General features: G+C 34.5%; 1 protein-coding gene and 2 long non-coding RNA genes across 4 annotated transcripts; 2 read left to right on the plus strand and 1 right to left on the minus strand.

The window, feature by feature from the left end:
• Nucleotides 1–8,847: 8,847 nt before the first annotated feature.
• LOC123524251 (protein patched homolog 1-like) lies at nt 8,848–86,253 on the minus strand. Of its 2 annotated transcripts, XM_053539078.1 has the most exons (25): nt 86,017–86,253; nt 85,289–85,348; nt 76,660–76,773; nt 76,146–76,338; nt 63,162–63,348; nt 62,767–62,836; nt 62,192–62,286; nt 55,846–56,044; nt 48,599–48,868; nt 48,054–48,185; nt 47,061–47,219; nt 43,488–43,586; nt 38,380–38,505; nt 33,437–33,555; nt 32,817–33,061; nt 32,133–32,606; nt 31,301–31,618; nt 30,710–30,990; nt 29,018–29,155; nt 28,096–28,238; nt 16,266–16,365; nt 15,440–15,754; nt 15,114–15,213; nt 14,444–14,538; nt 8,848–13,642 (listed from the first exon to the last, which is right to left on the minus strand). In XM_053539078.1, exons 2-24 carry the CDS (start codon nt 85,328–85,330, stop codon nt 14,450–14,452), a joined length of 4,008 nt encoding a protein of 1,335 aa, XP_053395053.1. In that variant the 5' UTR covers nt 85,331–85,348; nt 86,017–86,253; the 3' UTR covers nt 8,848–13,642; nt 14,444–14,449. The 2 variants fall into 2 exon arrangements, with proteins under 2 accessions (XP_053395053.1, XP_045158248.1); XM_045302313.2 differs by lacking the exons at nt 76,146–76,338; nt 76,660–76,773; nt 85,289–85,348; nt 86,017–86,253 and adding an exon at nt 75,313–75,587.
• On the plus strand, nt 75,732–83,206 carry LOC123524252 (uncharacterized). The gene is made up of 3 exons (XR_006681246.2): nt 75,732–76,075; nt 77,766–77,933; nt 79,246–83,206. It is a non-coding gene; the product is annotated as an uncharacterized LOC123524252 (long non-coding RNA).
• Nucleotides 86,254–89,383: 3,130 nt separating the features above from the next.
• Nucleotides 89,384–91,094, plus strand: LOC128556062 (uncharacterized). The gene is made up of 2 exons (XR_008370416.1): nt 89,384–89,847; nt 90,639–91,094. It is a non-coding gene; the product is annotated as an uncharacterized LOC128556062 (long non-coding RNA).
• The last annotated feature ends 10,130 nt before the right edge of the window (nt 91,095–101,224 follow it).

The following is a 101,224-nucleotide window of genomic DNA, read 5'->3' on the forward strand; positions in this document are numbered from 1 at the left end:
GGTCAAACTTCGAGATCAAAGATTTATTGTGTCTGTTTCATGTCTGGTCTATAATTCTGCCACCCATCAAGGGATTTTAATATTACTACGCAATACTGTAAACCATGTGACAATATGTCATCTGCAAATGCAAGACCATAACCAGTGCCTTGAAGGCCGAGGTCACACATGGAAGTTAAAGGATCTGTTTTGTGACCTATATTTAACTCTTCCATCCATCAAGGGATTTTAATTTTACTGGAATTAATAAAACCCATAACAAGAAGACATGTCATGCACAGGACCCTGCCCTGTAGCCCAAAGCTCAAGGTCACTTAGAGGTCAAAATTTTGTAAGGTTTGTTTTGTCAGACCCCATTCCATAAAAGTGCCATTTGTGAAGGGATTTAAATACAACTTGTCACGATTGCACAAGACCTCGATCCATGACTTGAAGTTCAAGGTCACACTTGGAGTCCATAACTCAGCAATCTTTCAGTGGATTTTAATGTTACTTGGCATAAATATTGCACTCAATGACATGATTTGTGCAAAATAGCCTTGCCTTAGGCAATTTCTTACTAATATAGTTTTGCTCCATTTCATACCGAGTTGACCAGTTAGTTCAAGCTTGGCTAGCCTGGCTACCGACTAGATAATCTTTAATTTTTTCCATTCGTTATTCTAATATAATCAGACCGATCTTTCTTGGCTCTGGTTGTCCAATGTTTTGAGAAGAAAAGGGACATAATTATACAAACTTTGATTAGCCTCCTGAGTTATCTCCTGTGAACAAAACATGGGGTCTGAACACCTTACTGTTGAGAGAAGTATTGCAAATTAATGATTTTGTTGACATCCTAAAGCAGTAAAAGACAGATTTTGTTCTAGTGGAATAAATAAGGTTTTGCTGATTAATGGAGTATTATCTTTTTATTTTGATACAAAAGTATACATTTACTTGCATACTGAAAATGAAATGGTTGTTGGAAGTTTCCCCAAAACTTCAAAGAATATTAACTGAATAATGAACAGTGCAAACCATGGTATCCATGCAGGCTGATCTTTGACTGCACTGGTCGCAAAGGCAGAATCACTTGCCGCCAGCAGGCTAAAGTTTAAAGACAATCTCTTTAAAACATAGCCTCTCAAAATGCATGGTTCAGTAAATTGTTGATGTACAACAAATGCAATGCCAAACAGTTTTTTTTTTAACTTGTTGAAATCAATCAAATTAATGCAGTACCAAAAAAAAAAAAAAGAAATGTCCAGTTGCTTTGAACTTAGTAGGTAGACAAAATTTCCTCCCACCAGCATCCCCACATTGATTCTTTAAATTGTATGATAAAATGATCAATTTAAATTGAATATTATCATAACTTATGTTTATAAATCTCTATTTTTACACTGAGGTTTTGTCAGGATTATTTTGAATTCATAAAACTATTGTAAGATTTTTGAAATTACAAAATGTATAAAATAACAAAATTATACTTTAACATAATTTAAGTACATTGTATATATTTCACCAGTAGTACATTGAAATTTAGGGGTATAAATTCGGGGGTGGTCGGAGGGGGGATAGGTACAGAGGACAATTTCTTGAGCCTGTGTAGAAATGGGCAAAAATCATTTTGTCTGTAAGCTGGTATTTATAGAATTCAAATTTTACATCCCCCGCCGCGGCCTGACCAACCAGATGAATAATAGGGAGGGGCGGTTGTGTTTAATTTAAATTTTATGATTAGTTTTTGAAATGTGTACTTGAGAAAAAAATCTTGTAAGTGGTTTTCTTCTTAGAACTTGAAAGCCTTCCTGCGGAGATGTATTTATAGATAAGCAAAAGAAATAATTGGTCTGGCCTGAATCCTGCTGGGTGGTATAAAACATAAAGTACTTGTCAAGGTTTGACTGACATCTTGTTATTACAAAGATTTCGAGTGAAGGATTGGCCACTGGTAACATTTTACTTGCCGGTGATTGTTTTAATAGACAGTTTTTCGTAAATTACAGCAGAAAATTAACAAAAATGTGCATTCAGTTTTGTTGTGTCAGTTTTATTTCCTACTTTAAATGTTTTGTGACAAAAATGTTCTTTTGACAGTATTCATTCAGGGGTTATTTCGCAGTAATTTGTTAGGTGTTTAAGAGCTGTTCAATAACCATAAAAGATAACAATCACATGCTTGATACATAGACCACCAAAGTTGCCGAAATATGTTTGAAAGTGTATAGTCTCACCCATAAGTCGAAATTTGCTAGTTAAAGTGTATAGTCTCACCCATAAGTCTAAATTTGCTAGTTCAAGTGTATAGTCTCACCCATAAGTCTAAATTTGCTAGTTCAAGTGTATGGTCTCGCCCATAAGTCTAAATTTGCTAGTTCAAGTGTATAGTCTCGTCCGTAAGTCGAAAGTTGCTGCAAGTCAGTGTATTAAATTTTACACAGATTCAATAGTCGGTGAGATTTTTTAATTGTCTTTATAGCCATTTTCAACAGTATCTGAGCTGTCCAGAAGGTTGGGAAAACACATGTCTTAAACAAGCAGACAGGTTAGAGGCCAACCATATGAACTTCTGAGTAAGGGCCTGTGATAGAAATTTGTGTTGCTTTCTTTGAAAGTCAGATTTTTTTGTGTGCAAAACTTGGAGGACAGAACTTTTTTTTGGAGTAAACCAATTTGAAAGAAAACTTTTCTCTTTTTTTTTTTTTTCTAAATATTTTTGTTATACTTTCATTATTCAAAAACTTATGTATGCTATGCTTAAGTAAATGAAATAGCTAAATGCAATTTTTTTTGCAATTTTATTTCCAGTGATTTGAGAGCCAGAAATTATTTAGCCAGACCATTTTTTAAGCAAGTCCAAAGTCATGAAAATCCAAGGCATCTGTGCTCTCACTCAGTCCCCGGAATATCAAATGGTAGACCCCTTAGTTCCTTTTTCTTGCCTGTCACTTTGTCATATGCAACATTTTCACAGATATTATAAATTGCCTATTGGAATTCTTTTAATTAGACCCAAATTCGTATTTGAAATTCATAGTATCTATATTTGTTTGTGTGTATAAACAGTACTGTGTTAGGTTTAAAATAGTATGCACTTAATACATATATACTTAAACACAGTATAAATATGTACTACCAAAGTACAGTATAAATATGTACTACCAAAGTACAGTATAAATATGTACATGTTTACTACCAAAGTACAGTATAGATATGTACTACCAAAGTACAGTATAAATATGTATATGTACTACCAAAGTACAGTGTAAATGTATGTACTACTACCAAAGTACAGTATAAATTACAGTATAAATATGTACTTCCAAAGTACAGTATGAATATGTACTACCAAAGTACAGTATAAGTATGTACTACCGCTAAAAAACTGGAAGATTTTTTCAACAGACAACTGTTGTTAATTATATTTTATTGCGAATGTAGCTCTACAAACAAAGTTTATATATTTTATTTAATGTGGATTTTACGCATTTAAAGAAAATATCTTAAAAGACACTATTTTAGTAAAAGATGACAAGATAACTTTAATAGGTAAAGAAAGAAGACTACAGGCTGAGTATTTAATGGTACCATTATGTTAATGAGCATTATATTTTTATCGGCTCTCAAAAATGATTTTATTAGGATGGATGTATTTGCTGAATTTTGCATGACATTATGTAATAAACCGATTTGTTTTGAATATTATTATTTAGTAAAAAGCATTTTATCTTTTAAAGGCTCTATTTGTAATACATAACAATTATCTTGTAACCATTATAACATAATACCATAGTGCTGTCTTATAGCTAAATTATGATAATTTTAAATTATAACTTTGTAAGAAACCTGATCGAGTTTAGAAACTTTGCCGATATAAAAGATAACTGGATTCTACTAACAATTATGTTTCTTTTGAGCTTGTGATAAAGTATGAAATTTACGTTATAAAAAATACCAAATGCAGTTTTGAGTACAAGTGCATTTTAAAAAGTTTAAAACTTTCTCTTTTTTTTAGATTATTTGTTTTTTTGCCAGAGATTACTAAAATGATGTAGGCCACACTTCTTTTTCTTGTGAATTACCTTCAGCATTTTTCTCAGAAATTCTTAAACATTTACATTTTGAAAAAGAGTATACAAAGAAAAAAAGTGAGAACATTTGAGCAGCTGCACTCTGTTTGATTGTTTTTATAAGTTCACAGGAAGCAGGTAAATTAATTCTGTCTCCAAAAATAATAAATAAATGCAAATTACTAACACACAGAAAACTGTGCATTTGTTTTTGAAGAGATTTTTTATTGCATTAAACACATGCAATTCATCATAATTTTTAGTACTAACTGTGTCACTGCATTAAATATCGGAGACAATCATAGTTTCTTACCATTTTAACTGTGACACATGTTTAGCTTTTGGACTTTAACGGCTTCAAGGAAGCATGATGAAATGGTCTTAAAAGGTTGTTGATTAATTACTTTGTTGTGCAATGAAATATAAATTTTGTTGTCTTTAGTAAACAGTGAAATGAACTTTAAGATGAGTCTCTTTTTTGCTGATATTCCACTACAAAGATTTCAGCCAGATTTTCGTCATATGACTGTCATGATATAAAAGAATAAAATGCTCCTTTTTAAATTTTTTTTACACAGCAGTTAGAGATGACAGGTTGTACATTCGAACCTTGTCTCCTCAGTGACTGAGTATGACAATATGTATTTGGTCATTCAGCTTTGATCTCTGATTCATGCAAGGAAGTTGCCAGTATTTTTCCACAGAGAACATTATAAATACTGGTAAGGGAAGCAGAATCATTATAAATACTGGTAAGGGAAACAGAATCATTCTAAATACTGGTAAGGGAAGCAGATTCATTGTAAATACTGGTAAGGGAAGCAGAATCATTATAAATACTGGTAAGGAAAGCAGAATCATTGTAAATACTGGTAAGGGAAGCAGAATCATTATAAATACTGGTAAGGGAAGCAGAATCATTATAAATACTGGTAAGGGAAGTAGATTCATGGTAAATACTGGTAAGGGAAGCAGAATAATTATAAATACTGGTAAGGGAAGCAGGAACATTATAAATACTGGTAAGGGAAGCAGAATAATTATAAATACTGTCAAGGGAAACTGCAGCATTACAAATACTGATAAGGGAAGCAGGAACATTGTAAATACTGGTAAGGAAAGCAGGAACATTATAAATACTGGTAAGGAAAGCAGAATAATTATAAATATTGTCAAGGGAAACTGCAGCATTATAAATACTGATAAGGGAAGCAGAAACATTGTAAATATTGTCAAGGGAAACTGCAGCATTATAAATACTGATAAGGGAAGCAGAAACATTGTAAATACTGGTAAGGAAAGCAGGAACATTATAAATACTGGTAAGGGAAGCAAGAACATTGTAATTACTGGTAAGGGAAGCAAGAACATTATAAATACTGGTAAGGGAAGCAGAAAGTCATTATAAATACTGGTAAGGGAAGCATTTTCATTATTAATACTGGTAAGGGAAGCAGAAACATTATAAATACTGGTAAGGGAAGCATTTCATCATAAATACTGGTAAGGAAAGCAGAAACATTATAAATACTGGCAATGGATGCAGGAACATGGTAAATACTAGTAAGGGATGCAGGAACATGGTAAATACAGGTAAGGGATGCAGAAACATTGTAATTACTGGTAAGGGAAGCAGGAACAAGGTAGATACTGGTAAGGGATGCAGGAACATTGTAATTACTGGAAAGAGAAGCAGGAACATGGTAGATACTAGTAAGGGAAGCAGGAACATTGTAAATACTGGTTAGGTATGCAGGAACAGGGTAGATCCTAGTAAGGGATGCAGGAACATTGTAAATACTGGTAAGGAATGCAGGAACATGGTGGATACTAGTTAGGGAAGCAGGAACATGGTAAATACTGGTAAGGAATGCAGGAACATGGTAGATACTATTAAGGGAAGCAGGAACATTTTTAAATACTGATAAGGGATGAAGGAACATGGTAAATACTGGTAAGGAATGCAGGAACATGGTAGATACTGGTAAGGGATGCAGGAATAGGTAAATACTGGTAAGGGAAGCAGGAACATTGCAAATACTGGTAAGGGATGCAGGAACATGGTAGATACTAGTAAGGGAAGCAGGAACATGGTAGATACTAGGTAGGGAAGCAGGAACATGGTAGATACTGGTAAGGGAAGCAGGAACATTGTAAATACTGGTAAGGGATGCAAGAACATTGTAATTACTGGTAAGGGATGCAAGAACATTGTAATTACTGGTAAGGAAAGCAGGAACATGGTAGATACTAGTACGGGAAGCAGGAACATGGTAGACACTGGTAAGAGAAGCAGGACATTGTAAATACTGGTAAAGGATGCAAGAACATTGTAATTACTGGTAAGGGATGCAAGAACATTGTAATTACTGGTAAGGAAAGCAAGAACATGGTAGATCCTAGTAAGGGAAGCAGGAACATTGTAAATACTGGTAAGGGATGCAGGAACATGGTAGATCCTAGTAAGGGAAGCAGGAACATTGTAAATACTGGTAAGGGATGCAGGAACACTGTAAATATTGGCAAATCTTTAGACTTTAGATGCAGGAACAGGTAAATACTGGTAAGGGAAAATGCGTTAAAAACAACCTCCAATATTAATATGTGTCAAAGGCATTTAAATTACATCTATTCAATTACAAAATGAAGGTTACTGACCACTGCTTGTTTTTCTCATAGACTTCCATTATAACTTTAAACCATAAATCGAAATACATGTATCTATATGTAATCACATTTTTTGCTAGAACTATCCTTCTTCCACTAAAAGAACATTTATATTATAAATAGTGATAGTTTGAGTATTTGTGTGAATGATAGACTCCCTGACATGGTGGAAGAAGACTGTCACATGAAACTTCTTTCAATACATAACAAATATAGTAAATATTGTCAAAATGTAAAATATAATACTGACATTACTGTCAACACAGTCTGATGGTTCAATCTAAAAAGACCACTTATTGGAATTCTTTACATTACTGACCAATCAGACAGACTAAACATTACCTTATTCCCAGGTAAATGGTTACCTTTATTCTCAGTAACTTTCCTGTCTGTATTTGAATAAGTGGTCTCTCACTTCAAGCCAACTGAGTTCCAGGTTGTAAAGCTGAGCTGGAAAACCAGTCTCAAAATGCAACCTTGCCATTGGGCAATTTTCATGACTGAACCTGGAAAGAACCAATCAGCTTGTTTTGATTTGAGACTGGTTCTTTTTCTTAGCTGTCTAACCCAGGAATAGTAAATAATGCAGGTGTATTTCAAGATTTACTTCAGTTATAGGATTTCAAAAACTGTGAGACCAGACTTTTCCAAGGATGGTGACCACTGGACAACTGGCCGACAACCTCACGCAGAGCCTTCTAACTCTCAGCCTGGATGTCTGCTAGTGTGGAAACAAGTTTCCCAGAAGCCTGTTCAAAGAAGTTACTAATGCCGTGCTTATAGTGACCAGTCATGTCAAATTGCATTAATTGCTCTGACAGAAGGTATTGGCTGAACTTAGAAAAAAGTATGTATATCCTTCAATGAACTGCTGCTGGTTATCTAAATTATTCTGTTGGTACTGCAGATAGCAAGGATAGGAAGTACTGTTTCTACTCTCTGCAAGGTATACTATGGGCCACTGTCTTCGGAGTTCTTGACAGTACAGTTCCATTTACACCACAGACCACAGTCAATAGCTACTACCAGAGGCCATATTTCTACAAATTTGATCATTACTGAACTTTGTGGACACAACTGTTAAGAAATGAAGTTTTATTCAGGTTTCTTAGCAACCTGTATGTACAGGTGGAAGCTTGTTCAGATGGAATCGAGATATTTTGGTTTTATTCAGTATGTGTAGATTCTCCTTTTACACAGAGCGTTTAAAGTGGATATTGAATTCTTGTGTGCCATTTCATAAAAGACGTATAATAATCTATAGTCTAGGACTGACAACTTGATCTGCTGATCAGAGACTTTTGCAGATTTTATGGTTATGTCAATTCACCAAAATTAATCCCCATCAGCATGTAAAACTTCTGTTAATTTTAAAGAGAGGAATGTACCAGTAGAAATGAATGAATTTCGAACCCAATGAAATTACCGTTTTTGCCAAAACCACAGAATTTGATGTCCAAGAAATTAAAAGAATTTCACAGTATTTACAGAATGATGTCTACCAATGTCTCTTAGATCATAGACAAATATACCACAACGCCTGACCATTTGAGATCCACATGATATAGACTGTGTAATGTGTCCACAGGTATTCCAGAAATTAAGATTTTGTATTACAGTAGTTACTTGAGCACGATTTTTATGGCATTATACATGTATACTCACTGGAATGCACTTTTAAAGGCCCTTTCAAGGTCCTTCCACTACAGCCAGTCCATAGGTTCTTTAGCAAGTTAACGATTATTACATATAAAGCAATTCCATTTTGACCGAGATAAAAAGTTATTTTTCATTTTAGTTAACCACCAATGCATGTAGTTTCCTATGAAACCTTAGCATATAGTTTAACTATTAGCTTCATTACAAACAAGAGACAGCCCACTCTTTAACCTTTAGCCTGCTGGTGGCAAGTGGTTCTGCCTTTGTGACCAGTGCAGATCAATCCGTGCAGGCTGATCATGGTCTGCACTGTTCGCTTTTCACTCGGTAAATTTTCAGTGAACACCACTCCGAATAATATATGGCATTGCCCAAATTGAATAATGGACCAGTCCATTTTAGAAATTTAGCAGGCTAAAGGTTAAAAAAGTCATATGTAGGACATAAATAAGGAGAAACAAAGGAATATTTTTTAGACTTTTTTAATTTTCATATTTTTATAGTTTTGAAATATTAATGCCCATGTGTGGGCATGTCCTGTAGTCACATTATGTGACAAGGACTGCATACTGTACAATACAAAATGTGAGTATTAAATACACAACAGGAAAATCACAGGCAAAAATGGGCACATAGAGGTCAATCTTCAAAATATAGACACAGAATTTCCATTTGAATAATCAGCCCTCTACAAATGACAGAGAATAGAGAAAAATTTATAGATCTGTATACATATTTTAAGATGGTAAAGATAACAGTAATTAAACATTTATTTACCTAACATATTGTAGTAAGTGTTCATCAAAGTTTGTTAACATATTTTCTAGCTTGATTCTCAGCATGTAAAACTGAACTAACGGTATGACTTTTGCAAAGATCTCGATAAAACTTCACCTATACTTTACGGCTCGGTCTGTATTTTGAAGAATGACTCAATGTATCAACCAATAAAAATCATTCTTATTTTCACTTCAATAACACAAATATAACAAGGCATTTGATTGGCTAATATCAGTATAATAAACCAATTTGCTCAGAAATCAAACTTTTCAAATATATTTCAATTAAATAATGCAAGAAGTTGTAATATCCTTTAAGACAAACTGTTCTGATCAACCAATCAAAAACTGGGTTACTTTTCAACAACCAATCAAAAAACTTGTTACTTACAAAGACCATCTACCAACTGAGGTAACATTGTATAGCTAAATTGTAAGGAAGTTCATGTTTCTAAGAAACTTCCTATTCAATACCATGTTTAAATAAATATACTGTAATATAAAATTGTACTCAAATTCTGAAAAATCTCAAAATATCTGAAATTTTTACCTGTAAATAAAAAATACTTGTTACTTGTAAATATTCTTATCTAAAACCGTAAACTTTCAATTAGTCTAAAGACATTTTATGGCAAATGGTGATTTTTTTAAAAGATTAGCTTTTTTAGACTTACAAAAGTGTCCATTATATATAAAAAGACCAGCCTTCAACACATGTATACTTTAAAACCATTATAAATTTATTGGTATAATTTACTGAATTTGACAAATATATGTTAGCAAAAAACTCATGAAAATGATGTAAATACAGCTGTTCAAGTGCTTCTATATTCTGTATTAACTTTAAAGGTAGAATTTGACCATGTGCTGTACTTTCATGAACTGGCTTCATTTACACTGAACCATTTGTATTGCTGCGAAATCAATTACCAACAAATTTACAATGACTTTACAGCACCTGAGGTAATGAATGTATTCTAAATGATTTTTTTCTTCAATGATATTAAACGGCATAGAAAATTCGAAATTTACAAAAAAAAAGAAAAGTGAAAATTTTACCTGAGATAATCATTTTGCATAATTTACATAGAATCTTTGGCAAAATCTAACACCCTGTTTAAGTAGATATCACCCTGCATTTAAATTTCCATTTTCCCTGTTTATAAAATCTAAAACATGTTTTCATCCTATTTATGATAGAGTCATTTACAAGCAACAAAAATGGTAGCCATGAGATGACACTCCAGATTTCAAAACTAGAATTTTGGAACCAGTTTCAGAAAGCAACGCTGTTATTGGTCAGTTTCACAACTGTGCTAAGAAGCAACCAATCAGAGGCAAGGGTTTTTAGACTGGTTTCAGTTTTAAAACAAAAGACCATGTTTACTTGGCATTACATATTACTGTATGCAAAAACTCTTTGAGCAAAATCAAAGTACTTTAAGGCACTGCATCCTCACTGGTACGGTTAAAAAAGTTTAGCTTTTATTCATTCTAAATAAAAGCCATTACCCTTAGCCTTTCATAGTAATCATATTCCAAGCATTTTACCTGAATATAGACAAATCATGTTTTAATACAAGGTGTGAAAAATATATCTCTGAGAAATTAATTTTAATTCTTCCGAACTGAACTGTCACCCTTTACAGGTCTTTAATTACAAAGATAATTAATAACAATTATGTATCGAGGTATGGAAATTTAAACACAAAGCAATGATAATTTTGGAAAAATGATAATTTTCAATGCATGAAAATTATATTTACAAATATTGCTTTATATATAATTTGTCGAAATAGCGTCATAACAACTATATACATCCTTGACACAAAATACTGACAAATACAAAATATAACTATGCCATTTACTGTATCATTTGAGTAAACTAGCATTATACCACAAGTGTTTTTCTTTCCACAATGCTGCCATCCCTAAAACTACATTAATGTACTTTTCCATACAACATTGTAGAATCAACTACTTTTGACTATAAGGGAAATTTATATAATTATCGCTTTAATAAATGCACTTTGGTGCAAAATCGAAATATAAGAATGGAAGACGAAATATTGGAAGATAGTAATGAGCACCTATTATCATAAAATTGTTGCATAGATGAGGTTTAGGGGGAAAAAATGTGTAGTTTGAAACAAAATAGTCCCTACCTATTTAATTTACAAGAAAAATTGCATTTGTTGAGACTCCAACTTGAACAAAACTTTTTTTTTGTACAAACCGAAGCTAACACTAATTTGTTAGCACCTGCTTCACAATGTTATTCACTGACACAATACATTAAAGACATAACAATGGATTTTCAAATCATTTCAAACTGATTTATAAACTTTTTTAAATGAATTCAAAACAAAGGTATTAAAAATCAGTACAGTTTAAACTGCATATCAGGTCTAAGCTGACACATACCGCATTGGTTTTGACATTTGGTTATAAGACGAATAAAAGTTCTGCATAAATTCCATGATGAGCTAGTAAACTGAATACATAAAAATATCAGTTCGTAAAATTTCCAACAATGGAAAATATTCATTTAACTTCCAACAAGGCTCATTGCGCTCCTGCTCAAACTGTTTTATTAAAACGAGATGACAAAAATAGTTTTAACCTGAATTATTTTGGCATTAAATACATGTACAATTAAAGTTACATCATATACACAATTTATGTCATGAAAAATGTCAATATACAGATGCATAATTACATATTTAATTACCCGTACATAGATTCACGTGACCCTGATTATACAAAAGTGGTCACAGAAAAAAAGCAACATCATTGCAAGTCGAAGTTAATCTATATTAAAAATATTAAATAATTTAATTATGTGGAAACATTTACTGGTCACTTTAAAAGAAATCATAAGTAAGGGTGTATGACTTTTCAAAAAGATTATCAGTAAATTATAACTTTCATAATATTACTAATGATATTACCTGAAAATAATATCATCAAAGATATTAAATGAAAATAATATAAACGATGATATTATCTGAAAATAATATCACCGACGATATTGTATGAAAATAATATCATCAAAGATATCAAATGAAAATAATATCACCAATGATATTATCTGAAAATAATATTACCGATAATATAGTATGAAAATAACATCACCCTTGATATAATATGAAAATAATATTACCTGAAAGTATTATTACTGATGCCACATGGCTCAAACAATGTGCAGGCAAAAGGTTTAATTTACTATTAACCCACTATATTAAGAAGGGGTTAAATATGCATTTTTTTAAAGTCTTCTGCCTCTCAAAATTTATATCTGAACTGACCAGTGATTTTTGCATACCCGGTAATGATTTTTGGGGTAGTAATCCTAACAATACTGACTTCACAACTCTAAAGCTCACTTCAGTAGATAAACTGTAAGTTTAGACTGGTTTAGTTCCTATATTGTCTAATAGTCTACAATAAATTACACGTGATGAATAAATCTGATACAGTTCATATCAGCCTTCTTACACTGAGGTACTGCTACACATCTATGCATGTGTAAAATCTCTCTTACAAAGTACACAAAAACTCCTTCCATAACCATGGTTAATTTTCATATCGGAGCCTGCTTACATAAAAACGAATGTATATATTCAGTTTAGTGTAAACGGGGTCTAATACCCTAATAGCCCTGATTTGTGTTAATTTCAGTATGATAGCTGCCTCCGCACTGACCAATCAAAATCAATAGCTCAGTTAAAACTGATTCATTTTGACATCCACACGGAAGTAAATAAAAAAAAATATCACAATGATACAGTCTGCATAGGGACATAGCCAATCTTTTCCCCCGATTCATCCATCTTAATTTATTCCTTGGAAGCACATTTTATGTTCGTTGTTAACACTTTTTACCACACTTGAAACAGTTGTTAATATCACACATCATGTACATGTAAAACAGGAAAAAATATTCAGTTAAATATTCACACTTTTGGTTTATTGGCACATTTGAATTAAAGATCTAATAAGGCACATAACACAATGTGTGTTTTACATAAAGGCCATATGTGTTAACAATTTTTGACAAATGGAAAACACACTTGATGTGTGTAATAAGGAAGTATTTCATGTAGATTCAAGTTCCAATTTCCTTCCTTATGTACATAATTGCTAAAAAAAAACTTTCGATGTGTTCCGCTTAATATATTATGTTCACAGGTTTTCTGCACCGAAGCTGGCCTAAAGACACGCAAGTCTTCTGCAGAGATACATGTCGTCTGCTGCAAAAATCCAAATGTCGTCTGCTCCAAAGATTCATGTAAATTTCGCGATCAAAGAATGACAATATCCCTTCACAGTCTTGAAATGAGTTTTGAAGAGTCCATGCTCTCATATGAAATCACATATAAATACTGATAGGTGACAGCAATATTCACATATAAATTATAATGCTTTCTGTACAAATAATATTGCAGGCATGCTATATAGCACCAAGTAGCCCCAGACCATCTGAAATTAGACAAAAAGGACATTTTGAGTATTATTTCATAAGAAGGCATTTAAAATACTGCAATATCATAATTTGAGCCGTGCCATGGGAAAACCAACACAGTGGCTTTGCGACCAGCATGGATCCAGACCAGCCTGCGCATCCGCGCAGTCTGGTCAGGATCCATGCTGTTCGCTAAAAGTTTCTCCAATTCCAATAGGCTTTAAAAGCGAACAGCATGGAGCCTGACCAGACTGCGTGGATGCGCAGGCTGGTCTGGATCCATGCTGGTCGCAAACCCACTATGTTGGTTTTCTCATAGCACGGCTCATTTAACCTTTAGCCTGCTAGCGGCCAGTGGTTCTGCCTTTGCGATCAGTGCAGAACAAGATTAGCCTGCACATCTGTGCAGGTCTGCACTGTTTGCTGTTCAGTCAGTAAATTTTCAGTGAACACCTTTAATAATAAGTGGTACTGCCCATATTGAAGGACGGACCAGTCCACTTTAGAAATTTAACAAGTAAAGGTTAAAGAATCATGAGGGACAAGTTTTCAAGGACAATCCACAAATTATATCTACCAAAATTGAATGAAATTGCAGTATGTTTGCAAGAATATGACATTTTATTAACAGGAGTCACTCTTACAGATAATTGTTCAGAAAAAATACATTTTCAAATTTATCTGCGTTCTGAAACTTGTTGCTAAGCTATAATATGCTGTTAAGAAATATTCTTGGAGAACTCTTGCTAGATATTGTAAGTAAAATTGTAATGTTAAAATTAAGCAAATATCGAAATAATTATACGGTATGTACCTACCAAATGTTAGGAACTGGAATCAGAGTCTGAGTTACTGCTATCTGTGTTGTCCTTCCGCCTCCGTCGTTTATAATCCTGTAACTCTGGAACTGTACCTGTTCACGGAAAAAAAAAATCTTTTGAAATTTTTCTATACACTGGATCATTCGTTTTTATCAAAATTGTATGTAATGGCCAAATATTTGTAGACTGTGTATATGAAAAATTAAATCTCAATGAACAAATACTGATTTATTTCAGCACTTAAAATTTAAAATTCATAAATTTGTGTCCCTGCCAAGTAGCAATTTTCAATGAAACCCAAAATCTTTTGCCAGAGATATTAAATCATGCCAAAGTATATGCTGGGAACTAGACTTTTCTCCAAATGGTATTGTCCATTCTTTCTGAAACAGCATACTTTACTTTATTCCATGAAACACTAACAAGTACAAAACGCTGGAACAAGGGCCAGCATTATAAAGATTCTTCATCTTTAGCAAAAAAGTGAACAAAAGTGGATCTCAATATATCACCAAAGATTATTGAGAAAAAAGAATAAAGATATACAATGTATATCTATAAGCAAACCCGATTCAGTAAAAAAATATATTTACAAGTTTTAACAATACTCAGATCAAAATATATAACATTACTTTATATAATTATTCAGCATCATCAAATTAAATACCTGGTAAAGGTGTGTGAACTTCAACCTTCACAGTCGCTGTTGCTTTTACCCGTGTTACATGTGTAGCCGGTGCCGACACAATCGACCCTGGTGGAGAATTCTGAAAATGTTTAAATTCATGATTATAATAAATATTCAAAACAGAACATCTTTTAAATGTAACAACTTCTTTTTTGAAAACACATTTTTACACAGACACGGAACAAGATTTAAAATTATCATGCATTCATGTCTAAGTTTCAATAATCAGAATCTCAAAAAGCAAAGAAAATAAATTAGATTAGATCCGCCTTTGAAATAGTTTATCAGTAATGAATAAAACTTACATTTTTACTACTACTTTTAGTGCTACTACTGTCGTCTGCAGCATTTGGTAGTGTCTGCTGCTGACTGTTACCATCTTTTGGTTGCTGAAGTGACGTCTCTACCACCACCTCCGGTTGAACGACAATTTCTGTCGAAGAATACTGTGATGGTTCCTCGGAAATTGTCGTTAACGATATATCTGATGGAATTCTCCTCGGATATTTCATCTTCCTGCTTTGCCTTGTAGCCCGTACAGGTAAATTTCTGATTCTGGCTCGAGGAGAAGACTCCGGAGATGGTGTAGGAATTCTTTCATCGTTTTCTTTAGGCCGAACCTGTCAACATACAGTTCATTTTTAATGAACACTACATAATTCATATTCTACCTATAGCTTCTGAAAGATCAAAAATATCATCTGGTTTAAGTAACCTTTCCTGGATACAATGAACAGTGGAAGTTTGGATAAAAGCAGCTCTTTCTAGGATATGAATTCAAGACTTTCAACTTTTGAAGATAAGATCAGATGTATTGGGTGTTACTTTTACTGACTGACCGAGCTACGACATATTTACCCCATTGTGAATACAGCCAAACCACTTATTTAAATCCAAACAAAAAAAATCAAATCAATCTAATTAAATTTAAACTCTGATATTTAAAAATTCTTTTCCCTTGACCAAACAACATAATTTAAATGACTTTACTGAGCATGTATATGTAACAGCTTAAGAGTTTTCTTATGTTTAAATATTAAAGTTTAAATTTTATAGAATCCATGTCATGTACATATAATCAGTCATCATGTGAACAAAAATTTCAGAATTGTCTTCATTTTCCTTTCTTACCTCTGAAGGTGGTCCAAACACAGACAATATAACTGGCAGTAGAACCAGTCCGTTTAACAGCCCAATCAGCACTAACCCTGTCAACACCAGGAAAAAATACCTGGAAAGTACAGAAATGAAAAATTTATTGTCTTGAAAAAAGGTAGAGTATTCAACTTATTCAGGATCAAAAAACAATTTATCATTATTCAAAATGGGAATTAACCTAGTTTATGGGCTACTTGACTCTTTTCCTAAGATGAGCCAGGACAGCTTCTGAAAATATTTCTTTTACCAGTATTAAACACTACATAAAAAAGAAAACAACAGACTCATTTCTTTCCATTTTACTGACTAGTTCCCGGCTGGAAATCATGCAGAAACAAAAAAGGCACAGAAATAAACTAAAATTGCATCAAAGTACATCAAAACAAGAACAATTCTGATATCAAATTCAACTTCCCGCCTAGGAATCATGAAACATCTGATATAGACAACCTTTGCCAGGCAGACTGTGCCTTTCAGACAAACTTAAAAAACAAACTATAAACCCAAAAACAGTAAGACAAGCATAAAACAACAAAGAACACAATCAGTTATATAGCTTGGGTGGGCACCATTTTTACAGGAAACCTCTTCCGAAAATAAACATATACACCTTTCAATAATTGGCCCTCCTTTCAACATCAAACTAACAATCCCAACATGCCAGTTCAAATCTACAGACAGTGCTTAATTCGCACAAATTGATGGAAATGTCTTTATCCATTAGAACAGTCACGAAATAAAAAAAAGTTAGAGACAAGATCTTTTTAGTACTGAGTTACAAATTTTGTATAATGGCTCAACATAACAATATTCCCAACAAGATTCTCCTTTATTTTTGTTTTACATTCTGCTTTGTCGAAATTTAATGCTGACAGCCTGCAGCAAGTAACTATCTTTCAAATGTGAGCTGAAATCGAAGGCAAGTCTAGAGTGCTTTACAACATGCACCGGAGCATCTTCTGTATCAGGTATTACTTTTCCAAAACCTTAAATGACTTCTGCAGGATTCACCCATAAGAGCATTCTTTTCTGCAGTTTACTCTCCGACCTCTTCTCCAACACCCACCCCAATCTTTTGTATCTTTTTTTTGCTATCTTAGTCTTTTGTCTACCCCCCTATCTCTATTCACTATCTAATACTTGAAGTATGTTATCTTACAATATGATAAAACAGTAATTACGGTAGTTTTTTTTCTTTTGGCTAATCACTTTCAAAGACCTCCCATACATCATATTGTAATTATTTACAAGTTTCTTTTTTTTTTTTAATTCTCCAGGAAGTAAAAATGAACTCTGATCAACACTGTACCTCAATGAATTTCACCCCAAAATTTTGACATTGCTACATCCCCAGACCTCCCATAAATTTCCCTGTTATCTCCCTTGATTAATTTGTGAAGAATTACAATGAGTGACAGTTTAATAGAAATTTGTACTGCCGCCAAAAGTCCTACTGTTAGATTTGTATCTATCTGAACCAATATTTTCTTAAACATTTCCTAAAAAAATAGCATTACTCTCAACATCACATTATTGAGATATTCAAAAAGTTACCAGTCAGTCTTGACATCTTATTTACTTTCTGAAAAATGGAATTTGTCTTCTTGCACAGATGTAAAATTCTATGTGCCAACTTTTAACAAATTTTATCACCTTGTGTCATAAAAAAAAAATATATGCTGCTACTAAATAAAAAGAAAAGTACAAAACATACTTTTATCTTTTTCTGATTATTCTAATGTGAAGCTTAAATTCAACAACTCGTAAAGCTCTAAGAAGTTTAACCTTTAGCCTGCTGGCGGCAAGTAATTCTGCCTTTGCGACAAGTGCAAACCAAGATCAGCCTGCACATCCATGTAGTCAGATCATAGTCTGCACTGTTTGCTATTCAGTCAGTAAGTTGTCAGTTATTCAACACCCCTTCGAATAATAAATGGTACTGCCCAAATTGAATGATGGACCAGTTCATTTTAAAAATTTAGCAGGCTAAAGGCTAACATATTCCTTCTTAAGTGACATGGGGAATTATTTTTTCTTACAATTCTATTGTTTTTTATTTGAAATGTCATGAACATTTCTTACATCTATTATACATAAACTTTTCGATTATTAGCTATATCAGTGTAAAGAACTAAATATGAAAAAAGAAAATGTTGCAGAAAAAAAATTGTTATAAAAGATGGTAAAGAACCAATAAATCTTTGTTAAATTGCTTCTGATAACCTGTTGGGATTATATGCCAAAATTTAGATCAAACTTGTATCACTGGCTTCATCTTGAACATGTCTGCTTTTTTCAGAAAACCATTGATAATTTGACAGAAATAGGCGAGTTAAAAATGCCAGTGCGATGTTCTCAAAATATTTCCATGCCATTATGTATTCCTATATAGTATTCAGGCAAATGTAGCTTATCCAATGCACATAGCTTTCTGTATAAGTCCAGGAATTTCGAAATGACATATCAAAAATTTAAAATCTGATTACCATTATGGATAAACTATCCGAAAAGGTATTGAATGATTGGGCAAATCATTATATTTAACCCTTATCCTGCTTAATTTCTACAATGAACTTGTCCAACTTTCAATTTGGACAGTACCATTAACTGTTAAAAGGGGTGCTTACCAAAATGATACTGACTGAATAGCGAACAGTGCAGATGTAAATTGTTTGTTAACACCACAAAAAGGAAATAAAAACCTGTCTCTTAATGCAAAAGGTCTCTCAACAGACATCGTGTCTTGAGCAAGTTTGATTGTATATATATTAGAAAAGGGGAGAAAGACCAAAATCCTATGTCAAAATTCACAAAAAAACTGTTGTTATGCTTAAACCCTTATCATGCAGGACACGATCGATTCTGCCTTTGCAACCAGTGTAGATCATGATCAACCTGCACATCCATGCAGTCCGATCAAGATCTGCACTGTTCGCCATTCAGTCAGTATTTTTTTGGTAAGCACCCCTTTTAACAGTTAATGGTACTGTCCAATTTGAAAGATGGACAAGTTCATTATAGAAATTGAGCAGGGTAAACTTAATGTAATTAGCCGTCATTGTTTCTGAGGTTTCCTTTGAAATCCATCACAGACTAGTTTCCAGAAACTGCCGGCAACCTGCTGCGATGTGGGTTTTTTTCCTGTCTTTTTCCACACCAGCAATAATGAAAAACATTAGCTTGCAAGCATTCAATAATAAACATTCTACTTTTTTATTCTTAGCTGGGAGTGGAATATCTTAACAGATTGCGAATTTATCCCAGTTTTGCGTAAAAACCTGCTGAAGAAACCAGATAAAAAAGCTGCTTGTTATATAAGCGGGATTTAAATTGATATACTTTTAAATATTTCGTTTTAATATGAATATCGAAAGACCAAGGAGCATGTGTGAGAAGACCCCCCAATATTGCCAAGAGAACAAAAGCCGATTTATTAACTTCTACAACATACTTTTTACCTACCTTTGAGTAATGACCACATTTACAGATTTATTGAAAAATGTGGACAGTATGGCATAAAACACCACTTCTGACTTTAGTGCCTCTCTGGATGCCTCTACTGACTGCCTCTACACAAATGCCTCTATTGAACGTATTTACCGGATGCCTCTACACAAATGCTTCTATTGAACGTATTTACCGGATGCCTCTATACAAATGCTTCTATTGAACGTATTTACCGGATGCCTCTACACAAATGCCTCTATTGAACGTATTTACCGGATGCCTCTACACAAATGCCTCTACTGAATGTATTTACCAGATGCCTCTATTGACTGCCTCTACACAAATGCCTCTATTGAACGTATTTACTGGAAGGCTCTACACAAATGCCTCTACTGAACGTATTTACCAGATGCCTCTACTGGCTGCCTCTACACAAATGCCTCTATTGAACGTATTTACCAGATGCCTCTACTGACTGCCTCTACACAAATGCCTCTACTGAACGTATTTACCAGATGCCTCTACTGACTGCCTCTACACAAATGCCTCTATTGAACGTATTTACCAGATGCCTCTACACAAAAGCCTCTATTGAACGTATTTACCAGATGCCTCTACTGGCTGCCTCTACACAAATGCCTCTACTGGCTGCCTCTACACAAATGCCTCTACTGAACGTATTTACCAATGCCTCAACCAAAATGAACCCCGCTATTACAATTTATACTGTTACTGTAGAAGTGAACAGGACCTCACAGAAATCATGGTAAACCACATAAAAATAAAATTCTAGAGCTGGTGTACTGATTTACACACACGCGCACACGATTCCATGAAGAGGTATACCTGGCTCCAGAAAAACTCTTAAAACAGCACAGGCCATAACTAAACACAGCCACAAAACCTTTGGATGGCAAGTTTTATAACCCAGAAATGCATAAACAAACTGATTGATGAATGTGAAGGCTGATTTTTACATGAGTGTGTCTTCTTCACAAAGGTTCATAATTTGACCCTCAATAATAAAATATCAGACTCCTGAACAATAAAATGTTTGACTTCGGCTTCCTTTGTAATAAAAACAGGAAGGATCTTTGATACAGAACCTTTTACTGGAAAAATATTTGTTTTGAATTGTATTTATATGAAATCCTTATGTTTAAGTTGAAGACTAACTAAGGATTCTATGTAAATAGACTGGCTTAAAATTCTGCGGTAAACCAGTTTAGATTCCCTGGTAGATTTTTTTGCTTGCATGAAGGCTAAAAGAAAAAGCTTACAAAAACAGTAAAAAAAAAAGCTTTAAAAACTAACAATACCTATACTTGTTCGCAAACATAATTAATTAAAAAGATATTCATACCATTAGTCATAAATAACACGAAATTCTTTTTCAATGTTTTTAAAGTAATACATTTTACAATCTAATCCTTCACAATCAGCTAAATAATAGCTTTAAACTTTTTTTTATTTAAAAGCAACACGTAATTAATTTGGCCACACAAGAAAACTGTGCTATAATTGGAAAACTCATCTGAAAGGATCTTAGACGTTTAAAGCCCGTTATTTTTTTAAAAAATTCGGTACAAACACATTATGCTGTTACCCCCTGTAACAGCGAAGTGAAAATACCGATACCTTTATCTTTATTCGATTTATAAAACTTTGTTAATGATGGAAAACCATCTATCAAAGGAGCACTAAAACTGAATTTTCAATTAATTTTTATGGCAAAATATTCATAAATTTCTAGCTGATATAAATGTAAAAATCTTCTCCGTCTAAATCAATGTCAAATTTCATTTGTCGCATAAAACTTAATCTTTCGTTTTTACTGGAAATCCTCTTTAAATAATTGAAATTTTCATTCCTTGTTATCAGCCGCTAATCAGCCAAAAGGCTTTTAGCTAAAGTAAACAGTTTACCTCACCGCAATCAGGATTTTTTCTATCTCAGCCAAGTGTCTTCTCCACTTACACAATTTATTACCCTATGACTTCAAAAAATGAAATCTTTCCCCAAGAAAATAATTGCTTTACAGTTTCGAATCATTTTTCCTCTTCTCTTGCGTAATTTTTTCATCTATATTTTTATGCTTCTTATTATTGTTGCTTAGTTTTCCTTACAGTTATTATTAAACAGATCTTGTACAAAGTGATAAGAAAAAGAGTGCTGTCTCAACAAAATGTTTAGTTTATAATTCTATTGTGTTTTTTTCTCCTCGCATATAACTACCATACTCAAATCGAACAACTCTAAAAAGTCACCAAGTCATTACATTCATCAGCAGTTATCTTTCTTTGACCACTTGTGACTTTGTATCTGTGAAAGTAATTGTATTATTTGCACTTATCCTCTTGCCCCCACACTGATTGTCCCTACATTCTTGCACTATATCCTTATTGCCTCTCTCCCCTTGCTCTACTCCCTAACTGTCACTCTATTCTAGAAATACCCTTACACCCTTAAGCCCTTCTCCCAGTGCCTCATGCTTATAACCCATCTCCCCTAGCCCAACCCTTATTGTCCCTCTTCCCTTGCCCCACCCTTGTACCCCCCCACTTTGACTTGCCCTTATAGCCCCCCCCCCACCCCCCAACCAACTCCTTTGCCCCACCCTTATTACCTGTCTCCTCTTGTCCTACCCTTATTAATAGCCCCTCTCCTTGCCCAACTCGAATTTCCCCTTTCGGAGCCTTCTACATAACCTATTGGGTGGTCCAACATATCAAGATCCATGACTGAATCAATTTGTGTCCAACCTTTTCTCTCTGATGAACAAATAGGTATATCGTTGAACAAATAAGTAGATCAGCAGATAAGCTACCTCCAAGCTACTGCAGTATGGGTTTATTATTTAAACATTTTTAACACTGTCATACAGGAAATCAGTAATGTTTATTTTGTCTCTTTGAATATTTGAAACTGTTGCACTAATAAACATTTCAATCAGGCATAAAACAAACAGGCTAGCTCCTTATTATCAGTTTCTTTTCCTCCCAAAAAGGAGTGCAGACTTTCGTATGAACAAATCACTTAACTCGAACACATCCGCTAATAAAGTCACAAAATTAAACTTAAAAGTGGCGATTTTGACAATATTTTATAACCTCAATAAATATTAGCAATATCAAAGTTAAAACAGTGTACAGATAAACCTCTTAACCCTTAGCCTTCTGGTGGCAAGTCATTCTGCCTTTGCGACCAGTGCAGACCAAGATCAGCCTGCACATCCGTGCAGTCTGATCATGGTCTGCACTGTTCCCCATTCAGTCAGTAAATTTTCAGTGAAAACCCCTTTGTATAATAAATGGTATTGCCGTAATTGAATGATGGACCAGTCCATTATAGAAATATAGCAGGGCAAGGGTCAATGCCACCTTTGATTTATGTACAGCTTAACCTCTATATAACGACACCTGTGCAGAGTGGATACCTGTGTGTAACAACCATCTACACCAATTTCTAATTAAATAAACCTCTTTTAGAGCAACAATCTCAGTACAGAGGACAAATTCAATCTACCCAACCTTGTTACATGTTAAAGAGATCACACAAAGAAACACCGTAACAGTAAATAGTCCAAAAGAAATCTATAAGTAAGAAAAAAACAAACTTTGCACCTTTTTTCTTTTTACGAAATTCAATCATTTTTCTTTAAATTATATTTCTTACCTATATTTCTCATCAGTGCGTTTGTAGATTTTGTTTGTGTAAATACAAAGTTTTGAATAGATTTTGTATAAGCAAGGTCAAGAGCTGTATGAAGCCATTGCCAAAAACTGGCACATTTTAGCACGTTACCGAGTTGTTACAGAGCTTTACGAGATACAAGGCTCTCCAAGATATTCCAAGAAAATTTCAAGAATTTGCCATTAACATATAATAGAAGCTATTGTTTGTAACATTTTTTCCCTCAAGGAGTGCTAACGTAAAGTGTTTGTGTTCTTATTCTGTAACTTATCTATCATGAATGTGTTTTTTTCTTTTTCGCTGACTGTCAGCTTTGAGAAACATATTATGTTACAACTTATGTCCAGCTTGTCAACAATGCTTTTTTTTTAACCCTTATACTGCTAAATTTCTATAATGAACTTGTCCATCTTTCAATTTGGACAGCACCATTAACTGTTAAAAGGGGTGATTTAACCAAAAATATACTGACTGAATAGCGAACAGTGCAGATCATGATCAGTCTGCATGGATGTGCAGGCTGATCATGATCCACACTGGTCACAAAGGCAGAATCAATCATGTCCAGCATGATAAGGGTTAAAATCACTTTCATATACAAAACAGCAATTAATTAAATCACAGTTTGACAGCTGCAGGTTCTCAAAATATTAAAGTACATTATTATCAAATTTAATCAAACATTTCGTACAGTAGCCTTTTCTAAAAATTAACTTTCCCATTTCATAATGTAGCTGTATAAACTATTTTATAACAGTAACTGTTAATATTGCATACATGTACAATCTTGACCAAGTATCCAGGAAAGCTGATGATTAATTACCTAGACATGGTCTGACATTCACCCACTGCACACTGGTCAATTTTTACCTAAATTTGTGGTCAGCAGTTTCTTCAGGAATGTCCTAATCATTTGATCAAAAGATGAAGCTTAGGTGAAGAAAAGTTTTAACTTTAAAACATTTTGCTTTATAAAATTCATAATAATCATTTAGTTTGATACTGAATTCATTAAAAAGTGAAGAAAATATATGTCATTCCATAAAAATGAAACTTTTCTGAAATATTTTACTAAAAATATTATTTTTGGATTAAAAGGAAAAGAAATAAACATACTGAAATACAAAAAAAGATCATTTCCCAATATAAAAACATTAATACATCAAAACTGACAATAGATGTACTAAAGATGACAACAATAAATATGTGAGGTAGCCTGCTAAACTTTAGCCATGACTATCATACAGGTGTTCCCACAGGGACTAGCTGGAGGAAATAGGGTGACAGCAAATAAAAATGACCAGAATTAATTAGTTCCCCAGGTGTTCTTCTACAGAAGTAAAACTTGTTACATGTCCAATAACATTAGTCAACCAGTTTAGGACATAATATAGGCAATCTTGTCAAAAAAAATACCAACTGACTGATTTTTATTTCAGTAAATGATGGTTCTGTTCTTCTACAGAAGTAAAACTTGTTACATGTCCAATAACATTAGTCAACCAGTTTAGGACATAATATAGGCAATCTTGTCAAAAAAAATACCAACTGACTGATTTTTATTTCAGTAAATGATGGTTCTGAAAGTAACATTTATCCAGTACAAGATGAAAAATATTACCTCCTAGAATTTAATACCCTCAAATTCATCAAAAATGTATCACTGCAAGTTCATTTTGAATAATATATTACTACGTACTTGAGGATGGTCCATTTAATGCAACAAGACACATAAATTATATTCAAGTAAATGCCATGAATGGTTAAAGATAAGGATAATTTTTACGATCATTTTTTCCCATTTTAGTACCATTACCTTTTTTCCACAAAAAAATTTACAGGGAGAAAATGTATAAATTTATTCCCCACTTTGTGCCTCTGTAATAAACTGTGGACTGCTACACAGATATTTTTCAAGGTAGCCACTAGACTAGTTCACTGTATAAACCTAGCTTAACTAACTGGGTGGTCCTGCCATATCTATTCTATTTAATCCATTGTAAGAAGCCTACTCCATGAAATTAGGATAAATGCCCCATTTTCATTTTTTTCCTTTTTGATATTTTTTGGCAATAATGTTCCTGACATTGAAAAATGTATCTTTTTACATAATCGTTAAAAAAAATCTGTTGATCATAGAACATTTAAACATTTTTTTTTTACTGAATTAATTTTTTTTCATCCAATTGGGAACGTTTCTTTAACTATTTTTCAACTTGCATTAGTAACTACTTAATATTATGCCATCCTGTAGATCTTCAGATATGAAAAGTGTAAATAAAAAAAAGAGATATGAAAAGTGTAAATAAAAAAAGAGAAAAGTTCCCATTTGACAAATGCTACACCCTCAATGAAAAAAAGAAGTTGAAATTTAAGGGGAACAAAGGCCTAGTGTTTAGAAAAGAAGTATTATTCTATTTGGACACTTCTGACATAATCTTTCACATGCAATATAACCATATTTTTTTTCAAAGCCTCAACATTTTTCCCCCTTCTGCTGTTTAAAAAACTAAGCTTTTCAAAAAAATCCTTGTATTAGAAAAAAAGTTGGTTCTTTTAAACTGTGCTAATTCAAAAACCTAAACAGACCCTTTATTTCACTCTTCTCAATGATAAACACTACAACTTGGGTGTTCTATTTTCATGTAGTAAGAAACAAAAAGTAGTTCTTTTACATACATAACATTCTGAATTCCCACATCCCTCGAAATTATGCAGATCGACTCTACCCTCTACCCCGTCAAATTCTTGTGCCAAAAATCCATCCCAGTTAGCGTGTAACAAGTAACATACCAACTAGCAGGTAGATCTTACTGAATTAAAAGATATCAAATCAATTAATGATATCTTTTAAAAAAGTTCAGACTACTAAATTTAAAACCAGCGGCAAACAAGATCTCTAGATAAAATCTCAGCAGGCATCCCTTCCTCATTTCCAGTAAATGAAGTAGAAATTTACAAAATTTGATGCACTTTCTTTTGAATTTAATTACAAATAAAATATTGCATACAAATATTTGGCTATTTTTTGCTCTTCTTGAAATAAATTTCTTCAACTATCAAAAATAAATGAATTCCAACAATGACGAATAAAATTGTTAATAAAATAACAGTATTATAAAATTACACCTGACTATGTAAACAATACTAAAAAAAAAATCCTCAAAAAGTATCTGTTACAATCATTTCTACCGTAGGAAGTTATTTTACTTGAATTTTGCAAAGTTCATTGCTTTGAACAGTTTCGTATTAACAGATCCCGGTACACTTCATACACGTTTGATTTTCTGGTCTGCTGGAACCCAAAATTGTCTGCCAAGAATTAATAAAGCCTCATGTATGTTATCAATTTCTGATTTAGTTATCTACCAAGTTTCATCACTTCATATGCACCTTACCTGTACTTAAAACATGCAACAGAACAGAAATAAGAAACTCCTATCATTTTTTTCTACAAAGGGCACAGTTACTATGACACTGTTTTTTTCTCTAAACATGCTAAAGCACCATTTGAGCCGTGCCATGAGAAAACCAACATAGTGGGTGTGCGACCAGCATGGATCCAGACCAGCCTGCGCATCCGCGCAGTCTGGTCAGGCTCCATGCTGTTCGCTTTTAAAGCCTATTGGAATTGGAGAAACTGTTAGCGAACAGCATGGAGCCTGACCAGACTGCGCGGATGCGCAGGCTGGTCTGGATTCATGCTGGTCGCAAAGCCACTATGTTGGTTTTCTCATGGCACGGCTCATTTCTGTTTGCAGTTTTCTCAATTATGCAAATTTTATGGTTAAATTGTTGGTATTTTTACACACCTACACTTCTCAGGTTGCATACTTAATATAGATTTATAGTCTGGTAAATGGTACATATATAAACTTTAGAAGTTATAGATAAAAACAGTAGTCAACCAAACATAGTAAGTTATAGTCAATACAAGAGTCAACCCTGTCCCAAACAAATATCTCTTTAATTGAAGCAAAGTCAGAAAGTCAACAAAAGTCATAACAGCTGGTCAACAAATATTGGTGCGAACGTCGGAAGTTGCCAACAACTGACCGACACCCAAGTTGTACAAATATCTCAAACAAGGCTATCAAGCTACATAACCTACGTAGGAACGCAGTTTCATTACGCAACAGTTACGAGTATGTATCAACCTTTACCTGTCTCCGATATAACACTTCAAAATGGTCAAACAATCAGCTCCAAAAGATCTTAAAATCTTACTGATGGAAAATAAACATTTATAACCCTTTAACCTTTCTGAAGCCTCAGGGCACATTTTACACCCGAATCTAGTAGCTACCACATTGTATCAATAAAGTTCAGATATACCTGGTACAGCAGCTAATGGAAACTATAAGAAACTATCACAAGTTCACAATCTCTCCATAAATAGTGTTAAAAATGTTATAATAATGACAAAATAATCCTTAAAGTAATTTAAGGACCACAGAGAAAAATGTGACATTTTCTAACTCTTATTAAAAACAGATAACTGATGGATACATTCAAAATTAAATGCAATATCTATCGAAGAAGTTTTCATTAAAGATCAACAGTCACTGCAAATGTGCTGAATATCTCTTGGTATGCACATTGATATAAAATGTCACAATTTTCAAAAGCTAGTCCTTAAAATGATATGTAAAAAGGTTCCTACCTGACAATAAAATCAAACTCGGCACCAGCCAGCATTATTATCCCAAGGAACGTTGATATTGCTCCATGAACCACCGGAGCAAATGTGTGCTCCAGGGCCATTAACATTCGGTCATTTCTGGTTCCGATGGATGACAGAAACCCCTGGAATAAAATATAAAACTTCTATTTTTGCTCCAATCTGAGTGTTGTTGAAAATTTATTCTTTTGATTTTTTTTTTCTAAAATAATAGTTAAGAACTCTTCAAATATTTTTAATAGAATATATATGTTCAATAGCTGATATAGCAAAAGAAATTTGACAAGAACATTTTTTTAATCATTACAGCCAAAAATTGAACACAATTTTGAATTTTCTCTACTCAGTTGTAAGAGTAAATACCCTACAGTTTTAAAACTAAGTTTGGAGACCAGTCTCTGATTGAAGCTTTCTCATTGGTCAATATAAATACTGAACTGAGAGTAAACCAATCAGATGCTTGAGATTATAGACTGGTCTGCAAACTTAGCTTTATAGAAGTTCAAAACAATTTGGTAGAACCTTTCAGATGGACTCTAACTAAACTTAGGACAGACACAGATTTAAGAAAAGTATCTGTCTGTGAAGTTTCACTACAAATTGCTATTTTACAGTTCGCAAACAAAAAACCCGTTAGTCTTTGGTGTTTTCCTGTTCATAAACAAAACACAATTCTTTTAGATTTTAACCTTTAGGCTGCTGGTGGCAAGTGATTCTGCCTTTGCGACAAGTGCAGGCTGATCATGGTCTGCTCTATTCGCTATTCAATCAGTAGATTTTAAGTGAAAACCCCTTTGAATAATAAATGGTACTGCCCAAATTGAATGACAGACCAGTCCATTTTAGAAATTTAGCAGGGTAAAGGTTAATCTTCACAAACAAAACATAATTCTTAAGTACATACCACAGAGACATGGACTGTGAATTCGACACCAATCCCCACACTGACGATCAGTATGACCGCTGGTATAGCGCTGAGTTTGAGACCTAAAATACCCATAAATCCGAACAGTTCCACCAGTATCAGCGAAACAATTACAACCTGGAATAGAGTGAATAATGGCCATTTTATCATCTACACAAGTTGAAACAATAAACCCTCAAACTTCCTCAACATTTTTTGTTCAAACCTCAAAAGCATGAGCTGTGCCATGGGAAAACCAACATAGTGGCTTTGTGACCAGCATGGATCCAGACCAGCCTGCGCATTCGCGCAGTCTGGTCAGGATTCATGCTGTTCGCTAAGGGTTTCTCTAATTGCAGTAGATTTTAAAAGCGAACAGCATGGATCCTGACCAGACTGCGTGCATCCACGCAGTCTGGTCAGGATCCATGCTGTTCGTTAACGGTTCTCTAATTGCAGTAGGCTTTAAAAGCGAACAGTAGGCTGGTCTGGATCCATGCTGGTCGCAAACCCACTATGTTGGTTTTCTCATGGCATGGCTCATTTTTCTTCTTTGTACAGTAATTAACAGTAACCTTTTCTTTGACCAATGTTTTCCATTTATGAATTTGCGAATTATTTAGACCATTTTTATAGCAGGAAAATGCTACAATTGTTCAAATATCTTGCAGCATAATTATGACAATACAGAAATATATCTTTCAAATATTGATCCCAAATAAAAATAGGCAATAGAATTACAGTGTATAGTTCTGTTTCTATGGACAGTCTCTTACACTATTTTCTTATTAATTTTAACTAAATACTGAGGCTGAAAAGAGGGCATTCCTTTACGAATTTGAAAATGAAATGATTACATGCAATCTTCTGAAATTAATTGGCAACCGCTTTTACCAGAAGTTTTGTTATACCTCACAGCGAGCTACGGCACATGCAAAATTTTAAGACCACCTTTTAAAATCAGTAAACTTCTAGGCTACATAAGCTCTACAGCTGAAAAACCAATTACCAAAATATTATGAAATTCCTACTGATAAAATCGTAAACTTAAGTGACAACGCATCATAAAAACCCCACTGGGTCAAATCAAATCCCAGAGATCTTTTATTTTAATTAAATAATGCAGTAGAACTAGATTGCTTTTCACAGAATACACAAAATTCTAATTTGAAATCTGTCATAAAACGCAAATTATTATTTCTCCCTATCTGATAGAAAGATTGCCTAAGTTTATTGTCGAAATAAACATGTGCTTTTAACAGGTTCACGGAGCTTTTTATTTCTGGCAAAAAAATCATATAACATCATCTATATAAACAAAATGCAATTAGATTTTTGTTCAAAAGCCAATTAGTACAGATGTGATAGTAATTAAAGCAAAAGTTTTCCACACAAGTTACGCTAACTGAAATCAACGAGCAATTTCACTAAATATAACATCCTGCATTATCCAAGTTTTTCATTTCATTGTTTCGATACTGATCTGTCTGGCCGCTAAAAAAAGGCCAAAAGATCACCACTGAAATTGGTTTATCAAAAGATCGAAACCTGTTGATTACATTCCATGACAAATCTAGCCACTGCGGGTTCATAATCAAAGCCTATAGTACATTGTCAAATAATTTAACTAAAACCAAGTCTGGTTAAAAAAACTTTTTTTCAAAGTAAAACATTCACATAAATGCTACTTACAATGATTGCAGCCAACCAAGGGTTGACGAGTACAACCGACAAAACGGTGAATGTCACCACCAGAATACACAAAAGTGCCAACATGAGGTAGAATCGTAACTTTATATACTGCTCCCAGAATGTAAATGGGATACCGCTAGGGTAATTAGGGAGTCCACGTGACGTAAAGTCGTCACAGATTGATCGAATCTGAAGAACTATATCGAGGATCTCCTCCGTGTCCGACAGTCTCGATAAATAAAATGGCACTTGTGCGTAGATGATGTTCTTTGCCTTTGGAACTGAAACGGCAGAATGAAAATAACTTGTTAAGCTTTAGTTTAAATTTTTGATAAGATGTGTAATTAATTTCCTTAAGTTAATTTTTTAAATTTTTTAAAGTTTTCTTCAAGATTTCCTTCTAAATAATTGCAATTATGTAAGGTTTTTAACATATCTCAGAGGTAGCATTTGGTTCATACCAAGGTATTGTTACCACAGCAACATCTCCTAAGACCCCAATACTGACTTTCCACTTAAGGAGATGCAACAGTGACAAAATTAACTAATAATCCACCTTAAATAACAAACTATGAATTAGCTATAGCTTACTTTTCATATCCATATCGTATGGATCATGTGGCCAAGACTGCGTTTCCGGTCGAATCTCTCCCATTGAGTATGAATACGCCAGCCCATCATTTGATATCCAAACTGTGAGGTAATTATAGAACGCGGGCGGATAAATAATGCCCTCTGCATTGACCAGACGGGTTTTCGTTATTTGTGTTTCATCTACAGAGTTATCTGGATTGCCCGTCTGGGCAAGAAGTTTATAAGCTAAAACAGCATCGTCTGATGCATTTAAGTACCACCCGTTTTTATGAAATGTGCCATTTGCATAGTCTCTGTCAAACGCAGCTTGTAAACCTAGAAAAATGACAAAAAGATTATCATAAACTGCAAAAGCTGATTCTTATAGAAAACTGGCAATCACTTAAAGCTTTAATTTTACTTGAGCAAGAATATATGAAGGACGCACACAACTTTTGCATTACTGGACATTGTGATCTGTTTAAAGGATATTTTGTTCAAAGGATATAAATGATGAACTTTGTATCAAAAGTTTGTGATTTCTGTTTTATCATTCTAGTAAAAGAAACTCTGTGTGGAGTGGGTCATTAGACCTATCCCTGCTATCCATACTGTTCTTTCCCATATCTACCCAAAAAATCCTACAACATTCCTGTTTTCCAACTTCATTTGCTGGGACAACAGCTACGAAACTCTTTGCTTCATACAATTCACAACTTGAAAAATTTCCTTATTCTATCATAAGTATAAAGTAATGTACCACAGTTTTTTTCTTCATGTACAAATTGATGATACCCAGTATTAGGTTGACAACAAAATTAAAAACACCAAATATGACATTGCTACTTACCAACAAGCCAGTCCCTGAAGGTGTCGAGCCAGAAAGTTGGCAGAGAGCCATCTTTCTCCTTCAATATCTTATCGACATTTTGAAATGAGCGATGGTACTCCCTCAATAGTCTTTGGTTATTCGGATAATCAGCGTCTTTAGTCACAAGATATATACTATAAAATCCAAAATATTTTGATTGGTTTTCTAAGAAACTATATTCATATGTGTCCCGCGGCACAACATCGGTCAAATCCAGACCGTCTTTCACCTGGGCGGTACCCCAGATTCCAATGATCAATATAACAATAAAGAAAATACTAGTGAACACTTTAACTGGAGTCTTTTGTAGAAATGGTGCGTATTTATTCACCGCTAAAGCAGTCAGTGATGTGGTGAGACATGCTTTCTGCAATTTTGCAAAACGTTCTTTACACGTCACGGTATCGCCGTCTGTTAAACACTGCCGTGAATTGTTGTTTGCTGTGTCATAAGCTGAATGAAAAGGAAATACACAAATAAGAATCAAGAAACTGGTATTATAAATTTACTTACAAATTCCTCTATAAGATTTTATAAATAATTTAAATCTTTATATCCGCAAACAAGCAAAATTTTTGCAAGGAAACGGTTCATATCAAGTTGTGAATGCTATACTTATGAAAATGTAAGATATTTCACAGTTAGAAAAATTAAAGCACTGACTTGAAAATGGTATAGGAGATCCGCATCTTGTCACGAACTGCCCTTCATGTGGAGCTAGAACTGTTTGCGCGTGTCCACCATCGGTGGATGACTGGGCAATCATATCACGCGCCAGAAGGTCACTGTACGGTGGTGGATGATATGATGGTGGGCTGTAACCAGGAGGCGGAGACAACTCGCGATCCACAGGATCGTGTACGTTTATGTGTGGCTGCAGTTCTATTACTGTATTATTATCACCATAACTGTAAATAAAATAAAATAATTTATCATAAAACTGAATTACAGAATGTTGAACATAATGCTTGAATGGTATGTCGTCTGCAGTGAAAATAAAATTGCACTGATACTTCTTTTATGTTTTTTCCTTACTTTTTTTTTTTCGATATATAAATCTAAATGGATGCATCATTTGAGATCGTAAGATTAAGAGCGTTTCACAGCCTAAATATTTCACAAGTTTATCGGGTGCACAATTATACAATTCCATAAAATCTGCTTAACTTCAAACAAAGCTATTTATATTATATCCAGATATCTTCATTTGATTTTATTAATGAATAACTTATATTAACAATTAATCTAAAAATTAATCGTTAATAAAAGTTCGAAAAGTTTACCTTTCAAAGCAACAGAAAACATCAACTCTCTTGTTCTTCTTTCGTTTAAGGTCAAGGCTACAGATGGCAGGATAAATCAATAGCACTGCCACCAAGTTGAACAGTATCAGGATACCAGCCTGAAAATACAGTATAACTTATAGTTAACGACACCTCTAAAAGCAAGTACATGTATCTCATCACAAGGGCAGATAACTACTTTCCAATTACACCAGTTTCTTTAATCAACCTCTGTTGAGTGACAACCTCTGTCTTCCAAGCAGTGTTACTTAACAGAAGTTATATATACACAAAGAATTTTTTTTAATTTACAGCGGACGACTGACAGTCGACTGTCATATCATTAACAATAACGTTTTTATTGAGAAAGGATGGCTGAAGTTTTGAAGAATTTTTAACATTATTTTACATTACACTAAAACATCCATCATTTTTCATTAAGAAAACTGTATATATCTCAAAAGTTTACTAGCCCACATAAAGAAATCCAACAGAGTGTCCTTATTATCAAAGCAAAAATCAAAATTGCGTATGTAATAATATTTTTCGTACGGCAGAATGAATTTTCTGGGCATGATTTTTTTCTCTCTGTTAAATCTATACTCTATGTTACTTTCTTTGTATCAAAGAATAAGAACTTGCTCAGAGAACAAGGAAGAGTGCATAAGAATGTTAAATTCTGCCGGTCGCTGTTAATAGCCCTTATTTCCGGATAATTAAGAGAAACTCCAAACACATAACCATTTCAAATTGAACTGTCTCATAATTATATTTAAAATGTTTCTCCCAAAACATCTAAACTTGTACTGTTACATCGAAAATTACTTTCTAGTTGCTATTAACGTAAATGAATTTTAATAAACTGTCATTTCCTGTTAACATGATTTCGATGAAATTCCGCAAACACCGCACACCATGGTGTCTGTAGGATGTCTCTCCGGAGAATCTCTTTCAATTAAATTCTATTACGAGGCAATCAGAATGATGGGTATGTTTTTAGTAATAATGTCAAATCGTTTAATGCAGGTACTGGGAATTTCATGCATGCTTCCTGTACCGGATTTAATCTGCATAACGCAAGTTAACAAGCTACGGCTTTTAGTAGTTTGCTTTTCCAGATATTTTTCTCTTGCTAGATTCCATATCTAATTTGACAGAAGTTGTTTATATGAATATGCATCGGAGCAATCCATTTAAATTGCTTTACCATGTTGCGAAAACCATGCTCTTTGCTTTGAATGTATGTTTGTTATTTATACAGCATTAATCACCACATTATTTAGGCCGTTGATCATCGCACAGAAAGCACAAATGCTATTTAAATTGGGAAAACTTTTATATAATTCCAGACTTTACAATTTCATTCATTACATTCATACGAAAATACATTTTATATCGATCGCTGGTGTAGGTTTTTATCACAAGTATTAAACATGAATAATTTTTGGTACCGAAGGTCACACGGTTGCATGTTTTTGCCACATGGATCATCTTTGAAGTCATATGTAAGGTTTCAACTTAACGCAAATTTGCATAGCTATTCATCTATTTAACTCCTCCACCGTGAAGATTCTGCAACAATACATTACTGGTTTATTCATATTCCACACAAATTCATGGTGGTCTATGTGTTTATATCTGCGTCATGTCACTTATGTATTCATTATTTCCCCCAATTTTAATACGGAGATATTTCTTTCATTGACATTTATTTGTTCATTGAAATTTTGCATAACTTCTATCAATCCAGATGTTCTTCAATGCAGGTAATTTTTTTTTTACCTGTTGTAAAATCTCGCAATAAAAAACATGTACCGCATTTGGGGATAGGGTTCAGTCTCGTGGTTATAACAATACGAAAATGCTAATTGCGATAACTAAAGCCTCTACATGTGTATTCACACAGGTGTAAAGCATAAAAAGCATTTAAACTTGTAGGCCTACTATATATATTTAGTCCTTTGCCATTAAAAGATTTGAGAAACAGGCAGATGACTGGAATATTCTGGTGTGTCATCTGGTTCCCTGTCTGAATCATATTATCAAACCATAGGCAGAGAACCAGAGAAGGCACCGGAATATTCTGGTACTCTGTTTAACATTGTTCCTCCTATACAAGACAGAGAACCAGCCAATACAGTGCTGGTTCCTTGTTGTCGAATTCAAAACAAAGACTCCAACCAGAAACCAGACCAGGTATTGTTTGACTTAACATCATCTTTTTTATGAACTATTTTATCTTTGATTCAAAACTCTCACTGTCAATCAATCTTTCTTTTTGTTAGTCATCAACTCTTAAATCACTCATTTTTTCTCGTCCATATTTTGAAATATAATTTAAGGATGTGGCGCACTAATGCCATAATTTCAACAACCCATTTCACATAAATCAAAATATACTGTGATACAACACTCATCATTTTATGAATCTGAAATTACCCTTAAGGGCGCTATTCTATAAACTTACGAGTTTTCTCACAAGGGTGATAGTAATTGGGAAATTCCTTTTTATCATAAACTGCAGGGCTTTAGTTGAAATTTCAAAGTAATTTTACTTTTTACTTTCACATAATATCATTGCATATAAATCGTTCACTTTTCACTTTCATATACTGCATATAAATTGTAACAATTTAAAATTAGCACACAAATGCAAAGCGAAATAACTAATTTATAGCTACATACTTGCCATTTGATAAAAAATATATCATTTGATACAAATGATTTTTTTTTTCGACCACCCAGGAAAACGTCTTACACCAATATGTTAAAAAGTCATATCTGATCAGGTGTACAGTTATATTAGGGAACAATTGCTCTATTCTTTTCATATTATAGCAAAAAACATACTTTATGTTTCAAATTTGAATTTCACACCATAGTTTTAGTAACAGTTTCTCAGCCGACAAAAGAAAACTTTGAATTCTAATATTTCACAAATACCTATGGTATTTATAGAAAAAGGATTAAAAAAATGCTCCAAAAGCAATCAACGTCAACCTGCAACGTCTTACATTGCGTGGCATCCAAATCTTCATTTTATATCAAAAATCTTACGAATGAAACTGAAATTCTCCAACTATGAAGCGCCTATATTAATAAACTGAAATTTTGAAATTTATCAAAAAGAGGCACAAACAAAAGTTTGTAAGTGACAAATCTTTTAATTTGAAAATTTGTAATAAAGTTTTCACTTTTCTATACTGCTGATAATTATCTAACTTTATCGACTTGACAAGGTACAACCTTCCACATCAAATTAACAATTAAATTAATTTATACAAAACAAGTCGGTCAAAGGATAAGATCACAGAAAAAGTCTTATTCTTGAATATTTGATGATTAAATCATACTACTTCTTTAGTTTTAAAGCATTTATTTTTTTACTCAATTTTAATTCAAGCTAGATTTTTTTTATCACCTTCCCGCTAGGTTCTTGGGAACAAAGGAAGACCAGCATTCGTGGTGCTGCTGATTAGGCTGAACCTATGCAGGGTGGTAAACAATATTTCATTAGTCAATTTGTTTGAACCAGATAGAGAACAGGAGAGTATTTTTATTTGTTTCCTTCTAAGTATGAAAGTTCCCCTTAAAATAGGTTTTCACACATGAATAGCCAGGGTCCTTTCATCATGACCTTTCTATTGAACAGCAAACTTTCTGTGTATCATTAGAGGTCAGCTTCCCCAAATAAGTAAAACGTTTAAAACAAACAAACAATTTTAACATCCATGAATGCATTACAAACTTCTTGACATGACCTGAATGGGTCAGACTGTCAAATGGACTGACAGTGCACACCTACAGTTGCCAAAGCTGACTTTCGACAAATGGGGGACCAACACACAGTCTCAATTACAGGTCGTATGGAAACTTTTCAGCTTTTGATGGTGGAGGAAGACCTAAGGTGGCCCCCCCTGGTGGAGGAAGACCTAAGGTGGCCCCTCCTGGTGGAGTAAGACCTAAGGTGGCCCCTCCTGGTGGAGGAAGACCTAAGGTGGCCCCTCCTGGTGGAGGAAGACCTAAGGTGGCCCCCCCTGGTGGAGGAAGACCTAAGGTGGCCCCCCCTGGTGGAGGAAGACCTAAGGTGGCCCCCCCCTGGTGGAGGAAGACCTAAGGTGGCCCCTCCTGGTGGAGGAAGACCTAAGGTGGCCCCTCCTGGTGGAGGAAGACCTAAGGTGGCCCCCCCTGGTGGAGGAAGACCTAAGGTGGCCCCTCCTGGTGGAGGAAGACCTAAGGTGGCCCCCCCCTGGTGGAGGAAGACCTAAGGTGGCCCCTCCTGGTGGAGGAAGACCTAAGGTGGCCCCCCCTGGTGGAGGAAGACCTAAGGTGGCCCCCCCTGGTGGAGGAAGACCTAAGGTGGCCCCCCCTGGTGGAGGAAGACCTAAGGTGGCCCCCCCTGGTGGAGGAAGACCTAAGGTGGCCCCCCCTGGTGGAGGAAGACCTAAGGTGGCCCCCCCTGGTGGAGGAAGACCTAAGGTGGCCCCCCCTGGTGGAGGAAGACCTAAGGTGGCCCCCCCTGGTGGAGGAAGACCTAAGGTGGCCCCCCCTGGTGGAGGAAGACCTAAGGTGGCTCCCCCTGGTGGAGTAAGACCTAAGGTGGCCCCTCCTGGTGGAGGAAGACCTAAGGTGGCCCCTCCTGGTAGAAGAAGACCTAAGGTGGCCCCTCCTGGTGGAGGAAGACTTAAGGTGGCCCCTCCTGGTAGAAGAAGACCTAAGGTGGCCCCTCCTGGTGGAGGAAGACTTAAGGTGGCCCCTCCTGGTGGAGGAAGACCTAAGGTGGCCCCTCCTGGCATTATTTCATCACGGACAGGCACCTGAGTAGAACCACTGACCTTCCATACGCCAGCTGGATGGCTTCCTCATATGAAGAATTCTACGCCTAAAGCGAGGCTCGAACCCATATTTGTGAGGGGCAAGTAATTCGAAGTCAAAGTACATACCTGTATGCAGAAGACCCGAAGAGCCGGGATAGGAATGATAACAGCACTGAAGAAAGCCAGCATGTTACTGACTGACGTAAGCAATACTGTCGTTCCTGTCCTTTTAAGGCACTCTGCTGTCTGTTCCTGTAGATATACAATAAGAGTTTCTGTAAATGAAACTGTCCTAAAAGCAGAATTTAATACTGAATTTCTAATGATACTGTGAAATTATAATTCACAGTAACTGTTGTCATATTACTATTGTTGTTGATTTTGCAGTTAGGCAGACCCATGAGATCAAATCCTTTCATGTAATATTAATATCTAAAAACCACACTTTCCTTTCTATTATAAAAAAGCTCAGTAAATTTCATAAAATTTCACAGAAAGAAAAAGAAAACTGGATAGCTTTTTTTCACAAAGTTGGCATCAAATTAAACTGTGGACACAAGGATTCTTTGAGGACAATGCCAACCGACAATTAATATTAATTTTGATGTTGAAAGAATAAGTCTTTATGCATGTTTATTAGAAACAATTCTGTACACACTTTATAATTTTCATGCCCGTCTGCTTCTGTAAACAGCAAAATGTTAATATCGTGATCGGGACTGTCTGATTGCAAGGCTGTGGTAATAATTCTTAATTATTCCATTATCTTTTTATGACTGTGGATACTAAAATATCTGCATTTTATTGAAGTTATACAGAATCAATGCCATCTTTTCTTTGATATATAGATTTAAGTGCAGAATTTATAATAAAGTTTCTGCAAGAACATGTTCAGAGCTCGAAGGAAACTAACCAAGCAAACCATAGATGTTCAGATTTGCTTGATTCTTATTAGAATTATTGGAACCACATTTTTAAGGACATTATCTATGACTGTTGAAAACTTATCATCAGTATCTAAAACAGGCTTTCAAACTATTTCGAAAGATACAGCATGTTTCATACAAAAATACATTTTACAATCAAGAAAACAGTTATACAAGTTTACAAAACTGAAAAGATAATATTTTTAGCTACTGGTATACATGTAGTAACATTTGTACATGTACAAAAAATCATTAAATTTTTGTAACATTTTGTTCAGGGATTTAAAACAGTATAAATCCATACTTATCATTCCAGAAAATTTATTGTTACCATTAACTTTCCTTAACTTTTGTGATTTAACAGCCAAATGGTTTAACCAAATAGGGGCCGGTATAAAACTCTTTTTTGGGGGGAAACTACAATAACAGTTCAATACTGTGTGTGTCTGTGGGTAGGGAAAGGGAATGACCGATATATGTTGTTGTTTATATATATATATATATAAACAGATGCCATTCCCCCCCCCCCCCCCCCCCCCAAAAAAAGAGTTTGATACCGAACACCATAAGCTTGACAGTATGTATCATTAAACTTTAACAAAAAAAATCTACAAAACTGTACCAAAAATATAAAGCTTCATTTTATTATTTTTCTCAGGAGACATATCTGCTTATACTTGGATACCATTTAACATTTTTTTCCCTTTAAAAACGACTCTCACTTGGCCCGTTTCAATCACAAATACCATAGCATATGTTCTGTCAACTTGGGCGGCCAGAATTTCATCTGCAAAAACCATTACTTTACCACCAGGAAGAAATTGGATGTAAATTATAAACAAATTGATCGGAATCATCCAGTGTATATCGCTACAATTTATCATGGAAATCTTGTTTATCAATTTATTTTGCAGCAGACGCATTGCAGTAAAAGAGGAAGCCATCTTTTCACCATATGTGCGAGATGCATTTTACTCACATCTCTGCAATCAGATGTTCCCGATATTTTAATCAGCAGCTCGTTTGACCTGATCTCACTTAAAGATTTGAAGAGAGACAAAAACGTTTCCCTCAAATCACACTTTCTTTTTAGGCTCTTTTATTAAAAGTATTTAATAATAATTTAAGCCAAAGAGGTGGAGAACACAACCTGAGATAGAGAACAGAATTAATGATAAAAACAATGTAATACAAAAAAGACATACTACATGTTTGTTTTTTTAAAAAACTGGTGCAAGTTTTAAACCTTTAGCCTGCTGGTGGCAAGAGATTCTGCCTTTGCGACCAGTGCAGACCAAGATCGGCCTGCACATCTGTTCCGGCTTATCTTGGACTGCACTGTTCGCTATTCAGTCAGTAAATTTTCAGTTTATTTTAGATATTCAGCTGGTTAAAGGTTAACTGAAAGTTTATCCAAAAAGTCCCAAAAGACCTCTTCTTAATTTCAACAGAGTGTGCATTGCTCAAAATTTTATTGGCATGGTATCAAAGGTGATTACATATATCCTGGAAGTAAAAATTTTCTTTGTGAAGAAATAAACAAACTCTGCCAATAATAGCAATTTCCCCTGCATAAAGACCACATTCTGACTGATCTAGCAAAATCAAATTATTCCCCCAAAGACAAACAAACACCAAGAGGGAAATTCTGTAGACAGTTTTCCCCCACCATTCTTTTATTCATAGGAAAACACTGGTATGTATTATTAGAAACATGCATGATTAACGACTCTAAGACCACCTACACGCAAAATGGACAATTATCAGTCTTAGATGCACCTCTTCACTATCCCCATTCTAACACCAGAAAATTACCAGTACCTCTTGATGTTTAGAATAAAATATTATGACCACTTATGTTGGAGAAGAATCAAAGAAGTTTCCAACCAAACACGTGTCCGTGGAAATATTTCTGCTAAAAAGACCCTGTGTTACATTGGTTAAGTGCAGTTATTTTCACAATGTGTGGTTTGCTATAGAAACGACCATGAGCACCATGATAACAAAAATGCAATGCGTAAATTGCAATAAAGATTTATATTGAGTGCACAAATGAAGTAGTAATGTCAAATTTTATTGTATAATGACTTCATTCTTTACAGTAGCAATTTTCATCTATCACAGATGGGAGGACAAAAAAAAAAAAGGTTAAATTATCACACAAGAAGTGAAAGCAGTGCAGTCAGTTACCTTGACGGTGGTCTCAAGTACTTTGTAAAACAGTTAATCAATTTAAATTAGCAAGTCTGCATATAACATGATTTATAATGAAAATATATGTATAATATCTGTTATCTGCACAATATCTTTTCAACAATGCAATTTTAAGTACTGTACAATAAATCAAACGTTTTACTCAGGGGTGTGTATGATAAGAATTTAAAATCGTGGAAAACAGAAATCTTTGTCAAAATCATTGAGAATTAAAGTATTGTATCCGACAAAGGCATTGCACTTACAGAAAAAATTAGGGCCCTCCCATTTCGGGTATTAAGTATCGAAATAAGTATCCAATTACAACCTAGGGCCAATTAAAGTAATAATTCACTGCAATTAAGTTTAAAGACCTCAATGGCCGCTCATTTTAGCATCAATTGAGATAATTCAACCATTTAACCCTTAACAGGATATTCTCTTTTTTTTGGTTAATTTTTCCAGCTATCTTCACATTTTTTCTTCAACTTATTCAAGACAAGAGGAGCTATTTAACATTCATTGAAAATTGAAATCATCTGCATATCACAATTTAAATCCACCGTAAGAATATGATTCAAAAAGAAGAGTTTGCGCTTACTTCAAAAATAATTTTATACTGCAACTCATTGCCAGAGACATTGGAGAAGATTTTTGAAGAAAATGTTAAAACATCGTAATTGTTAATTAACTGAAGATAATATGAAGACAATCATAAATTCCTCGGTTGTATGAAAGTAAGACGGCTTTCAATTTTTCATTAGACAAACATCTGCAAATAATGCCTTCAGAACGCACTTTTTTTTTTCGTAATAATTTCTCGACCAAACCTTATTATTTTCTTGTACTAAATCGCAAAAAACCATCTGCCGAAATTGAGTGTAACGCAATTTCCTTTACATTAATAATTGCGCAAATTAATTTGTAGCCATAAGAGTTTAAGTAAAGACCACACGCACGTTTGATTAATATCAGACAGTAGAGTAAACTACATCCTCTTGCAATGAAGAATGTATACACATAAAAATACCAGTGTTTTTTGCTTGACTAGCTTCTGTTAATAAACACGGCACAATGGCGAGGGGAACACTGAGGGGATAATTTCGGCTTTAATCTGTATCACGTTTAGATAAGCTTTACAGGCCACCGTTTACAAATCAAAACACTGTTGAAAAAGTGGCAGCAATTAAATTTATCAGTGAAAAATTTCTTGCTTGTTGATTATAAAGCTGAAGCAAACATCTTAGATATGGCTTCCATTGGCATAACTATTTATACTTTTCTTAAAGACAAAGATGGCAAATGTATCCATTAAGCTTGCATCGCCTGTTTTGCAATGATAATAAAGGTCAAACTAGATAAAAATGTTTGTCATAATATTTGAACACAAGCATTACATGATACGATTAGTATTCAGTCCTCTCTCAGTTACTGTAGTAAACATTGAAAGTTTGTTTGTTTTTGGTTTAATGCCATTTTTCAACAGTATGTTTCAGTTATGTTATGGCGGGCAGTTAACCTAACCAGAGTGTTCCTGGAATCTGTACCAGTACAAACCTGTTCTCCACAAGTTACTCCCCACATGAATCAGAGGTGGAGGATGAATGATTTCAGACACAATGCCTTTTATCAACTTGTTACGGAGAACATACGACCCGCCCAGGGATCGAACTCGCAACCCCGTGATTCGTAGATCTGTTTTCCCTATTGAGCAAAGTCACATAAAGATGGTCACCTTAACATGGTCACTAAACAATGGTCAAAATGCAAACCTTATATTTTGTGGCCATTTCTTGGTTTTCCATCATTGAACTTAGGATTTCATGTACCGCAATGCCAAAATAAATAAAATGACAAATCACAACTGATGGAGAAAGGATTTTTTTTTAAAACTTGGGCATTTTTCATATACCAGTAAGTATAAATATGGAAAGCCTTTAGGGACTAAACTGCAGTTTCTACATTTTTGTAACTTCAGTTTTTTTCATAAATTGAAATTTTTTTAATTTGCTTCCCTTGAAAAGTTAAGATTTCATAGGCTTGTCTTGAATGGAGACCATCAATGAGGTATTATATCATCATAACATTAATATCTTATAGAAAATATGAACTTACCTTAAATGGAATATTGTCGTTATTGGCATTCTCGGCATATGTATGTGTTATAAGGAACATATCGTTGACGCCAAGTCCGAGTGCTAAGAATGGTATTATCTGAAAAACAAGAAATAGTGAACATTAACAGTTATTTTACTAACTATATGGGGAAAAGCTCCTTTTTTTGAAGCGAGACAATCTGAATTGTACGAAGTATAACTCCTAATTCAACAAAAAACATACAGGAGGGCTCTTCAACTTGAAATTGTAAGGACATTGGCTATATTTTTGAAAACTTGGGAAAATGACAAGAATGCTGACTTTCCTATACATATATCAGTATTAAGAATTAAATTCTCAATAATGATACATGTATAAGAACTCAGAATTTTGTCTTCAATTATATGCAGTAGTCTGGCTGATCTTTCATATGAAACGCTGAAGAATGTGCAAACTCAGATGGGATGTAATCATGGCCATCAATATCAAATACTAAGGAAATAAATTTCAAACTGCCTTCAATAATCATTTGAAAAATAAAAATGTGTCTATGTACACTTTTCTTAAACTACTATGACTTCAATTCTTTTGATCTTTGGATACAAAAAAATTAAAACTAGCGACAGAGCATGAATGAGTTGGAAATAAAAATTCTGAAGTCAAAGGTAAATTGAAAAGACAATAAAGAGTAATTGTGCAGAACCAGTCTAATTAAAGGGAAACTTTCTTACATTCATGTAAGAACGTAGTTTATAAGTATGGTGGTCATTTTAAAATTACAGACTAGCTTGTGACACTGATACAATTAGGGGAATAATTTGAAATTTTGATCCTTCTGTTACCCATACACGATATAAACTTCTCCTTGTCAACACTATGTCTCGCGATAATGAGAATTTCACAAGAAAGAATGCAATTATTTTTTACGTATGCCATCATTTTTTTAAAATATGCTGTTCGATGTAACTTTGCATGCGATACAATAATCAAACTATTGCCCTCTCCATTCCTAGGATGAATCACAAACACGTCATTTTTTAAATAATAATGCCAAGTCATTTAATTTTGTTGGAATGGAATTTCATGATTTTGGCGCAAACAGCTACCGGTATTTCATTGGGACATGTATTAAAGTTTGTTTGGTTATACATTAAAATTATTGAAAAAAAAATGGCCCCTGAACTGTTTTTGTTTATAAGGATCGATACCATCTTGAAATCAACAAAAATTAGTGTCTACAAAAATTAATCGTTTTGCATTATTCTGAATTTCAGATCAGTCTAGGCGTGAGGCAGTGAACTGTTATATTGCACCACTTGTCAGGAAACTTGGAAAAGAAAAACCTGCTCTAACAGATGTATTTTCTCAGCGTTGACAAAATGTTTCTTCCAAAATATTGATTGACAGGTGCATGGCCGCTGATTTAATGTTGTTCTGTCACTGTTTCTGCATATGTGTAAATATTTAAATGTGTTCTTGTTAAGGATACGAAATTTTTATCATATGCTCTTTTAATACAAGAAAAAATTTTGATAACGACTTATGCAAATGTCTACTTTTAACAGTACCAACACTGTCAAGAGTAAAAGTGTTTGTTTTTTACAGAAGGTTATTAATAATACCATACTGTAACTTTTGAAGAAAAAAATAATAAGGGACAGACCCTATCTGCTAATATGCAACTGATAATTTATTTCTAATTATGTTTATCTTTTCAATACACTAGCGTCTAAAAATGTATCATTCACAAGGCTAGGTTTCTTTAATTCCTGAATTCTGTGTAACAAATTTTAAACACCAATTAACAACATTTCGGAAAAAAATACGTTTTAAATTCAGATGGATTTTTCCTTATATTTTAAAAGACCTGTACCAATGCTGTAATGTTTAACCCTTATCATACTAAACACATTGATTCTGCCTTTGCGACCAGTGTAGATCATGATCAGCCTGCATGTCCATGTAGTCTGATCATGATCTGCACTGTTCGCCATTCAGTCAGTATTGTTTTGTTAAGCACCCCTTTTAACAGTTAATGGTACTGTCCAAATTGAAAGATGGACAAGTTCATTATAGAAATTTAGCAGGATAAGGGTTAAAAAATGCAAATACTGCTTCATTTTCAAATTTAAACAGAAAAAGAATAAAATACTTTCTCAATTTTATAGCTGAAACTGTTAAGTTTTATAATGATGGATTTTCTCAACACTTAGATCTGTGAAAACGTTTATCATATAAAATCAATGTTTTGTGTTTATGTATTCGCATTTTATGCAAATAAACATTACATTTTATGATTTCAGCAAAAAGTCAAATGCAGTGTTTATGACGTGTTGACAGTTCTGTGGCAAGGACCACACACGGAACAAACAATCTTTTTTTATCAACCTTTCCCCAATAACAGTGATCAGTCACTGCCTTCAAGAAAAGAAATTCTTTGTGGTTTGTTTATGCAAAATGTTATGATGGAAGAACACAGAGAAATACTGTGATTTTATTATTGGGCAGGCTATACATTTATCAAAGCATAAACCTACTCTTTCTATTGAAACTGCTTTAATACATATCACCAAGAATCGAAATAAAATGAAACTGTTCAGTCATTCCAATTTACACAAGTGAGATGCTACAATTTAGTGGCTTTTGACCCATTTTTAAATTAAAGTTTCTCAAAGCAATAAAATAACACAGCACCACCTCACTAACTTTAATATGAGCTTTGTGCTAATGAAGAAGTGGTTTTAGATTGCTAGGCTGATGGCAGAGGGGTCTGAGGTGGTTTTAGATTGCTGGGCTGACGGCAGACGGGTCTGAGGTTTGACTCCTGGCTGCTCAATCGGTTACACCTCTAAAGACATTTTCTATATTTCATATTCAAGGGTTTTTGGGGTTTTTTTTTTAAAGATAGAATTCTGGAGTTTTATTGATAGAATTTCAGACTCCTATGCTCAGTCAAAATAATTGCATATTTCACCTTTTAATTCACTGGTTAATTGTTGCTACAGATGGGCAAATATTTTGAAAATAGTGCACCTTGCAAATCTTTTTAACTGAATAATGATGAATCAGTTTGTACTCTACTTTAGTAGACAGTCCAAAAATGTAGATATATATTGTATTGTTTGACTTAATCATTATCATAAATTATTAGATACTGTACAGAATTAATTATCTGGCTTAAACACAATAACAAATGAGCCATCAATTAAAGAACGTACAGTAAAGACAGAATTTAGAAAGAAGTGCAATTTTTGTAAAATTTTACATTATTTACATGGAATATACAAATTAAACTTAGGCAGGATGACTGGGTGAATCTGTCTCACTCATTACAAAGTTCAATGTTTACAAATATAGCAATAATCAAATTCATTATGTAAATTTGAAAAAATAATGTTAAAAAGTTTGTATGCATCTATTTATAGTTCATCACGTGTTCAAGTAATCATTATAACAAGAATTTGTCTGCATACGTGCATAACATAATGCAAGGCTACAATCATGCAAAATATAAAAAATTAAAGTAAGTGAAAAATTACAACAAAAAAATGATTAAATGATATAAGATGAATGAAATAATCTGAATCCTACCTGTGTGGTTGAAGCGTTGAAAGCAATGCCAAGGATCGAACAAATCCCGAGTCCTGCAGCTACGGCTAAAGCCACTAGGAGAACACCAGCGATACCAATACCACTTTGGGACTGTATCACATTGTTCCAGCGTAGTAGTGTTACACAAGCATAAAACAACTGAAAAATATGAAAATCAAAGCAACTGATTGACCAATGGAAACATACATGATATTTACCATTATTATACCTCTCTTTTGCCTACAATGATAAAATCCCATTACCCGAGAAAGAGATATTTTGACTATCAAAAACATTTTCAACCTTTTTGACACGTGACCAAGCAAAATTGACTGTCAGGTCATGTGACCGCGCTGATATTTTGAATGTCATATAAGGGCAATTAACTCCTTCAATTTTTTAGCCATATGATTGCCTCCCTTGTACACATATAGTAGTGATGTCACAATTTAATGTGTACACAGGCGATAACCGCGCTAAAGATTAAACTGTTAAATTAAATGAATTAAAAACATTTTTATGTACTAAATTTTGTTGGTATAATAAAATAAATATCATATGGCAGCGTGTGTGACATTGATATTGTCAATCCTCGAAACAGAATGTCATCACTCGGCTTTCGCCTCGGGCGACATTCTGCCCTCGGGTTGACAATATCAATGTCACACACACTGCCATATGTTATTTATATAATGTCTAAGAGAACAGGGAGCATTCATTAAAGTTTTAAAGTGTGCACTGTATGTAGTAATTGTTGACTGACAATTATGTTACTGAAAAGTATGATTTTATTACCGAAAGGGTCTTCCAACTGGAAACAAACATAATCTGTTTCAAGAAAAATGATCAAATATTGATCATTACATTAATTTACTTGATACATAACGAAAACCATGGATAAGACAGCATTTTGTGATCTCCTGTAGTCAGTGTTATATGGCATATGCAGTGTCGACTTAACGGTGGCATATTTCTAAAGTTTCGCAAACTTACCATAAGGATGTAACCAATGGCAACACGTGGAATACTGATGCTGGAAAACTCCTTCATTATGTCCATCAGTGATGTCATTGAGAATCCGTACATATTGTCCGTCATTGTGTCATTGTTAAAACCGTTCATTGTCTGAAATAACAAAAATATTATATATTAATCATTCAATCTGCACAATATCTTAAAATCAAAATAAAAAAAAAAGAAGCAAAAACGTCAGCTTTTATAGAACTTGGTTAGATGTCAATGGAAAGCCAATACTTAAATGTTTCAAATATTCCATTTACGTCTGCCGGAAATACACTTAGTACAATTTTGGGAAGGAATAACAAGAAATAACAGTCAACCAGACACTGCAGAGAATGCCACAGAAAATTCTACCTGACCCCCAACAGAAAATTCTACCTGATCCACAACAAAGCTTATTTCTGATTGACTTTAAAGGTTGTATTTTCCAACAATATTCTCAGCAGTGCAGTAACTTTTCAAGTTTAGGAGGGAAAAACTTTAATAACTGCAACTGCACAGACCTATGTAATACTTACATCTGTAAATTTTCTATGCCAGGCCTCTAGAACCATTCTTGCTCTTTCCTGTGTCCAGTCAATACCAGTGGTCTTGTAGTCCTTCTTCCAGTATTCGTACATCTGGCTTTCTCCCATCAACAAGAAGACAGACTGGAGGGCCTCAGCTCTTACAATGTGACCTGACTGGTTCTTCCTTACCCCGCCCACTATTAGGTCCTCATCCCAGTGCATGTACTTGGTTGCGAAACCATAGCAACCACCTGTTAGTTCTGCCCCGAAGTCTGGCTCCTTTGAAAGAGAAAGAGAAAAATAAGTTCAAGTCAAACAAGTTATATCAAATAAAACAAATTTCACCCAATGTTTGGCTGAATGAATTTTGCAAAATTTTGATTTTCAAGTTACAGGAATAGAGTGACTGGCGTCATTACCCCATTCTTTCAATGACTAATCGCTATTTATAACAACTACAACAACATGATGATGATGATCATCAACAACAACAACAATTACTGCAAGTGCTGTTCCAGCAAAATAATAAAAAACCTAAATGAGCATTTCAGTGGAAGACAATTCTCTAAAGCTAATCAGTTATCATTTTCAACAATTATTCTTTTTTTATTGCTTTTAATTTTTTGATGGCCACAATTAAGTGAGGAATGACAAAGTGTTTCAGTAAGTTGTTAAAACATGTAAAAAACCAAGTCTTGTTGTATCTAGAGTGCATATTTGTTGTATGTTTTGGATGAATTAAGAATTACCAGAATTTCTTTGAAAGAGGCATACTTGATTGTTATTCAAGATGACATCCTGGCATTCAGAAATAAGTTCTGGTAAAAACCAAGCACATCTGGTGGAACAATAGCTCAAATAGCAGATGAGCAAAGAATAAATACTTCTGCAACCAATGACTTGTTAAACACACATTTGACCTTCACAAGTTTTCTAGGAAGATTTTTTCCTCTGTTTTCTTGTGTTTATTTATTGCATTTGTTAGTATGTTGTCACAGTAGTATGCAGTGGAAATGTGGCAGAAGATATTCCAAGAAATCTGTCAATGGCAACAGACAGGATAAATGTAGTAGACAACAGTTGGTAAACTGCCTTCAATATGGAATAGCCCACACAGATGCAGAGCTCAAATTTCTTTTTTTTTCAAAAGAGTTTACAGTAGATCTATATAATAGGTTAATGTGTTTAAGTACGAAATGATCAGCAGTTAGGTTAAATATTTCATAAATAATTGACTCCTCCATCCCCCTAGCAAAAAAGTCAATTTAGATGTGACATAAATATACAGCCAATTAGCATTTTAAGAATGATCCTTGAAAAACTAACTTTTCAACACCCAAATAACAGAGTGATACTATTTCTTAAAAGAAAATAACAAGTGTCTGTACAATTCTTTTCATGTTCCGTAAGTCCATACAATTTTGTGGGTTTAACCCTTATCATACTGGACACAACTGATTCTGCCTTTGCGACCAGTGTAGATCATGAGCAGCCTGAACATCCGTGCAGTCTGATCATGATCTGCACTGTTCGCCATTCAGTCAGTAACTTTTTGGTAAGCACCCCTTTTAACAGCTTATGGTACTGTCCAAATTGAAATATGGACAAGTTTATTATAGAAATTTAGCAGGGTAAGGGTTAAAGGACTGTTTCATAGGGAAATGAATTTGTGGACCTGCTTATCAAGATAGAAAAAAAAAGGTAACTTTTACGTTCACTGGGATCTCAATTCACGGATTGATGCAACTTATTATCCAAAAAAATAATTCCCCCGCACATATTGATGATTTGACAGTATTTTTGTTATGTGAAAACCAGATACCATAAGTATTTGCAATTTAGAAGTGACTGTTCTGTCATTATGATGTACTGTAGTGTCAGTTACCGACTGCTCACTTCCATGTCATGGCATCATAATGTGGAGTCAATTAATCTGACATGTCATTAACCTATTGCCTACTTTTGTCTTGCCACCAGTCAAGTGCCATAAGAATTGTATGGCAACATTTTTTGACATCTTCGTTTTTTTTGTCTTGGCCTTATCGCAACTTATCATGTACCTTGCCAAAGTGCATATTACAAAATTCTGTCAAAAGGCGAACAACTTTTAAAAAAAATTGCTACATTTCCCTCAGCAACATGAAAAAAACTCAAAATTCCACCTGTCCAAAATAGATCAGCAATTGATTCAACAGCTAAAAATCAAATCGTCAATTCAGATAAATTAGCCGCACTATGAGAAAACCAACATGGTGCATTTGCAACCAGCATGGATCCAGACCAGCCTGCGCATTCGCGTCTGGTCAGAATCCATGCTGTTTGCTTTTAAAGCCTATTGCAATTAGAGAAACCGTTAGCAAACAGGATGGACCCTGTTCAGACTGCGCGGATGGCAAAGGCACTATGATGGTTTTCTCATGGCGCGGCTCAAATAGGATGCCTACTAGTATCTTCTGAATGCTTTTTTTTTAAAGAGCCACCTAAAATATCCATATTATTCTATGCCATGACATTGTGTAATATACATTCCTCACTCAAATTTCACTTTTTATGGTCAATGAAAAGGGATGTTGAATTTATAAACTGTGAAAAAATCAATATTCGTTAGGAACTAAGTTTCGTGGATTTAGTGGTTTTGTCCATCTTTGTAATTAAGTCCCTTTAACCCTGCTAAATTTCTATAATGAACTTGTCCATCTTTCAATTTGGACAGTACCATTAATTGTTAAAAGATACTAACTGAATGGCGAATGATCAGACTACACGGATGTGCAGGCTAATCATGATCTGCACTGGTCGCAAAGGCAGAATCAATGGTGTTCAGCTTGATAAGGGTTAGTCCCAATGAACAAATAAATTTCTTATACATGTAATCTTCGTAAGTTTGAATCCACAAAGTCAGCTCTCCACAAAATAGCTATTTTAGCCCAAACCACGAAATTTTACCACCACTAAATCAGGACATTTGACATTATATGCTACAAAAATACATAAATGTCAACTTTCTAGTTCATTCAAACACCGACACTCAAAACATTTACATGCGAAAATGACTGAATATTTCTAGCCGAAGTACAGTTCTATAACGTTACAGTTATTATTATTCCATTTGTTACGATGATGAGAAATGCTCATTTACGCTTGAAGATTATATGAAATAAATACGTTTTTGAGTGGGAGGCACTACCAGAACAGATCGTTATCTTCTGGTATGACCTGAAATGATTTAGAGTTCATTTAATGTTTTGCACAGTGGTTTTGTAAATGTTAATTTCTTTCTGTCTTTCTTCCTATTCAAAATATAAAGTGACCTTGACCTATTTTGTTGGTTAACTGTAATGGCTGGAAATGTTTAAGAAATGTTGTACGGTGTTGAGCCATTGTGGAGAAGAATGTGTTATGGTGGGGATATGAACAGGTGTAGTGAAGAAATTTGGAATGGAGATCTTCTGTTTTGGAGGTACTACCACTACTACTGCAAGTTTCTCCTCTGCTAAAGAGTTTAAGACAAACTGAATATGGATTCCCCATGTATAGATGTATATCCTGACTTATTAAGCAAAATGATCCCTAAGTCAAAATATGAAGGCTGACATGACCCATTCTCTGGTACATGTAAATGTTTGTGCACTTGACATAGGTTGAATAACATTCTTTGACACTATTCATTAACCAGGTTAATGAGCAGCAATTAGCTGACCTGACATATTTTGAAGTAATACTACATGAAATACACAATAAATTTTGTAACTTCTTCTCCTCAGTTAAACAACAACTTCCCAACATGAATCACAGGCTGAGGATGAAGTTCACACACACTTTTTTAAATCATCACTGAGAACAGTAACTCACCCAGGGATCAAACTTATGACCTCTTGAATTATAGTCTAGGGCTCAACCTGCCCAGATAACTGGGCAGGCTTGCCTAATTCAAAGTCAAAGAAATCTTGTCTATCCATATTCCTAATCATACATTGCTCAAGGAGAGTCTGGCATATACAAGAAAGTAACCTTTTTGTACTTAAAGTTCAATGGAGAGCTGTTTAATTACCAAAACAAACATTGTTATGAAATCTGGAATGCTTCAAGAGATTTTAAGATAATATAAAATGGTGTAAAACTGGTGATGAAAAACTACTGAACTTGCACATAAACAATGGCAGTTACTGACTGGGTGTAAGAGAAGCTAATGTTTTAAGAAGTTATTCAAAGTTCACAACAAGAACATAAAAATATTTATTAAGAGTAGATTCTCAATAATGGATTGGCAGCCAAACAGAAGTATCTTGTGAGGAATCATTTAAACAATTAGACGAGTTTGGCACTTAATTAAAACATCTTATATGTGGGTTCATTAGAACTTGGAGAAAGAGCTCAAGTCTGTTTCTCAAGTTATGAAAATGCAATGGATTTCATCTTCAACACAACTGCTACAGAATATACATATTACTGTAGACCTATATTGCTTAATAAACAATGCGCAGTTCTTCTCACAATTTGTGTAACAAAAAATTTGGTACAATAATTGTTATATTAGCTGGATTGTGATGAAAGCTTAATAAAAGATATTTGAATCATTCTTAAATTATATCTGCTTCCTGTGAAGCACCAGAATGGTTACTGGTACTGTGTAACTTGATGTGGTAAGCAGTCATAACCAAGTTAGGTTCAAACCTACAACCACAGTACACATCTTCACACAAATACTTCCTTTTTAACATCTTACAGTTTGTCTAAATACATGTATCAAAAAAAATCACGAAGCAATGAAACCAGCACTTAGTTCTGAGATATTTTCAAGCAAAAGCTTCAATTCGAAGATGATTTTTAAAAATCTATATTTTCCTAACAGTTTTCTAAATAACAATTGATAAGCATGTGACTTTGTAACGTGACTGGTACGTTATATTATCAAATGAATTAAATCAAAATTCACTCAGGAAGATAATTGACAGAACCGATTATAATTACGTACATCAATTTTTCTTTATCATTACTAAAATAATCTCATTCTGTTAAAAACATTTTAACAAAATAACAAAATTATTCAAACAATCACTCTATAATCATATGCGTGGTATAAAATCAATGTTGAGACGTTTTCTTATTTCTAAACTTGAAATCAAATTGAGCATTGTCAATTACAGTGATTTGAAATTCGATTTGAAATTCGCGATACTAAATCAATGTAAGATAATGCAGCGTATGTGATAAAATTTAACCGGTAGGCATTGGGACCACACATCGTAACTGACAAATATAACTGATTGCTCTTGGTTGAACTTGAGTTATTTTCAAATGTATTTAAGCATAAAACTAAACATTTTGAACCATTTCACAAATTTATATGATAACATAATTAGCATAAAATGATTTATAAACTGCAAAAACAGACATTTTGACTGCAGACACTCTTTTATTACAGCTGAATAACGAAGGATCTCCAAAATGTGTAGTTACCTTGTATCTTTCTTAGTCTCCAATAGCTTTTATGGGAAAAAAATGACGGGGGGAAAAAAGAACAAAATGCTTCTATGATACTTCTGCAGTATACGTTGAAAGCTTGAAATCGGGAACTTACCATATAAATAGAAGCACTAAAAATCTACTAAAAAGTCAAGCGTCAGACAGATATTAGAGAAAACAGTGATGAAAACACATGGAGAGAAAGAGTGGTAGAGAAATATAAAGAGGGAGAAAGTAACTAAAGGTTTTGGAAGGAAAGAAAGAAAAAGGGATAAACAGAATGTTTTCACATTAAGCCTAAATGACCTAAATTTTTATACTACAAAATAACTATAGTAATTTCATGTCCATGTAATCTTCCTGTATATTATGTACAGTGGTAAATGCCAAGCATTTTGTAACTGACTCTGGACAAGAATATAAAAGAAAGCTAAACAATGCTTTATAGATAGGCAAGAGTTCTTCAAGATACTCTGGTATGCAGCCATATTTTGGTGGTACAAGACTCTATGCCAGGAATGCATCTACGATGGCATCATGAAATGTTATAAACGTCAACATGGATCGGATCAGCCGCACAGATTCTGACAACTGATAGCAGGGAACAGTTCCTCGTACATGATTCTACATGCCTACTCTCGTGTCATCTGACGGGCGAAAACACAAAGTGAAAACATAATGAATCTTGGCCTACATTCGATGTCCTTCTGGAAGCAGGATTACAGACTTCTGTAGAGATAAACTATCAGATATTCTAAAACAAGACTACTGGTCTCCATGTTTCCTCTTTTCGTTCAGACCTAACATATGCATACGGAAAGCGAACGACCTTTTTATACCTAGCTTATGCCAAGACAACTGCAAATGTTGAAATATTCAAGAAATCTTTGTATACCTGCATTAACCAGCAAGATTATCGTTTTTAAACAAATTTCACCAGAATTCAAGACATGTCTGCCTTGCATCTTTAATATTAATGTGCTAATTTATTACCACACAGAAAGTTCCTACTATGATACTGGTTACCTTGTTCTATGAAAATCTGACTTCACGAGAAAAGAAAAGCATTTGTTCTCGAAAACAAATAATTTTCCGAAAGCAACTAACAGCATGAAACTCCACATGAATGCACTATCTGAAATCCTCCAGTTAAATAGAAGCTTATGATAAATTTGTTACCAGTTTATAATGCACCTGAAATTGAGCAATGACAATTTTCCCGTATTATATTTTTTTCAGTGCTGCGGACTCCAACAGTGAAGAGCTATGCTTTTTGTAGGTGTGCATCAGGAATAGTAAAAAACAATTGAACAAATTCTTTTGCGCAGGCAAAGACGTATTTTAAAAGGCGAAATGTTCTATACATATGACATAGGAATATGATTTACATTTATTACAATCGTATTTCACCTAATTAGCAATCCTACACATTCTGTAAGTATTTAAATGAACCCATGACCTACAGTCACTTATGACCCTTTTAGGTCTAACAGGAGCAAATAAATCTACATATTATAATGTAATGAGCATAACTTGTGCTTCAGCCATTCAAATAAAAATATACCGGTAAACTCAAAGTAATCAGTATGTTTAAGATCTTCTGCTGACTCATTAAGAACAATGTCAGTATACTGTGTGGTACAAATTTCAGATTTATTGTGTGTTTGTAAAGACACATGCTTTTTTACCATATGGTGCTCCATCATAAATTCTGATCCAATTTCTTTTTTCTTACAGATTGTTTAAATCGGTGTCACCAGGCGAGATGACTGAACGATTAAAACACGTACCTGCTGCGACACTTTGTTTGGGGCTGTATCGGGACAATCAGGATCAGTAGGATCGATGCATGGTTTTTCTTGGTACCCAGAAGATATCCCTGACTTCAATAAGACTTCCTCCATCATATCGCCGTCAGGAAAATCCTCTTTCATTTTCTGTACCAGCTCAAGCGGGTTCAGGTTGATCCATCTCAGTTGCACAAAACCACTGGAAATAAGGAAACAAAGTCTTGTATTCAGTCATTCCTACATTTTCTTTATGATCAAACATCAACGTTGTCACTTTTTAACCCTTACCCAGCTAAATTCCTATAATGAACTTGTCCGTCTTTCAATTTGGACAGTTACATTAACTGTTAAAAGGGGTGCTTACCAAAAAGATACTGACTGAATGGCAAACAGCGCAGATCTTGATCAGACTGCATGGATGTGCAGGCTGATCATGATCTACACTGGTCACAAAGGCAGAATAAATCTTGTCCAGCATGATAAGGGTTAACAATGAAAGAACTTCAAAACAATATCTGATCAGGTGACAGAAAAAAAACATACAACAAAAAACAAAAACAGCTAAATAAAAACACCTAAGAAATGAATGAAGATGTTAGTTCATAAGGTGTGGGTCATTTTCATAAGGAATCAATAAGACATGTTCTACAAGAATTTCAAGGTACACCCTAATGCACAGCTCTCCCAGTTCAAAATAAAGAGACTTTTCAACATGAATTTGTAGAGAATCTATTCTTTGCATTAAATCCTTCATCAACTTGAACATTTTTTACAGCTTTTTTATATATGTATTGGTTATCTGAATCAAGTAAGCGGGACTTGAGTTTTTCATCCCTCACTTTTTTTTATTTATACTATCCTCTATAACATCCTACCTGTTCTGGAAGAATTATTGGAGCATTAAATCCTCACAGAAAAAAAAATACACGCACTATCAAGGAATATGTTCTATGAAATTGGGCCAACATTTTAACAATCAAACAGACCACCCCAGTACACCTACAAGGCTTGATCTATATCTTTTGGAATGGATAGAAATTTCTTATTAACATCACTAATAGGATGCCTTGAGGTAGTCAAAATATGCATCTAAAAACAGAGAAAAGTATCTTTTGATGTACAATCCAGTTTAATCGAGTGAAATTTGTTAAAACTGGAGAAAAGTTGGAGGTTTATCTTGAGCAACGTCATTTTCAGTATTTTAGAAGCCCGGAAAGTTTGAAATGTAAACATCCTGACAGTTTTAAGAGTAGTTTTACTGGTGGATTTTTATGGAACTATTTTTAGCAGCACACTAAAAACTCAGTTGAAATCCATCAAATTTTTTCCAGTTGTTCCTAACTTGCAAGGATCTGTCAGCAACGGTGAACTTCTCTTGTTTATCAAGGAAAGAATCCCCAAGTTTTTTACTTATCTCTTCTCTTATCTAAACTCTCTGGGAAATAATTGATTAAAAATCTTGGATTCTTTTACTTGACATGCAGAAGAACCAGGTTACAGTAAGGAGAAAATGTAAACAGTTGTAGAAACTGGGATTTGTCTTATGAAACAGAACAGACTGCGGAATTAGGCAAGTCTGTTATGAAAGAACTGTACTATGAATTCTCCATTTCAATGGAAGCAGGTATTAGTGCGTAAAGATTGTTTCATTTATGTGTCTGCATTTATAACGCATGTATAAGTGTAGTGCTCTAAAGATTTATAAGGTCAGCTTGAACTGCTTCAGCCTCAGGTCAATCAACATGGTTCAAAGGGAACCCCTTTTCCTGGGAGTGTGGGGATGGAGGCTAATGGAAATGGCGGAAGACTACTGGAAGGGGAGACAACTGGAAAAGGGTGGGGGCTACTGGAAAGGGGAGACAACTGGAAAAGGGTGGGTGCTACTGGAAAGGGGAGGCTACTGGACAGGGAAAGCCACTGGAAGATGAGGAGAGGCTACATATAACCTACAAATATGGCTAACCTACAGATGAAGACAACAAACTAAGGAAGATCTTAAAATCTCAAATAATACCTAAATGTCTTAACTAAAATGAAACCTCTCTGGTGAAAAAAACAAACAACAGTTACTGGTAAAACTGAAATAAAGTTAGTATACAGTGCTTTTTGCTCTAGAAAGGTAAATTTACTAAGAACCTCTGCTATTGGAAAAAAATTATGTCGTTGAAGGAAGTTGTTCCTGCCTTAGAAACAGTTGTTAGACTTTATACCAGATCTGTTTCTTTAAAAACCTTCAGTTTTCTCTGTTTTAACATAAAATATAAATTTACACAGTGCAATTTAAAAGAAAAATAGGTCACAAAAATGTTATGCTACATTTTTTTTTATAAATAATTCAGTAAAATCTCGCAATAAATGGGACTGTAAAAAAATAAGAATAACAAAGACCGTGTTTCAGAGTATAAAACGCTTCAATTCAGCAAATACGTTTCTGATTGTGACACTGTTTACACTGTTAAAATACTGTTCACTGGAGCAGAACTTGTCTTATGCTAGTTACCCTTAAGGCCACACATGACGACTGCGGCTTGCCCTTATCGCTCTGTTGAATATGGAAATGTCAGATATTTGATCAACAAAACTTTAAAGGTTTACTACATCTGTGCGCTTTATAACAGTTTCGTTATGAAAGTTGACATTCAGTGGAAAAAGGCAAGGTTTTCATTCAGTGATATGCAAATCTTGACGCAGCTAATGCTAAAAACGCTTACTAAATCTGTTGTATAGCTACGACCGACTTTACAAAATTCTAACGTATAATTATATTGAAGTAAGAAAAGTATTTCTATTACAATGAAGTTTTTTGGGAGGTATAAAAAAAATTATGCAGCAGTTTGTAACTAGATACAGTACCAAACAACTTCCCATAAACACATAGGGACCCCTAAAGGCAAATTGCTGTAACAGAACTTAGATGAATTAATCCAATAATAAGTCTGTAATTCTTGTTTATCTAAGCATTACCTCCCAAGAACAGCAATCAATGTACAACAAAAACATTTCAGCTTTTCATGATGGCGTTTGTTCTTGAGAGGGTGGACTGTATCTTACTTAACACTTGCTTATACTTACAAGCCTGGGATTCAGTAAAAAACCAAAAGCCTGAAATTCTACATTCTAAAGCCTGAAATGTTCTTTTTCAATTGACTTAATATATAGCTAAGGGAAATTCTGGAAGCCAAAAACCTGAAATCAGAACCAGTCCTGAAAAATCCCAGGCCTGTACTATTGGACATTAAAGTTAATTAACAATAAAAACTTTTTATGACATTAAGCTACCAAAATCTAAGACTTAAATTACAATTTAGACTCTTTTACCTATGAATCAACGGAATTAACTTTACGCTCCCAGATTTTTTCTGAGACCTCTGCAGGGACAACATTTCGCAAATTATATAACATCATATGAATCCTATGTAAATACCTTTTAATAACGTTTATTTCTATTTCATGGACAAGTAGCGAAGTAAAGGATTACATCTTTCCTTGTCTACTCAAAAGCCTGCCGGATCGTATTTCAGAGTATTGACATAACAAATATCTTTAAAACCTTTGACTCGATGGCGTGTCCTTAACAAATGTCTTTGTTAAATGCAAAAAATGCTTTTTAAACTTATTCTGCTGACTGAACAAAGATGCCTGTGTTAGATTTTAAAATAATTGACAGGTAGAAAGGTTGAATCAACTTACAATACCTAGGACCTAACACAAAAAGATTTCGAGATATTGAATTTTAAAGAAAATTTAATTGCGAGAAATTAAGAATTTTTTTAAATGCTTTTGAAACAAATTAGTGGCTTAAAATATTATCGCCACTTGGTTCAAAGTGATTTTATTCAGTTTAAATGAAAACTAAAGTACAAAATCCATACTTAACCCTTACCATGATAAATTTCTGTAATGAACTTGTCCATCTTTCAATGGGCAGTACAATTTATCATTTGAAGGGGTGTTTACTGAAAATTTACTGACTGAATAGCGAACAGTGCAGACCATGATCAGACTGCACAAATACTTGCCACCAGCAGTCTAAAGGTTAATGGAGATTAACATTTTAACACGGCTGAAATTTGGTACAAAGATACCTCTGAAATCTGTTTAAATGGAAGAATAGCATCACATACGCATTAATGGATAAAAAAAACTTGTCAGATAATCTAAATTCACGTAACAAAATGCGTAGGTATATAACAAGAGTATCTTATAATTTAAAACAATTATTTATTCATGACAAGAGAAAACCCCCAAAATTATTTTAAAATCATAAAATTACATTCTTGGCAGCAGTATACTTACTCTTTCAAGACTAAATGATAAGGCGTGGACCACACCGGTTGGCAATGCAATGAATGCCATTGTAAAGCAAGTAGATTTTTCATTTCATTAAATGCAAAAATTACGTTCAAATTACAAAATTATGTAAATTACACTACGGTTTGAATTTCTTATTGATTCCAATAGAAACTGATATTATAAATAATAGGTTTTTTATTTGATAGACCAGTACTGATAATAGATTTATGCAAAGATATAGGCGGGGAAAGGAAACTTTAACACTGTCAGGATGACTTTTTTTACATGAACTTTGGTAACAACATGCTAAAACCATGGCACATATTACATACTTTGATATTGTGTGGCTAATTAGAAAGGAAAAGATAAAACAAAAATGGACCTTAAAACAAATCAACAAAGTACCACCCACATTTTCTTTGGGTTTGCATTTTCCTTTGTGAATATCAAAGATATGTGTTTAAGCATTTTCTGTTTTTGCTTTTTAACTATAAAAGTGTTGTATTCTACATTTAAACATCATTTGCGACTTTGTAATGACGTTAAATTCACTATTTACATATAGCTTTAACATAAAACGTTCTGTTTGAACAACAAACAAATTCAAAAACTGAGTTTTCATCAAAGCATTTTCCTTCTTTTCATTTTTCAACTTAAGAAGTATCCACATCATTTGCAGTTCTGTATTATGATGTTGCATTAACTGTTAACACGTCTTTCATATTAGCGTATCGTTAAAACAACAAAAACATTTGAGACTGTTATTTCGCAAACTTAAAAGCTGAATAATGTACCAAGAGAAATAATTACAGGCCATTTTACCAAGTTCTTCGCTTTTATAACGGTGCTATTTAAACTATCATGGCTTTTGTATTTTGTCTTGCAACACCAGCATTTCTGTTGTACAAACAAAACAATCTATTGTAATCTAACTGATAAACAGCCATTCTTTTTGTGCTTCCACTTCAAAAACGTCTACCGTCTACGTGGGAGGTTTCGAAGACGGAACAAATTTGAAATCAAGTAAACTGCCCCAGCTTTCTCGAGTGCAAAAGTAGGAATTAAATTTTTTGCAAAGTATCTATATTTGTGTCAAAAAGTCCTTACATTATTATGAAAGTATAATCAATTAACATATCAGCTTTTGATTTATTGTTCTGAGTTAAAACTTTATTGTGGATAGGCCGACAACTGTTTGATATATGAACATATCAACAAAGGTGATCAACATACAATATAGTGATCTCTATTAAGGAGCACAAAAACCTCTCTGAAACTACTCAAAAGGACAACAGACTCTCGCCATGTTTCTAGATATATATCTTAATATATATAATTTTAATCCAAAAACTTGCTTGCACTACACTACTTACATCCCCTTGCAGCACTACTGCTGGCACTGCTTTAATTTAGCAAACAAAACTAGTACTTTTCTTAAATGTTTTGCTTGATTAGCAGACAAAACTAGGACCTTTCTAGAGCATTTCCTTCAAAAGCAGACAAAACTAGGACCGTTCTAGAACATTTGCTTGATTAGCAGACAAAACTAGGACTTTTCTAGTACATTTGCATGATTAGCAGACAAAACTAGGACCCTTCTAGTACATTTGCATGATTAGCAGACAAAACTAGGACCCTTCTAGTACATTTGCATGATTAGCAGACAAAAACTAGGACCCTTCTAGTACATCTACATGATTAGCAGACAAAACTAGGACCTTTCTAGTACATTTACATGATAAGCAGACAAAACTAGGACCCTTCTAGTACATTTGCATGACTAGCAGACAAAACTAGGACCCTTTTAGTACATTTGCTTGATTTGCAAACAAAACTAGGACCCTTCTAGTACATTTGCATGAATAGCAGACAAAACTAGGGCCTTTCTTGTAGCAGACAAAAACTAGGAAATTTCAAGACCATCTACTTTAGAAGCAAGCAAAACTAAGGTTTAACAAGAAAACTGCTTCACTAGCAGACAACATAAGTTTGCTGGTTTTGTAAGAAGATAACATACATACATTGACAATTTTAACATAAACATGACGAATACCTTAAATGGAAGTTTTGTGGTCCAAGAACTTGTGCACCTTCCCAAAAACAGTCAAGTGGTGACATCACAACACAAGGCAGAATTTGTTCCAATGTCTGTAGCAAAGAAAAATATTGTTTAGCATCATGGTAAAGTATTTTTACAACACTTCATAAATAAATCTTTGGCCATAGTTTTCTTTTTTGCTATATGACCAGTCTACTGTTCCGTTGCCATCGACAGCCCTTAAAGTGAAAATTTTGGGGAAAAAACTTGAATATCTATATCTGATGCCACTTAACAAAACTTGACAGAAATCAAACCTGAATCTTGTTTCTCAAGGCTCTGCTTTCGTTAAACGTTCACTATTGTTACCAGCCTGCAAGGATGATCTCAAAATTCAACATAAAAGACTAATTAATCAGCTTGTTAGATATCAATTAAATTTCAAAAGTTTGAAGCCAACTATACAGATAGCAATTACACAGATTCTGTTCACAAACACATTTACTTATTTCACTTAAACAAAGCCGCAGGGAGATTTAAAGCAGAGGTTCTCTAAATGTATGTAGGTGACCCAATATATTTCCACTTACATTGTCAATTAAGCTATCTTCGAACATGGGAAACTGTGCCAGGTAGCAAAGGTCTCGGAATTTCCATTGGCTGAAAAAAAACAAAAAAACATATATTTATAGTAAGTAACAAGGCTACACATTGGGCATCCCTATCTATTTGTACGTTAAGACAAATATTGATCCCCTCACACCAAATTCAAAATCAAAAAGCGAAAGAGAAGAACAAACTTTAAGATTCAGAGGCATCTGGTTGTTAGCCAGCAAACTTCTGACTTGCTCTAAAAGTTTTATTTTTGTAAAACATTTATTAACTTTGAAAATCTTTAAATCATTCTATGATCATAATAAAACCAAACTAATCTGAAATTGCCATATGAACTAAACAATAACAAAGTCCAAACTAAGTAACTTACAGATCAAACATGGTGACGGTGATTTCCGATGCTTTAACAAGGGCATCTCTATGTTGTTTAAATGATTCCTGTGTCAATACATTGTTCCCAACCTTTGGTGTCTGTATCACAACTTGATTGGTTATATCGCTGCCAGCGCCAATCGCTTCTTTGGTATAGGTAAGTTCCTTTTCTAAACGACCACCCTCTGCAAAACGAAAAATAAATGTTTAGCTTTCTGGAAAAAAAATATCAAATTTTTAGTAAATACTTAAAATGATAAAATAAACTAGAGTCACAACAATTAAGTAAGGGATTGAACTTGTTTTCATTGCTGGCTAAACTATGTATTTTGTATTTTTGATTCAGTCCGAAGCTTTTCATTGTTTCTCGTAATACTCAGCACTCATAGGCAACTGTTCTTTATTCTGCAACTTCTGTTCTTAAATCTAATCTAAATATAGCAGTAGCATTTGTGATGAATTTGCTTTATATACAACATGGGTGATACAGCCACCTGCTTTTAAAAAAAAGAAAAAAATTCAACAATTTGTGTGTTACAAACTGCTACTGTGAAACCATTACAGGCATTTTTTCCATCAATTTGGGAATGCGACCAACACTGGCTAAATTGGGAAAATGTCATTTAATTGAGAAAACTGAAACCCATAATCTACCAGGGTATATAAAGATGTTTTTTTTTTATGTTTGTGGAATGGTACAACAGTAACTGTTGTTTACTTAATCTTAATACTAAAAGCTTACCAAGGAGCAAAACAATTATAAAACAACAAAAACCCTAAAAGCTAAATCATTTGGCAATTCAGAATTGGGAAACAAACATACTTATTTCTAGCTTAGGGGAGCCCTGTATTAGTATTTGTGGTGGATTTTGCAGTTGAGTCATCCCACAAAATTAAACCTCGGTGGGAAGTAAAGTTTCCGGTTATGAGCCAAACCGTAAAACTTTGTTCCCACAAAATTAAATGGTTTGACAGTATCTGTATGTTACAACTACGAACTTGCATTGCATGCAGCAGTTCAGGAAAAGTGGTCTACGTGTGTTCCTACCATTTGTTTACAGCGAAGAGCTTTTACTGCCTCAATAACATGCATGAACAGCAAAACTCTTCTCTATTGGAGATTCATAAAACTACTAAAACTTTTATAATGATCTAGAAAACCTCTAAGTGCGGAAAGTGTGCAAACAAGAGACAGAGGTAGTGTATACAAAAAAACAAAGTGATGCTTGTCAAGTTTTCATTCATAAATCAGCAAGTTTCATTCAACATGTATTCAAAACTGGTAGCCAACACCTACATCAATTTAACCTCCAAAACTAAAGCATTTTGATGAAAGGTAGAAAGTTGTAACATCTCAAGTTTGTATTTAAAGCATTAGCTCTGTATTTTAACACTGACCTATAAACATACCGTTGCGGTAGGTGACATAAAATGCCTTCAGGGCAACACTGTCTCATGATAAATCGCGTTTTGAATTTATCTACGTGTTACAAAAAGTACTATTAGCTTGGCCTGACCTAGGTCGTAATCATTAATTTACAAAATGAGAAATTCACAAAGGATGATCAGTTTTTTTTGTTTTATTTTAAAATATGAAATTTACCCAAATGATATAGATTGGAAGAATAATTCCAGTGTAATGGACAGGAGGTTTAAAGAAAGGGGATTTTTTTTCATGAAGAGCTGACCTTGCATAGAACAAAAATGTAAAAAAAACTTGCAATCTGCATTTAAAATACTTTCTTACCTTTGAAATACCAGGCAATAAATTATCTAAATTTAAGAACACAAACAATAAATCTGACAAGAGGCTTTAATGTGATGATTAACATCTTTAGACTTTATAAAGGGGAGATGATTTGGTGATTGTGGTGGTGCAGGGTGGTGCTGTGGGGAAATAGAGGGGAGGGTCGATTTGGGAGAGATATAATTTGAAGTACGATAGTTCAATCTTTCCTTTTGAAAAAATAACATCATAATAAGTCTGGGACGTAATTACTAGCCTCAGCATGTGTAATATATAACGGCACCAGTAAACATGTAATTATGCATTTATGCATAAATTGTTAAGATTTTATGAATGCGGTTTGAAACGTTTGAAGTGAAATCTGATAAAATTATGCAGTGTCACACAATTGACATGCTTCTCTGTTAACAATGACCTGGGTTGTGCACAGGTTTGAAAAGGCTGCATCGAGTCCACAAGATCAAAGTGACGTTCTCGTTAGAAAAGGGAAAAACAATCAGTGAGTCAATCATAATATTGTTAACTGTCTGTATTCAATTGCTGACAATATCTGGTGAAGATTCTTAGATATGGACTCTGTGGGTGGTGGTATTTAGCATGACAAACGAACAATCATCCATTCAAAATACATACAATTTGTCTCAATGTGTGTTTTTCAAACGCTTTTTGTTATTTAACCCTTTAATACCCTGCTATATTTCTAAAATGGACCGGTCCATAATTCAGTTTGGACAGTACCACTTATTATTCAAAGGGGTGTTTACTGAAAGTTTACTGACTGAACAGCGAACTGTGCAGACCATGATCAGACGCGCAGGCTGATCTTGGTCTGCACTGGTCGCAAAGGCAAAATCACTTGCCGTCTGCAGGCTAAGGGTTAAAGTTAAATTTTGTTGCAAAACAAGAATGAAAAAGATAAGTTTTCCTTCATTTAGACCTCTGGAAAAAGGAATCAAGCAACACTTGTGCCTATAACCTAAGATTATACAATACTACCCAGGGGAAATTAATTTTGTATGGTGCCATATTTCAACAAAACAGTAAAGTAAAGCGCAGCTGTCAGAAATGATGCGACATCTAAGAGAAATAAAATCCATCAAATGATCCTTTGGAAGCATAAGTGCAACCAAGCAAAGTAATAGCAGACGCAACCAAACAAAATAACAGCAGTTTCGGATTGACAGAGCCAGAGAAATTAATTTGTTAAAACAGTAGTGTCAGGAATATAGTTACATTTTCCTGGTCAATTAATCAGCACAAAGAAAATATCAGGTATAAATCGAATACAAACAAAACGGTTCCAGACAGCCTTCTCTACAGATATCGGCAATGAGTAGCTCGTATAGTTTGCAGAAACTGACCATAATATCCACGACTGGTCATTTTTTCATGCTATTTCAAGTTTTAAAATTAACTGTATACAAAAGTGAACAAGAGTATCCCTAGGTTAAGTTTTATTGCTATGTCGCTCTTTCTGCTTGAAATTCAGTACCAGTCAATTTAGTTACTTCATATAAAATCAAATTTGAGATTGGAGACCAGTTTGCCATTGGTCAGTTTCAAAAGAGACCTCAGAAACAACCAATCGGATGCCTGAGTTTTAAGACTGGTCTAGTTTAATTACATTGGACCTAGAAGCGGCCCAGGGAATGAACCTGCCAACAACAGTGATAATGATTATAAACCAACAAATCAAAATCTGAACAATATTTGACTGACCAAAGGTAGATGCAAACCTGACAGATGCCGTTAATTTTCTGTCAACTTTGAAAGTGCAGTTACCAATTATTCAAGATGACAGTATCAACCAGCTGAGTCTTTTCATTGATGAAAATGATGTCACACTTCAAGAAGCAACTGAATGTCAATTTAAATAATAAATGGAGTATGAAGTGAGAGATATGACCTTTTCAAATACCAAGCAGACTCTTTATGCAACCTAACATTTGTATAATTGGACAGGTATTAATAGTTTTGATTAAAAAACACAGTTTTTGCTTATCAACATTTCATTAATGCAACATATGGTTGTGAAAAAAAAATCTTAAAATTGATAAGCACATTGTCAGCTTAAGTGGTTTGCTATGAGCTTTGGAATCAAATTTTCTGACCTAGTGTACCTCGAAAATGTCAAAATTGTGAAAGCCATCAATCTTTGTGAAATCTGCATAAAACATAAATTGTAACTGAAGAAACTAGACTGCTATTTTATATGTCCAATTTCCTAGCTGTGCAACAAAGAAACAAGCTATCGAATCTCAAGCAAGACCAGATTACGGAGATAAAAATATGCAACAATACGCTTCTGTTACGGTTTTGCAGGTAATAGGTTTTTTGGAGTAGCAAAAAAAAAAAACCCACGCCAAACTGCATACGATAATTGATATGCATAACCTGCATTTGATAGCTGAATGTAAATACACCACACACGATACTTGGTATTGTTTGCGTTTGGCCATTTAATACCATTTTCCCACACTGCAGCAAACTGATACAGTGGTCAAATCCTGGATTTGCCACCAATGAACCAGAACATTAACAGACTGTGGCTTCCCAGCGGCTTCACAGCAAGCAATTCAGTACCTCAACCACCTTAAATATTTGAAAGTCATATCAAACGGTGTCAAGTTATCTTCATTCTCAACAGCTATAAATTGCTAAGGAATTCAAGGCAAATCTGAAACATGTTTTTTGCTGTAATAGAGAGATAAAGTCAATGCTTATAAGCAATTTCGCCATGAATTATGTTCTTAGTATCTGAACAAACTCTACAATAAGATGACAATTTCCCTTCTGGTGACATTCCTGGATGAGAGTGACTCTTAGTAATATCATCATAGGGATCATTTACCATAACACTGAGGATCTTGCAAACCTTGCATATTCTGTCACCAGAGCTACCCATTTTTATATGCTCAACTTCATGTCAAATAAGGGTGCACTCCTGAGATTTTACTGAAGAACATTTGGGGGTGGGTAGAAAGGTCTCACAGTAAAGTAAGTTCTGTGTATAAATACGATGCTGGCTTTTTCGGTGAATTTTCACATACTTGTCTGTAACATATTTCAATTTGAGCCGTGCCATGAGAAAACCAACATAGTGGGTTTGCGACTAGCATGGATCCAGACCAGCCTGCGCATTCGCGCAGTCTGGTAAGGATCCATGCTGTTTGTTTTTAAAGCCTATTGCAATTAGAGAAACCGTTAGTGAACAGCATGGATCCTGACTATGTTGGTTTTCTCATGGCGCAGCTCATTTCAATTTATTCATTGTACATACATAGTGTGCATATTGGAAGCATCAACTATGCTCAGAATCAGTAAATGGAAGCACTTCCTATTTTTCTATCTAAGATCTAAGTTAAATAGATTTTTTGTTAATCTATTGATGAGTTTAATTCTATATTATTACGATCATAGCAAAATCCTCTATCTGAAAAGCATTAACCTCCCTACGAGGCCGATATTTTCTTTGCAACAACCCCAGTTTCTTACTATATTAACCTCCCTAGAGCAACACGCTCTATACAAAAAACATAATAAGACCTTCCCAGTGCTAAAAAGGCTGCAATGTCCAGCCTCAGGGAAACACAATCTTGGACTGTAACATATTTCGGTACGCCTTTATATACCCTAACATTACATCGCCAGAAATAAGTCTCGGGAAAATCAAATATCACATAATCACTGTGACACATAGAGACCAAAACACTTGAAAACCACACACATACCAGAGAAAAGAAGCAAGAAACAGGAATTCTAAAGACTTTTTTAACACTGAAACACATTGAGCAGGAAAAAAATAATGTTTAACCCAATGACGGGACCTATAAGATGTACGAACAACACACGACCTCACTTTCCAGTGCAATTTTATTCTACTGCAATTACCAGCTTGAATTAATATTCATATCTTTTCAGAAAAACAGCAGCCTATCAGGCTTGTAACAAAGACTGACTGCACCGTTTCTTTGCACCATATTCACCAAGCTTCAACAGTGATACGATATTCATGCACAGTTTTAAATCGGCCACCAACTTTGACAACTTGACTCCATTTCAGAGTGCAAAATCATGGAGCGAATCTTCTTTCACTTGCCTGTTAAACACATCAAAAAGATACGAAACACATTTCAATGGAATATGTTTTTGTTATACGTGACACAAAATCCTTTAACTGGGTGGTGAAAAATGTTAAATAGAGGATACTTCGAAACCTGGCCAAGCTTGAAATTTTTTAAAATAAAACCTATGAATCAGTGAGAGCCTTTCTCCTTGTTAGGTATTAAATCCTCTTTAAAAAGATATTAAATGAATGGAGTAGCCAGGTAAAGCCATTTATATTTGTCTTGGCTGCTGAAAGAATTTTGCCTGCTGGTACAATGGTTTCTCTATTAATTCATATACTGTTACTGTAGTTAAAGGAGTTGGGGCAAAAGTAACATGTCTCTTGATTCAGCAGCTTTAACCTTACCCTGCTGAATTTCTATAATGAACTTGTCCAGCTTCCAATTTGGACAGTACCATTACCTGTTTAAAGGGGTGCTTACCATAAAGATACTGACTGAATAGCGAACAGTACAGACCATGATCAGACTGCACAGATGTGCAGCCTGATCATGATCAACAATGGTCGCAAAGGCAAAACCAATCATGTCCAGCATGGTAAGGGTTAAATAAGAAAATGTGATACAGAACTTGAAAACAAGTAAATTGTCATTTCTATAACATAACAGTTACAAAAATCATTTATGCAATGGCTTCAATGATCATTTACATAATGTAATTGGTTCAATTTATTTATTTATTTAGTTGGATTTAACATCGCACCGACACAATTTTAGGTCATATGGCGACTTTCCAGCTTTAATGGTGGAGGAAGACCCCAGGTGCCCCTCCGTACATAATTTCATCAAGAACGGGCACCTGGGTAGAACCACCGACCTTCCGTAAGCCAGCTGGATGGCTTCCTCACATGAAGAATTATACGCCTCAAATGAGGTTTCGAACCCATATCGATGAGGGGCAAATGGTTTGAAGTCAACGACTCTAACCACTCGGCCACGGAGGCCCCGTAATTGGTTCAATGATCATTTACATAGTGTAATGGCTTCAATGATTATTTACATAATGTATTGGCCTAGATGATCATTTACATAATATAATGGCTACATTATGATCGTGAGTATTTACAATATCGTGTTCTGCCTACAATGTTCACTTATGTATATCTGAATATTAAATGTATATTTACATAATCTATAGGTTACATTATATATTTATATTATGTACTAGCTACAATGATCATTCTGGTACATTTACATAATTATTTGCTAAAATGATCGTTTACATATATTTATTTAATATTGGCTGCAATGGTCATTTGCATATGTTTTCATAAAGTAATGAATGGCTACAATGATCATTTTACATAATTATGTTTTCATTAAGTAATGGGTACAATGATTATTTACATATATATTTACATAATGTATCAAATGGATACAATGATTATTTACATATATCTCTACAAGGATCATTTATAAAATGTAACAGTCAGTCAACAGCAAAGGTGAAAATTATTTTCTTTCACATGGATAGCAGATTTCCAAATAGCTAAAGGCAAACCAGCCATATGTTTAAAAAGCTTGAAGCCATAACCAGCCTTGTGCAATAAACATACAAAAACCCACTCCTTGCTATTAAAATACCATTGGGAGATGGTATCCAGGGGGACTATAAAACAGCCATTATACCACCAGGAGGAAGGTAGAAAGTTTCAAAAACACTCCACATTATAGTCAACCTTCTGAATACTTTCAAAGTAATTTAAAACATTTAGTAAAGTAGCACCATATTGTTATAATGTTTGGTCCCTACAGTTTATTTTTGCTTTGAATGTTTTCTCTTTAATAACTGTTCAATGTAACTAAGTTAAAAGGAAAGTTAAATCCTAATGAATGTAATTAACAATGCCCCCCAAAGTTTTATGTTGGACAAGATTTACACATTTTGTGGTGTTTTCACATCATTTTCTAATTGTATTTTCAGTTATAAACTGCACTTTATTCAATTCATGATGCATCTTTGTTCCAATTTTTGTTCTCCATAGGGTTAGACAATTTCTCAACATGATTAAAGGATAATGAACAATATTCACACAATAGCAAAAATAAGCATGACCTTTCATGAAAATTTATATATGATTTTGATGAATCACTGGGTATTACACTGTGAGTATTTAGAGAAATAATTACTTTTAGGGGGAAGTATGTCCCCATGTTTGATCAATGACCAAACGCTGCATGGACCATTCCTAAGGTTATGACCTTCCTTTTATATTCTTTATAAACCAGCACATCAGAGACACATATACTTATCTAAAAAACAAATGAACAAAGAAACAGAATAAAATTAGCTATCATTTCCACTCCATTAAATATTATGTGAAAAATTATGAATTATATTGAATGAAGGCAAAGGCTAGCTGTTGACTACAACTGTCAAAATAATAAGCTGGTATAGACTTGTACTGGTGAAATTCATGACAAACCACTCGCATAACCACCATTCCTTTATGGTAATTGCGAGTTTTTGATCACGTTGATAGGTGGTCCTGTATATATACATCATACAGTTTCTTGTCATCTTTTTATCATAAAACTGAATTTATACCTGAAAACTCTGCCTTAAGGCAAATTTATGTTCCCTTTTTTCTCATAGGTTCATCAGCTCATAAAGAAAGATTGTGGAACCAGTTAATGAGCTTTGAAATTACAGGCAATCTTGTATGTATGTTTGATGCAAATCAACTTAAAAAAGGCAAAAACTGCAATAAATTTGCATGGCTGAATCAAGATTCTTTTATTTTATAAAAACATTTTCCCCAGTAAATTAAGAACGGCTCTGAACTAAAAATATCTTTTTTCTTTCATCATGTTGATACAACAATCAATAGAAACAAAAGGAGATGAAACTACTTACTAAAACAAAGGGAAGTAACTACTTACTAAAACAAAGGGAAGTAACTAAAACAAAGGGAAGTAACTACTTACTAAAATAAAGGGAAGTAACTACTTACTAAAACGAAGAGAAGTAACTTTGTTAAACACTTTTTAACTATCAGTCACACTGTAAAACAGCACTGGTTTGGAAAAAGTTTAGTTTTAAATCTATATATCTCTCAAAATTTTTGTATGCATTTTCATGAACAGTAAGAAATCTTGTAAACTTATTATTTCACATAACGAAACAAGAACAAGTCAAACAAAACCACTTTCAAAGAATACGCAGCCATACACACATTCAGAAAGATAAAATAATTCTAATTTCAGTTTGCCAATTTTTGGATTGTACCATTTCAGAGTTATGCTGAGCCAAAAATCTAAAACTAGTAATGCGTGCGTGTTTTTTTTTAATTTCAAAACTGTAAATTACAGCAAGCGAATGATTGAACAAAAAGGCTGATAATAAAAGAAACTTCGTTGAATATTGTTAGATGTCTAAAAAGAAAGCAAGCTAACTATTTCATGAATGTGTTTCTAATTAACCTTGAAAATTTTTTACCAATTTACTTATGGAAACTGAATCGCCTAGTTTAAACAATTCTGCATTATTATGTAACTTGTTTAAATTTACTTAAGCATGCAAATAAAGACTTTATTATTGTTATCGGTACAAAATCTTGAATAAGCTAATGTGCATGTTACATAATAGTTCTCCTGAATGGTAATTCTATCTCTGAGAGATTTTCTGACCAAATGTTTTCAATTTTTTTGCTAATCATTTGTTAAGAGAACTTTCATGTGCATATTCAATCCAATTATGAAAACCTGCCCTGTAAACCTGGGAAAGATAGAATCTAAGATGTATGGACAAAAAACTTTGAAAAAAAAGGCACACAGAAGAGACATGGAGAAAGAGACAGAAAGCGGGAAGGAACAAAAATAAAGATAGACAGTGTTGGAGAAAGAGAAGATATAAACATGATTAAGTTGAATGATATACACATGGACAGACAAAGAAAAGAAAAAACGGAAACAGAAAAATAAGAGGCTAAGAAAAATTTGCATCTCTGTACAAAGACAGACCAACTGGTAAAGCTGATGAATTTATTGAACCCATTAGAGATAAAGCTGTATAGAATCCAAGAAATAATGACAAGATTCTGGCAAGAGACGGTCTTATAATTCCCATGCAATCATTCTTTTTTAACTGCTTCATTTACACTGACTGCACAAATTATCTGCAATTCTTTTACACAATTTATGCACGGAACTGTTTTCCTTTATATTCATATACTCCATAATTATGTACTTTTCTAGTGTAACAGCCTCCCACAATTTATGCAAAACATTGTTTTCCTTTATATTCATATACCCCATATTTACTTTTCTAGTCTGAATTGTTTCCAATGAACTTTAACTTCTGACAAAATAAACACAAAAAATGACAAATTGACATTTTGGGCTAAATCATTTTCAAAAATTATTTCCTTCCTTTGAATATTTTGGTACTGTCAAATGTTTTGATCATTTGATCAAAAAAATGTTTTGTTTTATTTTCATCCAGTTTAATATTTCGCATTATTAAAGCACATTTAATAGTAAATATATATAAATATATTGTCTAATTTTGGTATTTAAAACATTTTACTTTTAGTAGGGATGGCGATTTAGACCAACTGTTAACCATGTCAAAGATATATCAATGTATGATAAAAACTTATAAAGATAGGTGTTTGACAATAAAAAAGAAAGTTTTGTTTTTGTTCACTATAAAATACTTTCCTGAATTCTATATTATTGCAGCCATGTTTCCAAAAGTTCAGTTATTGTACTTTGTGTTTCATACTTATTTCAAGTATTTTAGCTCAGAGCTTAATTAGGTATTTGAACAGACAGCTCAATGCTTATTTCAGCAGAATCCTCATTTACGTTTTCAAGTTTTAAAAGCAAGACACACATTTTAAACATTTTTCTAGAATTCAGCAAGACACACATTTCAAACATTTTCCTAGAATTCAAACTATCATCTAGCTAATTTCATGAAAGTTTAGGTTGCCAGATCAGGAGATGTACTGAATGCAAAAAAAAAAATACTGCTCTGCAAAACGACTTGGGTGCAAATTTTATGGCCAAGCTTGGGGAAAGTCATAAAAAAATTCATTAACTGTTAAGAAACAAGATTCCAATTGCTGATAAAGCAAATTAAATACAGTGTGTGCTCATATAATCCTATTTTTCACCTCAGATACATCCACAATGCCTCAGAAACAGCCATCTTTTTTGCACCCTGACAAAATAAAGTGTCCATTCTGGAAGGGCTGAAGATAAATGGGTCTATATTACTACAATATCAAAATACTTTTAAAAGTTTTGGCTTCACTTAGGTCTTGCCATTTATAAAACAAGATTTAACAATTTTTTTTTGAGATAGTGCTGTTAATTGGAATGAAAACTTAATTAGCAAAGACCTGTATGGATTGTGTCATGTGATGTACAGTATTGTTTGGCAGTTTGTGAACCTATGGGGAACAGATAAACATGCATACTAACACCCTACTGAGGTTACTACTGCTAATACTAAAGCTTGTATGTTTTTGTGATTCACCTTGAGTATGGAAAATATGCCAGAATATTTGTACAATTTGTCTGTCACTAGTAGTTTACTGTAAAATCATTTAATTTCGTGGGCATGAAATTTTGTGGTTATGGTCAAAACAGCAATTTCGTGGGGATATGAATTCGTGGATTTTAACTTTTTAACATAAAATGAATGGGAATTTTACTTGTTCGTTGGTATTAAATTCGTGGATTGACTCAACCACGAAAATTAGTTCCCCATGAATATTAATGATTTTACAGTATTACAGTTTACACTGCAAAAATATAGCCAGGTACTGCTATTAAAGAAAAAGATTTCAATAGCTACTTCAGTTCAAACATTACTATAAACAAAATCATCCCTGTTCTCTCAGATATGAACACTACTTTTTAAAAATAGTCTATGGGTTTTATTTTGTTTTTTTATTTCAATTTTATTCTTTTATATTTCATAATAACTGTTTTGGAGATTTGGACCAGCTACAACCCAGCATTGGTCTAAAATTTGGCCAAATGCAACAAAGACCATTGAACAACATCATAACTCCCAAAATTAAAATTTATTCAAAATCAATCCACATTTTTTAAATCATACTAGAAATACCCACAAATCTCTTACCTTCTACAGATTTTAAACAGAAAACAATTCAAATTTTAATTAAGGACCAATTCTCTGCTTATTTCATTTAGTTTCTATACTGGTTATTCTGAATATAAATTGTGCTTTATATTGCATTCCATCAAAATGCACGGTTTTGATGAATTCACACTCATTAATAGCAAGCATTTAGATCTACCTAGATTTTTTGTGTTTTTTTTTCTCTCTTAGAATTATCCGGCTGCTCTCGCTGATGTAGGCCACTTAACCTTGGCATATTCCCCATCAAACATCCGCCATGTTGAATATCTTTACTGTCTTCTAGTTATTAATATGAACAAAGTTATGCACGTGAAAATGCCTTTTTTCTGTCACCAAGTGACTAAGTTACACTCTGTGCAAATCGTATGTCCATCACCGGACACGTGGTTACCTAATTTGGCGCTAAAGTTCGTGACACTAAAAACTAGGACACTCTTATCCGATGTAATCTCTAAATTTTTGTTAACTGTAAGTAAATTTACTTATATATTTTATAATAACTCAAGATTAAACTATTACAACGTTAATAAATTAATATCTAAAAAAAGCATCTCATTGCAAGAACATTTACCAGCCCATTAAGAATTTTACATTAAAACACTAAATATTTTTGCAAGCGAGAGTCAACAAGATTCTGCTCGGAGGGTCGTTTCAGTGACTGAATCGCCAAGCGAATTGCCAAAAGACAACTCGGAATCAAGAACATTATGCTCAAGATAAAGTATTTCAATATTAAAAGTGACCACAAGAAGAAGAACCATGGACAGGCACTGGGAATACAGCTTAAAGAAAGAAAACTTCTAGCTGTGATCCAAAAATAGATGGACCACACACCGTCTTGATTGAATTTCAGTCTTTCTGGGTCACAAACCAAGATGGCGGCGAGGGGCGCCAAAGGAGTACTCGATTTTAAAATACCGGTAAATTATGTGTCTTTACATTACAAAAATCATGGTGCTGATTTAAATGATGTCAAAAAAATTAACATACCTTCTACCCATAGTTTTTGCACATCCGTTTCGATCTGTACTGATTTTAAACCAACACAACACAATGATAATAAAAGTAATCCGACGAATAAAACCTTTCCACAATGTAATTGTATAAAACATCCAATACTGTATAAATATCTCTGGATATTTTTTCTGACCCATAGGGCATATCTATTGCCGTCAGCTTTGCCCTAAAAACATAAAAAGGCAATTAGACAAGCGTAAATACATACAAATCATCATAGATGTAGAACATGCATTCAAATGTGTATGACCTAAATAACTGTTTATACTCGACAGGTGTATAAACCAAGGAAACTTTTCATATATTCATATATATAACAATTGTTTTTTGAAGATGGTCAAAACAAATTACTCAGTTTAATTTTGATTAAGTTTAATAACGAAGAAAATGTGGAAAAGAACTGCCCCGAAGAGGGCCTCTTTCTATTCACCACATGTTGGTTTTCATGTATAAAGAATGTAAGGGAGGTTGAAGAAAGAAAACTCACCTTTCTCACTTGTTTGTAAGCAACTTTGGCATTTACCCAGCTAGGTCTGTTTAAGTATTCCAAGTCCAGATATTTGTTGGACCTCTTCTTTCTCTCTGAGGCCATTGTAAGACCCTACGAGAGAAGAAGGGAATGAATGAGTTAACAAAATCCTCAATCACATTTAAGTAAGTCCCATTAAGTATATTTTTAAACTACATCTTATGTCTTAGTCTTGGAATGACACATGGTCAGCCACATTATCAGAGTCAAGCAGTTGCATGTTATATCATACAATTTTTCCATACTAACAACTTCATTTACACAGGTATTTTCATACTGAGAAGAAAATGTTACTATTCTGAACTGTTCACATAGAAAACATCCATACATTTGGATTGTCGCCCCGCCTAGGAAAGGTAACTGACACCAGTACAAGCGGTAAATACGAGCGTTGATTGGTTGCGTGTGATGGTGGGCCGCTCTTCACGTACAAGTTCGACATACGGTTGCTTGGCAACGCTCCCCGTGGTAGTAGACCACCCAAGCTGCCCCGAACCTCCACGATGAGAAATAAACAAGGTTTAGCTGTGTACTGAACGTTTTTAATTGCTTCGTTTAAGAGAGTGTGTCATGGGCAAACGATTTCATGGTTGTTGTATTTTTTTGCTTAAGACATTTGCGACTTGCGAATGCTGTTGAAACGAATAAATATTCGATTTAGTGATGAAAAAAGAAAGAAAACTGATAAACTTGAAACAACAAGCTTGAAAAAAAATACTGAACAGAACTTGTGATTTTTTTCATAGAAAAAAATGTTTGTTTACTGTCTTTTGATTGGTTTCTTTGTTGTATAACTAATAAGCGCATTCGAAAAACGTTCAATCCTGTTAAACTTTTGATTAATGGCTCGATTGTGGCAGCATAAAGCGATCAGCAGTCTTGCATCGTGGGACTCCGGGGAGCGCTAGATTCTTGTCAATTAATGCCATTAATCAATCGCAGAGAGTTTTGCTTCTAGTTAAACACGGGTACGCAAGTGCATGCCTTTCCTACACTTCTCTAAAAACACCTTGATACTTCACATTCTATCAAAACCTTTGTGGATTTTATTTTCTTTTTTGCAGAGATGTAATCAGGAATTGTTGATTGGTGTTCAGCAAGAATTCACCACGGCGTATTATTTATGGTCCGTTAGAAAATACATAGCGTTACATAGCGGTAGAACAGAGAGTAATAAACCGGGTGGGCTTTGGAATAGAATCAACAATGTCAAAGATCGTAACTTCTGAAAGGTATTTCCATCGTAAAACTCCTCATCTCAAAACAGAATGTTTACAAAACGGCCGAAGGAATTCATACACATTGAAAAATATTTCCGTACAGGTTCTTTATAAATACAGTCTTACCTGTCTGTATAGACCAACCTTAGGAAATGAAAAAGGGGTTTTTGTTTTCAAGGGTCTCTCAACAGAGGTTTATCTATAATAAATGTTGCTGAGCTGAACGAAAAGAAACAGTCAGTATTAAAGTAGTCGCAAGCAAGTTAAATATTAGTAGCAAGCAAGATTTTAGAAGTAGCCTTTATTCGGAGGCAGGACTAGATATATATAATTATAAGCATTGATTGTGTCTGACGGAAGAGGGGGAGGACTCTATGATAAGCAGTTTTTAAATCGTACCAGGACTGAACTGTTTTGATATCTGTCTTCTGGCCTGTTTCGTCTGGCCCTTAAGGGTGTTTCTTCTGTTGCTCTGTCTTCTGAAAAGGCATTGAGTACATACGTTTTTGGTTCTTAATGTTTGCTTTTTATATATTTATACACGAGCATTTTTGTGTTCTACATGTCATGCCTTTTTGGTTCCAGTACGTGTGTTAGAGATTCACCTGGAGGGGGTTTCTTTTATTTACACTGTCCCGTGTCTTTGGCACATGGTGGGGTTAAGAGTGAGGTTGGGTGCGCACCATAAACCGGTTTAAGCTCCCGAGAGGTGTTTTTGCCGCTGACCGTTCCAAGGCAGTGCCCCACTGTGTTCCGTTCTTTGTTCGTTTTGTCCTCGTGTGTGCGAGTGTGTGTGTGTTTGTGGCGTGCACGTCTGCGTGCTGTGGGTTTCGTTTTGGGGAGGCTGCGTTTTTGGTACGTGGCATTCCCTGTTTGATATTTGTCTTTGTTTTTTTACATACATCTGGTGTCGTTTAAATTTGAATATATAATTTAATTAGGGTTATTTTTAGATCGAAGTTCAGACTATGAAGTAATGGATGATTAATTATCTGCTGTGAACTTTAATAATATTTTTTTTTGACCTGTAAGAAATTATATGTATCGAGAACATACCGAAGAATTTTCCTCCGGCCAATAATCGATTGCGGTCAGATTTTTTATATAGAGATAAGAAACGGGTTTCGAGCCGTATTTCCATATAAAGTTAAGAATAGTTATCAAAAGAGACGGAATAGCAAAGGTTCATAGTACAAGATTTCATGTTAAGCAAAAGGATAAATATCCAATTGGAAAAAGGCACGTTTCAAGATTGCAGTCCCCATGTACGGATATAATATACAGATTAACGTATACATTGCTCACAGCTTGTTGTCTTTTTCAGCATCGAATAGAACCTTATCAAGGCTATTCTCCACTCCATATTATCGACACGTTGATGACGCTACAAGTATTCTGCCCTCCATACCACCTACACGTTAACGATGCTATTCTGCACATCGTAATCATCGGCACGACAACTATTCTGCACATCATATCCCTGATTCACGGACTACCACACGTTGACGGCGCTGTTATCCATACCATATTGCCGACACAATGACGACTCTATTCTCCACACAATAACACCGACACGCCGATGACCCTATGCACCACACAACACCGCCGACATACAGCAGCATTATTTACACCATATGACGACCTTTTCCGTTACACCATACCACTGACAAATTGACAGCGCTATTCTCCACATCATATCACCGGCACATTGACATCACTACTCTCCGCACCAAATCACGGACACATTGACGTTTCTGTTCATCTAACCATATCATCGACAATTTGACGTCACTTTTCTCCGCACCATATCAGTGACACACTAACGCCATTCTTACCAGCAGTATAGAAGAGCATGCACATGTAGGGTCCTTAGAACATTTCACAAATATGCAGATCTTTTATTTTTCAATTCATAGGTCGAGGAAACAAACTTCGTGTATATTTCCAATTTGAGACTTCATGGACAACAGATTGCATGTCAAAGTATCAAAGATAAACAACAAAACGGAAGGGTAACTAATCGAGGGAAACTTTCAGCACACTACACACAGAGCCAAACATCGTAGAAAGAACCACAAAAATTGAATAAAGATGTCATTCTACACATTGAAATGTCGAAATTTAAAATGGCATTTTTTTCCAGTGGGAATAGTTTCCCCTGGCATGTTTTGATTTCGAGTCCAGAAATGGAAATGCTTGATTATGTTAAAATCGTAAGTAATAACACAAAAATAGTTAAATCATACTGATATTTATTTAATATTTATGCTGTGACTATTATGCTTGTTATATGTATCATTTAGTGTCACTGACCGGTAATACAATGTACAAAACGATTATTTGAGGTTATACCGTTGTCTCTTAGCTCCAGATTATGTTCATGTTCGTAGTACAGTTTCGCTCTTACTTTAAACAAAAAGACGATATTTGTGCCAGAAAATTTGCTGTTTCGAACTCCTTATTCATTGTTTGTCAGGTCAGGTTGAAACATCCACATATTAACTTGGTAACAATTGGCATATGTAAACGTGAAGAAAAAGAGTTAATGGAGTTAAGTTTTAATTTCTATAGACTGACTTGTATTTTCGTGTCCAACGGAAATATTTTAGTGCTATTTCATTTCTTTCTACAAGTATTGTTTTTACTGTATCAGAAAATGTTTGCAGCAAAGTTGACATGTTATGCAAATAAACAATTAATTGATACTCATTGAGGTTAATCAAAGTTTATGCCACACATATCATTTAAGCAGCTAATTAAGAGACAGTATAAGGTAGTGAAAAATGGTACATGACTTTCGCCAATGATACCTTTTTAGCAAGAAAGTCTTAAGTCAAGGCGAAATGGCACTGGTTTAGAAGTGAAAAGGAGCTAGAAACAGGAAATTGTGAAAAGTTCAATTAGAAATTTTACTCTGACTTGTCTGAAGTTGGAAATGCGATGGGATGTTCCCCTCGTCGCGCTGAAAGGCAGAAGATGTATACTCTTCTCAGTGAAAAGAAAATATCATCTAAAGAGATGAAGAGAATACATGCGAAAATAGTCCATATTTCACTGAAATGAGGACACTTTAACCGATCTTCTAAATTGGAAAGTACGTCCTGTAGTACAGGACGCGATGAGAAAAAAGTAGTCAACATCTTGAAAAATATTCCCTGTGCCACTTGACAGGAAAAGATGCCATGGGAAAAAATCGTCAGAGCAAAATTAGTTGCCATGAGAAAAGCCACTACGTCCCGTTGGAAAGCGGAAGATGCAACTGGAAAATATTCCCTTATCACTAGAAGTAGACGCTTCCATTCCCACTGAGTTCGAAAGATGCATTGGAAAAATAGTCATAATCCCAATTATAGCAGAAAGTGCAAATGGATTATAAGTTCGTTCTGCAGCAAAACATGATGGCGAAGATCTAGTAGAATAAATGGGAAAATACTCCACGTACCACCAAACGCATAAAGTACTATGGCGAAAATTGTACTGTACCCGTTAGAAAGCAGAAGATGCAATGGAAAAATGTTTCCCAGAAAATTTAAGAAATATGGAGATATATTTCCATCGAAAGTGCAATGGGTGGAAATATTCCTTCACTAATGTGAGGTTCAGTGGGAAATTATTTGAGCAACTGGGAAACCGGAAAGCCAAATACTAGTATGAGACCAGAAAACGTTTCCCATGCCTCCAAAGGCATAATATATAATGTGAAAATATTTTCCACAAAAGCTGCAATGGGAAAATATTCTGTCATACGACAGAAAGTTAAAAATGCAATGGGATAATATTCATTTTCACGCTGGAAAAACAAATGATGAAATGGGAAATTATCCCATAGTAACAGCAAAATAAGTAAATTATGAAGCCAGCAGCTGTTTATAAAGGGAAACAATGACAATTTACCTGTGAAACATGTAATGTGTAATTCACGTTCTTGTTACTACGAAAGTTACCGATGGTGGTTATGTCGCGTACCCAAAGTCTAACACAGAAAAGAAATGAAAACCGATATTGAATATAGAAACCGTATATAATGTTTTTTTTAATGATTTTCAGAATGTTTAGCTGTAATACCATTAAAAATATAGGCGAAATAACAAAAAAATCACTCTTCAGCTGACCTAAACCAAAGGTTCATAAAATTTGGTTGGTTGACGTCCAGAATTTGTTTGTAAACGCACTAGAGTTCACTTTTTTAAAGCAGAAATGTTCGATGATATGTTGTTTTAGATTAATTAAAAGCCTGATGGGATGTTAGGTCCTGAGGTATAAGTGTGCCCTTGATTGATAAAAAATGCTGCATTTCACGCCCTCTTTATTTCTTTACCAATCATATTATACATACACATATCTGCATTTCTGAGTGTGTGTGTGCGTGCGTGCCTGCCCGTGTGCGCGCGAATGTAAGTGTGTTATTCAGATTTTTGACATTGTCCGCAGTGGTATTAAGGTAAGCGATTTAGTGGCACTCTTGTTTAGTAAAAAAAAATTCGCTTGTAGTACAATCTGGAATTAAAACCATATGATTAATGATATATGAGCCGCGCCATGGGAAAACCAACATCCGCGCAGTCTGGTCAGGATCTATGCTGTTCGCTAATGGTTTCTCTAATTGCAATAGGCTTTGAAAGCGAATATCATGGATCCTGACCAGACTGCGCGGATGCGAAGGCTGGTCTGGATCCATGCTGGTCGCAAACCCACTATGTTGGTTTTCTCATGGCGTGGCTCATATGATAACATGATTTCTAACATTAAATTAAAGTTTTGGTAATAATGCAAGTGTACGCATGTTTTTATCTTCATTATCAGCGTTTGTTTTGACGTTCCAAGAAACCTCTAATGTATTTCCAATTAACCAACTGCCGGATAAACTTCGGGTCAATCTGGTACATAGTATGGTTTAATCTGTAACCTTTATTGGTAGATATTTAATTAGTTCTGCATGGTTAAATGGAATTTGGCATTCTAGAGGGAGACTATACGCTGTAGAAACCATTATGGCATTTGAATATTAATTAGTTCTTGTAGGAGGTCACATGATTGGTTAAGTTTAACAGACTTCTCTGCACGTGAGCTCGTTCAGGGCATGAACAAAACATACAGCATTTAAGTAACGTCTTGAGTCCTAAAAGGTATATTTTCACTTAATTAGTAGATATTTTGATGGGAAATGGCAATTTACAGCTACAGACAGCTCCAGTCAGCAACATTAGGCATATATTATGAACATATTGAGGTACCGACGAGTAAATTTTAGACTTTAAAAGATGGTGCATACGGATCTATTTTAACCCCACATGTTTTGTTGAATAGCAAGTAACTTATCCAGTTAAAAAGATATTTATTAAATCATGTCAACACAGTCCTGACCTACGGAAAAATACGATTTAAAAATGATTTGACTCCTTCCTCCATTTTCTGTTGTGGCTTTTTTCGCGGAACAAGTGTCCCATTCATTTACGTTCAAATAAATTTGTTATATGCATATATGGAAACGCTGTTTCTAAATGCATAAATAGTCATACTAGTATAAATTTGTTTTATGTATATGTGGAAATGTTTTCATTGAAAATTAACTTTGCTTGTTCAGTTTGTTTAGAAATACTGAACAGTATATTATATTCGTTACTTGCATCTGTAAAGTTTTTTTTTTTAAAAAAAACACACCAGTTTTGAACGTTCTAACACCTTCTCTCTTCTTGTGAATAGTTAACTTCAAGAATGTTATCCCATTTCCTTTCGAAGACGCGGAACTGTTTTTCGAAAATGTCTGTGTAGGTCTATTGTGCTGCGTTACAAATCTGACAAATAAAGTATAAAAAATAAGCCATGGAAATATGCCATACATTGATTAGAGGCATTTAGAGGGGATAGGGTGCACACCCTCAGTTTCGTTTTAGAAATTTAGAAAGTACTTTTAGTAATTTTAATCGAATTGATATAGTCTAGTCAATTCAGTACTTATTAAGTTTTGTTTTGTAAAAAGTACTAGTGTATTTCGTTCAATATTGTGTAGGCTCAATCAAGCCGAGCTTGCAACATTTTCGTTTTTGTCGTGTTGACCGACCTGTGCAGTTTCCACTTTCCTCTATTTTAGGATTAAAATAAAAGATAATGTATTTTTAAGTTGTATTATATTTTGAAGCGCGTCTTGAGATATGCATCTCTTTGAGAAAATTAGTCATTTTAATAAGATATAAAATACAAATTGATATAAAAAGTACACGCCCTCGTATAATTAAAATGATATAAAAAACGGGAATGAATTAGTTATGTACTGTTTCAGGAGACAAATGCATAGTTTGGCGTAGATGATATAAATTATGCCGATGTGTCTGTTTAACCTTTAGCCCGCTGGTGGCAAATATTTTTGCCTTTGCGATCAGTGCAGACAAAGATCAGCCTGCATATCCATGCAGGCTGATCTTTGTCTGCATTGTTTGCTATTCTGTCTAACACCCTTTCGAATATTAAATGGTACTGCCCAAATTGAATGATTTACCAGTGCATTTCAGAAATTTAGCAGGGTAACAGTTAAATAAAGGTTCGTTTTTGTAGGAAAAATGTGTATGAATAATCTGTTCTAGTATTCTTGTTGCATTATTTCTCTGAATTATGGTTAATTTCAACAGTGTATATAAAGGTCTTCATTTCAACGTTTATAATGACAGATTTCTTTACAATGTTACCAAAGTTTGGATCATATATGACATGACTCTAGCATATTAGTTGGCATTGGAAACTACAATATAATCTGTGTGTTTTTTTAAAACGGTCTTTCATGCAGTAGGTATAACAGGCCAGTTATAAAGTTTAAGATGTCTTTGCATAATGTAATGTATACATTTTTGTATTTAAACAGAAAAGTAAAATTAATGTGTTGTAGAAAACAAGCAAGCTAATTTACATGAAACGTTCATAAAGTAATTAGGAAATTTTCAAGATAAAATTCTTTTGTGCTATTTTGGAGGTTTAGTGAATACTTGTTTTTTTTTATAAATACAAAATATGAATATATATAACATATATTCTAAGTAACGTTACTATCAAGTGATAAAAATATTTTACTTCTTATAAGATGCCTTTATGGCCTATTTGCTTCAACTCTGTTACGGAATTCGAACCAGTATGTTTAAAAAACCCTAAAATCTATATTTTTTAAAAGATGTCTGTCAAGCGAGTTTCAAAATGTACAATGGCACTGCACAATAATTCCGTTATAGCATGTGGTTATCAAATTTTGTCATTCGATTAAAGAATATAAATTTACATGCTAAATAATTTAGTATAGCTCAGCTATGCATAAAATATTTTTAAAACGTGCTTTGCACTATTTTAAACATAATTAAAGTCAAACAATAATAATAAATTACCTGTTCATAAGGTGGAGGTGGTCCTAGGTTTGGCAGCCACATTATTTCGTCGGTTTACGTCTGTAACATTTGGTGAGAATATATTATTTTAATATGTTTGCAATTGAACAAGACATATCACGAAGTAATTCAAATGAAACACATAGTCCTGTGTCACAGCCACACTATGAACTTTATCAAGTTCTTTGTCCAACCAGCTTGATTATAATGTCTCTTCTTGGTCGAATATCCGATTTATTGATGTGTTTGATATATTTTGATAAATCTTTATTTTTTTCTCAGTAAGTATTTTTTCCGATTAAAACATTTTACTTAAGTCTTAAATATTATTTTGGTATGAGAGAAAAAATTGGTTGACTAACTAAAATTTTACTCTTTATATTTTTTTTGCAAATTTATATTCCACTCTATTTGAACCTTAACAATAATACACAGCAAAATGGGCAGTATGCATAATATATAAAGAACTGCAATAAATATTTGATTTCAATGATTAAAAACAACGAAATACCGCTGCAAAATTTGAGGTAATGTTAAACATTTCCAATTAAATGAACATGTAATATAATACCAAATTTAACACAATTACCAAATTGAATACAGGAAACCTAGAACAAATAAAAAATAATCAAATGCGTGTTTGTTAACTGAATTACGTAATTCGAAATACTTGTAATTAAACATTGATAAAGAACAACAATAAATAATCAAATAAAAGTCATAAATACCTGAATATCTGATTAAAATCTGTTAGCACATCTTTTCTTCATATTATAAACCTGAGAGCCAACCAGATTTCATATGCACGTGGTTCGCTTTTTTCGGTTATAATGATTATTATTATTATGGTGAAGTCGTCAAGATTGTAAATAACCAATAAACTGGTAAAAACATTGGAAATCTAATCAAATTTTCCTATACATCCAGATAATCTTCTCACATCTATAAACATTTCAGTACAGTGCGAATTTCCTCAGAACAGTAAAACATGGGTGGCCTTTCATGTAACGTTGCAATGATAATTTGTCAAGAGAGCCTTTAAAAAATGTACATCTTTTAGATGAAACATGAAATATAATAGGTATAATATGAAATATCAATAAAGCTCGAAGTTTCCATTCATGTCTTAAGGGTTTGCTATTCTTATTAAATTTCAATTATTTCTATAGACTTAAGAGATATAGACTTTAATGTGCAACCACCGGTGTAAAATGACAACATTAAATGTTTGATGGACTAGGACTAATTGGGGAAAAAAATCAGATGTAAGATATAGACGCTCGGATTATATTATTGGTGATCTTAATGCGATAGAGGGGGTAGCAGACATATATAAAACAATAGCAAATATTGAGGATTGAAGACCACCCACAGATGAAACGTCTATTATTGAATGCCACCCTCGTTGAAAACGCTCAGGGATTACACAGATCACGGACCTACCTGATTGAAATGTATGGACAGAAAATGGACCAACTTCAAACGAAATGTGTGGGCACGTTTCATAGCTGTATTATGTTGCGTCGGGGCAATATAAACTGGTGCGGTTTTGTCTGAAGGCCAATTTAATGATTGAGGATGGTTAAAGTTTGCTAACTTTAATAATCTGGAAAGAAATTTTGTTACATAACGCTGAGACGTTTATTACATAGAGGATATTTGTTTAGTTCAGTATAAGATCTAAAAATCTTGCACCTCGTCGAGTGAATTAATTAAATGCAGTATTTTCATGACAGTTGCCCGGCCAAAAGGGCAAAGGTTAGATCTGGTGATCATGGGTACTTCATGTCCCCTGCGTAAAACTAATTAATTTTATTTCTTTACCTTTCTATGTTTTTATTATTAATATTGATTTGGATTTTTTACGCGCGAAATTGTAAAAAAATATCAGATATATTTCGCCGTTGAAGTTCAATAGAAAGAAATTCCAGCCTTAAAATTATTACATTTTGAAATTAACACTGTTTTTCATAACAGCATACAGTACAATCATGGAACAAATATTTTATTTCAAGAAACGAGTACAAAGGTAGGCTTTTGGGCAAACAACATACATGCTTATTAATTACTATAATGACATTCTCAATTCTCAAGCTTTTAATCTTTCAATATTATGAATAATAATCATAAATGTGAGAACTTGGAGGACGGAACATCTGAAAATTTATTAATTCATAACAATTAAGAACCTTTGGACAGCTGAACGTCAAAACATTCGCACTAATTATAAATAACCATAATGCACCATTTTGATAATTTCATCGGAGCGTATCCTCAAATCTGCTGTAAACCCTTTCCCGTTTAATTTGTCTTTATTTTGGACTCGGGCTCTAGTAAAGGTCACTTACCTCGGGATCAGTCCTGGTACAGGTCGCTTATTCTGGCATCAGCCTCAGGTATAGTTGGCTTACTTCGAGATCTGCCTCTGGTATAGATGGCTTACTTAGGGTTCAGCCTCTGGTATAGGTGGCTTATTTCGGGATAAGCCTCTAGGGTGTAGGTTGCTTACTTCGAGGTCAGCCTCAGGTATAGGTGGCTTACTTCAAGATCTGCCTCTGGTATAGGTGACTTACTTCGAGATCTGCCTCTAGTATATGTGACTTTTTTCGGGATTAGTCTCTGATATAGGTGGCTTATTTGGGGATAAGCCCCTAGGGTGTAGGTTGCTTACTTCGGAAAAAGCCTCAGGTATAGGTGGCTTACTTCGGAATCAGCTTCTGGTATATTTGGCTTACTTCGGGATCAGCCTCTGGTATAGGTGTCTTACTTCGGAATAGGCCTCTGGTATAGGTGTCGTACTTCTGGATCAGTCCCTGTTATAGGTGCCTTGTAAACTTCGGAGTCAGCCTTTGGTATAGGTGGCTAACTTTGGAATCAGCCTCTGGTATAGGTGACTTACTTCGGGATAAGCCTCTGGTATAGGTGGCTTACTTCGGGATAAGCCTCTGGTATAGGTGCCTTACTTCATAGTCAGCCTTTGGTATAGGTGCCTTACTTCGGAATCAGCCTCTGGTATAGGTGCCTTACTTCATAGTCAGCCTTTGGTATAGGTGGCTTACTTCGGAATCAGCCTCTGGTTTAGGTCTCTTACTTCGGATAAGCCTCTGGTGTAGGTGGTTTACTTCGGGATAAGACACTCAGGTATAGGTTGCTTACTCCGAGATAAGCCTCGGGTATAGGTGGCTTATTTTGGGACCAGCCTCTAAGGTATAGATGGCTTACTTCGGGATCAGCCTCTGGTACAGGTAGCTTATTTCGGGATCAGCCTCTCGGGTATAGGTGGCTTACTTCATAGTCAGCCTCTGGTATAGGTGACTTACTTCGGGATAAGCCTCTGGTACAGGTGGCTTACTTCGGGACCAGTCTCTGTTATAGGTGGCTTACTTCGGAATCAGCCTCTAGTATAGGTGGCTTATTTCGGGATAGGCCTCTGGTATAGGTGCCTTACTTCGGGATCAGTCCCTGTTTTAGGTGCCTTACTTCGGAATCAGCCTCTGGTATAGGTGGTTAACTTCGGATTCAGCCTCTGGTATAGGTGGCTAACTTCGGAATCAGCCTCTGGTATAGGTGACTTACTTCGGATAAGCCTCTGGTGTAGGTGGTTTACTTCGGGATAAGACACTCAGGTGCAGGTTGCTTACTCCGAGATAAGCCTCAGGTATAGGTGGCTTATTTTGTGACCAGCCTCTAAGGTATAGCTGGCTTACTTCGGGATCAGCCTCTGGTACAGGTAGCTTATTTCGGGATCATCCTCTCGGGTATAGGTGGCTTATTTCGGGATCAGCTTCTGGTATAAGTGGCTTACTTCAGGATCAGCCTCTGGTAAAGGTGGCTTACTTCGAAATCAGCCTCTGATACAGGCCCCGCTTAGCTCAGTAGGGAGAGCGCAGATCTTAGGACCACAGAGTCGCGAGTTCGATACCCGGGAGGGGCGCATTTCTCCGTGACGATTTGATAAATTACATTGTATCTGACGTCATTCGTCCTTTACCTCCGATTCATGTGGGGAATTTGGTAGTTACTTGCGGAGAACAGGTTTGTACTGGTACAGAATCCAGGAACACTGTCACAAATTGACATATGGACCTTATTTTATCTGTAGTGTAAATGCAGGTATTGCATCATCTTTTTGTAAATTTTTGAGTTATTGAGGTAAATGTCAGATTTCACGCATGAAATACCTCTCATGTTTTTCTGTATTTCATAACTTAAATTTCCATGTAAATTTCATTAAATTCTGTTCAGTAATAAGAAAGTTAATATTTTATAAACTTCAGTAATTTATGTTTTTATCCCCAAAACCACTATAATGGGCCTCAAATTGTCAATTTAAATCCGCGCCAAAGTAGTTAGATTCCCCGGCTATATCGTGAATCCCGTGGAAACACAAATAGTCGGAGTCCACGGCTTAGCCGTGAATCCCATGAAATTTAGTATTTGGCGGGACATTATCCTTTAAATAGACTGGACTAGATATGCCTTGCGCACACCACCTTACGACATTATAGACGAATCTATGTCTGAATTATTTTCTTGCTAGAAATTTATGCTCGATCGAGGTAAGAAATTTATTTGTTAGATTTTTGTATGATTTTTGCATTACGATTTTTATTTGGTAAATTTTTGTGCATTCTACAGAATTCTGTAACATTTACTTTTCGGCATATGATTTTGGCTAGTTTCGGTATGTCAGGATGATTTATTAAATTTTTCAGACTTTTGTAAATTATTTAGAAAGAGGAGTCTAAATGTTTCGTTTATATAAGATGTAAAATTTATACTGAAATTTGTATCGTGATAATTGTAAAGCACTGTTTCAAAAACTTATGTCAAACATTTTGTTAATTATGGAACGCCATTACTGCATTGTATTGTTATGTATAAATCTATATGGCAAGTCTAGTGCCATGTTTGTAATATATTATTGTAATTTGTAATTGTGTGCCAGTCTATAGCACATCTAATTAATGTCCGTTGTAATGTATGGCATTAGATATTATATGGGTGCCAACTATGATATAACGTTTGATTTACATTGAATTTTGTTAATTTGTAGTTGTAAATAATAGCTGCAGTTTATCATGTCCGTATCTATAATGTTTCATCATAAACTTTTCATATCTTTTTCATACTTTAACTTTAGTGTTTTAAGTAAGTAATCTTTGTAATAATGGAAGTAATAAGTGACGTATTTTAATCATGTGACGTATGAACTTAGTAGCACATATGTTTTGTATAAGTAGCACGTATTATTTATGGGAGCCTACGGAGGTATGGTGTACCCAAAGGAGCAGTTTTATGCCCTGACTTTTGTTTTGCTATGGTGCTTACCATATGTCATATATTTTAGCTTCTTCCGCCAGACGATTTTACCTGGTGATGTCATAACCCGGAAGTACAATGCCCGAGGTTCACTTGTCTTCACTCGCCTGGATGTGATATTCCCAGCGCAGAGCTTTCGTCCCATGGTTGTGCCGTAAACCGCAAAGACGATGATTTTTGTTATCCTCTGAAGTCAGCTCAGGGATGCAATCACCTACCACCATAGGGAGCCAACACGGAATCAACGTATTCACGGTTTAAAGGGACTGTATTTTGAATTTAGAAGCTATGTTTTGTTTGTGCTACTTAAAGTTCACAATTACATTAAAGACCTGTGTCACGTCAGATTAGAATGGACTATAAGAACTTTTGTATCTAGAGATTCTGAACTTTCTTTTTTTTCTTATAATCAGTTTTTTTTCTTCATATCATCTATTCATTGTAAATAATCATCTTATGTAAATAAATTTGTAAATATTGTAAAGGGTGTTGATTTGTTCTGATGGTTACTGTCGCCGGTACGGCCTTTCCTGTCACAAACACCTGTTAGGTTAACTGCCTGCAGTAACATAACTGAAATACTATTGAAAAACGGCGTTAAACCGAAAACAAACAAAAAAGATACAGGCCCCTTACTCCGGGATCAGCCTCTCAGGTATAGGTGGCTTACGTCGGGAACAGCATCTCCGGTGTAGGTGGCTTACTTCGGGATAATCTTCTGATATAGGTGGCTTACTTTTGGATTAACCTCTGGTACAGATGGCTTATTTCGGGATCAGCCTAGCCTCTGATACACTTCCCTTACTTCAGGATTAGCCTCGGATCGGATATAGATGGCTTGCTCCGAGATCAGCCTCTGATACACTTCCCTTAAATTATTTCGGGATCAGTCTCTCAGGTATAGACTGCTTACTTCGGGATCAGCATCTTAGGTATAGGTTTCTTACTTCGGAATAAGCCTAGTTCTGGTATAGGTTGCTTACTCCGAGATCAGCCTTTGATACACTTCCCGTATTTCGGGATCAGCCTCTCATGTATAGCTGGCTTACTTCGGGATCAGTATTTCAGGTATAGTATGCTTACTTCGGGATAAGCCTCTGATTTACTTCCCTTACTTCGGGATCAGCCTCTCAAGTATAGGTGACTTATTTCGAGAGCATTCTCTGGTATAGGTCGCTATTTTCGGGATGAGCCTTTGGTATAGGCGGCTTACTTCGGGATAAGCATCTCAGTTATAGGTTTCTAACATCGGGATTACCCTCTGGTATAGGCGGCTTACTCTTCTGGATCAGTCTCTCAGGTAAAGATGGCTTACTTAGGATTCAGGCTCTGGTATAGTTTGTTTACTTCGGGATCATCCACTGAAATGGCTGGCTTACTTTGAGATCAGCCTCTGATACACTTCCCTTACTTTGGGATCAGTCTTTGATAAAAGTTGCTTATTTTGAGACAGGTCCCTTACTTCGGGATCAGCTTCTGGTATATGTGACTAACTTCGAGGTAGCCTCTGGTATAGGTGACTTACTTCGAGATTAGCCTCTGGTATAGGTGACTAACTTCGAGATAAGCCTCTGGTATAGGTGACTAACTTCGAGATTAGCCTCTGGTGTATGTGACTAACTGCGAGATCAGCCTCTGGTATAGGTGACTAACTTCGAGATCAGCCTCTAGTATAGGTGACTAACTATCAGCCTCTGGTATAGGTGACTAACTTCGAGATTAGCCTCAGGTATAGGTGACTAACTTCGAGATTAGCCTCTGGTATAGGTGACTAATTCGAGATCAGCCTCTGGTATAGGTGACTAACTTCGAGATCAGCCTCTGGTATAGGTGACTAACTTCGAGATCAGCCTCTGGTATAGGTGACTAACTTCGAGATCAGCCTCTGGTGTAGGTGACTTACTTCGAGATCAGCCTCTGGTATAGGTGACTAAATTCGAGATTAGCCTCTGGTATAGGTGACTAACTTCGAGATTAGCCTCTGGTATAGGTGACTAACTTCGAGATCAGCCTCTGGTATAGGTGACTAACTTCGAGATCAGCCTCTGGTATAGGTGACTAAATTCGAGATTAGCCTCTGGTATAGGTGACTAACTTCGAGATTAGCCTCTGGTATTGGTGGCTTAGGTCGGGTTCAGCCTCTGGTAGAGGTCGCTTACTTCCGGATCAAAATTTGAACAAAACATTGTAATCTATATGCAAATCTGGTTGGAAAGTACAATCTATCCGCGAGATGTTACGCCGTGGAAAAAAAGCAAGAATACAAGTGATTTTGTAATTTGTGTGCAGAATCACCACCATAAAAACTAACGGAGTTTATGTGAGTTTCGCTGTTAACGTCTGTAATATGTATATGTATTAATCTTTTGTTGTTTTTTTTTAAAAGAAGAAAATACTTCAATTTCACTTTATTCTAAAGAAGTCAAAGCATAATTGTAATGGATATTCTCCGCTTTTTCGAAATACATGGATTTCTTTTGAATTAATCATCAAAAATTTATTTGTGTACATTCCTAAGACTATTCCTCCAGTCTATAATCGATAGTGGTCGGAATTCCTATATGAGCCGCGCCATGAGAAAACCAACATAGTGGCTTTGCGACCAGCATGGATCCAGCCTGCGCATCCGCGCAGTCTGGTCAGGATCCATGCTGTTCGCTCTCAAAACCTATAGCAATTAGAGAAACCGTTAGCGAACAGCATGGATCCTGACCAGACTGCAGGCTGGTCTGGATCCATACTGGTCGCAAAGCCACTATGTTGGTTTTCCCATGGCACGGCTCATATAGAGATAATATTAGACTGAGATCAATTAATCTGTAATCAAGTTTATTTCTTTCTTCATAAGGCGTAAAAAAATTGTTTGTTTCCGGTATCCCGACCTACCCTAAATTTTTAGCCCGACCCTAAATGTTTTATGGCTTTGGAGAATATCTTTTCAACTTTTGAACAAAAAGTTGCAAAACTTCACTTTTTATGCTTTAAACAATGTCAGTGATGATAGAAATCAACTTACTAAGGCTCTAAAGGCATAACCCCTTATTTGCATTCATTTTTTGACATAAAAATAATTTCCAAAAAGTCTCACTTAATAAAAAAAAAATCCCCCAAAAAAATACCCTATTTTTTTTAGCACGTTACCGGAAACAAAGATTTTTTAAGGCCTAATGACACTGATAATTTCTAAGAAAACATTTTTCTCAACAGAGATAAGAGATATTGTATTTTATTTTTAGAAAGTTCTAAAAATTTGAGAGGATTTGTTGGCAGAGATATTTATTTTAAAGGACTCTAACGACTGGTGCCAGTCTAAGATAAGATGGCCACGTGCAGAAAGTTTAGCCATGTTCAACATTTGAGTCAATGCTGTTTCTTAAATAAATTTTATCTATCTTATATTTTGATTGACCCACGCCACCATGATTTATGTCGCCATCATTTTGTCATTTTTCCCCATCTATTTTTAGTATAAAATGTGTACAAGTGCCGTATACGAAACCCATTGCACTAGAAGTTTTCAAAATAGTAAACAAGCAAGGTCTTCTGTATTTACAGGACCTGGTTTATGTCAGAAACACCGAATTAAGTTTTAGATATAGCAATAGTATTTACCACGTTTTAATACTGTAACGTATGGCAAAAATTATTTTCATTATTCTGCTGCTAAGCTGTGGAACTCCCTATCAGCGTACCTCCTACGTTCAATTCCAGTCCCTAATATCCAGCTGGAGTGGGGCCACAATGCAAATGTATTGCCTGTGGACCAACTTGCTTCTTGTTGTTCCTTTTAGCAACAGATGAACATATATCACAGTTTAAATACTTAACTTATATTTTTTTTTTTAATAAGCCATGATATCTAGCGTTATATTATATTATATCATATTATACACGCAACATATTCGTTTGCGTAGAATTTTATCACCTTGAAAGTCAAAGTAAGTAACTTTATGTTTTATTTATAATTTAACAGATTGGTAGGGTGACTTCGGTCGAGAAAGTGCACGTTTTTTTAGAGGTAACCCGGACCCAATTTTTAACAAGGCTTGTTATATACCGAAATGTTCGTAAAAGTTTGTAGATTCTGAGAGTACCGGCAATGGCATAAATGGTGGCGAGCTGAGAAATCCAAGATGGCGTCCAAGACGGCCTGCATAAAATGAAAAGGTGCTTTTTGAAAAAAAATAAGGTTTTCTTCATTCACTTTTGACGAAATAAACTGCTGGCATGCATTGGTTTGTAGAATTATTGCAACACACCTTTCATTAATTGTAAAACACTTAAATTGTTACATTTAAAGGTAAAAAAATATTTCAAAATGTCAAATTCCTGCTAAAAATACTAATTTTACCCATTTATTATCACTAATGAGTAGTTTTGAAAATTAGAACTAATAAATCCTTTTGAAAGAATTCAAAGAATGGCACAAAAGGATTGTCTGATACAAAAATTGACAATTATTGATGTTTTACAGTAAAACTGTTGTTAAAGGTACTCATACTAATGTGACTTTATGTGCGCATTACAAGTACTTGAAGAAGTTGATACATATTGATACATGTGTCTAATTTTCTTCCTCAAGTTATGCAGGTATGAAAAACAAATATGGTCAGTTTCGAGTTCTATTTTATGTTTTGTATTCCCCCAAGGATGGGGATTTTTTTTCATCCATTATGAGGTTAGAACATAAGAATAGCTACATATTTGGTTCATTTACGGTAATTGTTTTAAATTTTGTATATTAGTACATTTATTTATATTTGATATCATGGACACGGATAATGTCATATTATCCATAGACAGGTTTTCAATGCTATTCAATTATTGTGCGCATTTTGCCTCAAGCAAAGATTTACATACAAAGATAGAGTATATTTTTGCGTAACTTGAAATATATGCACCTTACATTATAAAACGTTTTTAAAACGTTTCGACGATGTCACTGAAATAATTAAAAGTCTAACAAATTAGTTTTACAGAAGCTAAAAAAATAAACGTCATATTTTCCAAAAAAAATATATAATCATATTCGGTTTCAGTTGTCAAAACTGAAAACAAATTGACACTATTACCCTGCTTAAACGTAAGAAAGATGCCATATATAAACTATTTCTTCAAACCACTTGCTTAATAGTTGACTGATAACCTATCCCAAAACGGGATATGGTAGGTTGACAATAATGTCTCCCCTTTTTTCGTTAGAGAAAGGGGGTTTGATCTTGTGATGCGTGTATGTGGTCGCACGGTCACATTTTTTTTTTACATCGGTGTCCCTTTTTTTAGTGTGGTGAGAAATGTTCAGTGGGAAGGACTTTAAGTATACTAGGGTTACAATTTCTCAGTGATCATTGCTAATGAGCAGTGTGGAGTATACACGGCTCTGAGTACTTTTCACAGAACATTGATCATCTAGTAGTGTTCACGGCACTGTGAGTACTATTTACTAGGTAGTGTTCACGGTACTGCACTGTGAATATTGCTCACCTGGTAGTGTTCACGGCACCGTGAGTACTGCTCCTTGAGTAGTGTTCACTGAGTAGTATTCATGGTACCGTGAGTACTGCTCATTGAGTAGTGTTCAATGAGTAGTGTTCACGGCACCTTGAGTACTGCTCACTGAGTAGTGTTCACATTACCATGAGTACTGCTCACTGAGTAGTATTCATGGTACCGTGAGTACTGCTCATTGTGTAGTGTTCATGACACCATGAGTACTGCTCACTGAGTAGTGTTCACGGCATCGTGAGTACTGCTCACTGAGTAGTGTTCAAGGTACTGTGTGTACTGCTCACTGAGTAGTGTTCACGGCGCCGTGAGTACTGCTCACTGAGTAGTGTTAACGGCACCGTGAGTACTGCTCACTGAGTAGTGTTCATATTACAGTGAGTACTGCTCACTGAGTAGTATTCACGTTACTGTGAGTACTGCTTACTGAGTAGTATTCACGTTACTGTGAGTACTGCTCACTGAGTAGTGTTCACGGTACTGTGGATATTGCTCAATGAGTAACATTCACGGTACTCTGAGTACTGTTCACCGAGAATGAACTTAAGGACATGTTTTTGCATAAATACTTTTGAACTCATAGTTTTATCTATCCGATATTTGAGTTTTATGATTATTTGACCTTTTGACCTTTAATATTAAACAGAAAAATAATTAAAATTTATATGAAAATGTAGACACACACCCTATAAACGACTGTATTTCCCCTCTTCCTCTTGCGAGTGATCAAAACAATAAACAGACACACAAAAGGTAAGAATCGTCTTCAAATTCATTATTTGGCTTTGCACTGTATGTGTATTTAAGTTAAACGATAAGTCTAACATAGATATGTGTATATGGTGATATAATAGATGAAACTGACAGGTAATGTTTAAAAAATGTTGACTGATCACACTCATTGCATGAAAATTCACTCGACCAAGTCACGAAACTGATGAATATCACGCCAAATTGATTTGTAATCCAATTATCCATGATGTTTTCTCTAATAGGTATGCATACTTCATAAATATAAGTAAATAAAATGTTTCGTTTTTGAATGAAATTAATTTTTATCTAGTCGGTAAAAAAAACATTTACTGTATGCCGACTTGCCAATTCTGATATTTGATCTGAATGCGTATTTGCGAGTGATACTGTATTCCATCTTGCGAGTACAATAGGCGATTTATGTCCTTAAAAGACGTAAATGAAATAAAAAATATGCATACAAAATTGTTTCTTTTAATCAGTCGTCATGTTTATAATGTCGAACCCCCCATGCGATGCTTGTACTAATCCATTTGGGGTGGGGTGGAGTGTCTGTGACTTGCTACCCTACTTAATTAAATAATTAATTGAATGCTTCAGCATCCTTTACATGCAAGTGTTCAGTGTTGGTTTTACACACATATACTATCATAAAACACGAATTAGAAACTGAATGTATACACAGGGTCCCTACTATGTCTTGCAAGAAATTAACTGTCGATTCCCTATGGAAATCACACGAAGAAATGTTACCTTACGATTTCTAAACATCGATGAGATGAGACAGGAGAGGACTATAGGTTGACCCCGTCTGTCTGTCCGTCTGCAGCAAAATGATCCTCTGATTTAATAAAAAAAACTATTTCACCCGCAAGTATCCTGCAAATGGACGTATAAATAGAAAATGATAACGAAAACATTATCGGAAAAGTCGATTAAGTCCTTATTAGTAATTCAGAGTTTACTTCATGGTAAATCAGTCAACAAGATTCAAAAGTAGTACAAAATAGTTGGATGGCCTAATGGTTTAACTACCCTATTCCCCCTTCCTCAATAACAAAATAAACATGTTATCGTTACAAATACAGCCGTCGTGTTTACTACCTGTCAAGATTTACCGCTATTTCTCATGTTAATAGGAATAATTTACATTTGATAGTGATAACGCACACACGCCGGGAATCTGTCCTTGCGGATTTGGTCGTTTTTATTGCTAGGCCTTGCTCAGTCCACTTCCGTGGTTTTAAAAATGCCGTGAGTTGTACCTCGTCTTTGTTTCAGTATGATCGGCGAATTCCGACATTTATATCGAAAGCTGTATGTTATTTGGTAAGTATAAATGTATTGGAAATGATTATTAAATCACAGCGGGTAATCGTGGGTAGGCATTAGAAATATTGCCATATTTATGGCCGATAGAGAGTTAACAGGAATTTCCTTTGATTTTATCTGCTGACCTAGTTTTTGACCCCACTTGACTCAGATTTAAAGTCACCTACAGATTATCAAGATTAATATTAAGTTTCATTACTACATGCTCACAGATGTGGCCTCTAGAGTGTTTACTTGCTTTTCCTTTGATTTGACTTGGTGACCAAGTTTTTGACCCATCTGACCCAGATTTGAACTCGACCTAAATATCACCAAAACACATTTTGAAAAAAAGTTTCATTAATAAATGGTCATAAATGTGGCCTCTAAAGTGTTAACTAGGTTTTCCTTTGATTTGACCTGGTGACCTAGTTTCTGAACCCAGATGACCCAATGTCGAACTGGTCCAAGATTTTATTGAGGATAATATTCAGACCAAGTTACATTAAGATTGGACCAAATTGCGATCTCTAGACTGTTAACAACCTTTTCCTTTGATTGACCTGGTGACCTAGTTTTTAAGCCCAGATGACCCAATATCGAACTCGTCCAAGATGCTATTGAGGGTAACATTATGACCAAGTTTCATTAAGATTGGACCGAAAGTGTGACCTCTCAGTGTAAACAGTCAAATTGTTGACAACAGACGACAACGACGAACACAGGGTGATCACAAAAGCTCACCTTGAGCACTTCTTGCTCAGGTGAGGTAATAAACCCTCATTTTTTTCCTGGCTCTTCTGCTTGTAAAATGGGGACTTATTTCATTCGCAGAATGTATTTTCAGTAAAATAAGACAAGTTTTATGTTAAAGTTCATGTGTTTATGGCAAATACAAAGACAAAACTAAAATAGAGCTGTTTACTATGCGACGCTGTCAAGAAAGCGACCCACAAAGGATTAGTGGATTCAATCTGGCGCCGTTTCACTCCAAATCACCCCATTTACTGTTAATATTTTCACACCTTATTAATTGCAGTTGCGATTATATATTGGTTTCAATGGTTTGAAATTCTAGAAAATATAATCTTGTATGCGACACATCGTCGCATTACGGTCTCATGATGGTGAACATTTGTGCCAAGTTATTTCAAAATCTCTTAATGCATAAAGAAGTTATGGCACTGACACGAAAAACAGACCATATTTCACCTTTAAGTGTCTCTTTAAAAAGAAAAAGGAAAATAATAAGATGGACATTAACTACATATGGCCGATGTTTGTATGTAAACTTTGAGAGAGGTAGGTGCAATAGCATTGAAGTAATTGCACGACCAAATATATGAGGACACATATACAAACAGACCGAACAGACAGACCGCATGGTGACTGCTTTATACCACCCTCCTTCAAACATTGTTTGCGGGTTCTAAATATGAAGAAATACTACAGGAGCATAGGAAACGCCGATATTTTATAAAGAAGTCACTCACAAACAGGCATACAGTCGTTTTACCAAACTTGCAAGCACTTGTACAGTAATTAAGCAAGCGTGCATACAGTCAGGAAATAACACCGAATCTTCTTTCGTTTACGGTTATAAACAAATTGGAGAATTTATCAATGATTTTATTTTATTTTACCAAACTAGTATTGTTTCTTTATCAATGAAACAGTAGAATTTACATGTAGGTCATTCTTCAAGCAAGAAAATAAGTACTTCTGACGCCGACAATGTACAATTTCTGGACAAAACCAGTGATCAATCGAGTTTTTTGCTATACATCTACCTGTCATCAGACTAACACATTATATACAGAAACAAATCATGTTTAGCTTCCAATAAAATGTAAATATACATACCTTCAAAGCAAATCAGTCACTTTAAATGCTGTTTTTCAACTTTTAGCTGTCAGATTATTGTTTTGATCACTCGCAAGAGGAAGAGGGGAATACAGTCGTTTATAGGGTGTGAGACATGATGGTGTGTTTAATGGTAGTCATCATTAATTTTGTGGCGGCCATCCTGGATGCCATCTTAGATTTCTCAGATCGCCACCATTTATGCCAATTTATGCCGGCAGCCTGATAGACGTCAGACCTTAACGAACATTTTGGTATATAACTTGCCTTGTTAAAAATTTTTTGAATGGCCTAATTGTCGCCCTACCATATATGTATGTGCTTTATACTTTGTGTAGTCGGTTTATAAAGCTGTTTACGTCCATTCTACAGATAGAGGAGCAACTTGGACAGTAAAAATGTCCCCACATCTGATGTTCCAAAATATAATCAGATTTGTTTTTATTTAGTTGTTTCATGCCTTTGGAGTACACAAATTAAATATTTTAGTTAACTATCGACAAGTTTTCGTTATTTCATTGATTTCACAAAGATAGCTGTAAATCAGCGTCAGATACGTTACACTACAAATTTTCATTCAAAAGAATAGTTTAATATAACACATACCAATATTTGTGTCCGTTATTTACCTGTTCAGACTAAATACTCTTTATAGTTTAATAAGAAATGAAGTTATTTTAATATTATGATTGATAAAATAAATCAAATTGTATGGAAAAAGTAACGTAATTAACACAAATATCAGTTGTCATAGAACGCACTTCATATTGGATTATGAAATAAGAATTAGATGTATATCATAATGTAGATTAATGTACTTTAATTGATGAGGGAAACATACTATATGAACAATATAACTGTTGGTTCTTAAATATATCCTAAAATACACTCTTTTTGGTGAAAATAGTCTACCCATTTCGTATAAACGTATCTGTCGCATTTTTAAATTGATTAATTGGCGTTACATTTGCTTTATATTTCATACATTTTGATATGATTCTATTTGAAAATAAAGAAATATAATACAAAATGTCTATGTTTTGTATAGAAAAACTTTAATTCGAACATCTAACATAAAAAATAGAAATTGTAACGTATCTGTTTTATTCAATGTTTATGATGTCTTGTAAATTCCAGATATCAATAATAAAACCGTAATCAACTATTTTCTAAAACTTTAAG

The sequence above is a fragment of the Mercenaria mercenaria genome, chromosome 3, assembly GCF_021730395.1.
Source record: "Mercenaria mercenaria strain notata chromosome 3, MADL_Memer_1, whole genome shotgun sequence".
Taxonomy (NCBI): Eukaryota; Metazoa; Mollusca; class Bivalvia; order Venerida; family Veneridae; genus Mercenaria; species Mercenaria mercenaria.

Excerpts from the sequence above, each read along its gene's own strand:
- LOC123524251 (XM_053539078.1), bottom strand. The coding sequence starts at position 85,330 with ATGTGGCTGCCAAACCTAGGACCACCTCCACCTTATGAACAG. Across the intron at positions 48,869-55,845 it reads CAAACAAAGTGTCGCAGCAG|GAGCCAGACTTCGGGGCAGA; the intron begins GTACGTGTTTTA and ends TCTCTTTCAAAG. Across the intron at positions 43,587-47,060 it reads TCAACGCTTCAACCACACAG|ATAATACCATTCTTAGCACT; the intron begins GTAGGATTCAGA and ends CTTGTTTTTCAG.